Raw genomic sequence first — 144,179 nt, 5'->3', positions numbered from 1 at the left:
TGTAAACCAGAGTCAGACATCCAAACTTACAGAGACACTGCAGGAACATGTGGAACTCAAGGCATGGACGAGGGTAGTGAACGAGAGGAACCAGCAAAGGACAATGAAACAAAACCAACTAATATACAGAACGAGAACAAAGGCAGGTAATCAAGGAACTAAGAACAGGTGTAACGAGGAGGCAGGAAGGCAGAGGGAACAGGTGAAAACAATACATAGATTAAAACATGACAAAGGGACTAATAAACAATACCGAAATGAAGCTATAAACAAATAACCAAATGAAGCATGAGAGTAAAAAATAAACATGAACCAAGAAACTAGAGGGAACATAAGAAACACCATAACCTGAGAACGAACAAGGAACCCATACAGCAAACCTAACACCACACAGACTGAACTGACAGGAAGGGAAGCAGAGAACATGAGGACTAGGATGTAAACAAACAAAAAGTAAGCACAACCTAACCAGAGGGGCTGGTGAAATAAGATTAACAGAGTACAAATAATAATAAGCATATTAATAGCAAAAATGACAGAGAAAACCATACTAAGTCAAAACTAAAAAAGCAACCATAACCAAAGGAACAATGAACGAGGAGGGTGACAACACTAGGGGGGAAACAAACAATCAGGAGTGAGAGGGAGTAACCAAAACAACACAACTACCAAAGTACTAAATATAAACATAAGTGACTAAACACAAAGTCCAAGCCCTGACACTTACATGTTCAATCCAGAGTCTGACCCAGAGCGAGAAACAAAAAGGAAATGAAGACTATGAACCTGGGCTGCATGGTGGTGCAGTTGGTAGCACTGTTGCCTTGCAGCAAGAAGGTCCTGGGTTCAATTCCCAGCCTGGGGTCTTTCTGCATGGAGTTTGCATGTTCTCCCCGTGCATGCGTGGGTTCTCACCGGGTACTCTGGCTTCCTCCCACAGTCCAAAAACATGCCTGTTAGGTTAATTGGTCACTCTAAATTGCCCTTAGGTGTATGAATGAGTGTGTGCATGGTTGTTTGTGTGTTGCCCTGCGATGGACTGGCGACCTGTCCAGGGTGTACCCTGCCTCTCGCCCATAGACTGCTGGAGATAGGCACCAGCTCCCCCGTGACCCAGTATGGAATAAGTGGTAGAAAATGACTGACTGACTATGAACCTGTAGAACTGTGCCTTCAAATAATGCATTGCAATGGTGTTTACTGTATTTACACCCTCTCCCTTCATACCAAGTAACTACAGTATGGAGCATAGTTTTACTAGTGCCCATGCATTTGAAACGACTATCTAACAAAACAATGGCCAGGACGTCAAATCAACACACACTAAATACATGCAGCTTATAGCTTTGCTGTGTTAATCGATTCCATCGAGAACTGAGCCCTTTTGTCAGCCAGAAGTCCATGACCTTCTTTAGCTGTTTCACATCAAATACTGTGATGTAATACTTAAAAAAAAAACGTAACAAAGAAAAGAAAACTAAATGGATTGAGAAATATGACGCAAAAAGAATAATACAATATCTACGCAGCACCTGGAGAGTGTCAGGATCTGCCATTTTGGGATTTGTGTTTGTTTAGTTCTCAGTTAAAGTTTCTGTGCTTGTTTACTGCTAGGTTATTTGTTCTTGTTGCGTTCTTCTACTTTATTAGTTCCCCTTTTCCCTATGGCCTAAGACCCCTTTTTTGTTATTATTTACCCAGTAGCTTGTCCTCCTTAAGATTGGTTGTTCTTTCCCAGCCTAGCTCTTTAGTATACAGGTCCTTCTCAAAATATTAGCATATTGTAAAAAAGTTCATTATTTTCCATAATGTAATGATGAAAATTTAACATTCATATATTTTAGATGCATTGCATACTAACTGAAATATTTCAGGTCTTTTATTGTCTTAATACGGATGATTTTGGCAAACAGCTCATGAAAACCCAAAATTCCTATCTCACAAAATTAGCATATTTCATCCGACCACTAAAGAAGTGTTTTTAATACAAAAAACGTCAACCTTCAAATAATCATGTACAGTTATGCACTCAATACTTGGTCGGGAATCCTTTGGCAGAAATGACTGCTTCAATGCGGCGTGGCATGGAGGCAATCAGCCTGTGGCACTGCTGAGGTCTTATGGAGGCCCAGGATGCTTCGATAGCAGCCTTTAGCTCATCCAGAGTGTTGGGTCTTGAGTCTCTCAACGTTCTCTTCACAATATCCCACAGATTCTCTATGGGGTTCAGATCAGGAGAGTTGGCAGGCCAATTGAGCACAGTGATACCATTGTCAGTAAACCATTTACCAGTGGTTTTGGCACTGTGAGCAGGTGCCAGGTCGTGCTGAAAAATGAAATCTTAATCTCCATAAAGCTTTTCAGCAGATGGAAGCATGAAGTGCTCCAAAATCTCCTGATAGCTGGCTGCATTGACCCTGCCCTTGATAAAACACAGTGGACCAACACCAGCAGCTGACACGGCACCCCAGACCATCACTGACTGTGGGTACTTGACACTGGACTTCTGGCGTTGTGGCATTTCCTTCTCCGCAGTCTTCCTCCAGACTCTGGCACCTTGATTTCCGAATGACATGCAGAATTTGCTTTCATCTGAAAAAAGTACTTTGGACCACTGAGCAACAGTCCAGTGCTGCTTCTCTGTAGCCCAGGTCAGGCGCTTCTGCCGCTGTTTCCGGTTCAAAAGTGGCTTGACCTGGGGAATGCGGCACCTGTAGCCCATTTCCTGCACACGCCTGTGCACGGTGGCTCTGGATGTTTCTACTCCAGACTCAGTCCACTGCTTCCGCAGGTCCCCCAAGGTCTGGAATCGGCCCTTCTCCACAATCTTCCTCAGGGTCCGGTCACCTCTTCTCGTTGTGCAGCGTTTTCTGCCACACTTTTTCCTTTCCACAGACTTCCCACTGAGGTGCCTTGATACAGCACTCTGGGAACAGCCTATTTGTTCAGAAATTTCTTTCTGTGTCTTACCCTCTTGCTTGAGGGTGTCAATAGTGGCCTTCTGGACAGCAGTCAGGTCGGCAGTCTTACCCATGATTGGAGTTTTGAGTGATGAACCAGGCTGGGAGTTTTAAAGGCCTCAGGAATCTTTTGCAGGTGTTTAGAGTTAACTCGTTGATTCAGATGATTAGGTTCATAGCTCGTTTAGAGACCCTTTTAAGGATATGCTAATTTTGTGAGATAGGAATTTTGGGTTTTCATGAGCTGTATGCCAAAATCATCCGTATTAAGACAATAAAAGACCTGAAATATTTCAGTTAGTGTGCAATGAATCTAAAATATATGAATGTTAAATTTTCATCATTACATTATGGAAAATAATGAACTTTATCACAATATGCTAATATTTTGAGAAGGACCTGTAGTTCTTCATGTCCCTGCTTTGTCTTCTGCCGGATTTAGTTTTGTATTTTATGTTAGGGTTTTTATTTATGTAGGCCTGTTTTCTATTAGTTTAGCTTTTCCCCATTTCCCTGTTTAGTTCTTCCTGGAATTACTATTTATGTTAGTTTATGTTTAGGTTTCTTCTCCCTAGAGTTGTCTCTAGTTTAGTTCTCACTTCCGGTCTCTGCGTTCTCTAGCTCCCGTTTCCATAGTAACAAATTCCCTCAGTTCCCTGCAGCCTGGTCCACACCTGTTTCATGTTTCCCCTGATTACCTGCCTCCCTGTCTCATTGGTCCATACTCCACTTTCCTCAGCTTATAAGCTCTCTAGTTTTTATTCTTCCCCGCTGGTTCCTTACGTTATCAACCCTTGCTAATTTCCCGAGTTTCTCCTCGTGGTTTGTTTTCTGTTTTGCCTCCTGAACTTGTGCTTTTGGATAAACTGCCTATACTCTGCCTGCCGGCCTTCTCTAAGTCCACCTTCAGTTTCATTATAAAACTTCATCTACTCACCATGCGGCCTCCTCGCCATGTTCTGCATCCCGGTCCTGCCTCCAAACCCACAACACTGACAGAGAGACTAAATTGAACATTTATGCAATCCTACAAACTCAAAGTACATAACAAAGTGTATCTAAGGGCTAAAAAAGTGGATTTTGCATATGTTCTCTTTAAATTTATTAAATGTGATGTTTCAGTTTGTTCTGCTGTTAGTTCTTGGTTTAATTCCTTAAAACAAATGTAAAATAATCACTAGCATTCTGGTAAGTACTTTAAAATGACAAATACATTGTCCCTGCAATTCACTCTATCATAACAATAAAAACCGTGTGCTATAAATATGTATTTTGTTTCACAGTAATGCTACAAAAAGAATTTGTTTTTTTACAAATAAGATTTGTGAACAAGCGTTAAGCATCTGCTTCAGTACACCAATTACGTTATCAACCGCAACTGTATTGCTCAACAGCCCAAAATCATTGTGTTCAGTCATACTGTAAAATATTTACTGAAGACCTAATGAAACCAACAGTGGAAAAGACATGTTATAAAAAAAAGTAGTCACTGTCAGGTTTTGGGACTTGCAAATATTAGTTTATTGTTATCACGACAAATAAAATTGTCAAAACAAGTTTTCCCTTGATAGCCATAAACAATATAATTGCCCAATAGTGATGAGATGCACTTCATCTCATTCAACCAACAGTTGACTGTTAATGTCAAGCGTAGTGATGACATATAACGTTCTTGGGTTTTACAATCTCCCCTTAACTCCTGCAAATATACTTCTTGTCATTGTGGCCAAGTACTTTAATCTCTGTCTCCTCTGAATAAAGCTTTTCTCTTGAAGGCGTTTGGCTTATCCATGTGGGTGCTGAGCATTTTAGTCAAGCTTGGAGCAGAGGTTTTGTTCTTGGTTGGCATCCCCTCAGTCCATAACAGTCCAAACTTGCTTCACTATTGACCATTAGACTGGTTTACTAGTAGTTCCCAGTTCATTACAGGGTTTGTTCCTGAACAGCCGTATCAATTGTCCTTTATCTGTGGGACAGATTTGAAGCAGTCTGGAAGAAAACCCAAGTGGTGACATATCAGTTTGATTTTCCTAGGATTAAAAACCTAATATATTAATGTTTATTGGTGTTTTATACATGACTACCAGCACATTTATCAGTGCAAGGGAATACAGGTGAAACTGTTTCAATTTTGTTTTGGAAAATTAACGATTTATAATTTGCAACTATAGATTGCCTACCTGCAAGTGGTAATACCAATCTTAAAAACGGCCTATAGTTCAAACCTTAGATTGGTTGAATCCTTACCTCTTCTTTCTCCTGCTGTTCATTTGTGTTTCTCCACCACTGAAATGCAATATCACAGCAAAATTCACATTTGAACTCTACATCTCCTTGCCCAGTCTTCTGTGACTTTAATGAACAATATTACTTAACATGCATCTGCCGCCTCCCCATGCCTTCATAACCCAAGACGACACCTTAGGGATGAGGAACATGTGTGTGTGGGGGGGAAGGGTGGAAAATGTCATGACCGCTTACTCTTCTGTGCCTGCCCTTACTGCCTGATTCCCTCCACCTGGGGACCGCCTTTAATTATTCTATATGTGCTCTACCAACTGTTGTCAGAATCAGACTCAGCTGTGGGAAACAAGTGAGCTGACCTGGAAAAAGAATGCCTTTACTCCAAAAGGTCCTTAGGCTTTGTAAGGTGCTGTAAGGGAGAACAACTGGCTGGGCATATAGTATTGGCCAAATCATTCCTGTCAGACACAACTGCATTGTTTATGAGCTACTGTCTTGTAACTCATGAAGAACAGCAGATGTACTAAACTAAGACATTTCTAGGTATCTTATTGGTATTTTATGTGGAAGACCAAAACAAAGTAGCACATAATTGTGAAGAAAAAAAAACATGATTTTCACATTACAAGTAAAATTGAAAAATGTAAATATTTGTTTACAGCCTTTTTACTTTGATACCCTTAAGTAAAATCCAGTGAAACTAGTTGCATTCAGACATTGCCTCATTAGCAGGGGTGAAAGTGAGCCGGTACGGTCCGGTACTGCGTACCACTAAAAGATTCTCTTACCTCCAAAAAAGAACGGTTGCCAAGGAGATCGGTGCATTCGATTTAATGGACTGGGAGATTTTACACAAGTGCTGCACAGACAGAAAAAAAACGTCGCCTGCATTAAGACAGGACAAACAATAACTCACCATCTACAGACTTTTAAATAAAAAACGCAAAAACAACCGAACTGTCAAATTTTTTATTTTAAATGAAATCAAAACTTGACCACAATGCAGACAACAATAACTTCTCTGTTCAAAAGAAAAGACGGAAGCTGAAGATGAAAAGTTATGCATCAGAAAATGGTTTATCATTGTTTCATACATGGCAGTTCTTTAACAATTGAATATATATATATATATATATATATATATATATATATATATATATATATATATATATATATATATATACATTGTCAAGTTATTCTAATTTCTGCCTTATACAGACAGCCTACAGTAAAGTAAAATATTGATACATTTGAATTAGTTTGAGTTTGGACTTTGCTGAGAGAGAGATCTCGAAGGGGCCACAGATGAGAGTAACAATTAACACACACACATATATGCATGCATATATAGAGCTGCAAACACAGTATGGACCTTGCTTCTGTAAAACACAATGTGCATATCGTGAAGAACAGGTTGGACTGCAATAAATATTATCCAAGTATGGTGCATGTAGATTCGATGGGTTCAATGCAAATGCACGCCCAACCTATTCAGATATGCCTTCTTCCTATGATCCTGTACCACCCTGTTTTTGTGTAAACTCCCAATAAAATACAATGATGTTTTGCTTGCTGCGTGCCAAAATGTTATTAGGTTTAAGGGATATGAACACTTTTGCTTAGCACTGTTCATGGTATTGCTGGAAAATTATTTGCAAAGCATTACTGATCCCAGAGATTATGCACACACTATGACAGAGTCTTGAGGACCTCTAAGCATCTTTATGGCTCTCCTCATTAAATAGATCGCAGACGGAATATTACAATGCCTTTCCATACTGCTTCCTCTTCCAAGCGTGAGCAGTAATTTAATCAAGTCCACTGACTTTTCTAAAGGGCAACTGTTAGAACAAACACAATTAATAAAAAAAGAGTGACTTTTCTGCTCTTTGTTCTTTTCTCATTTGAGTGGCTCAGCAAAATCCCCTTGTGGCATTCTGACTCAATTTGCATTTAGAAAGTCAAATCTATCCTCTTTTCTCTAAATATTCATAAACTTTACATAAAAAGCAAAAATAAATTTCCCAATAAGAATTAAAGAAGAGGGGTCCTAATTCAACTTTTTGGGGAACTTATACAGGAGAAAGTGTTGTTTAAGTGCAAAAGACTAAACACTTAAAGCTAAAACAACGGCTTTGATTGACTTTACAGTATGACGGATATTTCTGACTCAAGCCATTGTTAAATGTGTGTGCATCAGATCACAGTCCTCCAGGAGTCCACTTCTCACCCTTAAATGGTAGTCTTTCACTAAGGATGGTACTTGTACAAAAGTTGGACCTCTTTGGAATTTATTTCCCAAAGCTGGGGGTTATTATGAGGCTCAAAGATGGTTCAGTTACCACAGGACATTTCAGATTATAACTAGGTTAATTAGCAAGAGTCAGGGCCTAGAAGCAAGAAAAACACTTGGTGAATATTTTATGTCATTAACTGGAACTTTAGGGAGGAGAGCTGCATAAAATAGTAATTTCATCATTTAAGTAACTTGAATTTTCAATCAAGATTACTGTCTTTTCAGAAAATGGGAAAATGTTTTGTCCAATTTCAGCCCCTAAAAGCCCTAAAAGATTTCCAATGTTATATATACAAATATATCTTTATCATATATATATATATATATATATATATATATGAAGAATGCTTTCAAAAATGGAAGTGTCATCATTCATCATTTATTTTTATTAATCAACAAAATGCAATGAATGAACAAAAGAGAAATCTAAATCAAATCAATATTTGGTGTGACCACCCTTTGCCTTCTAAACATCATCAATTCTTCTACTTCCACACAGCTTTTCAATTTCTTGTTCTTTTTTTATGCTGAAGATAGCTCTTAATGACTTTGGCTGTAAGTTTGGGTTCGCTCACTTAGCATTTTGTAAATTGATAAAAATAAACAATCATCATATGAGAGAGAGAGAGATCAATCTTCATGACACAGGTTTTCTACAGGATTCTGCTCCAGGGGTTGATATGGCCATTGTCAATTGATTATGGGTCTGGTAAACCATTACATTCTAGATTATTATTCTGCTGAAAGATGAAGTGACAATGTATTTTCAAATTTCAGGCAAAGAGCAGCAGTGACCATAATTGATGGTTTTTTTCTTAATGTGGGATTTTGTTGCCCCAGAGAAATGTCCTCAAATGGAAGATTTGATTTTTGACTGTGAGATAAAACCACTACAACAAATGTATGACTTAGAGCTAGATTATTTTGTTAGGCTAAAGCACAGAAAAACCAGACTGGTCTGACTGCCAACTCCAGAGAAATCCTCAAACCAGTCATGAAAATTAATCCACCAAGATTTAAAGAGGCTGCACATTTCCTGCCTAAGGGCCACACACACACACACACTGGTTAGATCATGCAGCCACCAGTAGAAGGTCATGTCTAGAGGATTGTTCTCTACAGTGCAAAAAGTAAAGGATTTAAGGTCAACCACACACCAAATCCTCCCTGACACAGACAGTTGTGTGAATGTTTGTGTAATAATGGATGGGTTAGCTGTTCATGAATTTGGTTGGTTCTACCGGTTTCATCTGCATACATGATTTTCTGCTCAAATGAGAGGGGTCACTGTGCTTTCAGATTTACAATATATCTGCATTCTGCTGAGGGTCTTCAGTTATGCATCTCCTCACCTGCTTGTAACAGTCACAAAGCTTCACAAATGTACAGTTCCACCAGAAAGTATTCAAACTCTTTCCACATGTTGTTTTGTTGCAGACCTTTTTCTCAAATAGACCATAGCATTTAAAGAAATTGAAAAAAAACCTATATTGACTCATTGAGTTTTTATTTGTGCAAATTTATAAAAACACTAAAAATTTAGATCAGGTGTATCAGATTTCCACAGTTCATCCTTAGAATAGTTCTGTAACTCCATTGTGTCCACATTTTTTAAATTGTATTCATTAAACATTGAAATGAAATGTACTTCTGTATATAAAGTCTAAAAGTTAAGAAAGTATGAAATCAGAGATATTGTCTGTAGACACCTGAGACTGGATTGTTTCGAAGCACAAATCCAGGAAAAAGAGGGAGGAGGTGGCCAAGAAGACAATGGCCTCTAAGGCACAGTTCCAGTGTTCCTTTGTGAATATATGCAGAAAGTCAATCAATTCTACCGCACTACACCAATAAGGCCTTTTTAGTAGAGTGGCCAGAAGAAAGCCACTCATCACTACAAGACACAGCAGCCCACTTGAATTGTGTCAAGAAGCACTTTAGCGATTGTCAGACCAGGAGAAAGAAATTTCTCAGCTCTGGTGAAAGCAAAATACATATTTTGGCCTGATCTCCAAGCATAGTTTCTGAAGAAAAACAGGCACTACTTTTCACCTTGTCAACACCATCCCTCCTGTAAAGCATAGCGGTCGAACCATCATGTTTTGGGAGTGTTTATCCATGACAGGAATTGGACGACTAGTCCACATAGAGCATATGATTATACTAGGCAAATGTAGAGAGATTGTTTGTGAAAACTTGCTTCAGAGTGTTCACAACCTGAGACTAGGATGGTTATTCATCTTCGAACAAAACATTGATCTAAAGCACAAAGCCAAGATAACAAAAGAGTGGGTTCATGAGCAGTCTGTTAATGTCCTTGAGTGGCCCAGCCAGAGTGTGGGATTGCATCCAGTTGAACATCTCTGGAAAGACCTAAAAATATATCTAGATATTGCCCATCTAGCATGACTGAGCTTGAAAGAATCAGCACAGAGGAATGTGAGAACCTACTGAAACACAGTTGTGCTACGCTTTTGGAGAAGACTTGAGGCTGTGATTGCTGCCAGTGGTGCTAATAACATAATATAACATAAGTTATAAGTATAAGTTATTCGTGTAAATACTGATAAAATACTGAATTAAAAAGCTTTTGGCTCTTAAAAATGTACATCTTTCTAAAAGGTTTTCTCATCTGTGTAGATCTTTTAGAGAAAAACAATTCTCAGACCTGTTTTAGAATAAGTCAATTACATAAAATGAGGGATAAACTGAAGGGCCTTTAGGTTGCACTGTATGCTTCATTCATGTCAGTACTCCAGTTTTTTATTCATTTTTAAATCTCACAATTATTTATTTTCTTAATGTTTTTCAAAAAGCCCTTCGGAGGATGGGGTTACCTCTGATATCACAATATTTGCATATTTATGTCAATATTTTTCACTCTTATACCAGTTTTAGCCTTTAGTGATTTCTCAAATCATGGCCCCTCCACTATCCAGTAGCTGGTTCCTTTTTCAGGTTTAAAAATCCATGATGATGTTACATTACAGGGTAAAATGTCCTTTCTATTTTTTGCCATCCCGTCTGCCTCCAACATTCCCAATTGCGATCATGTTAAGAGCTTTTGAAGAAAAAAGTCAAACCACAGCCTCCACTTCCCTTCATGCATATTTCACCTTCTCTGATTCTTGTACTGTATTTCTACATCTGTGGAAGTCTGTTTTTTTGTTTTTTACTTTTACCAAGCAGGCCTAACAATGCAGCCTTTGGCTCTTAGGGGACATTAGGCTCTGTCTGATGAATGAGAAAAGTCAGATTTTGAGGGCAAATGAAAAGGCTCTTAAAAGACTGCATGAAATCTTAAAGACTATTCAGAACAGCACTTTTCTTGCTATTTATTTGCAAGTGGCTTAGGTAGTGAATAAACTTAAAGGGTTCACAAAGAGAACACATTTGTTAGTCTTAAGAAAACTTGCTGCATGAATATACTATTTAAATACTCCCCAGACAATTGTACCAAGGGAAGATGGATCCATGTTTTCATGTTGTTTGTGCCAAATGTCTGATCCTACCATCTGAATGTTCCAGCTGAAATGCATTGAGATGCATTGCACCAAGCAATGCTTTTCCAATCCATCTTCCAAAATGAACAAACTCATGTAATTTGCAGCCTTACTTTCATATGACCGCATGCTGCCTGTCACATTAGCTCAAGCAACACACTAGGCATTCCAGTTTGCTTCAGATTATAAGCATATACCGTACTTCCTTTTATCTTGTTGACAATAGAGTAGCACAACACTCAGTGTTGGAAGCTTTTATAGGTAAATTGCTGCTGCCTAGGTGAAACATTATTTAGTCAGTCCTTAATTTCAACAAGACTGGGTTCTTTGTTCCAGTATAACCACTTTAGACTTGATGGTGCCTAACAACAGATTCCAATAAATTATTAAATTCACAATTTGTTTTTAACAATGACTGTTTACGAGTTTGGTGGATTCCAAGGTTTGCAAGCTGTGATGGAATGGTTGAAACATTTCTCAAACTCAAAATCATGCTGTATCCCCTGCATGGCTGGACTTTGGCCAGTCCACTTAACTGAGTAGTTTTACATATTGATAAAAGCAAGCAGATCTTCAACAGCTATCTGTTGAAAAGAGGGAGGGTACCTTTTTAAACATTTTCTATTGGAAATCCTTTGACATGGTAAAAAGGTTGGTATAGATTTGTTACTACATCTATCAAATTCCTATTCTAAATCAGAACCTCCAAAAATGCTTGAAAAATGATTAATAAACTGTAAATAAATTTAATACCTGCTTTTTGGACACAAAAAATAATACAAATTTCCATTAACTGGATGTCAGGAATGTCAAAAGATTCTTGTGGCACAAAACAGTGGAAACAACATGTGAGTCTTCTCCCTAAGACGACTTTAGAAACCTTTACTTACAGTTGTTACTGTTATGATTTAATAGGATCTAAAAGAAAAATTTTAATCTTTATTTTCATGCTGATGGACATCCCATGTACTCCTTTCTCACCCAGCAAAACCTGTAAAATATTTTACAACTTTACTGAGTTATCATTCAAAAGGTGATAATTCCCCCTAATTGATATGGAAGTCAACATCTCAACTCATATCTATAGCTTTCTGAACACAATTGAGAGCTGAATGTCAGTGTAAAGAGTAAGTAAAATTTAAAGTCAAGACTTGCCACCTTAACAACTCAAAAAGAGATCGCACCCAAATCTGAAATATCTACACTACCCGTTTACAGGTCCTTCTCAAGAAATTTGCATATTGTGATAAAGTTCATTATTTTCCATAATGTCATGATGAAAATTTTACATTCATATATTTTAGATTCATTGCACACTAACTGAAATATTTCAGGTCTTTCATTGTCTTAATACGGATGATTTTGGCATACAGCTCAAGAAAACCCAAAATTCCTATCTCACAAAATTAGCATATCATTAAAAGGGTCTCTAAACGAGCTATGAACCTAATCATCTGAATCAACGAGTTAACTCTAAACACCTGCAAAAGATTCCTGAGGCCTTTAAAACTCCCAGCCTGGTTCATCACTCAAAACCCCAATCATGGGTAAGACTGCCGACCTGACTGCTGTCCAGAAGGCCACTATTGACACCCTCAAGCAAGAGGGTAAGACACAGAAAGACATTTCTGAACGAATAGGCTGTTCCCAGAGTGCTGTATCAAGGCACCTCAGTGGGAAGTCTGTGGGAAGGAAAAAGTGTGGCAGAAAACGCTGCACAACGAGAAGAGGTGACCGGACCCTGAGGAAGATTGTGGAGAAGGGCCGATTCCAGACCTTGGGGGACCTGCGGAAGCAGTGGACTGAGTCTGGAGTAGAAACATCCAGAGCCAACGTGCACAGGCGTGTGCAGGAAATGGGCTACAGGTGCCGCATTCCCCAGGTCAAGCCACTTTTGAACCAGAAACAGCGGCAGAAGCGCCTGACCTGGGCTACAGAGAAGCAGCACTGGACTGTTGCTCAGTGGTCCAAAGTACTTTTTTCGGATGAAAGCAAATTCTGCATGTCATTCGGAAATCAAGGTGCCAGAGTCTGGAGGAAGACTGCGGAGAAGGAAATGCCAAAACGCCAGAAGTCCAGTGTCAAGTACCCACAGTCAGTGATGGTCTGGGGTGCCGTGTCAGCTGCTGGTGTTGGTCCACTGTGTTTTATCAAGGGCAAGGTCAATGCAGCTAGCTATCAGGAGATTATGGAGCACTTCATGCTTCCATCTGCTGAAAAGCTTTATGGAGATGAAGATTTCCTTTTTCAGCACGACCTGGCACCTGCTCACAGTGCCAAAGCCACTGGTAAATGGTTTACTGACCATGGTATCACTGTGCTCAATTGGCCTGCCAACTCTCCTGACATGAACCCCATAGAGAATATGTGGGATATTGTGAAGAGAACGTTGAGACTCAAGACCCAACACTCTGGATGAGCTAAAGGCCGCTATCGAAGCATCCTGGGCCTCCATAAGACCTCAGTGCCACAGGCTGATTGCCTCCATGCCACGCCGCATTGAAGCAGTCATTTCTGCAAAAGGATTCCCGACCAAGTATTGAGTGCATAACTGTACATGATTATTTGAAGGTTGACGTTTTTTGTATTAAAAACACTTTTCTTTTATTGGTCGGATTAAATATGCTAATTTTGTGAGATAGGAATTTTGGGTTTTCATGAGCTGTATGCCAAAATCATCCGTATTAAGACAATAAAAGACCTGAAATATTTCAGTTAGTGTGCAATGAATCTAAAATATATGAATGTTAAATTTTCATCATAACATTATGGAAAATAATGAACTTTATCACAATATGCTAATATTTTGAGAAGGACCTGTATTTCAAGATACAAAATGCTCAGCAATCATTTCCTTATTTATGCAAACCTTTTTTTAAATTTAGCTTTGCCACAGTTTAAAAACTCCTTTGCAAATGTTTATTAATACTCGGTTTAGAATTTGCTCTGTTTGCTCTCTGAATGGGAAAGTAACTGCAGATGGTAAATTCTTCGAAAACATAAATTGTCTGCAAACCCAAACGCCACGGTACAATTTATGAGACCCAATTTAAAACATGACGATGAGGAAAAACAGAACAATATGAAAAATAAATGCAGATTTGATATCCAGAAGGCAAGACATCTGTTTGCTGATTTAGCTAGCAAAACACCATACCTCTGCATACACCTGAAGCCTGTGGACTTTCCTCAAAGAGGGTGGCATGCACAGTCTCTTCTATTTACCCGAACAAGAAAAAAAAACTTTGAGGCAAGGATGCAGGAAAGATATGCCAAGATCTTTCAGCAGACATGAAAAATCCCCAATCCATTAAAGGTCTGTGGTTCTTTGGGCTTATGCATACATGCGCCACCTCAGTCACTTTTTCCGCTCTGCTTAGCCGGTGGTTTGCTTACATTTCTGTCTGTCAAGTCAAAAGCCAAGTATTCCTTTTGTGCTTTAACTTTACTGAAGTCCTTTTAAACATGAAGAGTTTAAACTCAATGTAATGCACCAGTGAAGTTTGATGTCAATTTCTGGTAACACTAAATGTAGAACAGATCTCTAATTGGCCTTCAAAAGTAGTAAAGTCACATCCATGTACAACCCAAGCTAGCTGTTATATTTGACATAGGGTGGCACTTTTATTGCCAGTTATTCTGATTTCTTATACATCAGCAATGATGTGACATAACACAGTGAAAAAATGAATGAATGGATGGCCATTTAATGTGAAAATTCTAATGATGGAGTTGTTAAACTTGATAATTGTTGGTAATTCCCTAATTTGATGTTTAGCATTTTTAACAGGTCTGCTGTGTCCCTCACTTTCATACGTTCTCATCCGTAATGTTTTCTCAAGAAAAAAATGTTTTCCAATGGCCACTTTATTAGGTACAGATTGCTAATCCTGGGTTGGGCCAGCTTTGCATTCAGAACTGCCCTATTCTTACTTACAGAAATTCAACAAGGTGCCAGAAACGTTCCTCTAAGATTTTGGCTCCTATTGACATAATGGCATTGCATGGTACTTTGTCGGCCACACATCCTAGATACAAAGTTAGCCATTCTACCACATCCCAAATATGTTTTATTGGACTGGGATTTGGTGAGTTGATTTGGATTGTAGCCTGGGTTTTCTTAGGTGACAGGAGTGACACCAATGTGGTCTGCTGTTGCTGTAACCGACCTACTTAGAAGTTTGACATGGCATCTTTTCAGAGATACATTCTGCATATTTTGGTTGTAACAGTTGAATGTTTGAGCTATTGTTGCCCTGCTATCATTTCGAACTAGTCTGCCCATTTTTGCTTCACAACTGTTGTGTGGTAAAACATCTGTAGATCAGCAGTTTCTGAAATGCTCAGACCAGCTTGTCTTGCACCAACAACCACGCCACATTTAAAGTCTCTGAAGTCTCCTTTCTTCCCCATTCTGATGCTCGGTTTAAACTTCAGCAAGTCGTCTTTACCATGTCGAGTTGCTGCCATCTTATTGGTTGATTTCGCCAACTGTGTTAACAAGCAGTTAAAAACATGTACCTAATAAAGTAGCCGGTGCCGGTATGTGTATGTCAGAACTGAACCTAAAGTATTTCAACAGGAAAATGTTCCTTGTAGTTCCACCCAAATGAATTTTGTTAGCTAGTATAATTTTCACAAGTGAAAGCTTGAACTCCTTATAGAAAAACATGCATTTAAATGGAGTCTACTCAGGAAATTCCAGAGTCGTTAGTTTAAACAGAATGGGATTGACACAAAGGTTCTGGGAAGACAGACAAAATTGATGGCAGATGTGGGTTGGAACTGTTGGATTTGCCCTTTAGAACTCCACCAAATGATCACTTTGGATTTCCTTTAGCGACTGAGAACAAATGTTTGACATATCTGAAGCTACATCATTATGGCAGTGGTCATTGAGAAAACAATAAGTCAGTTGCTCTGGTTCAGAATAATGGAAAAGAGTGCATGCTGATTCAGTTATTTTTGACTAGCTGGGAAACCACAGACGTGAACCGCCACACCCTGCTCAAACCACACGGTAAGTGTTTCCACTCACCGAGGACATGAAGAATTTCAACCAAAGTATTTTAAGGAAAACAAAAGGAAGTGGCTTCCTTAAATCCATTAAAACTGAAGTAGGATTTTCAGTAAAAAAATGTTTTTAGTTTTTAACTGATATATCTAAAACAGATGAGTTTCTCTTTTTCACGATAAGTACAAAACATGCTTTAAAATATGGAAAGGAATATTTAAAAGGTTCATGAGAATATGCTTTACATCATCCTTAGGTGCCTTGATCTAGTCTCCAGTTGCTTATAACTCAGAGACACACATGAGACTGCAGATCCTGCATTCTGTTCTTTTAAGATCTGGTGTATGCGGACGATATATTTTATAGTTTTGTCTTGTTAGATTAGATACTTGCTTACAGTTCAGAAAAGGGATAAGATCAAGCTGCATGAGGAATTTGTTGATGGCTTTAAAAAAGGGCTATCCTTCAGTTCTCTTCCATGCTGCTGTAATACAGAAATACACTTTATCCTCTTGCTGCAGCTACAATTTTAGCTTACTTACACAATATGCCCACATAAATGTCAATCCTTGCAGTGCTGTGCAAAGCAATTTAATATATAACCATTAATTCTGAAAGCTGCAAAATTTCCCAGATACCGCTATAAGTTATCTCGCTGAAATTTGCTGGATTTGTTTTGGCTGATTTATTATACGAGAGAACGACAAGAATAAAAAAGCAGAATTTTAGCTGGTCTTCACAGCTTGTATCTGCACTGTTTCAGGCTAACATGTGACCTTGTCCTTATGAGTCTGCTGCCAAAGGCTTTTGTCTTCCACTGTCCTCTTTGTTGCTCTTTGAGCCAAAATATAAAGAGGGATGTCACATTCAGTGCACAGTTAAACAGCATCGATGAGTAAAGTGATCCTTTTGTCATTAATGTTTCATTAATTGTCATTCCTTTTGTCATTATTTTTAGACTGGAGACTTTCAGATCCGAGAAGTGGATAGGCATTTAATATTTCTGACATGATCAGAAAAAATATGGCACATTTAAAGTCAGAAATGGCAATAAAACAAAGACATTGGGTTAAGAAAAAGAAGTCTAGCAAAATGGTTCAGCACTAAATGTAGGATCAGTGATGTGTCTAACCAGAAAAATTAAAGGCTTCTTTTTTTTTTTTTTTTTTAAAGCAAGGTGCAGTAGGGAAGTGTAATGGAAAAAAAGCCCGACACTACAGGAGGAGCCGAAGTGACAACCAGGTTCCTTATATACTATAATTACAGGTTCACCAACTCATCTCATCCTTCCTAACCTCCTGTCCTGTCATTTCTCCCTTTCAACACCCACTTTCACACTTCTACTCCCTCACAATACACATTCTCCTTCCTCCAGCCCTGTCAACTGTCATTTAATAGCACTCTTTCCCAGCTTCTCCTGAAATCATCGAAGCCACTTGACATTTGGGCTGACCCATGGGCAAGGTTCTTCTGCAAGACTGCAAGAAGACCTTTGCTTTGTCAGACACAAGTAACCTGGGTAGCACCAAATTAGATTAAATTAGATTGTTTAAAAATATATTGTCTCATAATAATACAATGATTTAAGGTTTTTAATACATTGTGACAGCATATACCACAGTGATGCTAAATGCAAAGTTATGCCTTCATGCTAAAAATGACAATATTTTGCAACTGCTCCTTAAAACACTAGTCTTAAACTTTTTATGGCAATTCATGGGCAAGCAATCAGCAGACTTTCTGTCCACCATATTGGAGTACACAATGTAGATTAATATTTGGACATCAGTACAACATGGAGGCCTACAAGGTAGACTATCAAGAAGTTGTGCATATTTGAAATAAAGTCATCCAAGCCATGACTGGCATAGAAAAATTATTACATTACAGTTCTAACCCTGTGGGTAAAAGCTAGATTTGCTGACATCAGGTAGTTAACCCTATCCATCTATGAACTATTTAACACAGTCACAATTTGGACTAAATTGGTTGTTAGGTGTGATACAGAATTAGTCCAACTTCTGTTTATGAAATGATCACCTTCATTTGTATGATAATGCTATATTGTTAATGATCTGCTATATGGTAATTGTTTGTCCTCCAGCATGGTATCTTTGAGTGATGATGTTGAAAAGATTACATTTTCCTTGGCCCTGTGTGGTAACTCATTTTTGACTTGGTCAGGGGAATGCTCTGGAAGGGCAACACTCCAGCTGTAAATAAATATTCTCTGGTCTTTTTGGAAGCATGGTATCCGTGTTTATCGATTATTCTTATTTATTGAGTAAAATAAGCTTTTCATCATATTTCACATAAACCTTAGCCTAAAAACATCTTAATCATACCTTAAACATGCTTATCTAGTCTGAAATAGATGTGTTTATATAGGCTTTTCACAAGAGCCATTCACTTCTGAAAAGTCAGACAACATCCAAACAACAACTTGTAAGCAGTGAATCAATATTTCACAAAGTCTTTTGTGCTGCATTATGAGCTGTAGAGGGCCTTCACCAAACAATAGGATCCTGACCTGCATTATTCATCCCTCAGGCTTTCAGACCTCTTTGACTCAGACTCGTAGGGGAATCAACTTTCCCAAACCACATTTCAGATATGAAAACCTTTTAGAACACATGCCTTTTCGTTCTTGAATTTTTTTTTCTTTTTGTACTGAGTTGCCTTGTTGCCCTGATACATTTAATGCTAACCAGATTGAATAATGCATTACTGTATTATCATCCCTAAAATCATTGTGCCTGAAGCTCTTTGGCCTGACAGAATGCAAACGAGTCAAGCAAACAAACCCACTTCCGTTGCGGTTGTTTAAATTGTATTTGGAAAATCTCTAGTCCACGCATAAGGTAACCAGAAATCAGGTTATATCTATACTTCAGAGTATGCCAGGTACATTTAAATACAGAGTCATATGCAGGATACAGCATTTCCAAAAGTTTCCATCAAGCAGTATTCTCCAATCTCTAACTCCAGTCCTCAGGAGCCACTGCCCTGCAACTTAATGATCCCTGCTTCAAAACATCTCCATCATACAACTGAATTTTATCCTGAGCAGGTCAAGTGACAGTGTCCTAGTAATGAGCCATTCATTGAATTCACGTGTTTCAAGTTTGGAGCAGGGCTACATTTGCTAGGACAGTGGCTCTCTAAGACTAGAGTTGGTCACCCCTGCTCTCGGATAAATAGAGGGATAGATAGAGAGATGTGCATATATTTGTGAAAAATATGTAAATATGGTAAATGGCCTGCACTTGTATAGCCCTTTATCAAGTCCCAGGACTCAAAAGCACTTTACACCACAATCAGTCATCCACCCATTCATGAACAGAGTCACACACTGAGAGTGATAAACTGCATTGTAGCTACAGCTGCCCTGGGGCTGCCGTACATTCAGTGCCACCGGGCCCTCTGACCACCAGTTTAGCCAAGCTTTCACAGAATGGCTCAAAATCCGCCAGCAGATTTTAAATGAACTTCACATTTCAAGGCTTTTAGTGGGTTTTTCTTTAATGTCTTTTCACACGGTGTAATTAGGTATGGACCTTAAACAATGTGTGGGTGCTAAGGTTGTCTAACAGGATGAGATGAGGATCACTCAGCTTCAATCAGTGTATCATGTGGGTCTGGACTATTACAGAGACTGGCTTCTTAATAGTCTTTGAATTAGATGTGGGGCTGATTGCTCATTGATTAGATGGCAACGAGGGCAGTGGATGTCAATCACTTTACCCAAAGTGACTTTAAGGATCTTATAGAGTGGACCCTGGAGGAGAATTTTGTTAATGGAGCCATGAATTAGAATATATATCAAACCTAGAAGTCTGCCATTAATATTACCATAACAATGCTGAGTCTAAATTCTCTAAAAACCTTCATTCAATCACCTTGCCTATACTGATTTTTACTGATCTCCAGCTCAGGGTTAAATATCATCTCAATTTGGCAAATGTCTAACTATTGCGTGTTTTCTTTTGCTAAAACTACTTTTTGCAAATAGGACTTTCTGTTTTGCTGTGGCAGGACTTTGACTCAGCTGTGCATTTTCAAAAATCCTGTGATATGGCAGAAGTCAAACAATTCTGCAAGAAAAGTGGGATGAAAAACTTAATGGCAGTGCCAAGGATGGCACATCCTTTAATTAACTTTTTATACAGGACAAACTTTCACGGAAGCCTTGCATCCATGGAGTTTGTTAACCACCTCGGTGACCTCTGCATTTGTGATGAACGGGTACAGATCAGAGTCCCCAGTCTCTGCTTCTACTAGTGAAGGTGTGTTGGTAGGGTTGAGGAGGTCCTCGATATACTTCTTCCACCACCCGATAATGTCCCCCATCCCCCGTTGAGGCTGAACGAGTCATTCTCTATCACCGAATTCCTACCAGGCCGAAGTTTTTGCCTCTGCAAATGCCCCTGGCTGAGGTGTGCTTGGCCTCACGGTAACAGTCAGCTGCCCCATGAGTCCCACAAGCCAGCTGGACTCCATAAGACTTCTTTTTCAGCTTGACAGCATCTTTTACTTCCGGTGTCCACCATTGGGTTCCAGGATTGCCGCCGAGACAGCCACGGTAGATCATACGCCCACAACTACAGGCAGCCGCATCAACAAGACAGGTAGAGTACGTTGTTCAGTCGGACTCAATCTCTCCAGCTTGTCCCAGAATCTTGGAAAAGCTCTTCCTGAGGTGGCAGTTGAATACATCCCTGACAGAGTGCTCCACCAGACATTCCCAGCAGACCCTGGGAATGTCTGGTGGAAGTACAAGCTTGGGCACCACCCCATTCTAAATGTTTCAAAGTCTAAAATAGGACTTTCAAGAAGTTTCATGATTGGGTTGTATTATATATATGTATTTATATATTTTGTTTCTAAGCACTGTTTAGAATCTTTACCGATTCCATTACTCTGCTTCTTCTACTTGGAAGGCAGCAACAGAGTTTAAGACATGAATTGAAACCAAATGGTCACTAGAAACCAGGCTATAAACAGGATATTCTCAATATCACTTCACGGTATGCTGCACAGCTCTGTCCGCAGAGGACTCAACAAAAACCAGCTGGTTATCCCTCTAAGAGGCTCATCTGTTAAACGTAAGCTTGGGTGATGAAAATATGTTTCTTTAGAAGATTGTTCAAAGGTCAGCCTGAGGAATGTGTTTTTGTAGATTTTAAAGGGATGTTAAGAAGTCATATCCATATACTAAAGCCAGTTAGCACAAATTAAATATGAACTCAGTATGTTGTCGTACGGGGTTACACATTTATAGTGATCTGACATCACTTATTAATATAAGTACTGCTAATGTGAACTCTTTACCTTGAATTTCTGCTCAGTTGTTTAATTCGGCCCCCATATTTTATTTCAGTAACTCAGTGAGTGACTATTAAACATCAGTCATATTGTCTCTTCAGCTATTTACCTACTATATAAGGACATCTGGGAAATTAGGGCCAATCAAAGCAGAGTTTTAGAGTGTCCTTCATGTTGTGCCCCAGTGTCTGCTTCAGGGTCTTCTCTGTGCCCAGTCAAAATTACATTTACTCCTATATGACTTCAGATCTGCCCAGTGATAAGTGGATACTATCCATTTCCTAACTTGCTCTTGATCACAAGGCTATGCAATACCATTTTCCAATATTTTTGTCTTTCAAACATATAAAATCCTTTAACTAGGAGTTTTTTTGTTTAATATAAATGTTCTTTCCTTTGGTTTTCTCAACCCTTCTGTGTCAACACATGACACAAGGTTGAAGGTGCAGAGCTTTTTCTTGTAATATTTCTGTCAGGAGTGTTAAATAAGTTAAATATTACTTTGATTGCTGAAGAAAATTACTATTTGATTCCTTCATTTGAAGTAAACAGTTTAACTTTAAATCAGGTTTTAATATGGACAGAGATAACCTTAGTACATCTAAAAGCAGTTTTCAAATGATAATTCTAATTATAATTCATTTAATAAGGCAATGAATTAACTGTGAACTACAATTTTGGTTCAATTTTCCTTTCCACACCTTGGCCTGATACCATCTTACATGGAGAATCACTTATGGAGAATCTGTCTGACACGAATTAGGCTAAAAGATCTCAAAGAGCAACACAGAATGTCCTAATCTAAAACAATTCAAGAACAGATGAGAAACGAACACACTGACCTATAACAAGATCTTAAACAGGCTGTTCATCCTTGAAAAACCTTCAATATGGTTGAATATAAATAAACAATTTTGCAAAGAAGCAGGGGGGAAAAATTCCTCAACAGTGACATAAAAGACCGAAAGTATTTGTAATTACAAACGGTTAAAACCGGCTGTTGTCTCCATTGGTGGCACAACCAGTTATGTGGTTATACATACTGATATACATATTTATGGGTGGGTAAGATTTTATCTTATTTTACGTGTTTCACTTGTATTTACATGTTTATTTAGTAGATTTTACTCCCTCAGCATTACAATTTGGAATAATTGACATGCATTAAACAGTTACAAAGAGGTGTTACAGGAGAGTTTGTGGCATTAATCAATAAACAGCATTACATAGGCAAATTTGAGTCCCTTTGAATCCAGCTTTTACCAAAACTTTGCTTAAACTATTTAGGGTTAGGAGCAAATGTCGAAAAACAATTTTCAGGATCACAAACGAAATTTTAAAAAACACAGTTTTTATGCTGTGTTCCGAGTTTAGTGTGACTGTACCCTTCAGACTCTAGAGTTTTCTTTTAGTCAAATTCTCTTTTCTTGACTTACCTTTTTATGTCACACCTGCAGCTTTTACTAAATACACCTAATTGCACTGCTTGCTAATTGATTGCAGCTGTGCCTCGCATAGACAAGTGACATGTAATGCTGATCTGGAAGTAGATTTGGTTTAATATTGATTTTGGTTTAACCTTTGGACTCTGCTCCATGACTCTTTGTTTTGACCCTTTTAGACCTCTGCTAAAAACCATAACTAGGTTGTTGGCACAGAATAAAAGGGCATTCCTGCAAGAAACCCAGCTTAATAAATGAACGTAAATATAATATATTATTTGCATCTGTTTTACTTGAATTCACTAAAACTAGCGGATTGGCCTTTTACTTCATTAAAGTAAAGCCTCCCTTTTGGTCTGTAAATGGCAACGTGTGTAACACCAGATTGTGTGAGAACGTGTGCTTTGTCACCTCCTGGGGCAGATCAGTGTTCTGGCTGGCTGGACATTGCTCCGCCATCACATGACGACAGTTGTCACATTCATGAGTGCACGGTGCAAATATTGATGCCTCTCCAGTGCCTTGCGGGTACTGAAGCCACAAAGGGTTTGAAACACACTAATGGTGGAGTTGCTTTGGAAAATGTGCTTTTTTATGTTACTCATTTTCACACATTTACATCTGTTTTCTTAGATGTTCTTTTAGGCCTGTTTTAAGAACTGTTTTATTTGTAACAAATTGTTGGAGTTCAGTCACAAACTTCTAAGTATGACGGTGTCTTGATTTTTTGTCTTCTCTTTACATCCTTCTATAATTTAGCGCGACTCTTCATTTTTGGAGTTCATATCTAAGATGCTTTAAGGAAAACAGGGGTAGGGTTTTAGCCAATAAAATTGTAGAAGAGACTTGTCAGCACCACAATCCAAGCATGTCAAACAACCGTGCAAGAATTTGCAAACCACAAGGATAAATATGATTACCTTTGCACTTTCTCTCTTTGGGAAAAAAAGTCACTAGTGATGTTGAGTTGGTGTTTTGACAGAATGTCCCATTTGTAGGATTCTCATAGGTTTATGTAGCAGAGAACTGATGATCTGTCTGCTGTCATGATCCTATGGGCTTTATTTGTTTTGGGTTTTCTTCTGAGTCCTTTGTTCTAGTTTCTGTGTTTTGGGTTATTCATACGTTTCTGAGATTTTGATTTTTTTTTTTTTTTTTCATCTGAGACCGTTCACATAAGGTTGGGAGTATGAAATTGACCAAAATGTCTTGGTATATGTAGCAAAAACATTTCCTTTCACTGGAATTTAGAGGCTGAGGCTGAGGCTGAGTCCAACTCCTTGACAAACATCCCCACACCATAATCCCCTCTGCATCAAATTCTACATTTGACCAGGCAGTTAGGTAAGCACCGTTCTCAAAATGTCTAACAGGAGAATCCCATGACGCATGTGCAGCCAAGCCATCTGTATGATGCGATTGTCAATTAGGACCAACATTTTTATAGATTTTTCTGAGCCCTGTGTTATATAGAATTTAATATCAGCTGCTCTGCCATGGAAACCTATTTAATGAAGCTCCCTATGCCTTAAGCTGACCTTAAGCCTCACGAAGTTTGGTTGTCTGTAAGCAATGATTTAGCATTGCCATTTGCTTCAACTTTGTTATAGTCGCACAAGGTGTAGTGGGAAGCAGGAGAATTTCACCACTGGACTTGTTGCACAAGTTGCATCCTGAGCATGGAGCCCCTGAGAGTGATCCATTCTTTTATGAACCTGTGGTCATGTAAGTAACTAAAAGACCTGAATTCCATGAATGGGTGAATAAATACGTTCGGCAATATAGTGTATTTGACTGAATCTGTTATGACTCTTGTCTTGACCCAGTTATTCTCAGCTTCTTGGATTTGCTCCCCTCTCATCTGCAATTCATCCTTTAGATTTAAGTTACTTGATCCTGGTTTCACTAATTAGCTTCCCAGTGTTTATAAGGCTGCCAGTTTAGGTTGGTCCTCAACAGGTCCTGCTTTTTACCACTCCTATTGTTTTGTCTGGTGTTAGCCTGTTGTCTCTTGGATTTTGCCCTGCATATTTCCTTGGATGCCTGCGATTTTTTTCTTTTTCCAATTAAGTACCTGAAACATGATCAGGCGATTCTCCTGACTGCATTTGGGCCCATAACAACAAACCATGACATCTGCTTCTTAAAGCAGTGTCTCCTTTCTAAGAGGAATATTTTTAGCTCTCTGTAGTTTAGATGCAAGGGAGGATAGAAATCCCTGTGATATTTGATCCAGCCTTTGACTGTTTCAACCAAGACGTGAGGAGCTGTGAAGTTTGGTACTATTTGACAAAGCAGTCTAAGGAAAAAACGAAATGTTTAAAACAAAACCTTATGCCCCGGGACTGGTATTGTTTGTAGATACATGAGTCATACCTAATCTAAACATGAACAACAGTCATGCTCATTAAGTTTGTCTAACCAGTTTACCACTAATCTTGAAAACAAAAACATGAAGTACTTATTTTCTAATAGTCATTTGATTTTCATTTAACACTGACAAAGTGGTGTAATAAGGAAGCAAACATTTTCTGTCTCAGGACCTGGCTTGTGAACTGTACGAAGCACACATGACTAGAATAAACCAACTGTAGCCACTAATGAGGACCTTGTGGGTACACATTCTTTTCAGGATGTGTCTGTGTAGAAATGCTTTTGCAAGTATGGGCAAGAAAATGAAATGTTTTGCATACACTGTCCAGACTCTTGCCCTCACAAAACAGCCCTCCTAAAGTGTGATCACAGAAAGTAAAATCCACCTTTTATTTAGTGGCATGCATGAATTTTCCTTTGCCATCGGTGATGAGCTCTTGAACTGGCAATTCCAAGTCTCTCTGTGAGGATGAGTTCATGCATACCTATATGTGCATGTGTGTTTTTCTGTCTAATATTTCTTTTTTTCGGCCAACTGCATAACGTTACTCCAGGCCAAGTCATTAGCCGCTAAAATAAAGCAGCTTTGTTTTCTTGTCATGATCCACAAAATTCTATTTACAATTCGGCTCCTTTCCAATGAGCCGACAAAAGAAAACAGAAGAAGCGCACTCGCAGTACCGACTGGGGAACAAACTGCCTCTGTGTCTACACAGGTCCCGATTAGTCAGAACCTCCTGGAGCAGAACAGGACATGCTCATTTCAAACATCAGCTGCATGAAAGGGGCTTGCAAAGTAGGGTTGGTGTTTGGAAGAGTCAATGGATAACTTTGATTTGGTTTCTGTAGGTATTTATCTAATTAAAAGCTATTTACTATCAATATTCCAATGTCTCAAGAGGAAGTCAAAGTAAATGTTAATAGTACATTGTCATTATAACAATTATTGGATTCAGCCCTCTCAGTCATTATTCCATCATGCACACCAAGAAAACACTTAAATCCTGATCCTTCAGCTTTTCTAATACATCTAATGGTGTGCTTAAGTGGTAAACCCAACCATTATCTCTGTTAAAAGTCATCAGTTAGCTTTGAGGAAAATTAAGCTCAAAAGTCAGGAAATCTTATTCATCTTTTTTATCCTCTTTCTTAAAATATGTTTAAAAATGTGTTTATTTTCAGCTGTGAAAAAAAAACATCTTAATAGTTCTGCTTAGTTTAGAGTTTCTGCCATCTATTTAGATCTTGTGTAATTTTACTTATCAGCGGTTATGTGAAATGTTTTGAAGCTCTTGACTGACATCTAGTGGCAGAGTTGATCAATGACCACTCTCAATAACTGCTGCTGTGGAAATCAAAATATGAGTAAAATGTCAATGTTACCTGAAAAATGGGTTTATTGGATATTAATGAGAACTATTTTAGTGGCATTTTACATAGAAAAGTGACATTTGTTTATTTCGTAGGGGAGGAATATGGCTCTTTAACAGAGATAAAAATTAAAGATCCAGCACTGCTTGAAATGGTAATAACAGAACATTTTGTTAGCATTCACTTTACGCAAAACATCTCTTATACCGGACAATTTCTTTCTTTTTTGCGTTTGCTCACATTACAACCACAAACTTATATAATAATTTTTTTTCAATATATTTATTGGATTTTATGTTATAGAAAAACATAAAGAAGCCAAGAATTATTTTAAATGGAAATCTGAAAAGTGGGATATGCATTTGCATTAAGGATTTTATTTTTGGGTATCAAAGTAAGGGGACTGAATACCATTCCTTAAGTTTGTGACCAAATGTGCAAAACATTCAAGGGTTATGGAGACTTTTGCCTGGCAGTATGTTTTTAACCTTTCCTTAGAGGTAAATCCCTCAACAATTTGTTTCTGTATTTGTTAATTGCCCAAGTTTGTTTCCTTTTTTCTTTGCATTTTGGCCACAGACATGTTTTCTAAAGTGTCATGTAAGGTAAAGGCTTTGTATTTCTAAAGTATTTAAAGACGATGCTAAATACTCCCAACTCATGCCTCAGCATCTGACATTTAGCTGTGAAGAGACTTAGAGCTGCTTTTTTTTTTCTCCACTATTTGTCCTCCCATTTTCAAACAAGCCGTCACAGACGAGGCGCATGAGGATGTCATCTCTCTCTCTGACGTCCTGGCTCAGGGTACTTTAGTTGCTGCTCTGCAGGCTTGCTTGAAAAGCTTTCACAGCCTCTTTTTATCCCGAAGCACCTAACAAACTGCAGCCACGAGGTTGCTTTGATCTCCTGGAGCAAAACGCTGCCAAAATAATGCCGACAAGGCACACAGACAGAGGCAGTAACTTTGCAGTGCGTGCATCTTGGACTTTAATCTCCAGCGTGTTTTATTTCCACAAGGTTTTGAGTAAAATGCGAGGGCTTTTTTTGAGAAAGTCTTTAAATTTATAAATTTATAAAAAGCTAGCTTGTCTGAGACTTGCAGCTGCCAAATTAGGACTAATGTTGAAGAAAAGGTTTATTGTCACCTGAGACAGTGATTGAGCTATTTGGGCAAAGTGGCTAGAAGATTGCTTGTAGGAGTCGAGGTGAGGCTTTTATACCTAAGAAGACTGAACCAACTGTCAAGCACGGTGGTGTTAGTATGATGCTGTGGAGATGGTTTACCAGCCGTGGTGCTAGCTTAAAGTGTTAACCTTTCAACTTTACCTCATATTAACAACAAAATGTCTAACAGGAGAATCCCATGACGGATGTGCAGCCAAGCCATCTGCATGATGCGATTGTCAATTAGGACCAACATTTTTATAGATTTTTCTGAGCCCTTGGTGAACATGTCTTGAAGAAATAAAGCAGTTCTTAATGCAAAACAGGGGTCCAACACACTACATCTACATAATAAAGTGGCTGGTGAGTGTATGTAAACTTGGGATTGCAGCTGTAAAGTACCACTGAAAATACATGTTTTACTTCTGTGTTCCTTGAAAGAAAAATATCTTTTCACTGTACCTAACCACCAGAATAAGGTACCTGGCCTGTGTATTTTACAGAAATTGCAGGAATTTGCAAGAATACTTTAGAATAATTGTTATTAGCAGGTACTAGAAATTCATCCAAAACCCTTCATCTGTTTCATAATGTTTCACTGAGACTTTTGAAATTTTCCTTTTTACATGTCAGTGGATTAAATATACAAACATTTGAATTTGAGGGTTTTTTTTCTCAAAAAAAAAAGCCTAATATTACATGTTGTGTTTTCTGCAGCTATATAAATAGAATGAATTAAAAGGAATCAGTTCATACTGACACATGGCAAGTAACCAGCTCATGCAGTGCAGCTTCAAGGTACTCAAGCAGATTCAGCTGTAAACTTTATCATATTTAATTCAATGGTAGCATATGCTGATGAGGACACGCAGTACACAAGCAGTTACCAAACGAATAACAACTTTGGACCCAGGAAAAGCCACCAAGACAAAACAGGGTCTGGTGGTTTAATAGTAAGGTTAACAAGATATGAGATTAAATGAGGACCATAAGGATTACCTCCTTTTTTCCTTAGTTTTCTTCCTTTTTGACTTCAAATTGATACATTATATTTCATATTACAACAAAGAACAAACTCACACATGTATAAAATAACGTAGTGAGACTGGACCTATGGCACACTCGGCTCCTAATATATCACAGAAGGTGCTTTTAAGTCACATGCTTTGAATCTCAGCACCAATGGGCAGGTGGGTTTCCATGGAAACGTTGCACTGTGGGCGGCAGCAACGAGTTTAAGCACGTTTTCTAACACTAGATGGCACCACCTGCATTAACACAACTATTCCTGTTTTTCTGGTGTTATAATATTTTGTTCTAATTACATTTTAAAAAGCCTGTCCAGGGTGTACCCCGCCTCTCGCCCATAGACTGCTGGAGATAGGCACCAGCTTCCCCGCGACCCACTATGGAATATGCGGTAGAAAATGACTGACTGACATTTTAAAAAGAGCTTTATATGAGCAAATATGACCACTGCAGAGAACAAAGAGTGAACTATTTGCCTGCAAATTGTTCCCCTGAATTTTAAATCTTGAGACAGATTGAACCAATGTAGTTAATCAATAGGGTCAGTCAAATGTGAGAAATGTGAGAAAAAAACATTTTGAAGAATATTTGCAGTGCCAAACAAAAGTATTGCCACACCTGGTAAAGATAGGTCTTAAAAATAAATGAATCTTTTATTGCAGTGACATAACCTTACGTGTAATAATTTAGAAACATCCGGCATTTAATTTGTTTCACATTTAAGTTCAACAATATCTTTAATGCTGTTTAATTATAAAACTACCAGTCCCACACTTATTAGTGTCCCTATCTCCTGTTAAGATAACAGATTTTTTTTTTTTTATCGCACAGAATGTCTAAAAACTATTAATTACTCGACCACTAGAGATGTATGCCTTGGTCAGAGACTAAGACTAACTTTTTGGGGAAAAAAAATACACTTAGTGGGTCTGGTGTGAAACAAGGGATGACTGTTTGGAAAAGCCCCTAATTCCCACTTTAAAGCACATTAGAGGATTTATGATTATCTTGACCTGTTTCTTTTATTCACTTGGCCTGGGAATTTTATTTGATATAACAGGACATTTATTTAAAAATCTGATCGACTCTGCCAGAAAACTCAAAATGGGTTCTCCTGAGGTCTTTCAGCAGAGTAATAGTCAAAACAATTTGACCAAATCTATACAAAAATTAAATACAAAATAAGCCTGCCATTGCAATATCAGTCCCCAGATATAAATTCTCTGAAAAACACAACTTTACCAGGGGAGCCAATAATTATAGAAGAGGATGTACCTATTTTCATTTAATATATTACAGATAAAAAAAAAAATCTTTTATATTACAATAAAAAAGTCGTAACACTTTTTATTTTCAAAATTATATCACCTTAATGACTTTAAACTTTGACCTTTAACTTTGATTTTAAAATGAGTTTTTTTATGCTTCCAAAATAATGGAAATAAATCTTAAAACTGTTCAAAGGCCCATCAAAGAAACAAGCAAAAACAAAACTGATCCTGAAAACTCTAGTGGAGCTTTGGCACATTGTGTCCAGCAGACGGCAAGGGCACGTAACCTACAGCTGCATGCTTTGACAATAACATTTATGCCACCAGAAATACTTTTTTACATTCAAAATGAAAGACTGTAACAGAAAAGGGACAAAAACGTTCTAGACCAACCATTGAAGCAACTGTTAATTTTAGGTAGATACTCCGAGGAAAACAACATATATGTTATCTTATGTTACATACTGTACAGTTTAACAACATTTAACATTAAAGCATAATTCAACATTTGATCTTTGCAGGAACATGTGGCTGAATTACATTCATAGTATGCACAAAAAAGTTAGCAGCAAATGACGTGTACATCTTAAGAGTTTGTGTAAAAAAATAAAGCAATAAAATATGTTTAAAAACAGCAAAGAAGCAAATTATTTCCATCGAGAAGGCTAAGTTGACTCGTAGTGGAATACTTGTTATTTTAAAAGGGTTATATGTTTTGAGGTAATTTTGGTGGGCTCCTAACTCACAAAACACAAGGGTCAAATGAAAGAGGTCAAAATCTATACAAAGAAGAGATACTAGTGGCTCGTAGATTTAAACATAAAGTCTGTATAAGGCAGCAGCTGCGCATGTAAACAACTTCATGGCGCTGAGATGCAAGAGCTCAAAGGTGTTTTCTGGAAAGATGGAAAGAAAAAAAAGGAGAAGAACAAGGTGGGATTGTCACTGAAGGGTTTTGCCCATGCAGGATCCTACAGGCTGAGATCACACCAGCGTCTCCGGCAGTGTGTCGGCATTGTCTGAGGAGAGCAGCTGCCAGATCTGCCACCGTTCCCGCTGCCAGTCCTGCCACTCCGCACTCTGCGGAATCATCTGGCCCGAGTTGGTCTGCGGCGTGATCTGCCTGCCGGGTTGCAGTTGATGCCGTGGAGGTGTCGCAAGCTGCGGGGAGCTCTGAGAGCCGGTCACGCGACGATGTGCGTTGTATGGGGGAGGGAAGCGTCCATCGCTAGGCAATCGAAGGGAGCCCTGCATGCTGTTCAGGTCGGTAGTCACAGCGGGGTTAATGTTCAGCTGCAGGCGTGGTCGCCCTGTCTGTGAGTGAGGGGCTGTGTACAGTCGTGTTATGGGGGGGTGGGTTCTGCCCTCCAATGCTGTATGAGTTCGTTTTGCGTCTGTCTGCAGTTTGACATCCCCATGGGATCCATCAAGACCTTCCTGAGAACTGTGGGAGTTATCCTCTGACATGTTGCCATGGGAACCTAGAAACAGCATCACCACATGAGTGAAATTTATTATTTTTAATTATTGACCCCATTAATACATAATTTTTAATACAGAAATGTGATCTCCTTTGAATACATTTAAATGTAAATGTATTGTATGTGTACAACCTATTTTAAATAACGTTGGCTGAAAACATTTGAAAACAGTTTTGCTGCCTTTGGTTGAGAATCTACAATGTAAATAGTCATGAAAATAACCCATAAATTTTTTCTAAAACCCTTGACCGGTAGTGTATTTCTAATATCGAAAGATTTGAAGTCATAAAACTCATGGTGCAAATCTAAAAGGTGTTCTGACTGATTTGAAAGTGGTTACCTGTATATGATTGATTCTTGAGAACTGGTTTAAGAGTTCTGTGCCATGTGCCCCAAATGTTAGCATGCTCCTCTGAAAAAGAAATAAAAACTCCCAAAGTTACCTAATATTATAGAAGAAAGAAACTGGGGGAGTCATTAGGTTCTGCAGTGCTGACCTTTGGAAGGCTCTCGACTCCAGTCGGGCACCTGCTCCACCACAAGGAGCTGCTGTTCACTGGCCGGACTCCCCGGTTCTCCTCTGCGCTCGCTCAGCACCGGTGAATTGTTGTCATAAGGAGAAACTTCCCCACTGGACACCTTGTTGGAGTCGCTGGACGAGCGTCGCTCACTCAGACTGAAGGGCTCCTCGGACTGAAGGAGGTCGGGACTCCTGCGGTAAAAATGAAACTTAGGGTAGGAAGAACAAGACATGAGATGGTGTATGAATGCAACTCACTGTGAGGCTTTCCTCCTGAGAAGGTAGTCGACCACATCCGGATCTGTCTCCAAAAGGCTCATCAAGACTTCATTTTGCAGATCGGGGGGCACCTATAAGAGCACAAACAATCTGATTAAATTCTAAAATCAACGCATGAAAAACAAATATGAGAGACCTGGTGGTTCTGATTACTGCCCTCTTTCCAGAGTGATCTTTAACCAAATCTTTGAATTTTGAGATTCAAGAAAGGCAGGTTACATGAGCAAAAAACTAAAAGTTAGACCTCATTGAAAAAACAGAGCTCCCTATAAATCTGGTTCCATTCACTAAGACTATGGTAATGCCATCATAGTATTGAATTACAGCCGAAATGTATGGCTCACATGGCTTTAATCTTGGTCTAAAAAGTTTATTTCCTGCTTGACCCAATGAGGACTCTTCTTAAATTCAACACAAGCAAGCATGAGCGAATGAGAGAACGTATGTGCGCTTTGCAGAGCCACAGACCATGAAGAGAGTATGGCAGCCCGCAATCATCCTCTGCAGCACGGCGATGACGGCGGTGCTCTCCTCGGCCCTGGCGGAGCTCTGGACGCTGAACTCCTTGTCTGAGCTCTTTTGTTTGTGGAGCAGGTTGGGGCCAAAGATGGTAGCGAGGTTTGAATACGTCATTTTGTTTCCTGGTATCTGAAATAGGGTATTTAGGCAGCAAAATTAACGTCTGTTCTGTACATATGGCTTTTAAAATATTTTACAAATAAAAATTTGAAAAGCATGGCATCCATTTGTATTCTCTGCCTTCAATTTGGCCAACAAGAAGACAGGGATGGTGGCCCACAGCAAAAAAAAAAAAAAAGAGAGAGAAGGTGGCTGACAGCATAACAGGACCTCCACCATACCTAATAGTGTATAGGAGGTGCTTCCTCACATATTCAATAAACATGATCACTATTTTTTTCATGCCAGACCCACCTGGAGTGTTTGCTGCTGCGAAGCTCAATTCTACTACTGACCAGGGCGTGGCACCGGTGGCATAAGGGGTTAAACGCGCAACGTCTAATCTACAGATGCCTTAGTACTCAACGCAGGCTGTTAGAGTCCTGGCCTGTCCTCTCTACTTACTTTCAAAAAATATGAAAAATAACAGATATTAGTGCCTAAAAACAAACATAAAAAATGTCTGCTACTGACCCATGCACATGGTCAATTCTATTTAGTCTCACAAGTGTATAAAGTCAGGCCTTCCAAGCAACTAGTTGGCAGATATAAAATGTTTGTTATGGTAAGAATGCTACTTTTGTAGTCTTTTATGACTTCATATCAGTGTTTGGGTCAGAACACATCTACCTTACATAAAATTGGTTTCTCTTTACATATCAATTCTTCAGTGCAGCTGTAAATTTTGTACTTAATACCTCACCTACTGCTCTGCTTTTGAACACTTGGGCACATTTACCACAGGCTTCTCTTTTCCAAATAGTGTTGAAGCACGGTTGACAATATGTAGCTCATATTTAGAAGCAAAACTCATAATACCCTTTAAGTTTCAAAATCTAAATCCATTTTCCTTTCTCTTCTCCAATTTACTCCCTTTCCACTCCCAGTCCCTGTGGAGGGATGGGAACCAATAGCAGCCAAAAAAAAGCAGTGAAGTGCTCTTCCTAATCTAGTGTGAAACAGCCAGACTTTCTGTGACAGGCTTGGAACACTTGAGCCTTAAATTCATGTAGGTACAGCACACACAAGCACAGTGTTCAGTGTTTGAGTTCATTGTCATGTAAACACATAAAAACAAACAAAAAAAAACCATTTTCATGTGGAGACGCTTGACCAAGAAACACTGACACTCCCTGGAAAAAAAATGAACTTCCTTCAGGGAAAAACATTGATTTAAAGAAGAAAAAAAACTGAAGCCTTTTGTAAAATACCCAAAACATGTAAGCAGGCATGACAGTAAGAAACTGAAACCTTTTTAAGCGATCAAGTCAAATTTATAGTAGTCAACCCCTCATCACCCAATAAAGAAAACCTTAACAAGGAAGAAGGGTAGTGGCAGCATCATGGTATGAAAAAAAAATGTTGCTAAAAAGTAGTTGGAGTACTACATTTGGGGGTAACAAATGCTTGCTGGGTTTTATTCTCATTTTTTATTTTTATTTTTTCAGGGGCCTAGGGGGCATTACTCCCTTCCTCATTGATTATTACTTATAAAAGTCCTCTTTTGAATAGTATAAAATAGTTCAGATAGTTTCAACAGATTGTATAATCTTGTATTTTTCCATTGAGCCCATCACTATGAAGGGAAAACAGCATATGTACCCATTTTGATTCATTTTAGCCCAAGCTGTCTTTAGGCTATTGGTGGTAGTTTCCATTACAGCCAATTGTAGCTGAATGTCACCAGACCAGTTGTTTAGTTTTCAGATATAGGAGTAAGTGCAGCCATTCACATAATGTCTGATGTCATATCCACTGCAAGACTACTTAGTAATCTCCCATCAGTGTTTGTGCACAGCATTTTCTCCTCCAGCCACTGAAGGCTTCAAATAGAGCCCACTTAAACAAGTTACTTCCTGTCACTTATTTTTGCTTATTTTCACCAAATGAGGTAGAAAGAAACCCCTAACAGACTGCCCAGAAGCTATTTAAACATGTTTTGTACTCAACCTGCAGCTATATTTTCTATAACTTATGTCAGCCCTCACCTCCTGACCGTCCTTGGTGTGCTGGTCGTTGGCGTGGTCTGCCACGGTGGACAGGAACTCAAGCAGGCGATGCAGAGTGTCACTGTTGCATGCCGGGAGCAGGTAGATCAGCAGCTGAGTGATGCTCTGCTGCTCATCCAGCTCCAACACTGCAGCAGAAATCAGGATGGAATAAGTAAGGGAGAGATAATATAAACAGCTGAGAAAAAATACTTCCTTACAGATTATATTTGGTTTTTTTTTGTTTGTTTGTTTTTTGTCACATTTAATAAATGTTAAACTATAACCTGAGTAAATCCAAATGTCTGTTTTCAAATGATGATTTCATTTATTAAGGGAAAAGAATCTATCTAAATGAACCTGGCTTTATGTGAAAGAATAGCTGCGCTCTAAATTAATAACCGGCGGTGGCAACATTGGCAGCAACAACTGTCATCAGCTTTTTGTGATAACTGGCTTTAAAATCATTGTGGTGGAATTTGGCCCAGTCTTCTTTGCAAAATTGCTTTTATTCAGTCACAATGGAGGCTTTCTGGACATGAGCAACCTGATTAAGGTCCTGCCACAGCTTCTCCATCAGATTTAAGTACCTAGGCTACTTTAAAATAACCCAAATCTGCTTGACTTTAAGGTGGAAGCTAATCTCCAAACATTCTCTGTCAGGATGTTCTCATGGTTCAATTAATTAAAAGTTGGCAAATTATTTAGGTCCTACAGCAGCAAAGCAGCCTCAGACCCTTATACTACTACCACCACATTTGACTGTGGGTGAGATTTTATTTTATTTTTTTTACCACAGATGTAACAGGAAGCACACCTTCTGAAAAGTATCACTTCTGTCTCTTGAGTATGCCGAATGTTTTCCCAGTAGTCTTGCTGGTTATCAAAATGTGTTTTGGCAAATCTGAGATGGGCCTTTGTTGTTCCTTTTAGCCTACATCCTGTTGTTGGATACAATCTATTTAGGTGATTTCTTCACTACAGGTCAGTCAGTAATCAGATCTAGGTGTGGCTTTTTCCCCAAATACATAAAATCCTTATGTAAAAACAGCATTTTTTTATTTACTCAGATTATCTTCGTCTGATGAAATTTGTTTGATCTGAAACAAGAAAACTAAAAGAGAAGAAATCTGTTAGGAGGCAAAAGTAGGAGAAAGTAGGAGTCGACTAAGGCTCACATGTGGTGTTGATGAAGGCTGTGTAGAGCTCCCTGGTTAGAAGAGGGTCGGGCATGTCCCTGAGGAACTCCTTTAGCAGAGCTGCCACGTCATGAACGCTGTGCTCCTCGTCCAGCTGCACGTCGATACCGCGATCGAACTCTTCCCGCAGCTGAAAGCCAATCAAAAAGGGAGATTCAGAAACATCCTCTGCACTAAACAATAGACATTATATTCTTTGAAGGGACACACCCATACACATTCCCAACCTTTTGACCTTCTAAAAGACTGTATCCAGACTACTTCTACCAGTATGAGTTGTAATCTTGACCATCTACCCTTTTGGATGACATCCAGACAATCAGAAAGCTCATTCCAGTTTTTTTTTTTTTCCTTTTTAAGGAGAAGAGAAGATGATTTAAAACACATCCCCTTCAACACATGAAGTCATTCTAATTTGAGAAATTTGCTCTAATAACCACATGTCAGCAAAGATTACCTGAAACAAGCTTATACGTAACATGCTATCAAGTATTGGGACGATATAAATAACAATAGGATTTAGGTGCAACAAAAATGCTGTCAATCTTCAAGAGAACATCAGCAATTCTCTAAACATAACATAGCACTCTGACTAAATGGTTTGGTTCTCCCACCTAAACAACATCCCACCCTAAGCCCCCATCCATCCATTACCTCCGAGCCATTACTGCAGATAACAACAATGCAGCTGACAGTTTACAAGCTGATAAAATATCTACTCTTGCTTCAAAAAATGTAAGAAATGCAAATTTATGAAGATCTGACCTTTTCTGTTTGACTGTGTTAGTTGTAAACCATGCAAAAAGAGAACCCAAAGATATCCCCCAAACTTCTTTCCAAACATATTGTTTAAGTAAAATGTTCATTTATTTTAAAACTTCATCAGGGAAATACACATTTAACACCTCCAGTTTTCATATACTTTCATATACTACAAGTTTTTTTTTTTAGATCTTTCACCACCGACTTTGTACGTCTAGCGTGATAAATTTGAAAAATGAATTCTTCAGGACTTTTCTATTCAACAATAGCTTCATTCCTACCATTCTAAACTAAAGTTCACTGCAGTGTGTAATTGTAGTTCAAGGGGTGTGAATACTTTTGCAAGGCGCTACAATAAGGTGATTAATTGCTTTGAAAAATGCATATCTTTCAAATCATCCCATCATTAGCAATGGTTATTTCCAAAGAAGATTCTTATGCTGCTGCCTCATTTGTGCATATTCCTGATAAAGATATAATACCCAATTCCCTGTGTGATCTATATATGTGTATCTGCAATTTATTTCAATCTCATAGGAAGTCTTGATGAAATAGGAAAATAATCATGCCATCACATCATTACGCATTGAATTGTAGCATATGTAATTGGATCACTTAAAAACTAGGCTGCAATGAATCTTTTGGAAGCGTCAAAAATTCCCCTACTTGAGCACTGCATCTTTTACACTCCATGTACACCTCACGTCTTCACCTCTGCTAAAGAATCGGCAAAACTCCACCTCAAACATCAAAGCAATGACCCAGTAATAATGTAACTTATTCTCGTGATATACCTTGCAGATGCTTTGCTCAAATCAACATGCAAGAAAACCAACTTTCTGATTCAGTCGGCTAATAATTCTCTGACTGCTTGGGGGCACTCGTAAAACATAAAAATTTCCTTTCCCAATTTTCAGTTGATCCTTAAATATGAGAAGAATATAGTGTAGCACCATTGATTCCAATACACATGCAATATTCAGAACAGGAGTGCATTAAACAGGACACACATCCCTTAAAGACAGAATGCATCTGCACTAAGAGTTTAAAACACTGGCCTTGTAACAAGAAAGGGTGGCAAAAAAGCCACTTTTATATGAGGAAAACACCAAGGATACACTGAAATTTATCATGAAGAACGAGGATGAACAGCAGCTTGTTTCTGAGATAAATCCACCTTTAGATTGTTTGGTACAGGTGGAAAAGCTTTTGGCCAGAGCAGGAAAAGTGATTCTTGCCAACAGTGAAGAACTGATACAAACCATATGTGTGGTTCCTCCAACAGAATGTAATGAAAATGAATCCAAGAACAATGACATTAATAAAGTGTGGGATCAAAACATCCTCCACATGCCGCTTCTTCTAACAGTCCCAGCAGCTATCTGTGAATGTTCCAGCATTATGTCCCACCATGTCACAAGGCACAAGAAGTTTTAAGAAATTGGCTTAAAACTTACAATAGACCAGTGATCAGAAAACTTCCCAAAGCTAAACCTTTTTAAGGCAAAAAAATTAAAAAAGAATGCATCACATTCAGTTAGGACTTGAACCAAAAGTTAAAAAGCTGTATACCACCGTGATTTACTTAAGTCGTGGACAAGAAGAAAGGTGGGTTTGAATGGTAAAAGGATGATGATATTTCAGAAAAACGAAAAATCTCTGGATTGATTTCTATTCAAAGTCAATTCATTTCATGAAAAAGAGAAAAACTGAGGAGTACTCACTTGTCTCACTCTCTTCTTAGAGCTTCCCACTCTGAAGATCCCCACTGTCTGCAAACCTGAAAACAAAAACAACAAAAATTAGGTCAATTAGAAAACATGAAGTGTGTACCGTATGTCCTGATTGCTGAAGTTGGGTATCTGCCCACCGTGTTTCTCGATGTGCTGACAGCAGCTGTCGACCACCCGGGGCACCTGACGGTAGATGGGATTCAGGCTCAGACGTTTGTCCCTGTGCTTTTCCTTCTTGCTTGGTGTCTCGGCCGGCAGGGAGAGCTGCAGCGCCTCGAGGAGGCGTGACTGGTTGTCATCCAGGTCTGTGATGGAATCCACAGACATGCCTCCCTGGTGGGTAATCATACATTTGATTCAATCTAAGTGAATTAAACAAACAAAAACAAGTGGATTCTTGTTTAGGATTAGGGGATAGACAAAAGGACTTTTTAAGGTCATTTTTACCCTCCTGCGGACTCGTGGTGCAGACTCGGGGGTGTTGGGCGACGTTGACTCATTGGCTGTCTCTGACGTGGAACTCAGTGAAGAGTTACTGCTGGACAACTCTTTGTTGGATGGTCGCTTGGTGGCAAACTAAACAAAATATCCATCAAGGGTTTTAATTTGTGATTTTCTCCAATAAAACCCAAGATACAGTTCTGTCAAAAAGTACAGACTTTTTTCACACTGAAATGTTTTAGATCAAACAAAGATAACTTGAGTAATTAACAAGTGATTTCATTTATTAAGAGTTTTGTTGTTTCATGGGCCAAAATTTGTCCATAGTAGTGTAAAAGACTCATTATGTTAAGGGGCATTAACTTTTTCATAAAGGGCCAGGTTGGTTTGGACAGCTTTATTTCCTTTAATAAATGACACAATCATTTGAAAAATACATTTTGTATTTATTCAGGTTGTATTTGTTTGGTAATAAAAGCAACAAGAAAGAAGACTGTGAGGTGGCAAATACTTTTTCACAGTACTGTTTGTCCCTAAAATTTCCAAATGGTAATAATTGGTGATTAAAGACCTGCAAAATGGACGACACGAGGTCAGAGGAGTCTTTGTGCTCCTCCCTTTGCGGAGGGTCCAGGCGGTAAGCATCTTGACGCTGCCTGTGTGCTCTGTCATTGGCAATGACCTGTGACAGGGGTATGCTGAAGGCCTGGGGTACACACTCTGTGGAAAAGAAGAAACAAAATACAAGACAGGAGGGGTGAGAAGCACGTTCTTTTAAATCCAGATGATAAAAAGACTGAAGCATAAAACTACTAAAAATAGTTCTGAAGATAGTAAGCAAAGTCTCTGTATTCCATCTGTTTCAGCTTGGCCTTTTACACAAACGCAATAAAAGCATCAAAAAGCATGTTTACCATGTCAGTAAAAAGTCTTATTAAGTCTTATTAAAGTACAACATCTGTTTTCCAAAATAATACATCAGAGAAAATGTGAAGTCGCCGCCTTATTTTAGAGATTTTGACCAAAATAACGTGGATGGCTCCTTTCCAAGCAATGCAGTGTTCTCCTTGTTCGTCATTTTTAGATGTCCAAAATTGGATTATCCAACTTTGTTTTAACCGTCCTAATTGGAAAGTATTGCAAATTTGCAGATTATACAGAAACAGACATTTTAGAGCTATCAGCTGGGAAACAGTTTACTACAAATGCATGCACCCCTGTTGGCAACCATAAAAGATGAGTAAAAAGTCTATTTTTAGTAAATGATTCTTTTATTGCACCAGAATTTCTGAATTTTTACTCTTTATGGAACAGCTGATAAGTAATCATTGAATCCCAGATTCTCTGGGATATAAATATCATGTGATACAAACCAACTCTTCAAAGTGGAAAATAAAAGAGAATATTCCATCCAATTAAAGCCAATGTTAATTAATCTTAATATATCAGAAAATAAAACTATAGGAAATTAGCTACTTGCCTCACATTTGTAAATGAGAGAATTGTCTGAAAGTAATTTTTTCATCGGGATCAAACGTTTGAACAAGGCTATGGTGGAATCTGGTAAACAAAAACTGAAAAAAACTCAGCCTTTTATCAAGATGATGATGCAAAACATATGGCCAAATCAACACAGAACTTTCTGCTGAAGAGAAGAGTGAGAGGACCGAGTACTCTGGACAATTTTGAGGGAGACTCCAAAGAGGAATGCTCAAAGATCCTTCTCAGTGTATGCTCCAAACTTCTTAATGTGTTAATGAAGACTAAATCCTATCCTTCTGACAAAATCAGATTGTCCAAAGTTTTGACAGCAGTCGTACAAAGTATGGAGAGCACTGTAATTCAAAATCTCAAAGTCTGATTCTTCGCTTAAGAAAAGACATCCAGCTGCGCAGTGAGAGAAAGACGAGGAGAGGGAGCGCAACATGCATTCCACAACCACAAATGAAGGGTTTTGGTTTCCAAAACAACATGAGGGCTTATACTGTTACACAATGTGTTTGCTCTGCAGCCTCACCGCGTTAAAAGGCCTTACATAATTACACATACACAATGCATTTATACTCGATGTGACTCCGATTATTGGATTTCACAGATGAGTCCACAGTCAAACCGCATTTCTCCTGCTGCCAGATGTATCAAAATAGCCTCGGAGAAAGTCGTGCACAGTTTGAATCGTGTATTCTAATGTGTTAAGATGGGTGACGATTAACTTGCAGCTCAACAAAAGTCATGAAAATGTATCAAAGCAAGTTATGTGAATTAGTTTGTTTACTGAGATGAAGAATTAGGTCTTATCTTATCAATGCTCAAAGTAGAGTAAAAGTGCCATATTTGCTAGTGTAGATCTTCTTTAAGTCTGCTCCAATTCTTCTGCAGATCAGATTTCTGCTACATAATTAATATTTTCCATTTATTCCATTCGTTTAGCTTGCATAGAGGAGACTAAACTTTCTTCTAATTGAAAATCAAGGTGGGTATCTGGGACCATGAAGAGAACATTAAACTGAATCCCTATAGCAGTTTTATATATACATATATCAGAGCCATGTATGCAATGATGGAAGAAGATAACTACACCAGGTTTATAATAACAGTTTTAAACTGACATACATCTTGGATGCACAAATGAATCACATGACTTTGTTATTCCCCTCAACATGAGCTCATGTGTAACCCAACTAAGTATTTGCACAGCTGTGAGAGTGAGAAACCTCACTGTCATTTCAGTCTAAAACTGGACGGATAGTAAACAAAAAGCTGCACTGCACAAATAATGTTGCCTGAAACTATGAACAAATTACATTTCTGCACCTACAGTAGATATACAAAATCTACACACCCGATTTAAATATGCTGGGTTTTGTGATGTAAAAAAGTTAGACCATGATGAATCATGTTGGATGCTTTTTCATCTTTAATATGACATAAATCTGTACAACTCAACTGAAAAACTAACTGAAAACGTTTGGTGAGAATAATGAAGTCCTTCAGCTTTTTAGCAGAGGCCTGGGTGTTTTGTGCCAGCTTTTAATGGTACCTTACCTCCACCTTAACTAAAATCCCAATTCCAACCTAAGAAAAAAAAACCACCCCATGCTTTACTGTGGGTACAGTGTGCTTTTCTAGGGCATGAAGTGTTGTCTTTGTACCAAACATATGATCTCATATTATAGATAAAAAGTTTAACCTTGGTTTCACCTAACATCTTCCCAAATGCTTTTGGAAGACTTTGAGCTTGCAAAATTCAGCCAGGCTTGGCTGTTTTTCTTCATAAGAAATGGCTTCCATCTTGCCACACTGTATGAAGAATATGGGAATATGTTGTCAAATGTAAGACACAGGCAGAAATTCCAAAAGCTCCCTCTGTGCCATCTTGGCAGTCTTCCTCACAAATTTTCTTGACAATTTTAGACCTTTAGTTCTTGATAATGTCCGTGTTTGCCCATATTTTCTCGACTTGATAATGAAATCTGCCTTCTTACTGATACCTTTGTGACAGTGAGATCCCTCTTATTTTTATTGTCACCAAAGTCTGACTTCCAATTTGTTTGTTTAGGCAAAAAATTAGAGAGAGGCTAAAGAAAAATGTTTAAAGCACTGTATTTGGCCAACCGAAAATAGCTATGAAAAGAACATTTACAGACAAAGAACGTTTTTCATCCTAAATGCAAAATGTATATGTTTTTTTGTACAATTTTGGCCTAACTACTGCTCTGAGTGGGTTGTTCTTTCAGCAAATGGCATTTTTCAGAGTCTGTATACTCGAATTAATAACTATTCGATTACTAAATTAGTTGACGATTATTTCAATAATCGATTAATCACGATAAATTTTTTTCAGCTCTAATATAAACTCATTTAAAGTAGAGAAAACTGGCAAATAGATAGCATTTTTACAACCTCTCTGTTCACCTGCATTACGTGTGGAGTGGTCTCCACGGGCAATTTTTTTTAAATGCTAGTGACAGAGTGGGATAAAGAGACAATTTACAGAGAAGCTCCTGTCAATTAAACATTTTTAAAAGAGCCCTGCTTACCTTTGTCTTTACTCTTTTCTTTGGCTAGAGAGTCGAGCTTCCTTCTTAATGACTTTTTCCTCTTCTGTCCATCTGTCGCAGGGGAAAAAAACAAAAAAAGTAAATAAATCATGTAAAACAAATGGTTCCCATATCTGCAGTTTCTTGTCTGGCTCTTATGTATAATAAAATTATGCCAGGAATACAGACATAAATTAACCACAGGGAGAAGCCATTTTAGTGAACAATCAGGTTAGAAATAGTCGCTGCCACCGCAAAACAATTACTATCAAAACACAATTAGTTAGAATGCTCACACAAACTCTACAATGTATTTTTTTAAGTTTGGTTTTACAATGCCATACACCTTCATGTCTTCTTGACTCAATAAAAACTACAAGAGTAAACAAACGGCAACAACTGCTCGGATCGGAGTAATGCACGAGAGAAATTTAGCAGCAAACAGCTCAGTTGCTGCTTGCAATCACATCAGGATATTTGTGTTTGGATGGAAGGAAGCCACTCTGTCAGTTCCCAGCATGATAAATGACTCTTGGATCTGCTGATTAACAGTCAGGAAACTCTGGAAATCCAGACACACGCAAGTTTCAAGTCTTTCAGGACTCGTCTTAGACCATGAGGTCATTTTGTAGAAAACGTTTAACTTGGGTGTTTGTGCTATCGAAGATCCCTATAAAACATATTTGCATTTTTGCTTGAAAACCTTAGTTTGAACCTTTTTGAAGGTTTAAATGTCATTTAAAGTGCTTCGGAAAAATATTTATTCCCTTTGAATTTCTTTACATAGATAGGACAAACATTGATTTATTTTGTGATTTTATGTGATAAAGTCACACAAACTAGTAAACTGCAACATGTTTTTACAAATAAAATCATATATAGCCCCTTTTAATCTAAAACCCCTGAAAAGTCCAGCTGTCTTTAAAATACAGCAAACAGGGCAGGGATAACGTTGGGGAGAGGTTTATGAAGTCAAAAAACGGTACCTCAGGCTTTGAACATGTCAAAGAGCACTGTTCCATTTATCATCTTAAAATGGAAAAATTATAGAACTGAAAAGCCAAGGAGATAATTAATCAGGAAAGCAGCCAAGAGGCCCATGGTAACTCTGGGGGAGCAAAAATTCATAGAAAATGTGGGAGAATCCGGACAGGACAACTATTAGTCCTGCACTCCACATTTCTGGCCTTTATGGAGAAGTGGCAAGATGGTGACACATGGTGGTGGCAGCATCATGTTTTGGGAATTCGTTTTTTTCAGCAGGTTTTAGCAACTCTGGTCAGAGGTAATGGCAAGAGGGTATGAGCTAAATACTGGGAGAAGGCTGTTATAACTTGAGTCTTGAGAGACTTACCTTCTAGCAGGACAACACTGCTAAACATACAGACAGGGTTACCATGTGTTGGTTTAGATGAAAGCATAGGCATGTGTTTGAATGGCACAGTCAAAGTCCAAACCTAAATCCAATTGAGAATCAACTTCAGTCCTTCAGTCCAAACTGAATTAGCTTGAACTCTTCGACAAAGAGGAATGTTATATTAATACCTGCGATAAGCAAGCAGATTTAGTTTCACCATGTATCTAACCATTTCTCACTAATCCGAATATGTTGCAGCTCTGTAAACGTGGACTGATTGCTACTTGATTTGTAGAAAGTGTCGTTTTTTCTGTGATCTAAAGTGTAACGAAACTTTGGAGTGTCTGCCACAAGACACTAGTGAGGATGGGGTGCAAATTGTGAGGAGAAACTGAAGCAGATGTTGCGATAGAGGGCGAGGGAGAATGAGAGGAGAGAGAAGCCAAGATAGGAAATGGTTCGGATTTTTGACAGATGACTCCCAAAGCCGTACAGAAATCCCCCAAACCTCCACAATCTCCGTCCTGTTCCAGACCTGTTTGCAATGCCATCTGAGGAACCTCTGCTGACTTTGTCTCATTACATCTTCATCTCGTCCTTTCTTGTCTCTCTTAATTCTGTCTTCTTTAATCTGCTTCTTGTTTTTGTAAAAGCGCCAGAGATTTGACACGCTGATGCTTGCATAAATATTAAAAATAAAAAAACTGGGGCTGGATAACAAGCATTAGTTGATATAGCCCGTACAGATGCACACACTTGTCCGTTTGAAATATTTCCCTCGCCTGCACATGGCAGCCGTCAGGAGCTCTGGAATTCATAAGCAACACATACAAGTATGTATTAAATCATGGTGGGGAGAGGTTTAACCTTCAGCTGGAATGCAGGGCCCTGGATAATCCATTAGCTGCTATGAAATGAGCGCAGTGCTATACAGTGTAGTGGAACAAACGCAGCCCTCAGAGTGCATGACGTGGATCTGTGACAGACTCTTGCAAAAACAAGACGTAATCTCTAAAGGAAAGGAAAAATACTACACTGAGGAAATCCAGAGATCTGGAAACATGCAAAAAATTCATTGACAAAAACAGATTTGATTATATAAACTGCTTGCACTTCTGGAAACCAAACCAAAGGCTACAGAAAAAGTTGTAAAGAAGACAACAGCCAAATCAATGTTTCAAAACCACTGGTCTCCACCATGTGGAGTTGGTGTCCAGCAAACAGCCAGCAAAAACTTCCTGGGTTAGCTCTAACCCTACAAGCAAAAAGACAAAAAAGAGGACATTGCCTTCCATATAAACAACATAAATATGCAGTTAAAAAACAAAAGGTAGGAAGTTGTCTTAATGAAGACACCTGTTGATGTCGAACTTAGTTTAAAAAGATTAAAATCCTGGACCTCCCCCCTCCCCCCCATGACCTGATCTCTGATATAAAAAGGTGACAGATGTACAGAATGGCAGAGGGACAGATGGATGTTTAATCTCAGCAAAAATGTCAAGCCTGTCAACTTGGTGGTTGGTAGTGGTAAAACGTACACACAATTTAGATGCTTTATAAATGTCAAGGATTTTTGGTGAATTTTTACAGGCATTTTTAGTTTGGCTTCACCTTTTGTTTAGAAAAAGAAAAAACTCACATGGAGCATTTTGTAGTTTTTTACTTTTGTAAACATTGGTTCCATTTACTTAATAAAACCTTTTAAAGACGAGATCATTTATACATGAAAACTCTGGAACTTAGAGAGCTTGTTCTTCCTTTTTTAACATGACTGTATTACTTCCTTGTAGAGCTTTTGATTCATGGTGGGAAATTTGCATCGGTGAGGACACTGGCTGTATACTGCTAGATTTGAATTAATGTTTAATTGTGTTATTTTCTAGACAACCTTTTAGCTTTTAATAAGAACCCATTGTTGGTAGACTGTATACGAAACTCACAAGACCAAGTATAGCTTTAGTCTTATATAATTTAGAGGTTTGTCACAGTCATGATAAAAAGGAAGACTCCACCCAAACTGGAAAGAGAGTCACATGTCACTACAAGGACGGTCATAAGATACCATGTCAAACAGGAAGCACCTAATCCCCATGTGAAGTTTAGTTTACATCTGAATTTGTCTTTTCATAACGTCCTGAAAAACAGACCATTAATGGCTTTTTGTAAGAGACTTGGGTGTTTGCTTTTCTTTATACGGACAATTGAAAGTATCTAGATATATTTACTGAGTTGGTCCACTTTTTAATGCAAGTTAACAGTCACATAAATGTCAGTTTTGAAATGCTGATGTTTTCTGGATCATGATGATACAAAACCAAAAAACAAGAATTTTATGTAACATTGTATAGCTGATCCCTGCTGCTTTCAGAAAAAAAAATCAATATAGTGTTCTCACCCTTTGGGATGGTTATTTGACCTCCCTGGTCATAGTCCTGGAGTAAGCGGGTGTAGGCTACTTCCTGCAGCCTGGCTCTTTCCAGCTCCGACAGGCTCTGGATTGCAACTGGAGTCAGGCGTACACTCTGCCCTGATAGGCTGCTCCAGGTGAAATCTCCCTGAGATGGAAAAAAACTAGCAGGAGTTAAAACAAAATTAACAAAAGACTGTGACATCAAAAAGTGGCTTAATGCACCTGCTCACAAAAAAGGTCTTAAGGACCCAGACTCCTGGGTACTTGCAATTTCCTTCCTACTCTGCCACTACGCAATTTATTCACTAACAAAAAAGGTAAGCACACAAGAGTCCAGGTGGTTAAAAACAGAACTGTGCATTCTTTGGCCTCATCTTTCACCCTTACAACAATTTCTTTCAACACAGATGTTTGCTGTATATGTGTGATCATTTTGTTGCGGTTTTCCACAATTGCACAACATTACAGTCTGCTTTTGGTAAAGGGGAAAAAGGAGAATAATAAATTGATGAGGGGCAAAAACTTACTTTCTGCCTTTTACAAACACAAATTGTCTTTCTTAGCATTTGGGCTTCAAAAAGAGAATGTGTCCTTTCTGGAACGTATATGATGAGTTTCAGTGTCTGTTGATTATAAACATAAACAACGGGAACAGTGGAAAAATTTAGAGATTGCATCTTTCCGCTGTATTGTATCCCTTGTTTTCATGAAAAATAAAGGGTAACCCTCAGCAGTATTATAATTTTTTCTTTACTTTTCTTATTTTAAACATGTACCATAGTTTTAGCAGTTTTTGAAAAAAATCTTCACTGTTTGTAGGACTTCAATCAAAAACATTGCAGTATCAGTGCCATGCCAGTAGAAGGCGATGACATCGAAATTCAAAAGAATACCAACCTGCACATGGCTAAAGCTGTATAGGCAAATATTTTCCCAAAACAGTTAAAGCTTGTGTTTTCTTTAATTACTTCAGGTTACAATTTATTCAGAACAAAAGAAAGCTGGTGTGAAAAAGCATTAAAACAACTCCACTGTTGTGGCCCCTTTTAGTACAAAAAGTACTAGCAGGCATGCATGAAGTGATTGTCTACATATTTGATTTTAATAGGCACCATATTTGCATTCTCTATGGATGCAACACAACAGTATGATATAAGAGCGCACATTTGACACAGCATGGTATAAAAGCAAATTCTTAAAGCTATGCAGAGCGAGAGGGGCTATTTAATGGCCTGAGAGGATTGAAAGCCAGTCAGTCAGTCAGTCATTTTCTACAGACAAATTCATCTCCTGTTCTCAAGGTGAGATTGAATTTAAGTGAATAGTAATGACTTGCTGGAAACCTAAAGACAGATCTGACTAAGATAAACTGTTGAATCATCTCAATCTCCGGTCGTGCATTCTTGTGTCTCATAAAACAGGAAAGAGAGGACTTTGCAAAAGTCTATCTAATGCCTTTTTCAGACAGATGACTTACTAGTGTTGTCTAAATGTGTCTGTGTTTACATGATTTAGTAATTCTGCAAGCTGAGGGCAAAGATTTCATAAAGAAGATTTTTTTTTCTTTCTTCTGATAGAATTAATTGTAGATCTATAAAACAACCCTGAAAATCTGCCTGCAAATGAAACAGTCACAAGTCAACAAAGCATGTTCCTGCCTTCCAGAAAGCATTTCATCCAGCACAGCTGTTCTGTGTTGTTGTGAGTGTAGGCCATTCCTTATCGCTGACTGAGGAAAGCCTTTTGCCTCCTTCTTGACCTCACTCACAGCTCAACGGTGCACACAGATGGACATGCCTTTGCTCGACCATGAGTCTGCAGCAAAAGAAAAGACAACATGTTGGAAAAAAGTTTGATAAGAGGGCTGCCAACAGTCGAGTTGGTTCTGCCCGGTAGGATGTTTGACAGGGATGGATGAGCTTGGGTGAAACCCTGGGAATGCTGGCAGACAGTGATGGGAAAGATTAAATGCAAGAATGACTGCTGGGCCCTGGTAACAATAAACTGGAAACCTGCTTGACCTGTAGGGGCCTCCACACCAAGATGTCCCAAGCTTAACCAATGGCAAATACTTTGTTAGACATTTATCAAGTCTGTGAAGTGGTAAAATTAAATCCCTTGAGTTACAGGTCCATCTTTGTTGGAACACATATTGTTTTATTAATATAAAAGAAAATTTCCTGCTATCTAAATCTGAATTGGTAAATATTATCCTATTATTAAATCAAGGCAGACATATAAAATAAACATAAATAGTCTGTATACTTATACATGTCCATGAACTTTGATGACATTCTATTCTGAAACTATAAGGTCCAATTTGTTGATGGACCCACCGTTGCCAGCAATAGCAACTTGAACTATTCTGTATACATCTTCCACAAGGTTTGGATGAGAAAACCAGAATTGCAGCCTCCACCCTAATTCACCCCAAAGGTGTTGAAGAAGGTTGAGGTCAGGACTCTCCACACCAAACACTATACACCTCCAGCCATAGAAGTGATTTCAGCACGAGAATTTCACATGGCTGCTTTTCATTGTAAGGATCAAACACAACAAAAAGATAGCAAATGTGTTTTCCAACCATCTTTTCCAGATGTTCTTCCCATTGAACAGACCTCTTAGTAAAACTATATGTTGCATTCAGTTTTGATTTGAAACTATAGGAAGTCAATGTTAATTTTTATAGATGGAATTTAATAGCGTCTGCAAATCCTGGTCAACATGTTGCACACATCGTCCACATAGTTGTATAACAGACAGAAAACAAAAACACTAAGCTGATTAAGAGCTCCGTTTCTTTACTCTTGTAATGACAGCCAGCTACTATTATGTACATATTAAACAGAGCACATGGTAATTAGTTTCTGGCTGTATCAATAGAACTAATGAGCAGTACAAAACACACATGCATGACAATATCATAGCCAATTTCCTAATATTATACCGAGACCCATTAAGGTTAATGAGACTCTACTGGGCCACAAATTCCATTTAAAGACAGGGCATTCATTTATTCAAAGACTGTTTCAGACAAATGACAGGCCACAGTGCAATTATAGCTCTTAAGGCCTTTATTATGTCAGATCTTTGCATGATATAAAACAAACTATTTGGGTAGTTTGCGAGAATAAATCTGACAAGACGCTGTTATTACAAGCTTGTAATTGTAACATTTGATAGGCATGACCATGTTTCCAATTCAAGGCTTACTATGCTGTTCCAAAGTAACAGATTATGACTAATAACTTAAATCCAGTGTGTTAAAATACTTTAATGGAAACAACAAATGGTGCAGACCTTTCTTACGTTGTATGTGGCGTGGAGTATCACCCCTTCTAACTCAACTGTTGTCCTAAGCAGCTCCTGCTCATTCCTAATACATTGACATTGTGCTCCATCCTACTTCCATTTCAATTGGTAAACAATCTGTTGCGTACCCTTCTAATTGAACCATATGTCATAATTTGGGTTTCTGTTGGACCAATATGCGGGGAAGAACTCCTGAAGCTCGCAGTTTGCAGATAAGACAACACTTTATTACTCTGGACAGGGTAGCTAACACACAAGATCACACATAATCTCACATAAGGACCCAGTGGGGAACAACGGAAACAAACGGGCTTAAATACAAAACTGAACAGCAGGGGGAACCAATGACAAACGTGACCAGACAATCAGGGGAAAGAGTTCAGGCGGCCAGCCTGGTGGCCGGCCAGGAGGGCGTCCCCGGCAGATCCAGAGTTCAGGTGGCCGGCGATGTAAGGGCAGGCGATCAGCAGGCCGGCGGCGTAGGGCAGGCGATCTGACGGCCGGCAGCGGGAGCAGGAGAGCCCATGGTGGAGCTCAGAAGCGCAGTGCGGAAATGCTGGAACACAGGAGAGCGGTGCAGAGACCGCTGGGACCTTCGGCAAGGCCGTGGAGTTCTGCGGCAGAGCCATCGAGGCACAGCAGGCAGAGAGGGTGCGTCCTCGCACCCCTCAGGGACAGGAACAGGAGGTGGAGACAGCTCGTCCATGAACTCCTCCGGAACGGGAACCAGAGATGGAGGCAGTTCGTCCTTGGAGCCCTCCAGGACAGGACCTGGAACAGGAGCAGGGAATGGAATGGAATGGAAGCAGTCCATCCACGAGCCCCTCGCGGACAGGAACAGAGTGTGAGGGCGGCTCGGCTTGGGACACCTCCAGAACAGGACCAGGAACAGGATCGGAGTGTGGAGGTGGTCCATCCATGAACCTCCCCGGAACAGAACCTGGAACAAGATTGGGGTGTGGAGGCGGTTCATCCAAGAACTCCTCTGGAACTGGACCAGGAACAGGATTATGAGTCGGGAGCAGCGGTGATGGCTGATCAGGAGCAAAGCCATGAGCCGGAAAGCCGCCTCCAGCTTCAGTGGAGAGGCGAGTGGAGGAGGGGGCCCTTTGTCGCTCGGCCTCGATGGTGTGGTGAAAACGAGGATCAGGAAAAAAATCCTTCCTCGCCTTGAGCCAGTCTTGGAGGCTGCCAGCTATCTCCAGCCTCCTCCATGGGGAGCTGGGAGAGGTGGCAAGGTGGGAAAACAATTTGACCAGAATCTCATGCCTTTTGAATTCCCTCTCCATTCTTCCCGCTTGGTCCCGTTGGCTGGTTCCTTCTGTCATAATGTGGGTTTCTGTTGGTCCAATATGCGGGGAAGAACTCCTGAAGCTCGCAGTTTGCAGGTAAGACGACACTTTATTACTCCGGACAGGGTAGCAAATACACAAGATCACACATAATCTCACATAAGGAACCAGCAGGGAACAACGGAAACAAACGGGCTTAAATACAATACTGAACAGCAGGGGGAACCAATGACCAACTTGACCAGACAATCAAGGGAAAACACAGAACAGGTGAGGGCTTGGGGTGCAGGGAGACAGAAAACAAAGGACCAGACCAGGTAATATTACAAAAACACAAGCAGGTATGACACCATACTGTTTCAGTCTATTTTTTGTTATATGCAAAAATCTTCATGATGTAAAAACATAAAGGGTCATAAAAATATTCAAATCTCAAATTGCAATTTAACTCAATTGTATATTTTGTAAAATACTTTGCATTATATTGTGCTTTCCATTTATTTTGGCTCTGAACCTCATTTGGCAATTTTAGTCTTACACAATATCAGTATACTGAGTGGAATATTGAACAGTCATCAATGTGCGTATGAAACACCCCTACTCCACTTCTAATAAAACAAGCTTTGCACCAAGCTACGAGAGCTAGCATCTTTTTCGACCAAATAAACTGCTCTTTGCAGGCTCGTTATCAGCCTAACTAGCTCACACTGGCTAGGTCACTACTAGCCAACATAAATTTGAACTTCCACCATGATTTGTCATGCCATATTATGATGAAGCTATGGTATTTATTGATCAAGGTTGTCATTCTGTCAGAATCTAATCCTGGCCTAAGACTAGTCTTACAATACATTGCTTAGTTTTTGCTTCCCTTTAACTTCTCAGATGGCTGCCTTGACTTCCATCTACAAGAAAATCAGAGTTGCTACTGTCAATCGATTTCATTTCACTGGACTAACCAGAGCAAGCTTCAGAAAAAGGGGAATCTTTACTCAGAATCCTGTATAAAAGATTTAAAATATCAAGTTGTCATTGCTGCTGATATTTTGTGCTCACATGTGACAAATGCTTCACTGGAACGATTAATGACTCTAAATGTAGCGCACCATGCATTTAGATGACTAATGCCATCTGGAGATCCGGTACAGTCCTATGCAGCATGTGGTTTTTGTTCTATTTTAGACAAAGGGACAAATGGCGCAAAAGAATATGCCAGTTTCCATAGCAACATAAACAAACAGAAACCCAAGGGGCAAGGAACCGAAAGAAATATTACTATGGCAACCCACTTGAGGTCACACAAAGGCAGTGGGACAAATGTTGCTATGACGAATTGTTGAAATTACTGAACATGACAGATTTGAAACATCAACTGCAGACCTGCAAATCTACATTTGATTATCATGTAAATTATGAATAGTACAGACCAAAAGTTTGGACACACCTTCTCAGTCAAAGAGTCTTTATTTTCATGACTATGAATATTGTAGCTTCACACTGAAGGCATAAAAACTATGAATTAACACATGTGGAATTATATACTGAACAGGTTTAATAAGTGGGATTTCAAGCCTTATAAATAGGGTTGAGACCATCAATTGTGTTGTGCAGGAGGTGGATAGAGTACACAGCTGATAGTCCTACTGAATAGACTGTTAGAATTTGTATTATGGCAAGTAAAAAGCAGCTAAGTAAAGAAAAACGAGTGGCCATCATTACTTTAAGAAATGAAGGTCAGTCAGTCCGAACAATTGGGAAAACTTTGAAAGCGTCCCCAAGTGCAGTCGCAAAAACCATCAAGCGCTACAAAGAAACTAGCTCACATGAGGACCGCCCCAGGAAAGGAAGACCAAGAGTCACCTCTGCTGCGGACGATAAGTTCATCCGAGTCACCAGCCTCAGAAATCGCAGGTTAACAGCAGCTCAGATTAGAGAACAGGTCAATGCCACACAGAGTTCTAGCAGCAGACACATCTCTAGAACAACTGTTAAAAGGAGACTGTGTGAATCAGGCCTTCATGGTAAAATAGCTGCTAGGAAACCACTGCTGAGGACAGGCAACAAGCAGAAGAGACTTGTTTGGGCTAAAGAACTCAAGGAATGGGCATTAGACCAGTGGACATCTGTGCTTTGGTCTGATGAATCCAAGTTTGAGATCTTTGGTTCCAACCACCGTGTCTTTGTGCGGTGCAGAAGAGGTGAACGGATGGACTCTACATGCCTGGTTCCCACCTTGAAGCATGGAGGAGGAGGTGTGATGGTGTGGGGGTGCTTTGCTGGTGACACTGTTGGGGATTTATTCAAAATAGAAGGCATACTGTACCAGCATGGCTACCACAGCATCTTGCAGCGGCATGCTATTCCATCCGGTTTGCATTTAGTTGGACCATCATTTATTTTTCAACGGGACAATGACCCCAAACACACCTCCAGGCTGTGTAAGGGCTATTTGACCAAGAAGGAGAGTGATGGGGTCCTGCGCCAGATGACCTGGCCTCCACAGTCACTGGACCTGAACCCATTCGAGATGGTTTGGGGTGAGCTGGACCGCAGAGTGAAGGCAAAAGGGCCAACAAGTGCTAAGCATCTCTGGGAACTCCTTCAAGACTGTTGGAAAACCATTTCAGGTGACTACCTCTTGAAGCTCATCAACAGAATGCCAAGAGTGTGCGGAGCAGTAATCAAAGCAAAAGGTGGCTACTTTGAAGAACCTCGAATATAAGACATATTTTCAGTTGTTTCACACTTTTTTGTTCAGTATATAATTCCACATGTGTTAATTCATAGTTTTGATGCCTTCAGTGTGAAGCTACAATATTCATAGTCATGAAAATAAAGAAAACTCTTTGAATGAGAAGGTGTGTCCAAACATTTGGCCTGTACTGTATGCCATAAAACGTGTGCTACATGTAAACTTATGTTTAATTCCATGTGAAAACAACAAGCATGACATTTGAAAAAAAGATTTTAACTGGACTAAGTAAGAGGGGTTGCCCTGTGGTGTTCTGACAATTTTAAATGCCTGGTCTTGAATGAAAAAGTTTCCCTCAAGAAAGAAGTTTGGGTCAACCTCACATTGTATTTATTAGAGGTCAGTTAAGGTTACTAAGGTTTGGCATAATTTCCACTGAAGTGTTTTAAGACACATCTCATTGGACAGAAAAAACACTGCATTCCAGTTCAAGAACTTTATCCTATCTTTGAAACATGTTGGTGGCAGCAGAAAATTTGAATGAAATAAAATATGCCCATGCACCTAATTATTTCATGAAAACAAACAAGAAAAGGAATAAATATACTTGTTTGGCATGGCCAAGTAAAGATACTTGGTGAATGACCAAATGTGAATTTCACCACCATTTTAGATATGAGGCTGTTCTGTACAGAGAGGACAAAACAAATCAGTTATCACTTGTAATATTCAGGAGCAATAATTTCTGCACAGGCATTTTATACCACATTCTAAATAAATAAAAAAATAAAAAAGGAAAAGCCTCACCGAATTTGACCATCTTTACTTTAAAGCTCAGAGGTCTTCTCTTCCATATGTTTTAAATTATGTTATCATTCAATTAATAGAGAACATTATGCAAGGCCTAAAGGATAGCCAGCAACATGTTTTGTTTTTTTCAGTAATTTCCTCTTTTTGTTTAATCTGCTGATTAAATGCAGCATTTTATGTCTTTTATGCTATAAATGGTTTAGGTTTGATACAGTCTTGCATATAAAGGGGGTTTTCATAGATTGTTATATGTCTGTTAATAACCAGATAGGTTGGCCATTAATGCTAAGTAACATTTATAGCTCAGTCAAATTTTAATTCTTGCTTCTCCATCTTTCAAACATGTACAAAAAACTGTTTAACTTTTAGCAATAAGTTTGTTTAGTGACGGTCCGGGAAGAGTCCAGAGGAGGTTTCTAATGATAGACAAAAAAGCACAAAGGGAGCTTCCAAAATGTTACATTGTACCCTTGGTTTGTTTTCTTCCCCTTAAGTTTTGCAGCTGCTTTTTAATGATCCTTGAGCAGAGATTTGGTATTATAACACTCAACTGGAGGAATGCATAAGCATGTTCCAACACTGCTTCTTATTTCTTTCTTTCTGTATTGTTTATTTTTTAAAAGCTGGCTTCACACAAGCATGAGTAACTCAATAATACATGGCTTTTACTAACCTGGAACCTCCCCAGCATTCACATCTGCTTGTAATTATTGACCAACCTGCCCTGCCAGCTAGTGATGATAGTGTGTATATCTGTGTTTCTACACTTATTTGTCCCAGATTCACAATTCATTGCCCTTTTCACCTGTTTGTAAACTCCTGAAAGCAACACAACCAAATTTTTTGGTGCCATTTTCACATTGCTTTTGCAGAAGCAGTTCATTTGTTTTTTTATTAAGTTCAAGAATGTGAGGTTATTTAACTCCAGTATATGAGCTCACATCATAGCTCTGAATGACAGAAACTGTTCTAAATAAGAGTTGAGGTTCTAAATAAGAGTTGTCATGGCTTCAATGTCATTAAAACAGTTTGTGTATGCTCAGTTATGACAACACCAGATTTGATGTAGTCAACATGAAGGTATTTAGGAGTGCAGGGCTCCAGGGTCCAACTAAATTCAACAGAGAATACTTAAAACACAGTGTGAGATTAATTTAATCTTTATTCTGATTGTGATAATATTAAAGGGAACATTTTATGTGTTTTGGCATTAGGACCACCTTACAAATCGACTAGCAGAACCCGGACTGAAATATTGCACACGTATTACAGATTTTATAAAACACAGTTTGTGATTAGTTAAAGCCTAACTCTACTTGGGTTTCCCAAAAATAGTGCCAAATTATTTTTTTCTTCTCATTATTGTGAGCCCAATGTTGTGTATCATCCCATCTCAAAAGCTGGAGTTATTGTCACACCCAAAATAGTAATGAATAAAAAAATCTACTTTGGGTGTATGAATAAAAAGACATTTAGCTTCAGTATAGTCATATCTTGGCACTAACCAAGAGCCAAGTTAGTTACAAAAGGAAGATGTTGATTGGATTAGTTTTGGATTAATGCCATTTCAGTGGATTAAGCATTACTAATCTATGAAATGTATACTTCTGGAAGAAAATATTTGTTATTGTTTGTAAACAGCTTTACCCTGCATGCTAAATGATATTACCATCGAAAGTATCTAGCTAATTATTTTACATTGTGTTACACTGATTTGCTGTGGAGAGCGCTGTAATAAAATGCACCTCCATGAAACCAAAGGAGTATAAATTGCAGGTCCTTTCCAAAGTGATACAACTTTAAATCTAGTTCTCTTCAATTAAAGGAAAATTGCTGTATAGATCCTTTTGGTTTAACTTTATCTTATTTAAAGTTCTATATGCACCAAAATTAGCCAATCGGCTATTTTTCATCTATTGTCAAATGAAATGGACAAATGGAAAATGTGTCAAAATATAATTCAAGATGAAATTTACACATAAGGTGCTTTGTTTAATGAAATTTACACATTATGTACATCTTGATTTAGCTTTAATTTAAGGAGATCTGAAAATAATTACCTAAAAACACACATAGTGCACTTACAATGTCAGTTTTAATAGTTATTTAACACACCCAGCAACCACATTTGTATTTTACTCCCTTTAAACGTCTTCTGGATGACATATCCCAAAGCATTAGTGCAATTTACAAGATTTCAACACTAGCTGTGAAGCACTTAAAACAAAGGTATCAACTTTCACCGCACATTGTTGATATAGCTCCCTTTGCATTTAATGAGTCCTTGCTGGCTTGTTGACAAGAATGAGCAACTTGGAGTGTGCTCTCCAAATACAACCCCCCCACCACCACCTCCCGAACCACTGGCAAGAACATCTAAAGCCGCAGAACAGCGATAATGAGGGCCGACCTTCAAGAATTAATGCCTTGCATAATTGTTACATAAGCAGCAAAAGCAAAGAAAATTGAGGCATCAAGACCGTGGTAGAAAGTTGAAGGAAAAGTAGAGGAAGGACATTGGGGTTTGTGTGGTTGGTTGTAGTGCTGGTATCTGTGCATGACCGACCAACTCATGATAACATCCAAAGATCTGTTGGTGTTCCTCCAATCTAGCTGTCACAGGCAGTTTAGATTATGATATAGACAGTACAGGATCCATGAGGTAAAAACAACAGTAAAAAGATAACAGTCAAGTAAAATCAATGCTGTTAACCTCTGGATAGATGGTGATGGACGGGGGTTTAATGAGGTGTGGAGTTAAGAAGCACATTTAAATGCAGATAATACTTTATGCATTTGTTTATAGGGCTGTAAAATATAAGGAAAACATGGAATTGCAATATTGTTTAACAACACAATGATGAGTACAATTACCATTGATTAACATTCACCTCTCGCTTTTTTTTTTCTCTTCTCAAAATGTTCTTGATTTCTAGCATCATTGTCACATGACACTACCTTCATCCATGATTAGGAGATTTTGTTTGTTAGTTAAATTTGTTAGTTCCAATTAAATACTTTTACTGAATTTGAAGGAACATTAACTGATAAAAGATTGAATTCTCTGCTCATTATTTTTAACTTAAACTACTTTAAGACAGTCTCTGCTTATCCTGCTCTGTATGTATGCATGTATGTATGTATTAGGTGAGCTTTATTTATTTAGAGCTCTCCACAGTCTCTCCAGTATGTACAAGACTATTCTAGTTTTGTTAGATTATGCTAAATTTAAAAAGTCTAATTTCATCTGAGTTATAATTATATGTTGCTTTTGTCATACAAGTAGTTGCCAAAAAGGTTTTTCCCTGCTGCTTTGCTAGGCACCCTGCGACAATGACAAATACATTTTACTACAGTCCAAAAGACTCATAATTTCTCCCTAACTGGGAGTACTGTTCTAGCAAAGCATCTAGTGCAGATAGATGTTTTTATTCACTTTCACAAAACATTTAAAGCTGTTTTGTTTTTTGTTTTTTTCTGTGTGCTTTGTGTAAAGACTGAGCTGGCCTGAGAGGGGTTAAAGTCGCACCTCCACTTTTGCTTCTCTTGGGGACATCCTTTTTGCTTGCAGTGGTAGAATGTGGACCCCACTTCTGAACCCTGCAACAAAGACTAAGATAGGCTGCCACTACAGTCTCGGCGTAGAGGTTGATGCTCTTACATCATCCATAATTGGCCTTAAACGTCATTTTTGGTGCACCCTAGAAAATCTCTTTAACATTGTGTAAAGGCCATTCTTGATTCTACGACTAAGGCATGGTGTAAGTCTTATTAAAATGCATAGCATAGCACTAAGTGCTACAATAATCTATAAAAAAAACATTAACAAAATTAAACTAGGCTGGTAAACTAAACATGACACATAAAACCGGTAAGTAAATAACAACCATGGCTGTTTTCAGTTGATTCAAACTTCTGCCTGTAGCATGTGGCTGTTTTTCAATATTATATTTGGAGCAATCAGTGACTTGTCCTTTACCTGTATGAGTGTGTATAAGAGTGTTTGAGATCCTAATGAGTGCTCTAGGCTGCTGTGAAATTTAATAAAGGTCAAAACTCTGGAGTATCCCCACCACTGCCAACCACTTCAGAGCCAATTACCAGTCAGTGGGCATCTACAGTGGATAAATTGGGAAACAATAATCAAAGCTTTTAATTTGTGTTTTCAATTCATCTTTGCACACAGCTTTTCCATTGAAAATGTCTGTAATAACAGCAAAGAGAAATTGTAGATCAAAAAGAGAACGAATACCAGTCATGCGAGTTTAAAGAGTTCCCAGAGAGTCTTTGCAAGAAAATAACTTCCGAGTGTGCCTCCATAGACAGAAAATCTAATGAAAACCAAATAAAGAGCATGCCTCAGCATTTGAGTAGAATTTGTCTGTCAATGAGTGAAAATAGTTGGGTAAGTACACCCATGGGTATAGGGTTCCCATCAACTTTTTGCAGCCAGTGTTCTGCCATGCTAGCACCGTGAGAACGGGATCTCCAACACACAGACACACACAGATTTATATGCACTCCCAGCAAAGTAGTAGCACCCATCAATGCTGGAATGTTTTAAAAAATTTGATTCAGTGATTAGGCCTGGTATTGTCGCCCAAAAGGCTGCAACGTGTTAGCCCTCGGATGTTAGTCTGGAATCTAAATCACCTAATCTTATCAGTTGTTGACTTGACTGTGAATGGAAATATCCAATAAACTGAAATACTTTCAGCTCCATTCATGGTTCTTCAGGTTTCATCCTCAGGTTCAGCAATGCACACAATGTAAACACCTTCAAGGCTGGGAAGATTTTGACATTCAGCTGTCGACATATTTGTGTCAAGCTTAAAGAATTTACACGGGCATAATCCGCTCCATGATTTCAAGCCATCTAAAGTGATGACAGCGACAGAAATTGTGGTAACAACTCACCCGCTATTGTGTTTTCCAGCTGCCTTGAGGCCTGCCCCAAAGCACAGAACAAGCTGTTCAAACAATGTGTAAAAATTTGCTTCTCATCTTAAGCTAGATGTTACAATAATCTGTCATTTTTGTAATAGATGCTGTCTCCTAAATCTTACCTTTGCCAAGAGCCTGACATTTCACGACAAAGTCGAGTGCACACACTCTTGATGTAGGCGTTTTAGTCATTAGTCAACAGTCTTCAGTGCTAGGATTTGGTGGTATTTCTTAAGGAAGTGGGGCTACAACTGTCATTCATGATAAGACTAACATCTCTCTGTACTGCTTCAAAGGAATACTTGCTAAATGCAGCAAACTGAGCTGTATGACCTCATCTTTTCAGCTGCTGCGTTCAAACAAACTTCCATTTCTACATAGCGTGAATGAATTCACATGAGTTTTGTTAGTTTGTCATGGATATAAGATTATGTTGATCCTCTTAGGGAATAATTTATTTTTCACACCACTGGCTTGAACAGAAGCTTAAAAAATTGCAACATATTTTTTTTTTTTTTTTTTTCGCTTTTGCCTCTGTGTTTTTTCCACCATCTCAATTTAATGCAATAGCATCAGAATTAAGACTCTTTAAGTCTCTTTATGTTCCACATGAATTCTTGGGCAATTCTTTGAGGTAGCGAGAGAGAAGGGATTATAAAATGTTAGGTCTGTTGCTCAGAATCCCTACGACACTGGTGATGAAAATGACAGAGTAAAAAGCAGACATGTGGTCACTTTATGAGACACATGGTAGCATTTAGTTGCTGTTGCTGCATGCGCATGAGCTGTCCATAGTTCCACATATAGTGCTGTAAAAAATTTGATTTCTTCTGTTTTTGCCACAAATGTTTAAGATAATCAAACTAATTCAAATGTAAGACAAAGACAACCACAAAAATTAAAAATGCATTTTTCAAATGATTTCTTTATTTATTTAAGAAAAAGCTATCCAATCTGACTTGACCATATGAGAAAAAGAATTTCCTAAACCTAATAACAGGTTGTGCCAAAAACTGCCATCAAGCATTTCCAATAATTTTCAATAACTCTTTCACATCACTATGGAGGAATTATGTCCCACTCATGTTTGCAGTGCAGTTATATGTTGGCCACATTGGAGTGTTTTGGAGAATCAACAGCCTGCTTCAGGTTATGCAACAGCATCTCAATTGGTATAAAGTCTGGACTTTGAGTGGCCCACTCCATAGGCTTTTTTTGTTTTTGAGCCATTCAGAAGTGGATCTGATGGTGTTCTTTGTAGTATTGTCCTGCTGCATAGTCAAAGTACCCTTGTGCTTAAGATCACACACTGATGGCCAGTAATTTCTGCTATAGAGCAGAATTCATGGTTCCTTCAACTAAGCCAAGTTGTCTAGGTCCTGAACCAGGAAAGTAGCCTCCACCAACACATTACCACCATCATGTTATCATCAAACGTCAAGTAAGGCCTGTATTACTTTAGATGTTAGTTTTTCATGTGTTTTTGAATGATTTTGGTAGGCTGGCCACTCCTGTGAGTAAAACAGCTATATTCATAGTCATACGTTATTCAATGTTAGTTTTATAAATTTCTTCTTGGAGCAAAACTAGACTCTAGACTCACTTCAAATGGTTCAATAGGGGCAAAGGGTTTTCATGGCTTTACAAGACTTTATAACCCAGCTCTTTTGTGGTTCTTAGAGTCATTCAGATATGTCTGTTGACACTTTTCACAAAGTCATGCAGTCATTTTAGAAAATTTAAACTAGCAAACCCAAAGCAGTTGTGCTGGGTTACAACCTCTCTAAAAGTAAATGGGTAGGAAGGAAGCTTCTCAATTTCATGCTATAACAACGGTTTGCAGGTTCACCTTGAATAAGTAATAGACTAGGCTAAAACAGCTTAACGTGGTAATGTTTGGAAATTCCCAAAATGCATTTTAAATGCCTAATTTTCACTTATATCCATAACTAATGAACAATGAACATGTAATAGCTAACAATACTGAGGAAAGAGCCCATCAATAACCAATGCACAGAAGTTGTGAAGTGACAAATCATTATCTGCTTAACTGTATTATTGTCTGACAGAAGCTAGAAACCATACCTAATCACTTCCTGTTAAGCCTTTAGCAGAATATAGAGCCGCCCTGTTCAGCTGCTGATACTTTCACTCAGGATGTAGAGCACCCTCTACAATTATCAATTTCCTCTTCATTCATAATCCAGCACTGAAAAATGTCTGTTATGGTTGTTTTTCTAACGGTGAATTTTGGAGCTCTTCTTATGCCGCTTATCTCGGCGACAATGATGGCACAAAAAAACATGGGTCGTGGTGTAGTCCTATATGTCACAGTTCACTTGTTTTAAAACGTTTTGATTATTGCACTAAATAAAAGTTCTTGCATTAATGAGGCCCTGTTTGGGCCTGTTCTACTGGCCCCCATCAAATCAAAATGCAGGAAGTCATCTGAGATTCTGGGTCAGAGTAGAATATAACGCCATCCCAAACAATGCATGTGACTTAGTCTGCCTATTCACAGCATAAAGCAAGGGGCTCGACTACCCTTGACTGCACTTGCTTAGGATGCAACTGGCAGATAAGTTGTATTTTTGTTGCTGCTGCTTAAGCTCATCTGTTCTATTGCCACCCTGGACAATTTACAATAAAACCGAACTGATTGCACTTATACATATTATCTAGTAGCTATTTTCTTGTATCCAATTTCAAACTTAGGGGAAGAACACACTCGAATGGCATGATACTTAAGCATCTTTATCAGGTGTGCAAATAAATGAGGAAGGCAGTTACTGAAGTTTCTGTAGCATCAATTTGAATAAAATAGATAAACAAGACTCAATCTATCTATCCATCTACCCATCCCGTTAAGGGAATCAAATTAGCAATTTAAAAGCAGCAGCCTTGTTTCAGTTCAGGAAGTTTAAGCCGAGTGTAACTTCCTGAAGACCCACACCACACCCGATATGGCCCAACAGAGCTTTGTTCTCTCTGCACAGTAGCTGTGACTGTGCGTGTGTTTGTATGCATACGGGTTTGTGCACGTGTAACACAGGTCACTGTCGGGGCAGCTGGTCTATTATTGATTTTCTGACGGAAAGAGAATGAACACATTGCTTTTCTGTTGCTGTTCTTTGTAACACAGCCAGACAAACTTCAACTGATCATGACGTGTGTTTGTCTGTGTGTATGAACACAACAGTGAAGCAAGCTAGTAGAGAACACTTAAAGTAGGGGCTAATAAGTCCTAATGAGGTGTTTAATGAACATTGTAAACTACTTATTGCCTGCCTACAGGCGGTGCTTGGACAGAACCTTCTACACTCCGTTAATGGATTGGTTTCACAAGCTTAGTTTAGAACTGATTTGATTAATGCTTGTATTCGGAAATCTATATCCTTGAGATATCTACTAAATTTGTTACCACTTTGTCACAATTTGTCACAAAATGTTTAGTTAATCAAAATCTCTTCCATCTGCTCCATCATAAGTGGTAGTTGGTGTTGATGGATGATTGTTGGCCTGTTAAAGTGATCAATAAATATGTTTTTTGCACAGTACAAGTATAGGATCTCTGCTCTATGAAAGTAGTTTGGATCAATTGTCTGGTACAATTCTTATACCTGACAATAGCATTATATTGTGCAGCCTGTTTAAAAAATGAGAAAAGGTAACAGGTCGTGCACAAAAAGAAGTGTAAACGGCATCTGAAATTCATGTCTAAAATAAATTCCTGACATGCCAAACAAAATTCCATTGAAAAGAAAAAAGAAACAGGCTTGCCTTGCATTTAAAAAACAACCCAAAAAGTCTAACTATGCAGCTGAAAAAGTTAAATGCAATTCAGCAATGTACTAATTTAACTGGAACTACTTGTGTCTCTAAGCAATTTAGGTGTAGACACAACATGGCTGTTTCATTGATAATTGCAAATCAAATTAATTCAACTTCAGAGTTAAGTTTCTTAAAATTAACAAACAAACAAAAAGATAAACTAAACCCAGCTAAAACAAAAAAAAAAAAAAAATACTGGGCAAAGAGATGAGGGATGACTTAAGTCCACTCCAGAGAAGCTAAACCAGACCCTCTGGAATCCTGGTACACAGACAAACATCATGCATGTACGGCGTGTTCCTACTACTCTAAATGTGTGTGTGATTCATGACCCAAATATTTGTGTTATTCTTGGTATCATGTGCATTGCTCACTGTCTGGATGTTTCTCCAGCGAGGGTGTCTGACATGTCACCAGGCTGGAAATTTGACTTCCGAGTTCCTGTCCGTCAGCAAATCTGATCGATGCTATCTGGCCAGCAGACGCCAATATGTCTAAGATTTCATGTTCTCTACAACCATGATGATTTAATTTAGCTTTAGGGGGAGTTACCTAGACATCATCTCAGATAATCCTTGACAGGACTCAGTCACCATCATGATCATCTAACAAAGATAAAGTTTACTTATATGCGTCACCTTGAGGCTCCCTGTCCAAATGTATTAGAAACCCTGTACTAAACCACTTAGTCCATAATTTGATGTATATCATATATTAAACGGCTTTGTGCATTACAGAAACCTAGTGGTAGCTGTTTAATGGCTATTTAAACATTTAAAAATGCTTGCCCAGAATACACTGTATACTGGTGATTGTTTCCACTTTAAACATATTTATATATTAACATTGTGCATAGTGCTAATACCTGAAGGTCAGGTCCTACAGCCAAAGTGCCCCACTTTGGCTGTTGGACCCATCATCTTAAAGAATATAGAATAAAGAATATAGATTTTTTTTAAGTCTACATATTCATTTCTTTGTGGCACTATTAGCCTTTATTTTGTAAGTTGACCAACAGGAAGTGGGGTGGAGAGAAAACATGCAACAAAGGTCAATGGGGCGGGGCTCAAACCCGTGAAGGATGTCTCGAGCACTATAGCTTCCGTACGTGGGTCGCCACGCCTTGACACTGGAGTATTTCAAACAATACGTAAAGAATCTGGGTCCATTTACTCCTTAGACAAATTTTAACCTCACTGTGCATTCTTCCATTATTTGCAGAGGACCAGCCTTGGTTTTGTTTCTTTACTGGCACTGAGAAATTAATAAAATATTTACTGTTATGTGCAAGTTTATCATGGCTGTTCGCCACAAGCCTAGTGAGTCTAGTAGGTCTTGTTTTGTTGAACAAAAAAGGAGAACCAATGTAAGGATGGAAATGTTGAATCTGATTTAATCCCTCTTTCTTAACTTGCAGTGGGCAGTTAGTGACAATAAACATAAAAACGTCAGTTTTAACAACAGGAAGGTTCTTCTAAATCAGTCCACTGAGAAACTCTAAGAAAGTTTCTCCAAGAGAACAACGCATCTGCCTCGTTCAAGTAAAAACAATCAGAGACCCAGTTTATCAAATGCTCTTTGACCTCCAGAGACACACTGAAGCAGCACCAGATGACTCGATGCTTGATGTAGTGATTCCACAGAGACCCTACTGCCTGACCTTTAAGGCTTGTTGACATTTTCCAGAGAATACGTTTTTCCCCATTTTAAGCGTAAAGTTTATTTTGTGAGCAGCAGCTCACTTCTTGTCTGTTATTTTGCAATTCTGATCAGATTGATCAACTATTGCCATTTGGCATAGCTGTATTGTTTATCATGTATGGGGCAACAGCTGTTTTGAGGTATTTCTACATGAGGACAGCACAATCTGTTCTCATTATTTAGCATCCAAGCGTGCTTTAGTGCTCATAAAGCCTAAAACAATCAGCTCTGCCTTTACTCCAAGTCATTTCACAATTTTGCAGCAGTGGCAGATGAGTGAAAACAAGTTTGTAAGATCCTTTAGAATTTGTAAACTCTGATTGAAGGCGTTACACAGTGACATGTAAAATGTCACCATGCTCTCACAGGTTCTGAACAAATGGCAAGAAAATAGGTCCAACCCTGTTCAATTAATTCTCTTAACTTTGAAAAGGAAAGAAAACACTTTAAGGTTAAACTAATGACGAAAGCATGACAGGAGTATCACGTATAAATCACCCTCCTGGCAGCACATATTTTGCTATGGTTCGGAGACAGACCCCTGCTGCTGGAAGAACATCTGGCTCTGCGAACGCTGGATCTGATCTCGGCAGAACTTTCTCCCCACTGCTCTTTTTTTCCCCCCTCAGCCTTCTCGGTCCGTCTCCATAAAAAGACAAGTCTCGAGGAAGGGACGGACTTCTCTTGTGCTGTTGATAATAAAACAAGTGCCTTTAGCCTGACACGGTGAAAAATTGAGGGACGGACGGCGTTGTCAGGACAGGCCAAAAGTGACAGCTGCGGAATGTGCAGAGCCGTACTCAGTCCAAGCCTTGCAATAGCAGCGCTCCACTCTACAATATCAGAGGCCGAATCCTGTCAAATTCCATTTAAGTGAATATGAGGAATGAAGGAACATATGCTGCTGTGAAAAAGTATTTGCCCACAAAACATTTCTTCTCATTTAACTTTTCAAACTAAAATGTATCTGTCCATTAAACAAAATTTAAGATCAGAAAAGATATCCGGAGTAAATGCATACAGTTTTTAAAATATGGATTTTATTACAAAGGGAAAAATGGTTTTTAGGCTAACCTAGCCCTTTGTAAAAAAAAAAACGACCCCCCCCCCATTTAAAATCATTTAAACAGAACCTGTCTGGCAACATGAAGTAGGCTACGAGATCTCAAAAAATGAAACATGCCCATGCTCGATCTACATAAATTCAACAAATACAGTCACTGACATCTATCAGTCTGGAGATGAATACAAAGTCATGTCTAAGGCTTTGGGACACTAGCAAACCACAGTAAGAGCCATTATCAACAAATGGAGAAAACATGAAACAATGCCGAACCTTCCCAGGTGTTGCTACACTTACTAAATTTGCTCCCACGAGCACATAAATGAATTATCCAGGAAGTCACAAAAAACCCAGAACAACATCTAAAGCTTCACTGCAAGCCTCACTTTCTCTGTTAAGGTTAGTGTTCATGAGTCAATAACAAGAAACAGGGTTAGGGTTTCTTGTAGCAAACCGTAATTTCTTCTTGCCAAAGAAGGCATCCATGGAAGAGTTTAAACTCCAAAACCACTGCCGAACAAAAACAATGCAAAGACCCATCTCACATATATCAAAAATCATGCTGATGTGATGATTTGGGGCTTCTTGTGGTCTTTAAGGCCTGGACGACTTGTCATACATGATGGAACCATGAATCCTGCTGTCAGTTGCAATATCCTGAAGAAGAATAAGCTGCTATCAGTTGGGGACCTCAAGAGCATTTGTCTTATGCAGCAAGATAATGATGTGAACCACACCAGCAAGTCCATCTCTGAATGGATTAAAAAGAACATAAAACAGAATGAAGGTTTTCAAGTGGCCTGGATCAAGTCTAGACTCAAATTGAAATAAGGTGCTGTGAACTAACACCTTAAACAGGTTGATGATGCTTTAAAAACCCTGCAGTGCAGCTAAAAGACTGGCTGAAGAAACAGCAGAGGGCAATTGCTGCCACCAAGGATGGTACCAACAGCTTTGGGTTTGTTTTCACATTTCACAAACTGGTTGGTTTGGAAAGCTTTTCTTCTTGATGTATGGTGTGAACTCAACAAGCCCGAAGTGGTGTACGCAGGAAAAAAAAAGGTTTATTTCCACAAAATTAGAACTGAAAGGTGATTGTATTGCAAGCAAAACTTTTTTTCAGCATCCACATTCCAACTAACTGCACTCCTGTGGACAAAATGTCCACTCCTGCTGAGTTCTGCTCCTGGGTCAGCGTGTGCTGTGGAACACATGTCATCAATGTAAATAAACTTGGTCTGGTGATGACTAGAGAGCCACATGTGCTGTTGATTCACCAAGATAGAAGAATTTTTTGTTGTTGTTGTTTTATGCCATAAATCAATCAAGATTTACTTAATCAGGTTTAATGTACTTTCAAAATGTCTTATGAGGCAATGCACTGTAGACCTTTTCAGGCCTGAGTTGTTTGTACTGGGAGTGGCAGGGGAGTAAAGCAAGCACTTGTAACTGCTGTTAGAACAAGGTCACATGCCAGCAGGTGAGTAGAAAACAGTGTGCTGCAAAATGTTTACTCTTTGCATCACTAAGCAGGCAAAAGAGCTAATTGAAAGTCTTGGAAGTCGACACTGGAAGATGCAAACAAAGGTGGGGCGCTTAAAGACGTACCCCACTTGTAAAAACATGTATTTGCCTCAAGATTGGGGCAAATGCATGTTTACAAGGCTGCCTGCATGAAATAAATTATTCATTTTAATGTGTTTCACTGTCGGCAATATAATGCCTTGCAAGTATTCACATCCCTAGAACTTTTTTACATTTTATCACATAATAACCACAAACCAATGTATTTTATCATTATTTACTGTAACAGATCCAACCCAATGCTGAGGAGGTAATGCAGTGCTGAAGCAGAGACATGTTTAAAACATGCAGAACAGTGGGCCCTGAGGACAAGGATTTCGGATCACTGATCTAAACCACTTTATTTATTGCTCTGAATGTTTTAGAGTTGTTGTCCTGCTTAAAGCTGTACATCCACCCTAGTTTCAAGTCTTTTGCAGCCACTAACATGTTTTGTTGTTTCAAGGATTGACCTATATTTAGCTGCATTAATCTTTTCATAAACTTCTTCCCTGTCCTTGTTTAAGAATCCCCACAGCAACATGATTTTTACTGTAGGTATGGTACATTCAGGATAATTCTTTTCCATCATATTTAGGGTTAAGCATGTAAGCCAAAAATGTTTGCTATTTCCCATACATTGCTTCTGGCAAATTGTAAACTGGACTTCTTATAGTTTTCTTTGAACAATTCAATAATCTTGCCACCATCCCTGATGCTGTTTATTCACAAATGTTCTCTATCAAACCTTTGAGGCCTCCACAGAACAACTGGATTTATACTAAGATTAAATTACGCAGCGGTTGACTCTGTTTACTAATTAGTTGACTTTTGAAGGCAGTTGCTTGGGTTTCTTATGGGCATTAGAATAAAAGGGTCTGCAAGGGTTCAAGACAAAGGCAGCCTTGATTTGACTATTGGCAAACCATCAGTGTGGGCTGGCTGCTCACCAGGCTTGGCTTCCTCAAAACGTCCTTGTTTGTTAATTTTTCTGTTGTCACAACGTGACAGCCAGACAGCAAAGGGTCCCCGGGTGCACGCAACTTACACGGCTTATGGTTTGAAATCACAAAATTGGAGCGTAAAGCCCACTCTTGTTGTTGCTTTTATTGGAAAATCTAATTTTATGAGACAAGCAGGTTGAATTGATTGAATACGCACCTTCTTAAAAATGCCAAATTTGATTAAAGCTGTGTGGACTAACTGCTCATGTGATTTGAATTTCCCACCAGGTGCAAAGCAATAGACTATTGTTTGTCTGATTGCGTGTGTTAGAGCTTATCTGCTGATGATAATGATAAATAATCAAGAGGGACATGCAAACTGTTGACCTGCTCAGCTGATCTAGATTGACCAATTTTATTTAGCTAGTTCAACTACACACCAGTGCAGGAACAGAAAGGTTTTAGTGAAGTGATTTGATTATGATGTGGCAATTAGAGTTTGAAACAGAGTAGCTTAAGGGATTTAGGTGTCGGTCCACTGCATTGGTTTTAAAAGATGAACGTCAGTGGCTACTGGATATAATAAGCCTCTAGAACTTAGCAATATAATCCTTGTCTAACCACTCTGGTTCAAGCTTGATAAGTTAAGATAGACTAACACGTTTACTATTGATCAAATAGTTTAAAATCCATGTGCATCATCAAGTCAAAATCAACACAATCATCAGCCAGTTAATTAGATTTGTTCAATTTCCTGATACAGCTGTTGAAAGCGCAAATCACATTGCAGCAACTTGGTGGATTCAGGCATCTAGATGTGGTAAAGATGACTATAAGTTCAGTCCAAGCATCAGAAGAGGCAGGAAATTAGATTTAAGTGACTTTGTATATGGCAGGTTTGTTGGTACCAGCAGAAGTCCATGGCCGAGTTCCATTACTGTCAACTAATAACAGCAAACTGTTAGAGACCGGTTAAAATGAAAATAACAGAATGGACAACATGTCTTAGTTTAAGCTGCGATATTTTGATAGTAGGGTTTGGAATTTGGCATTAAATAACATAAAAGCATGGATCCTGCAATGTAATATTGTGGAGAATATTTTTTTGACAGACTTTTAGCCCACCGATTACCAATTCAGCACGGTTTAAATGCCCCCCATCATCTGATGGCGACTTCCAGCAGGATAATGCACCATGCCTCATTTAAAACTAGCATCCACAACATAACAATTAGTTTGCTGTTTTCCATTGACTTCCAGTCTCCAAATTTAAATAAAATAGAGCATATTTGGCATATGGTGGAACAGGTGATTTATGAATATGTTACAAACTAAATGTGGATTCAAAACTAGAGTCCCTTTAATTTTTTTGCCAATTCTTCATGTTAAAAATCAAACAAGACACAAAAAATACTTTTTGCCCCTTTTTGAGGCCTTTCCGGTAGCATGCCAGGCTAAATAGTGCAGGTGTAGAGCTAATTTATATTTGATTCTGGGAAGCAGTTATCTTAAGAGGACATGATAACAAATAGGAAATTTTAATTTTGGGCCACTAAATCTCTTATCTACTGCTATTAGTCTGCTTATTGGATCAGAAAGTCTTTCCCAGTAGGTCTTATCAGGAAGATTTCTACAATAGTTTTCTCAATGTTTTATTAGCCTGACAAGAGCAGGAAAGAATCTCAGTCCAACAAAGGCACATCCAGACACATCAAATATAATCTCTATAGAATGATGACATGCACTGTGCCTGACAGTTACACTGCATAAAGGCCCGCATCGGATTTTAGACACATTACTGTGGCCAGTGTGGCAGAGCTTCCACACCACACAGCCCAGCTGCAAAGCCTTCACTCAGACCACAACATTATGCCAGTGAAGCCAAAGAAACATTGTATTGTTTCCCAATCCGTGCTTGATGTTTTATGAGGGACTTCCAGCATCAGAATCATTGCTCATACAGAGCAGACAGACCACTGGAGCAGTCGGTTGAGGATTCCTCACCACAGGGAAATAGGGGAGGTGGTATGATGGGGATCAGAAAGGGAGGATGATAAAACACAGTATGAGTCCCTGTTTCAGTCCTTGTATATGCATAAATCAGTGGCAGTGCTTGGTTGAATGACTTCTCATGCTGTTTTTAAATAATCTCTGTGCAGTGTTTAATCAGTTTATTGAACTAGAAATAATTACAGTCCAGATCCCTTTTTAAAACACTGAAGTAAGCCTCTATAGTACAGAATTGGAAGCTTTAGTGTCATTAACCTGTGTAGGGTCATAGTTTCTTGCAGTGGACACGGGGGAGTGGGGGGGGGATAGGGTGTGTGTTGTCTTTATATACTAAAGTTGAATTTTCTCAGTTGGAAATAAAGCACAACTTTCAAGGCAAATCAAATGTGCCATTGCTTATGCAACATGCAATTTAAAACTTATTCTGGGTGCAACTGACTCATAACCTCTTTAAAATCTGGTTAGCCATGCCCCCCTGGGCAATAAACATGTCAAAAACAGCAACTGATTAAATCAACTCCCCCATTTAAAATGTACCTGTTCTGAGAATGACCTGTTGATTCTCATTACTGTGGCTTTCTAATCTTTGCCTGAAATATGTCGAATAGTCAGATCTGAGCAGAGAAAAGTGCAGAGTGTTTCATTTTGAAGCACGGTTCTCACCGTAACCTTCATGAGTCCTCATAGCCTTGACCCATATCTGCATGTTTTGCCTTCATGCTTTTACAACCAAGCTTTGCGGGTGTTGTGTTTAACACCTGCTTCTCTGCCCAGCCTTGCACTAAACTTAGTTGCTGCATCTTTTCTGAGCCGTTCAGAAAAAAGTCTCAGTCCCAGGAATCATATTTGGTCTTGGGAATCATCTGAATACATACTTACTCTTTGCCCTGTATGTCACTTACGATGTTCCATCACAGAAGGTTTTTTGCATATTAGGGCCTCTTTTGGTCTGCTTACTTTCACGTTTTTGGCCCAGGGCCACAGGCAGTTTAAGCGGAAGTCCTTTTTGACTTGTCATAGTCATAGTAATCTAGCAATAAATAAATTACACATTTTATCTAAAAAATTTAAAGTTTATTTAAAAAAAAGAACACTCTAACTTTGCACAACTTTTTCTGCAGACACAAAGCTTTAAAATCTTGAAGCAACATTGTTACCCTCATACACCCAAGCTGTCAGACAGAAGGATGAATGCGCTCAGGAGGTTTGAGACAGTACAGTGTATTCAGTGGACTACTTACAAGATATGAGTTCTGCCTGTCCAGGAACACAGAGTCTCCCATCATCAACAATGAATTTCCTCATAAAGTAGACACCCAAAATATACAGGAGAATAAATTATATCCAAAATCCAAAAAAGAGAAGATGCGCGTTTGGGGAAAAACAAAAATCCGCGAATCACTTGTTTTTTCCGTCTTCTGTTTTCAAGGCAATCGGGAATCAGACTTTTTAAGTTTGTTTTTAAAGCCCAGATGCTTTAAAATGCACTAAGAAACCGACTGTCCCAAAACGGACACCGCGGTGCGTAATGCGTAAAGGATCCATACTGCGCGCCCCGTGGATTCTGAAGGCTGATGCTGAACCGGAGCGAAGAAGCAAGCGACCGTAGAAGTGAGTCAACACCGCTGAGAACGCAACATCCGGTGGAGGCTTTCAAAGTAAAATCGTTTTTGGGGGGCGTCTGGATGTTTTTGGTTGTTTTGCCGTCAATAAGCATGCATTCTTTTATGTATGTTTTCATCACGTATATCAAGTTGCAGTTCATCTGTAAATTAAAATCATCTTCCAAGATTTTTCCTCTGTGTATAATGCTAGCATGATAGAAAAACGTGTGAGCGTTAGTCTCATTTTTCCACTTTGCTTCTTTATATGCTTTTATTTTGAAGAAGGAACAGTGTTTTTCCTGTCTTATTTCATTGTACTCTCCACAACTCCCAAAAGACAAGAAGAGAGGGGTGGGCGGGGAACTGGAGTAGGAGGACCAGCAGTGGAAGGAGCTCTTTGATTATTAACAGCAGGGCTGCTCAAATGTTTTCATGTCACTGACCCACAAATGGGGCTCTACACTTGATAAGATTGGACTGCAGAGAACCCCATGCAGGAAGGCTGCTTAGGGTGCAGCAGTTCACTCCACAGGGTAAAGCATTTAGAATTAAAAAATGCATTTTTCTTTTTTAAAGAAGTGATCTCACTAAATAAATTAATTTCAGTTAGGTTTGGTCAACCTCTTTTGTAATGTATAAACAGTTTGCTGGGTTGGGATGATTGTGGGAAAGAACTCCAAGTAAATAAAGCCTTCCAGGCATTCTATGGAGCCAAACTGGAATCAAATGCTTCAGATGCAATTATCAGCTGCCATTGTTGTTTATCAGCTTCCCCTCAAAAGGGCCGATCGACCACTTTGAGATACTAAACAAAAGGGCAAACTCATCCACCATTGTGTAATTCTTAATGTTGAACCAGCATTAGGCAATCTATTTCAAAATACCCCACTCACATCCAGCCTCATTAGAAGAAAAACAGAAGTTAGGCAAAACCTGATTTCATCTGGGATATGACAGCTGAAAAATGAGACACACACAAATAAAGACACACACACATTAAGGCATACAAGCCTGAGTTAATGAAAACCATCTGTTTTCTTTAGTTATTTTTCCCCCTTCCCTTCCAAAGCAGAACATCAGGTTCTTTTTCTTTTAATTCAATATGCCAAATGCGTGAATGAGCCAGTAAGCGAGAAAAGCTGGAATCCTCTTTCCCTCCTTATCAGATTGGGTCAAAAACCATTTGAAGAATGCAGAGAAGTGAAAAGGAACACATATTCCGAAAGCGGGAGATAACAGATAGTCTCCAGAGAACTGACTCGGCTGTGAAGTAACTGCCATGATGTATTGTGATGGAGTGTGTGTGTGTGTGTGTGTGAGTGAGTATCTCACATTGGCATCATGAAAACACTTACGGTGTTATAAGATTACCAGAGAAAGAAAACCTGTTTTTTACTGGATAGACTTATCAGATCTTGTCTAAATGAGGTTTAAAACGCTGCAGGTTTAGGACAAAACGGATAAAACTGAATAAAACTGGAGCAGAAAGTATTTAGAAATGTGGACAATTACAACAAATCTTTTTATGCCTGTAACAAATACAATTTACTGATTTTTGTTTAACTTAATTTGTGAAATAATTTACAGGGCTTTGCAATATATTTATACCCTTTGAGCCTTTTCTCATTTTGTCACATTCCAACCACAACCTTCATTGTATTTTATTGTCAATTTTATGGAAATAGAAAAACACAAAGATGCTGTTTGTTCAATAATGTTCTCTAGCAAACAGCTGGATTTAGATTCGGAACAAATTACACACAAACAGACCCTACTAGTTTGTTTCTTTATTTATATATTTTATATATTTATTTAGGGGGATCAGAGTAAAGGGGTCTGAACACAAATATTCACTGTACTTTTCAGATTTTTAGATGTAGGTATTCATGTATCTTGTTTTTTCACTACACACTTAAGTATTATTTTGTGTTTGTCTTACACATAAAATCCCAATAAAATACACAGAATTTCTTGGTTGTAATGTGAAAAAAAGGTGTTGCATTAATAGCTTCCCAAGACACTGTTTTTCTAGCATTCATATGCTTGATGCACATTTCTGTTTTGACTCGGACTAAGACAGCTTGCAAGAAATCTCCAAGGACTGCAAACACGTTACATTAGACTAAGGCTTTTCAAGATGGAAGTGCAATGAATCTCTGCTTTGGTCTGGTTTTAGATAATTGATCAACAGCTGCAAGCAATTTGGCTTGTGCATTGCAACATTGACTAAACAAATTACTCACCAATCAAAACAATGTCTGGTCCAAATCCAAATAGTTTTGTTTCTGCCTCTACAATTTGTTTTGAGAAAATGTCATTTTAATTAAACATGTGATCTTCATAGCGATAGCAAACTTGATGCCACAGCTTCTATTGGCCATAACGTCTGGCACAGCAAAAGATCCTGAATCTAGGATATGTAGTTATTTATGTGGCAAAGTTTCCACATGCATGCACAGGTTGTCACTACACCAGATTCGTCCCACAGTTTATGGACATACACGTCAGGTTTATTGGTATCTTGAAATTCAGCTCTACAAAAATAAAAGTATGCAATAGTTTGGTGTTTGCTAGCAGTTCACAAAATTTACAGGAAATCTGAAAGGGGGTCAAGAAAGTTAAGATACTTCAGTAAAGTTGAATCCAGTAATCCACTAATTGTCTGACTTATTCTATAAGTAACAGATTAATAATTTGGATATAACTTGAACAATGTACAGACGTTTGCATCTTGCAAAGGAGATACTGAAATACTGATTTAATATAAATTATTTCCATAAGATACTGGTGTAAGCACAAATTTAACAGTGGTGGAGTGCTAGTTTAGAGGACTTTTAAACAGAACACTTGGGGTTAACCACTATGAACTTATATTAACATTGTTTTATACATATTTGACTTGTCTTGGTGTTCTGTTAGAAGGCTTTGGAATACGGTACAAGTTGGAATAAAATGTACCACTTTAAAAATGTTATGTTTGAAGGCTTCATTTCTAGGTTGGAGGAAAAGGTCTTTGTATAAAAGGTTCTTTTAAGCATGAGTTGATATACATAGGTGTCCAGTATGACAGCTGCTGTATCCCAAACGGTCACTAAACTACCCGCCATTTTGCCTGAAGCAGCCAAGGTCTAAAAATTGGTCTCAGAGCGAGTCGTTCCGATTTGCATCTGGCCCGGACATTGCTGAAACCATAAACTGAGCTTCATATGCAAACCTCTTTGTTGTCAGCTGCACAAAGCAGCAACCATTGTTGCATTGATCTTCAGCCTTGGAGGAAAAACAAATAAATAATTGATAATGCCAGCAAAAGCATTAGGTCCTAAGTCTATTTAAAGAATAGAGATCAAGTAATGGTGCAACAGGTCTACATTGCCCATGCTGCTAAAATCATCTTCTCTATATCCACATTTTAGCATCGCCAAACATGTTTAATGAGAATGATCTGAGCTCACCCGACTGTAACAGACAGAATCTTATGTGGTTTTACAAGATTGTTTACTTGGAAGGTGCAGCGTCCTTCCAAAAGCAAGATGCCTGAGTTGTGACATCACTCCATTAAGTGGAAAGTAGTTAAAGTGGTTTAGGATGGATCAGTAAATGAGAGAGAAAAATCTGTGCAGGCCTTTGATTTGTTTATTAAAACACTAAACAAACTGTTGCAAGCTTAAGAATGCAACCATACGGACTTTTTAAAGATGGTGGAGTAAAACTCCATACACAGCATTGAATAAAGGTACCGGCGGAAGCTTTGAAATTTTTCAAATAACAATCTGATTTTGAAATATGTGAATCAACAATGCTTCGGCAGCTCAGGGTTTTCGACTTTTAAAAACCTGTTTCTGAGACCACGCAGAGGCGCAAGGGGACAATATTCTTGGAGTGCTTCAGAATAAGCTACAAATCCAGGTACAAGTTACTCATTATTCTAGCTTTTCACCCACAAGCTCACTGTGTGATTACTGCCCACATATCACTTGATGTCTTAACAAGTTTTTGTGGTGGTTGCTGTTCACCCAAATCAACCACCTAAAAACATCCGCAGCAACAGCAAAGAATGACCTTGCAATAAATCTGAATAATTGTTACTACAGATCGAAACAAATAAACATGAGAGAGAGCATTTTTATTAGTACATCCACAGTGAATAAATGATTCAACAAGGAATAAAATTTATTATTGAGGTTGTATAAGTGTGCACACCCAAGAACTAATACTTTGTTGAAGGCAAGGCAAATGTATTTTTGTATAGCACCATTCTTCGGCAAGGCAATCCAAAGTGCTTTGCAGGCAATCACAGGAAGTATATTAAAACTTTAAACTTTGCTTGAAAACAGAGCTGACTATGTCAAACAGCTTGAAGCACCTTTCGATCAATTTCAGCATTCATTCTTTCTTTCAGGAGTCTGCCTTGCAAACGTTCAGCAAAACCCTTGTGAGGACATCTGTTATGCACAGCAGACTTTTGTCACATGTACCACATAACCACCTTTTATTTTTTTTTTTATCTTCCCAAAACAGATTTGTTTTTTTCAGTTGAATTGCCAAGGATGTTCGTCACATTAAAGATGGAAAATGGGTTGGAAATGAACCGTTATGTTTTCCAGTTTATTGATTTACAGTAAATCATTCCTAAAAGACTGCATGGCTGCATGGTGGTGCAGTTGGTAGCACTGTTGCCTTGCAGCAAGAAGGTCCTGGGTTCAATTCCCAGCCGGGGGTCTTTCTGCATGGAGTTTGCATGTTCTCCCCGTGCATGTGTGGGTTCTCACCGGGTACTCTGGCTTCCTCCCACAGTCCAAAGACATGCCTGTTAGGTTAATTGGTCACTCTAAATTGCTCTCAGGTGTATGAATGAGTGTGTGCATGGTTGTATGTGTGTTGCCCTGAGATGGACTGGCGACCTGTCCAGGGTGTACCCTGCCTCTTGCCCATAGACTGCTGGAGATAGGCACCAGCTTCCCTGCGACCCACTATGGAATAAGCGGTAGAAAATGACTGACATTCCTAAAAGATTGAAATGTATGAACACGAACAGTTAGTTTCCACTTCCAGAAGGAGTGAAAGCTGCAAGTTAGTGACTTGATGGAATCTGCTGGGTTACCTCAGAAAACTTTTCAACCAATTTAAATAATAACCTGAAGTTCACTGCATTGTTTGGTAATTAAGGTCAATGGAATGTACTGTACAGGTCCTTCTCAAAATATTAGCATATTGTGATAAAGTTCATTATTTTCCATAATGTCATGATGAAAATTTAACATTCATATATTTTAGATTCATTGCACACTAACTGAAATATTTCAAGTCTTTTATTGTCTTAATACGGATGATTTTGGCATACAGCTCATGAAAACCCAAAATTCCTATCTCACAAAATTAGCATATCATTAAAAGGGTCTCTAAACGAGCTATGAACCTAATCATCTGAATCAACGAGTTAACTCTAAACACCTGCAAAAGATTCCTGAGGCCTTTAAAACTCCCAGCCTGGTTCATCACTCAAAACCCCAATCATGGGTAAGACTGCTGACCTGACTGTTGTCCAGAAGGCCACTATTGACACCCTCAAGCAAGAGGGTAAGACAGAGAAAGAAATTTCTGTACGAATAGGCTGTTCCCAGAGTGCTGTATCAAGGCACCTCAGTGGGAAGTCTGTGGGAAGGAAAAAGTGTGGCAGAAAACGCTGCACAACGAGAAGAGGTGACCGGACCCTGAGGAAGATTGTGGAGAAGGGCCGATTCCAGACCTTGGGGGACCTGCGGAAGCAGTGGACTGAGTCTGGAGTAGAAACATCCAGAGCCACCGTGCACAGGTGTGTGCAGGAAATGGGCTACAGGTGCCAGGTCAAGCCACTTTTGAACCAGAAACAGCGGCAGAAGCGCCTGACTTGGGCTACAGAGAAGCAGCACTGGACTGTTGCTCAGTGGTCCAAAGTACGTTTTTCAGATGAAAGCAAATTCTGCATGTCATTCGGAAATCAAGGTGCCAGAGTCTGGAGGAAGACTGGGGAGAAGGAAATGCCAAAATGCCAGACGTCCAGTGTCAAGTACCCACAGTCAGTGATGGTCTGGGGTGCCGTGTCAGCTGCTGGTGTTGGTCCACTGTGTTTTATCAAGGGCAGGGTCAATGCAGCTAGCTATCAGGAGATTTTGGAGCACTTCATGCTTCCATCTGCTGAAAAGCTTTATGGAGATGAAGATTTCATTTTTCAGCACGACCTGGCACCTGCTCACAGTGCCAAAACCACTGGTAAATGGTTTACTGACCATGGTATCACTGTGCTCCATTGGCCTGCCAACTCTCCTGACCTGAACCCCATAGAGAATCTGTGGGATATTGTGAAGAGAACGTTGAGAGACTCAAGACCCAACACTCTGGATGAGCTAAAGGCCGCTATCGAAGCATCCTGGGCCTCCATAAGACCTCAGCAGTGCCACAGGTTGATTGCCTCCATGCCACGCCGCATTGAAGCAGTCATTTCTGCAAAAGGATTCCCGACCAAGTATTGAGTGCATAACTGTACATGATTATTTGAAGGTTGACGTTTTTTGTATTAAAAACACTTTTCTTTTCAGAATCAGAATCAGAATCAGAAAAGCTTTATTGCCAAGTACGTTTTTGGACATACAAGGAATTTGTTTTGGCGTAGTCGGTGCAATACAGTACAAGTTAAACAGTACAAACATATCTACAATATAATATAAATATAAGTGCACAGTTTTAAGTGAGTGAGAGTAAATATAGAGCAGTATAAGATGCAAGAGCAATACAACAGTGCAGGTGATCATTGTGCAAGTAAAGCAGTGCAAGTAAGCAGGAGTCCAAGCTGAGCGTTAATGTAACGCATAGAGTTACAGGTTACAGGTGTCCTGTCAGCAAAAAAAGGGGGGGTGTGGGGGAAAGGGGGAATGTCAGGGTGGTTTCCGGGCTTTGTTAACCAGGCTGGTGGCAGATGGGAAAAAACTGTTCTTGTGGCGTGAGGTTTTGGTCCGGATGGACCGCAGCCTCCTGCCAGAGGGGAGAGTCTCAAAGAGTCTGTGACCGGGGTGGGAGGGATCAGCCAGAATCTTCCCTGCCCGCTTCAGGGTCCTGGAGGTGTACAGTTCCTGGAGCGACAGTAGACTGCAGCCAATCACCTTCTCAGCAGACCGAATGACACGCTGCAGCCTGCCCTTATCCTTGGCTGTAGCAGCGGCGTACCAGATGGTGATGGAGGAGGTGAGGATGGACTCAATGATGGCTGTGTAGAAGTGCACTATCATAGTCTTTGGCAGGTTGAATTTCTTCAGCTGCCGCAGGAAGAACATCCTCTGCTGGGCTTTCTTGATGAGGGAGCTGATGTTTGGCTCCCACTTGAGATCCTGGGAGATGATGGTTCCCAGGAAGCGGAAAGATTCCACAGTGTCAATTGTGGAGTCACAGAGGGTGATGGGGGCAGGTGGGGCTGGGTTCTGCCTGAAGTTCACAACCATCTCCACTGTCTTTAGAGCGTTGAGCTCAAGGCTGTTCTGGCTGCACCAGTCCAACAGATGGTCCACTTCCCATCTGTACGCGGACTCGTCACCATCAGAGATGAGTCCGATCAGGGTGGTGTCGTCCGCAAACTTCAGAAGCTTGACAGACTGGTGACTGGAGGTGCAGCTGTTGGTGTACAGGGAGAAGAGCAGAGGAGAGAGAACACAGCCTTGGGGGGAACCGGTGCTGATGGTCAGGGAGTCAGAGACATGCTTCCCCAGCCTCACGCGCTGCTTCCTGTCAGACAGGAAGTCAGTGATCCACCTGCAGGTGGAGTCGGGCACACTCAGCTGGGAGAGCTTCTCCTGGAGCAGAGCTGGGACGATGGTGTTGAAGGCAGAGCTGAAATCCACAAACAGGATCCTGGCATAGGTTCCTGTGGAGTCCAGGTGCCGGAGGATGAAGTGAAGGGCTAGGTTGACTGCATCATCTACAGACCTGTTGGCTCTGTAGGCAAACTGCAGGGGGTCCAGGAGGGGGTCGGTGATGTCTTTTAGGTGTGAGAGCACAAGGCGCTCAAAGGACTTCATCACCACAGAGGTCAGGGCGACGGGTCTGAAGTCATTAAGCCCTGTGGTCCTTGGCTTCTTGGGAACAGGGACGATGGTGGAGGACTTGAAGCAGGCTGGCACATGACATGTCTCCAGTGAGGTGTTAAAAATGTCTGTGAAGACTGGAGACAGCTGATCAGCGCAGTGCTTCAGGCTGGCTGGTGAGACAGAATCCGGACCAGCAGCTTTCCGGGGGTTCTGTCTCCTGAAGAGTTTGTTGACGTCCCTCTCCTGGATGGAAAGAGCCGTCCTCGGCGTGGGTAGGGGGCTGGTGGGGGTTGGAGGTGCCAAGGCCCCTCTTGGGGTTGGGGAGGTGGGGGTGGTGGATTGTGGCTGCAGCTGTTGGGGGGCGTCGTGGGAGATGGTTGCAGGACTGTCCCTTTGTCTTTCAAAGCGGCAGTAGAACTCGTTCAGGTCGTTGGCGAGGCGTCGGTCGTTGATGGAGTGGGGGGCTTTCGGCTTGTAGTTGGTGATTTGCTTGAGCCCTTTCCAGACAGACGCAGAGTCGTTGGCTGAGAACTGGATTTGGAGCTTCTCAGAGTACAGTCGTTTGGCCTCTTTCACTGCCTTGCCAAACTTGTACTTGGCCTCTCTGTATATGTCTTTGTCCCCACTCCTGAAGGCCTCTTCCTTATCCAGTCTTAACCTTCTGAGTTTAGCTGTGAACCAGGGTTTGTCGTTGTTGTAACTCACCCTGGTGCATGATGGTACACAGCTGTCCTCACAGAAGCTGATGTAGGAAGTCACAGCCTCTGTGTACTCGTCCAGACTGTTGGTAGTAGTCCTGAACACATCCCAGTCTGTACAGCCTAAACACGCCTGGAGATTCTCCACAGCCTCACTGCTCCACTTCCTTGTCGTCCTCACAACAGGTTTGCAGAGCTTAAGTTTCTGCCTGTATGCAGGAATCAGGTGGACCATGATGTGGTCGGATTGGCCCAGTGCAGCACGTGGGACGGCGTGATAAGCGTCTCTGATGGTGGTGTAACAGTGATCCAGAATGTTGTCCTCTCTGGTCGGACATTTTATAAACTGTCTGTATTTGGGAAGTTCGTGGGTCAGATTACCTTTGTTAAAGTCGCCAGCGACGATTACTAAGGAGTCCGGGTTGGTCCGCTCCACACTCAGTATCTGGTCGGCGAGCATGCGCTGTGCGACCTGCACGTTAGCTTGCGGTGGGATGTAAACACCGACCAGGATGAACGAAGCGAACTCACGGGGGGAATAGAAAGGCTTACAGTTTATGATGAAGGATTCCAGGTCTGGAGAACAGTGCTGTTGAATCACTGTCACGTCGTTGCACCAACCACTGTTGAGGTAAAAACAGATTCCTCCACCTTTCGCTTTGCCGGAGAGTTCCGTGTCTCTGTCCGCTCTGTAGAGCTGGAATCCTGCCAGCTGCAGCGCAGAGTCCGGTATTAATCCACACAGCCACGTCTCCGTGAAGCACAAAACTGCCGATGAATAAAAGTCCCTGTTTTTCCCCAACAACAGTTGTAGTTCCTCCATTTTGTTGGGAAGTGAGCGCACGTTAGAGAGAAATATTCCAGGTAACGGTGTTCGTAGTCCACGCTGGCGAAGACGTACCAGCACCCCAGCCCGTTTCCCTCTCTTCCGGCGTTTCACCGCGTGAACAAAGGTGAGCGCACCTTTGACCAGAATGTCCAAATATTCCAGAGCAGTAGGTAGAAATGTTGGAAATAACTCCTCTGGTGTAGTAGCCCTGATGTTCATGAGTTCTTCTCTGGTGAGAGAGCTCCGGGTACCATCACAGAAGACCGTTTTAAAGCAAAAAACAAAACAAAACAATGCGCACCAACACGCCGAGGCGACCATCTGCGGCGCCATCTTGTTGTTGCCAACATCGTCGGATGAAATATGCTAATTTTGTGAGATAGGAATTTTGGGTTTTCATGAGCTGTATGCCAAAATCATCCGTATTAAGACAATAAAAGACCTGAAATATTTCAGTTAGTGTGCAATGAATCTAAAATATATGAATGTTAAATTTTCATCATGACATTATGAAAAATAATGAACTTTATCACAATATGCTAATATTTTGAGAAGGACCTGTATGTACTTGACTTGGAATCTGTCTGTATGATTGGGTTGAAATTACCTTTTTGTAAAGAGCTTTGAGACGACATGTGTTGTGAATTGGGCCTGAATTTTGTCAGCAGTATTTTTAGTCTGTGCTTATTTTCTGCTCACTTAGATAGTGGAAGAATAAAATTATAACATTGAAATCACATGTTTTCCATCCTATTTGCTTACAGTCTTTGCAGTTTGTATCTCTTTCTTTCTTATATTGCACTTTGATCTACATTTTTACAAGACAATCCTTCAAAGTGTTTAAAGAAAAGGACCAAAATGGATAGAAGAGAGTGGATGGTGAAGACAGAGTATATGTAGACGAATTTACAGTAGATGCTTCACAAAGCAGCTCTGAGGGATGATCTCAGAACTAGGGAATGTGTGCATGTGTCTGTGTGTACAGAAGAAATGGAGAAAACCGACAGATATATGCTCTCCAGTAAACTTGGGAGGTAAACAGTGGATGCAAACAAATGAAAACAAACATGACTAGCTAATTATGTCTGCTCAGGGTCTAAGACTGCAATCAAATGCAAGAAATGATGCTCGCCTGCTAGAAATTGCTTTTTTGTTTTTTACTTTTATCATCAAATTACGGAACGTCCTCCAAATCCAGGACACACACCATCATGCGCACACTAAGTGACGACTTCATGGGCCTGTTTTCAATCTGGATGCTTCCATCAACATGCCGATCCACTTGTCCTAAATCTTTATACTTAGTCCTGAAAGCCAACAAAGCAAGGAAAATGGGAAGAGGAGCACTGGAGGATACAAGGAAAGGACTTTAGGGATTATTCCTTGTTTGCTATTTAGCTTTCATCTGCTTCCTAATGCCATTAGGTCATACTTATTCAGCCCTTACCTGCAAATGGTTTGTTTTGATGCAGCATGACTCTTTTTTTAATATGAAGAAACACTTAGAACCTGCATATTTACCCTTAAACATTTGATTCCTGCCAACTATGTGTTGATATAATTATGCAATGTATTGAAAACACAACAAGAACATGGAGCAGCAACAATAAATCAACTGGTAAGATTCGAGTGCATCCAAATAAGACTTGCTTGAATGCAAATATATTTGAAATGTTTAATGAGCAGTCAGAAAAACTCATTGGCTTAGGTTTCACATATTAGTATGTTTTGCTTTGGTTTCAGCTGTTTCTGTGCATGTACCAACATGCAACAAGCTAATGCCACAAATGCTAAAAAGGGACACAGATAGCAACCAGTCTCTACAACCTGTGTTTACAGTCTGGATTAGCATTCATTCAACTGAATTAAAACCATGTGCAAAGAGGGTGAAAATGTCATTCCGATGGATCTCCTTGACACTGCATAAACATTTACAAAGGTTGTAAGACATAAGACGTTAAAGGTTTTAAGACATTGGTGTAAACTTTAGCAATAAGATCCAATTTAAAGGCTTGTTGTACTCTGAATAAAAGTCTAACAAAGTTCAGCGGCGCCACCAAAGGGGGACTTAGGTAAAAAGGACATCCTTAGAAATTTGCTGGCTCGCGTACTGGCAACACTGGCCAGATGACCTTGAAAGCATCAGATAAAAAAAAAAAAGAAATATATAATATACATAGATAGATAGATAGATAGATAGATAGATAGATAGATAGATAGATAGATAGATAGATAGATAGATAGATAGATAGATAGATAGATAGATAGATAGATAGATAGATAGATAGATAGATATAAAGGCATTTTTGAGGTGTTAAGAAAGCCCAGGTCATGGGTCATGTTGATGCTGGTTTTTCTCTGTTCCTCTTGACAGTATCATATAGATTGTTTGCAGGGTTCAGGCCAGTTTGCTGGCCAATCAAGCACAATAACACAATGGTCCTTGAACAACCTTTTGGTAACTCTGGCATTATGGGCAGGTGCCAACCCCTGCTGGAAAATGAAATCAGCATCTCCACAAAGCTTGTCAGCAGACGTAAGCACTAAGTGCTTTATTATATGCTGGTGGAAAACAGAGCTGAGTTCGGACTTGATAAAATACATTTCTCACATCAACAACTGCAGAAGACGTGGCCGCCCAAATCAATTCTGACTTTGGAAACTTCATACTGGACCTCAAGCAACTTGGATTCTGTGCCTCTTTACTCCTCCAATCTCTGCAACCCAGATTTTCACATTGACTTTCTTTGATTGAAATAACTCCAGTGAGAAGTTTTCATTAAACCTTCTACCAGTATCTGACTTCAATCTGAGGAAAGCTAACCCCACTCCTTTTCAACTCTGAAATGTTTGAGGAAATTCCTGCATGTACAGCCCATCCACAGTCACCCCACACCATCTAGATTAGATCACGATCTGGGCTTTGACTAAGCCCAGGTCTTTCCATTTCTCAATTCTCAGCCAGTCCCTGGTGAATTTACTGGTATGTTGTGGTATATGGTCATGGTACAGGATCAAGTTCTGCTTTAGGTTTTTTTTTCTTTCACAGATGGTGTCGCATTTTCTTTAGTCACCCTCTGATACATGGTAGAATTTATGGTATGATGGTAAGGTGGGCAGGGCCTGTTGCTGCGAAGCATCCCTAGATCATAGCACTTCCACCTCCTTGCCTTATAGTTGGTATAGGGTTTTTTCCTGGGATCCTGTATTTGGTTTATGCCAAACATGTTCTCTATTCTGGTGTCTGAATAATACAAATTTTAGAGTATCCAAAAAAATAAAGATTCTCAGGCAAACTTTTATCTGGGCTTATTTTTTCTTGGAGATCAAAGCATCGCTCCTTATTCACTTCCCATTAAAGGGAAACTTGTACAGCCCCATTCTGATTATACCAACACTGATTATATCAACAGTAAGACCTTGTGGTGACATTTTAGGTTTTTGTTTTCATTTTAGGTTATCATCTTGCGCTCTGCTCTTTGGGTGAACTTGCTTGGACAGCCAGACCAGGCTTGTTGGCGGTTGTTTTGGATATTCTCCACTTTTACAATAGAAATGGTTGATATGAAAGTTTTTTGAGACTTCTTTGAATCCCTAATCAGCTGCTACAATCTTCTCTCTGAAGAAGATTGTAGCAGCTCCTCTGACAGATCTCTAGATCATGTCGTGGTGGTCCTTCTCACTTCAAAACTTTGGAGAACACCAAATTTAATGTCCAAGGCTTGAAAAGGACAAATCTCCTTCAAAGGCTGAGTAACAATGTTCTCATTATGTGCTCCTGTTCTGATGGGATTGTGTGTAATTTTGGGTGGGAATTACATAATTTAGACATTTTAAAAAGATATTTTCTTTAATTTCTTTATTTACAGTATATAGCTTGAATTTTCCGTATTGTTCAAATACGTGATAAATGTCCAAATATGTTTAGAAAAGGACATTAATTGTATAATTTATTTGTTTTACGTGTCCTGTGAGCAGCACTCAGAATTGTTGTCTGAGTGCCTAGAAGAAGCACAACAAATTTACTTTCACAAGTGGAGCATCATGGCTAATACTACAAGGCTTCACTTCATATATAAAAAACTTTATTAGAAACTGCTTTGGGATTATTTCAATTGCAATAGACAGAGACAAAAGAAGGATGAGGAGAATACAAGATAACACCCTAGAACACTGCTTCTACACCTGCAGAAACATAGATACTGTAACAACAGCGATGTGGACTGAAAAGTGCACAGTACTAATGAATGCAAGATGTATTTATTGGTAAATATGGCTCAATATAGTGTATCTGTTAACAACTGAATCCAAACACCTGTAGGTGTAAGTGTGAGCATGCTTGTGTTAATAAGGTTTCTCCATAAAATTATGCAGTAGCAAGAGATCTGAGCCACAGACATTCAAAGGCCCCCACAGAGCACGGGAACCCCGGGAGGACCACCACCGGGACTATCGCAATCCCCCCAGAGAAGAGCAGAGGAAAGCACCAGGGGAACCACCCAGCAGCCACAGTACAGAAACCACAGGGAGCTACAGCGACAAGCCTACAGGCCCTGCCGGCAGCCATCTATGCTGGAGCAGATCCAGCCATGGACCCACAGACCTGAGGCCCCAGGGCACATCACCCCCCAAGCAGAGGCTCGACAGAGCCAGGGGGCCCAGGCCCTGGTAAGTAGCCACCGGAAGTGAGCCAGCACACACCAAAGCAACCAGCCCTGAACACCAAAAACCATCAAAACACCAGCGGGCAGAGACACCAGCCAATGGCAGAGAGTGTGGCGGGGAGAAAACAGGCCTCACATTTGATGGGGGACCTAAGCTGATCCAGGAGAGGGAGCAGCCCAGGACCCAACCTCACACAAAAACAGGCACTCACAATCACACATTCCCACCCTCATGCGTACACATAAAAACACTCACACCCATACACCTAAAGTAAAGAGACACAACGATGGACATCGTACACTCACTCACACTCTCCATACATACACTTTGCTCCCAGGTCCAGGTACCAATACTCCTAAGGAGCAACCAGCCCCTAGACCCAGGAGGTGGTCCCCTTCATTCCTGGGTGGAGACAGGCAGGCCACTCCAGCACCAGCCCAGACTAGTGCCGGCACCGCCCGAACCTGAATGACCCCGGCCCTATCCATACAGCGCAAGCTCCACACCCAGCTCCACTCCAAACACCCCCACCGCACCCTGCCTTCCACCGCACAGTGTGCCATGACGGCAAGGCAAGGGCTTTGTGCAACGCAACAAGAGCAACAGAGCAGACACCACCCAGTCAGTACTCACAACGGACCCCCGACCCCACACTAAGACAGGACAAACTGACTCGGCAAGAGGTCCCCAGCTGGCTACACACACCGGGGGATGTAAGCCCCCACCATGCCCCCACAGCCAAACCTATCATTTTTTTTTTACTGGACTTAATTGAATGTAGATGTGAATTAATTTGTAGTAGTTCTCATACTCACAGCAAACTTACTTAACCAAATATTAACTTGAATATCACACTTTAACTGCCAGTCACAGGAGATTCTCTAAATTTTAAAACTGGCATTGACTAACATACACTAAATGAACTAAATAATGTATTTGTTGCTGAGGTCAAGAGCTTCTTTCTGTGGTTTAATCAGTCTTCCTTACTGCTGATTCTGTTATCTGCTAATATGACCTTCCCCCCTTTCTGTCAGAGCTGATGCAAACTTTCACGTCAGCTTTTTTTTCTTGCTGGTTGGTTGACAGATTTCTTCCTGTGAATCCAGAAATAATGCTGTGTCAGCTTTCCATAAGCTGACACAGCATTATTTCAGCTGACAAGAGCTTTGGTGTCTAATTCCAGTCTTTGATGGAAAGAGATCAGTTGTAGGGATCAGTGGGTTATTAAGTTCTCTGCAGATGTGTGTTGCTTGACCAAACCTCCCTATATACAAAGTTTTTAATATAAACTTACTGGTCATTTTGTGACAGGAACTCAATGAATTTGGATAACTAGACATGGTGAAGACAACTTGCTGATGTTCCAACTGAGCATCAGAATGGGGAGGAAAGGAGATGTAAATAAGTTTAAATGTGGCATAGTTGTTTTGCAAGATGGACTGCTCTGAGTATTCAGAAACCACTGATGTATTGGGATTCTCATGGACAACCATTTCTTTTGTTTGGACAGAATGATCCAAAAAAGAGAAAATATATACAGTGATTGGCAGTTGTGTTCATTGAAAACAATTTGTTGAGGAGAGAAGAGAATGGGCACACCACTTTGAAATAACAATAAAAATTGTGCTGCCTTTCTTTCACTGAAGCTCCACCTCCAACTTTAAGTTTTTGCAAAACGGACAATAAATGCAGTTACATCTGTGATTATTTGTCATGTCTGCAGTCTTCTCTGTGATTTTGTAGGCCATAAAATGGCCATTACATATCATACATACATTACAATGCTTTTTTTAAATTGATCCTATGTATTATTCTCAGTTGATGATGGAAAAATCTATGAGTTTCACTTTCTGAAAAAAATATTGAACTTTTTCACGATATCCTAATTTTCTGAGATTCACCTGTATATGGTTAAGATTTATAAATGCCAAACAATTTAGAACATTGGAATTATGGTGTTTTTGTTTTATTTATTAACATGAAAAATAATTTTATTTGCCCTTGAATTATACTATACAATGATGTTTTCTGACCGCATGTATTGTTACTATGGATATAATTAGAGAGGGGACAATTCAGATGGAGCCCAGGTGCATTACAAAAACACCTCATTGTTTAAGTGTGACTGAATAGCATCATTGTCTGTATAATTCAGACTGTGTTTTTTTCTAACAAACATATTTAGTCTCACAGCTTCAGTCCCTCCACATTGATACACACACACACACACACACACACTGATGCCCGCCGTTGTCAACCTCCTATGCCTCCTTAATGTCTTTTGCAGCAACAGTTGCCATGGCGTCTCAGCTTGTCTGCTGCTCTGGACAGCACAGTAACAGGGATGTGTGGATTTTGATGACGCCGTGCGTTATGACACACGTTTGCGTTCTCCATTAAGTATTTGAATGCGTTTTAATACCTCAGCCGCCACTAATGACGTGTTTCTCATTTGATAAATTACTGTGCTTGGCTAAAGTGGTAATACATCCAAAACTTTTTTACTTTTTGTCACGTTATAACCGCATACTGAAGTGTGTTTTAACAAGATAGAGGACATAATAGTAATATGTAACAAAAAGGATAAATGGTTAACTTTTTTTTATACAAATGCAAACATGTGAAACATGATGATTTAGGTAAGATGACACAACAGTTGAACTTTTTTAAGAGCAAGCAAAACTCTGTGTTGATGAAAAGTAACCCTAAACACGCCATTGCCACCATGAAATATAAGGACAATGAGGAGCAGGACACTTTTCCGGATTGTTTTATTTGAAGACCACATATAACACTCTACTTTGTATTGATAAGTCATATAAAATCCCAATAAAATACCTAGAAGTTTGCAGTTGCGAAGGGACAAAATGTAAAATGATTTCAGTGGGTTTGAATGCTGTTTCCAGGCACTCAACATGTAAAATTTCAAGCCAGTTTTACCAAATGTAGTTTGAATCATTGAAGTTTTGCTCCATCAAGCTAAACCACTGAAAGAACACTGTGGCACACCATGGGAAAATAATTGCATAATAGTGTACTATAATGGATTTTCTGGATGTACATATCACAGAATTGCATACATGCATAAACATACATATTCTTTTAGTTTTCTTACCCACAAATGACCTTGAATAACTTTTTACATTGCACACTGATTATTCTGCCTGACATTGAGTGGGAGGTCCCATGAGTAAATATCCGGTGGGGTTTGCCATAGCTTGAATCACAGAATAAAATATTACGTTAAGTGGCTTGCGTCTGCTGGCTCAGTCTTCTCAAGATGAAGAAAAACATCTCTCTCAGAAAATTAGTCCAAACATTTTGTTTTATCTCTGTAAGTGTGTGTCTTAACTAGTGTTAAGGAATCTGCTATCATAATTATTTTAGATGTATTAGTGGCTGTTTGTAAAGGTTTGGAAAGTTGGATGTTTGGAATGAGTTTGAATATTTTAAACAAAACTGAGACTTTTTGTAGGTTAAACCCTGTCTGATTTCCATCTCCTTACATTTAAAAGCAACTTTAGAAGTTTCTTCTTAGCATTCGCATCTGTAGAAAACCAGTTTTTCCCCCAAACATAACTAAGAGCTTTTAGATTTGACAACAATAGATGATAAACACAGTCACTAACATCCATCAGTGTGGAAAGGGTTACAACCCCATTGCTAAGGATTTGGGACTCTAGAAAACTGCAGTGAGAGCCATTATCTACAAATAGAGAAAACATGGAACAGTGGCGAACCTTATCAGGAGTGGCCAGCCTGCCAAAGTTATTCCAACAGCACATCTGCTCATCCAGGAGGTCACAAAAGAACCCATAACAACATCTGAAGCTGTGCAGGTCTGACTCACTTCATTTAAAGTAAGCGGTCAAGAAACTCAAGAAACTGAGAAACAATGGCATCCACTAGAGTGCTCCAAGGCAAAAAGCAATGCTGTCCCATAAGACCACAGAGGCTCATCCCATGTTTTACACAAAACATTTTCATGATTCCCAAAAGTTTTGGAAAAATGTTCTGTGAGACAAAATCGGAACTTTTTCTGTGTGTGTCATGTTATATGATACTCTTAATAAACAAGGCAATTTAGAAAAGTCCCACCTACAGTCAATCATGTTGGTGGTAGTGTGATGGTCTGGGGCTGCTGTAACTGACGGAGCCATGTTTTCTGGTCTTGGTCAGAAAATCGTGCAGGAGAATGTCCGGCCAGTAGTTCATAATCAAAATTGCTGCATAACCAAGCTCAAGCACACTTTGGTTATGCAATAGGATAATAGTCTAAAAAAATCTAACAAGTTTAAAGAAAAGTCCAGACTTAGATCTGACTGAGATGCTGTGGTATGATTTTAAACTGGCAATTCATGCTCAAACCTTCCAAAATGGATGAACTGAAATAATTCTGCAAAGAAAACGGGACCACAATTCTTCCACAGTGATGTAAACAGTTGACAAGAGAACCATTCTTTCTATATTTCTCCCTGGAGTCATATCTTTTTCTCTACCGCACCTTCTCTTTCTTTATTTGTATTTTATCTCGCCTTTTATCCTTCTGTATCTTTGGTTCATTATCATTTTGGGAGATTCCATGCTTTCACCTCATTCAACCCAATGTTTTTTTTTTTCACTTTAAATTTGCTGATAGAAAAACAAAATATGTGAGATTTAAATCAGGATTCGAGTGCAAGACAGGAATGTGGCCCTCCAGATAATCTTTAGAGAACTCTACATTATTCTACCATAGAATGAAATTTACAGATAATTGTTTTTTTCCTTTGTGGTTAGCCCTCTGATGGAGTATTAACTAATCTAAACCCATTAAATACATAGCAATGAATTGTTAAATAAGTTAGACTATACATTGCAAACCATTGCTTGACCATGTTCCGACCGAATCTCTAAAGTATGGATACTTTTATGACCTTGACAAATTTACAGATTCAGGTTTTTAAATAATGCATATTTATTTGTAACAGTAAAGATTGATAAAGGTTTCAAACCCTAAAAGTTACCCTGTCTTTTTATTCAGTTGAGCACTACATGTTTAAAATGCTTGAGGGTGATATGTGATAGTGATTTGATGGTATTTTTACTACAACAATAGATTGGCAACATTTTTGGTCTCTTTTTAGTCTAAAAAATGTGTTTGAGAAAAATCGAATCTTTATTTAACGGACTGTCTAATGGGATATAGTTGTTATGCAGTTCCAACCCCACTTCTGATTGGCTGACCAGCCCACTGATGTCTCCTCTTCTGAAAGCACATTCCTCCAGGTGGGTTCCTACTCAGAAAAAAACAGCAAACCCATTAAGAACTCACGCTCTTTTGATTTATAGCCAAGCTTGATTACTCCATCAGATTCTGTTGAGATAAATGTTTTGTTTTCATTATATGCTACTATATTTGAGTACTTTTGTATAAAGCTTATTAGGCGATGCTAAGCATCACTTCATAACATTCTTTAAGCATGTGACCTGGTTCAAATCCAAGCTGAGGTAATACCGAGACATCCAAAAGCCAGCCCCAGTAGAGATCACTACCACCTGCCCCTTTTCGAGTGACCTGTGGCAGTCAGAACTGCTGTTGGAGCAAAGCAGACTATCCCGCCACTCGAGTCAGCCAGAGGTGGAGGAGAAGTCACAAACCCTTTTCCTATTTTATTGAGCCAAATAAATTATTGATAAATGTTAGATTTTTGTCCTGTGCCTTGGTCTAGGGGCTGCTCCTCCTGTATATTGGTCCAGACACCAACCCCTTGTGGTTTGTATCATTCACCGTACCTCCTCCATGCTTGTGCATACATAGAACTTGCTAATGCACCACATGTACTGTACAGCTTCTTTGCATAACTGTATAAATATCATATGTAGGTTATGTGTGGTCTGTGCAGCATGTGGTCCCCTGTTATGCAGTGAATCAAACCTTTACCAAAGGCAAACTGAGCAGTTCTCAGCTCAAGGGATAAATATTTATTCTGCAGTATAAACACAGCGGCCTTCTATGATTGCTCTGCTCGCAAAGGAAAGCAACGCTTTTACTGTTAAACTGATATGACTTTTAAAAGACAGAAATGGTGCTTTGAATTTACTTTCAAGCACAATCAAAAAACCTAAACAAGCTAAGATGAAAATAATGGAAAATGTCTCAGGTATTGCAATTAATATGCAGCTTCTGTACTACTTTCAGGCTATCTCACATATCAGAAATATATCCTCAAAAGCAACTTTAAAAGATACACATATTAAGCTGCTTGTTAACACAAGTAGCAAATCAGTCAGCTACAAGCAACTCAATGCATTTAGGGATGTAGAAGTAGAGAAGAGGACTTGAAGTTCAAACTGAGCATCAAAATGTGAAAGAAATTAGATTTAAGTGGTATGGTTGCTGGTGCCAGAAGAGCTAGTTGTAGTATTTTCAGAAACTGTGGATCTGATAGGATTATTATTTTAACCATCTCTCAGCTTAACAGACAATGGTGCAAGAAGGGGGAAGATATCCAGTTAGTGGCTGTTGTGTAGATAAAAATGCCTTGTTGATGTCAGACATCTGAGAAGAATGGCCTGACTGGTTCGAGATGATTAAAGCAAACAGCTCAGATACCTCTTGTTAAAACCGAGGTATGCAGAATACTGACTTGGAATGCACAACATGCTGAACCCTGAAGCAGGTGAGGTACAGCACTAGCGAAAGACCACACCAGGTGCCACTTCTGTAAGTTAAAAGCACAGTCCTTCAGAGGAGAGCAGCTTCTTGATGTCCTACCGATGCCTGACCACCAGCCTGTGTTCCATGTCTTCATGAAAGGGAATTTCTGTACCAGTTCCATTTCTACTATACAGGTCCTTCTCAAAATATTAGCATATTGTGATAAAGTTCATTACTTTCCATAATGTCATGATGAAAATTTAACATTCATATATTTTAGATTCATTGCACAGTAACTGAAATATTTCAGGTCTTTTATTGTCTTAATACGGATGATTTTGGCATACAGCTCATGAAAACCCAAAATTCCTATCTCACAAAATTAGCATAACATTAAAAGGGTCTCTAAACGAGCTATGAACCTAATCATCTGAATCAACGAGTTAACTCTAAACACCTGCAAAAGATTCCTGAGGCCTTTAAAACTCCCAGCCTGGTTCATCACTCAAAACCCCAATCATGGGTAAGACTGCCGACCTGGCTGCTGTCCAGAAGGCCACTATTGACACCCTCAAGCAAGAGGGTAAGACACAGAAATAAATTTCTGAACGAATAGGCTGTTCCCAGAGTGCTGTATCAAGGCACCTCAGTGGGAAGTCTGTGGGAAGGAAAACGTGTGGCAGAAAACGCTGCACAACGAGAAGAGGTGACCGGACCCTGAGGAAGATTGTGGAGAAGGGCCGATTCCAGACCTTGGGGGACCTGCGGAAGCAGTGGACTGAGTCTGGAGTAGAAACATCCAGAGCCACCGTGCACAGGCGTGTGCAGGAAATGGGCTACAGGTGCCGCATTCCCCAGGTCAAGCCACTTTTGAACCAGAAACAGCGGCAGAAGCGCCTGACCTGGGCTACAGAGAAGCAGCACTAGACTGTTGCTCAGTGGTCCAAAGTACTTTTTTCGGATGAAAGCAAATTCTGCATGTCATTCGGAAATCAAGGTGCCAGAGTCTGGAGGAAGACTGGGGAGAAGGAAATGCCAAAATGCCAGAAGTCCAGTGTCAAGTACCCACAGTCAGTGATGGTCTGGGGTGCCGTGTCAGCTGCTGGTGTTGGTCCACTGTGTTTTATCAAGGGCAGGGTCAATGCAGCTAGCTATCAGGAGATTTTGGAGCACTTCATGCTTCCATCTGCTGAAAAGCTTTATGGAGATGAAGATTTCATTTTTCAGCACGACCTGGCACCTGCTCACAGTGCCAAAACCACTGGTAAATGGTTTACTGACCATGGTATCACTGTGCTCAGTTGGCCTGCCAACTCTCCTGACCTGAACCCCATAGAGAATCTGTGGGATATTGTGAAGAGAACGTTGAGAGACTCAAGACCCAATACTCTGGATGAGCTAAAGGCCGCTATCGAAGCATCCTGGGCCTCCATAAGACCTTAACAGTGCCACAGGCTGATTGCCTCCATGCCACGCCGCATTGAAGCAGTCATTTCTGCCAAAGGATTCCCGACCAAGTATTGAGTGCATAACTGTACATGATTATTTGAAGGTTGACGTTTTTTGTATTAAAAACACTTTTCTTTTATTGGTCGGATGAAATATGCTAATTTTGTGAGATAGGAATTTTGGGTTTTCATGAGCTGTATGCCAAAATCATCTGTATTAAGACAATAAAAGACCTGAAATATTTCAGTTAGTGTGCAATGAATCTAAAATATATGAATGTTAAATTTTCATCATGACATTATGGAAAATAATGAACTTTATCACAATATGCTAATATTTTGAGAAGGACCTGTATGCTTTAGTTTGGAGATGTTCGTTCCACAGATCTAAGACAAGCAGAGTCAAGGAATGCACATAATCCATACATGCCCAGCCTTTGAATCCAAGCACACCACATACTGTATGTCCTCACTCAGTCAGCTGGCTGCTTCCTCAGAAGCTCATTTTATGAGACCTCCTTGATAAAAAGCTATCTGTTAATTTTAATACATCCTCAAAGATTATTTTTAATCTAATAAAACAACAAAAAAACAACCAATATCATAGCATTATTATTAACACAAGTAAAAAAACGTAGCTTTCCAAATGTCTTTGAGACCCAAGTGTTAGACAAGGTCAGTTATTGTCACAAAATGAAAACAGGAAATGGAAAATTGTAAAATATAGAACTCTGGAGTGTCAGTGCATGGTAACACTATTTTGATGATAATGCAATCTTGATAATAATTCTTGTAATCTTTTGAGTCCTTTCCCAGGATGAAAATCCCTTAAAAGCAAGAAACTGTGCTAAGTAGTTTTTGTTATCTTTCCTAATCTGTGGGGTAAACCTTGGAAGTTTGCTCATCTATAGCACACAGCATAAACTCTTCCACACAGCGTAATAGGCTGTCACAACTTGGAAAGGAGGAAGAAAAAAATAGAAGGAAGGCACAAGAAGAAAAGGTAGGTAGGGCACATGGAAGAAAGGGCAAGGGGGAGTAAAGGAAAGAAAGACACGGGAAAGAAGGCAGGTAGGACACAGGGAAGTAGAGGAAGATGGGACGCAAGAAAAAGGGAGGAAAGATGCAAGGAATAAAATTTAAGACAACAGAGAGGAGTAGAACACAAGGAAATGAGGTAGGATTAAAGGTAGCTAGGGAAGGACACAAGGAAGGAATGGAGGCAGGACATAAGGAAGAAGGGGGACAAGACAAGGAAGGAATGATATTGGTAAGGAAGGGAAGCAGACAGGCAACATTTAGACAACTAGATAGGAAATAAAGTCTGGAAATACTGTTTTTTTTTATTTATTCAATTCAATTCAGTTTATTTATATAGCGCCAATTCACAACACCTGTCGTCTCAAGGCACTTCACAAAGGTAGGTTCATACATTCCAATTAATCCTAACCATTGAACAGTGCAGTCAGATTCAGTTATTTATTCAAATTGGATCAAACGTTTTTCTATCTAGACTCTACTTCCTTTTTATATACTTATCCAGACGTGGAAAGCATGGAAATCAAATTCCAGACATTTTCAAAATCCCACAAAACATTTTTAAATATCAAGTTTCTTTTCTTTCCTGTTTCATGCAAAGCTTTGAAAGGCCCTCAGCATTTTTAACAATCTGTCTAAAAATAAATCCTTCAAACTTATTTCCCCTTAGTTTAAACTTATTTTGTCTGATTTGGAGTTGTCCGAACTCATGAGAAGCATGTAAACGCATGTTTTTTTTTTTTTTTTTATCCAAACACACTCCCTTAGACACTCGGGAAGGTTTCATGTTCCCAGGAGGGTTTTCATTTTCTAGACAGTATTGTCAAGAGCTTAAACATGAGCCCCAGTGTTTGTGTTTATTTGGGACTGGTTAGAGGTGAAGAATGAAGAAGTAAGATGTGGAAGAAAGGACAGGAGGTGGGGGTTGACAGATCCATCCCATCTCTTTTTCTATCTCTGGAATGCTGCTGGAATCCAAGCTTGCCTCCCTTGTTGGCTCCACGCACACTCCCAGCGCCTCATATTATGCTACAGTGAGCACACATGCACCCATTACACTGTTTATTTCTCTGGTTAGGTCATTTTAACCATGAAGTCATTGATTAACAGTTGGAACTGTGCAGCCTTTATGGAGCTGAGATCACACCTTGTGTTGGAGAAGTAGCATTTGTCCATCTTTGGCACAAAGCAGAGGGTGGCACAGGTGACCTAGCATTTATAAAATTAACCTGAATAGAAAAATTAATGGTTGCCAGAGTTCATCACTTTCTTGTTGTACTTGAAAACTTAAGGCTTTATGGCGAAAGCACGTAAAAAAAGAGCTTTCTGTTTAAATATATGGGCACTTTAATTACCACACAGCATGGCACCAGTTTATCTGCAAATAAATTATCCAAACCCGCCTGATGCATGTTAGAGTTGAAACAAATTTGCACTCTTATGAACCCCAGTTGTCTGATTTTGTGTTTGGCTCCTCTAACCTTCATTGTTTGACATTACAACATGCTTCTTCACAAAATGAATACATTCTTTCATTATATTTTGCTAAAATTACAGCTTAGGGGTATGTTTTGCACCAGATGTGCATATCTAGGGACTAACAAAATACCTCAAACTCAGTTCGATAAGGACAGCATCCGGTAACATTATTTTTCTAGTGATTAATCATCAGTCTCGGGGCTTTGACTAGGCCTTTGTAACTCATGTATATACTTTTATTACAGTAGTTCTTGCTGGAGGTTTATGGTTGCAGTCTTCCTGGATGGTGAATCTCCACCGGAGTTTGAAGTTGTTTACAGCCTAACAGGTGGTCCAAATAGTTGAGTTTTGGTCTCATATCAGTTTAATGATTTGTCTGTATAACTTATTGCGTTCTATCATTCATAATGTTAATTTGAAGCAAATCTCAAATTCAAGATCTTCAAAAGCATCACAACTCCAGTATGATTAAATACATTTTTATTTTTCTACCTTGGGGCCTCTCAAAGATAGTTTGCAGGGCATTGAACATTAACTCCAAGATGGCCAGGGGATTTTAAAACATGGAGAAACAAAGGAAAAAAAGACTGTGGTGTCACAGCTCCAGTAACATACTCATTTTGATACACTAGAAGATGGTGAATTCCACACTATTCCTCCCAATAAACTGCAATGTACAAAACGGGGATGAATCGTCAACGGCACATATTTCATAGACATGATAGGACTTCTTGTTTCGCTTAACGAGCTTGAGTTCCTCATCCTTAGAACTATGTAAGATGCGTTTTTAGATAAGCTAATATGCAAGGCAAGGTAAGCAGCACTTTGACAGCAGCTGTAGCACAGAAATCCCACTTGAACTTGTGCTATATGGTTATTTAGACATGCAAATGTTCTCTGTCACCCCTATGAATCATCCTCGTGGAGAAAATTTTCTCCTGCAATGTCAGTGCGGGCATAAAAGATGTTGAAGGGGCAGCAACTGACGTTTTGCGCTCAACTTTATTGCTATTTTCCAATCTATTTATGCTTTGAGCTGAAGTTCCTCACGTCTTGATTTTTTTTTCCATTGCGATAACTTGTGCCGACTGCGTCAGAGCCTTTCGACATATAAACTATCTCCTGATGCTTACGTTTGAGAAAGATGCTTTCTTTGTTCTCACTCCTACAGCAGGGGTCAGGCAGTTGTGTTTACATCAGCGAGCTGTTGCCGTGGCAACAGCCTGAGCCTAGCAGTCAGAGAGCTGGAGGAAGCCTGCAGACTTGGATGGAGAAATCCTTGAAAAATGAAATGAAACAGAAAGCGTGATGCATGTTTGTGTTTGGGGAACTGCTTTTTCTTCTAAGCTCTAAGAAGAACAGAGCAGCCCTCATTTTAACATGGTCCATTGATGAGTGTAGCCACTGGGCAATTTGAATGCTAAAAGTGCTTTTCTTTTTCTTTCAAATATGGTTTTTGAGCAACAGCGAATCTTTCTTGAATCATTTTAAAGCCTTAATGTTCAATAATATTCAAGCCTTGTTTAATCTGATACAGATTTCCCGCTTATTCAGTTCTGTGTGGGTATGATTGGCCCTTTCAGTAGCTGCCTGCCTCCACTGTCAACAGAGAGAAAATGGAAAGATTTAATAATTTCATAAAGCCAAAAAAGACCCAAACCTACACATCTCAGCCCACACACACACACTTGGACACATGCTGCACGACTGCAGTAAGTCATTTCAGAACCTATTAAATCTCCATTAAAAGGCAGCCTCCCTGCTAACCACAGCTAATCTAACCCAGGTGTGTGAGTGTTTTCACCTTCACTCTCTGCATGGTTGCCCGTCCTCCTTGCCTTCCTCTTTTATTACCCATCCAAATCTCTCTTTACACCCCCCTGGTTCGAATCTACCCTTCTAAAAGGTCCCTTTTTTCCCACACTCTCACATTAACCTGACTTGTCTGCTAATACAAAACGTCCTTTAATTAGGTCAAATTATGGCAGACTTCTGCTTCCAACAGGAAGTAAGGCCATCTTGCCTCCAGTCTAAGCAAGATGTCTGGCGCTTTCACCTGACTTGTCTCTGCTCCAGATACGGGCATTCTTTTTTACATCTTTCAGCCCTTAATCTTCATCTGAAATGTTCAAGAGCGAAAGACAAAAACAGAAAGGTAAGATGTGGAACTAAGACATAACATCTGCTTCTTATTTAGCTGATTTCTTAATAATGAAATAATGACTGAAAGATGATGCAGAGTCACAACAGGCTTTTAAAAGCAACCTGTGAACTCAAGAAGAAAGATTAGCCATTCCATTGTTGCCCAGCTCAATCTTTAAGGTACCTCTGCCCCTTTAGTTCTCTCTGTCCTCTACAGAATATTTCACCCAGAATTGCACCATCCATCTTCAACTCTAAACAGCTTGCCTGTTCCTGCTAAGGAAAAGCATCCCCATAGCATGATGCTGCCATCACCATCTGTTACTGTGGAGTTAGTTTTGTACAGGATGATATGCAATTAATTAACCAACACACATAGCTTTTTTGCTAATAGGCCAAACAGTTTAATTTTTGTCTTTGACCAAATAAATGCCTGTTAAAAGGACGTTGTTTCTCTCCAAATCACCCCATGCTTGTCCAGGATAGGGATTACATTAAGAAAGATTTAATATAATTCAGTGCGTTCCTCCTTAGATAGCTTTTTCATATTTGCCACCTTGCAAGTCCTATAATCTTGTTTTTAATGGCATCGTAACTAGATGGAAAACCATCATTTATGTTACAGGATTTGATATAAATAGGACTGTTTGCAATTGTGATGGTAAAATTTGGATATGTTTGCTCTAATATCCAGTGATGTTGTGATCTGACATTGGGTAAGCATACAGTGTTTGTTCTCAATTTTTCCATGAAATACATATTAGACAACAGCTGTCTGGGCTCTCTGCATTGATTGACAGAAGATTGAACATATTCTTGATGGGAAAAATCAACCAATTTAAAAGTCCTCTGCTGGAATTAGTCTTTCCTTCCTTTCACACAAACACACACATATACCTTCTTGCACACACACCCATGGATGTTCTGGGAATGCCCACTGCAGGGGAGAATATGATCCTTGCTTGGAAGTGACGCTGTTCTCTAACAGTGCAAGCACATGGATGTGTAATTGTGTTTATGCACATTTATCTGAAAGTGTACATGTTGCTGACAGTACAAACAGCCATACTCCTTAGGAGTTGACATCATAATAACACTTAAGTAAATGTGTCACCTTACAATATGGGCCTGCTTTAACTGGAAGAGCCATTAAAGAATTGCCTGGGACAGGCTTTTATCTAAATAAGGTTTTAATGTTTGAGGCTTGTAAAAGACTCAAACAAACCAGGATTAAATACTTGGGTTCCATTATGCCAGTCCACTGCATTTCAAACAGTTTTGTTTGGCATGTGAAGCATGCTCTGGCAGCAGCAGGTGTCAGCAATTTTATTGTTTTTGGAAGATGCTTATGACTGGAGAGGCTGAGAAGACAGATGTGTGCAGCTGTAACTAGCCACAATGCAGCCCACCCACATATTACTGCGATTAATCATTTCATTGTACACTGCTCAAAAAAATAAAGGGAACACTTAAACAACACAATATAACTCCAAGTAAATCAAACTTCTTTGAAATCAAACTGTCCACTTAGGAAGCAACACTGATTGACAATCAATTTCACAGCTGTTGTTCAAATGGGATAGACAACAGGGGGAAATCTTTGGCGATTAGCAAGACACACTCAATAAGGGAGTGGTTCTGCAGGTGGGGACCACAGACCACTTCTCAGTACCTATGCTTTCTGGCTGATGTTTTGGTCACTTTTGAATGTTGGTGGTGCTTTCACACTCATGGTAGCATGAGACGGACTCTACAACCCACACAAGTGGCTCAGGTAGTGCAGCTCATCCAGGATGGCACATCAATGCGAGCTGTGGCAAGAAGGTTTGCTGTGTCTGTCAGCGTAGTGTCCAGAGCCTGGAGGCGCTACCAGGAGACAGGCCAGTACACCAGGAGACGTGGAGGAGGCCGTAGGATGGCAACAACCCAGCAGCAGGACCGCTACCTCTGCCTTTGTGCAAGGCGGATCAGGAGGAGCACTGCCAGAGCCCTGCAAAATGACCTCCAGCAGACCACAAATGTGCATGTGTCTGCACAAACTGTTAGAAACCGACTCCATGAGGATGGTATGAGGGCCCGACGTCCACAAATGGGGGTTGTGCTCACAGCCCAACACCGTGAAGGACGTTTGGCATTTGCCAGAGAACACCAGGATTGTCAAATTCGCCACTGGCGCCCTGTGCTCTTCCCAGATGAAAGCAGGTTCACACTGAGCACATGTGACAGACGTGACAGAGTCTGGAGACACCGTGGAGAACGATCTGCTGCCTGCAACATCCTTCAGCATGACCGGTTTGGCAGTGGGTCAGTAATGGTGTTGGGTGGCATTTCTTTGGAGGGCCCAGAGGTAGCCTGACTGCCATTAGGTACCGAGATGAGATCCTCAGACCCCTTGTGTGAGACCATATGCTGGTGCGGTTGGCCCTGGGTTCCTCCTAATGCAGGACAATGCTAGACCTCATGTGGCTGGAGTGTGTCAGCAGTTCCTGCAAGATGAAGACATTGAAGCTATGGACTGGCCCGCCCGTTCCTCAGACCTGAATCTGATTGAGCACATCTGGGACATCATGTCTCGCTCCATCCACCAACGTCACGTTGCACCACAGACTGTCCAGGAGTTGGCGGATGTTTTAGTCCAGGTCTGGGAGGAGATCCCTCAGGAGACCATCCGCCGTCTCATCAAGAGCATGTCCAGGCGTTGTAGGGAGGTCATACAGACATGTGGAGGTCATTCACAATACTGAGCCCCATTTTGACTTGTTTTAAGGACATTACATCAAAGTTGGATCAGCCTGTAGTGTGTTTTTCAACTTTAATTTTGTGTGTGACTCCAAATCTAGGCCTCCATTGGTTAATAAATTTGATTTCCATTGATGATTTTTTTCTGATTTTGTTGTCAGCACATTCAACTTTGTACAGAACAAAGTATTCAATGAGAATATTTCATTCATTCAGATCTAGGATGTGTTATTTGAGTGTTCCCTTTATTTTGTTGAGCAGTGTATGTTTGTGTGAGACAGTCAAGATGCCCTTACATTTTCAAGGTTTGTTTTGAACCCTGGTACACATTTGGAAAGCTTACTGCTGCCCTCTCCTGGTTAAAAAGCTCTTTAAATTTTTTTTGTACCCTAATAGAAAATCTATTTTAAAGCTATATAACATATAAATAATAAAAATTATTACACATAAACAAATTACAAATATCCTTTCAAAGCAGATAGATTTTAAAAATATTTTTGACCCCACGAAAATCTTATTAAAAAAGAAGTGTGTCCCATATATAGTTGATGTGCCATGTATGCAGTGTCTGATAGGACATCGAGATACTTGGGTCAAAGACTATTTACTTGATTAAAAAAACATTTTAAACAAGACTATGTTGAATGGATTTGTGACCACTTATTGGCATCACAGAACATGATGGAATGTAGCATGCTTGTTCCAAAAATCATCTTTAAAGGGTTGAGCTACGTGGAAGTAAACAGGTGAAGAGGACAGATTTGTCCTCAAACACATGAAGAAAAGGTCCCTCTGTTGTATGACGCAATTTGAATCTTAACTTAAAGGGAAGAAAAAATATATCTAAGGGAGGAGGGCACAAGTCAGTCCACGTCATAGTTAGCTTGAACAGGAAGTAAACAGCCACACTACAGAAATGACAACAGCTTTTGTTTGTGACAATAACGTTTCTCAGGTAAAAAAAAAAAAAAAAGCTCCCCTTACAGCGGTGTTTACTTTCTACCTGTCATTTGTCAGTACAAAATGTCTGCTGTTGTCAACAGACCAACTTAAATTAAGAACCACTTTGCCCAAAAGGTCCTCGTGCATATTTAACTATTATAATTAGCTTCAGCCACAACATTCTTTTCTACATGTCTGATTTAAATGACTTGTGCTTGCTTTTTTCATGCTTTTTAACATACTTCTTGATTGCAGTCATTGAAATTAATATTACTTTTGTTATCTAAGAGTCTGAACACAAAAAGCAAGAGCTGTAAAACTAAATGATATAGCTTTTGAATCCTTTCCCTAGCATTTCACCTTATTGTCCTCAAACTAATAAAATTATGATTTCGAAATTAAAGTGCAGCTTTTAAATACCACGGATGTAAATTTTGTTTATTTCTTTGTAAGTGTTGTCACAAACCTGGAAGAATACCATTCAGTTAGCTGCACTCTGCATCTTTGACACTAGATGGCAATCTAAACTAAATCTAAAGCCTTATCATTTGAATTTTATTGAAGCACCATATTTATATAAACAAACGTAATTATCCATCATTTCCACCTTGAAAATGTTTTGTAATGATTTTATGAATGTGGATCTCCTTTCTGCTGAAAATAGGGAGATCAGGTTATACTTGCTGTCAATTACACTGAGTACATGGAGTGAGGCACAAATACACGTTGACTTCTCTTCTTTTACTTTGAATGTCTTAGCACTACCTTTAGCAATGTCCAACTGGAAATTTTTAAGAAAATACATTTTTCCAAATTGCATTGAGGCCAGCAGGTGCCAATCATGCAAGAGCCACTACTGTCACCACCACCACTTCTTGTCCAATCTTTAAAATAGTGCTTGATGTATTCCTGTTTGTCCTAAAATCTACAATTATCTGCTTTGTTTTGTTCATATTCAAGATGAGAGAAAGAAATCAATACTTATACCTCAACGTTAACATTTTTATCTGTTTAGGCATCAAAGGATGCTGCTGAAAACAAAAAAAGGAAAAATGAACTTGATGAATAAGTTACTAGATATACTGTTTTGTAGTAGTATTCAGGTTCCCTTTAAAAATAGAAGATTCTAATACAAAAAAACACAATTATCCTTAAAAAACAAATAAAAGCAGTGACAATATTAAATATGAAACAAATATTTTATAAGTGAAGACGGGAAAGAAATGAACTCAGCCAGGACACAGCAGTATATCAGAGTCGTGTCTAGATTGTTTCCTTCAGTTTACATGGAGTTTGTTCAGTCTTGCAGAAGTTGGGCATTTTGGGGGTGACTATCTCTAATTTGAACACCAGATGGCCCTTTTTGCTACACACTGTTCCTTTAAGGCTCTAATTAATCTTACACCTCCTACTTGCATAAGTCAAGCCACTGAACCCATTTTACAATATAAAAAATGTAAATCATAAGGTTTGAAAAGTACGTTGCCTCCATATTATAAAGAGTAAAAACTGTGTTTGAGAGTCAGTTTAAGAAGAAAAGTCTCATTCTTATAGAGCTGAACTTTGAAACTATAACAAAAAACATAAGAAAATGTATCTAAATCCATTCAGAACATGGTCATTTCTGACATGACAAAATGAAAATAATTTCCCCAAAACTGTCCACTAGATGACTCACACACAACCCAGATCACTAGTCATGTTATGCACTGATTTCTTTTGCACTACAATCAGCACTTTGCTTTGAGCTATAAAATGCTTTGATTAAAAGTTAAACCCACTCAAACTATACCATATAGTATGTTATGCTGTATGCATGAGCCATCATCTCCTTGAGCCTCTAATGTTTAACTATTAACTACTATGTCTTTCTCTGCTTAACTCCTGGAACTTGAGCATGTCAATCCATTCCACTGGTGAGCTATTTTCTATTTATAGCTGCAGAACTCCGGCCTGCCTCTCTCTACTTTGCTTCCTACTGTGTGGCAGTTTTGTGGGGGTGGCAGAAGAGGTGAAGGAAGGTCATTAATGTCCTCCACTTTAAAAGTGTTTTATTTTTCAAATCTAGAGATGTATTGATTTATATGTGTTAGTTTTTGTTTTGTTTTCAGTCAATCTTCGACCTTGTTATGGTTCACTTAGCAAAAATGTAACCTTCTTTCATGCCATCTGAGTTTCTGAACCTAAGTGAAACACCTGTGGAGAGAAGAGAGCATAATAGAGGTCCCAGCACTCTGCATGATCTAAAACTCCTGTCCTTGAGGGCCATTGTCCTGCTTTTACATGTGTTCCTGCTCCGACACACCTGTCTCAAATACCTGAAAGACCCCCTCAGCCTTCAGTTAATTTTTTGCAGTCATGCTAATGACCTAATCCTTTGATACAAGTGTGCAGAAGCAGAGACAGATCTAAAAGTGTCAGGACACCTTCCCTTAGAGAGACACCCTTCCTCTTTGCTTCTAAAGAGACTATGCAAAGAGGAAAGGTTAAAGATCCCCCTGTCTGTATGTTCCAACCTTGTGAAATGTTAGACTAAACACTGTCCTATTGGAAAGAGGGTGTTGTAAAAAGATGTACTGAAAGAGGTTCCAAATTCTACACCGATTGAGATGGTCAGATGCAATAATCATTCCAATAATTAGCAGAAACACCTAGAAAAAGGTCTTATCAATGAATGCGATGCTGGCTTTTTCTCCACATGGCAAGGTAGAGATTTGAAGGTAAACTTATCCTTTAAATATCTTAGAAATACTACTTAAAGAAATCAAAAGTATTAAAACCTAATAATTCACAGTGCAGCACCTTGTTCATACATGTTGAATATTGGACATCACAATTTTGTAATTTGTAATTGTGAAAAAATGTCTGACTGACTGACATTAAAAACTATACATTTTTTTCAACTTTACAATGATTAAGTACATTAAGATCTGTGATTGTTACATGACAAAATATGTGAGGTTCTGTATACTCAGTGAGCCAACAGAAATAAAATTCATTGAAGCTTCGTTCTGAACTAACACAAAGAAAGTGAACATATATCTTCAATAAAAGGCATTTGTGCATTTGTTTAAATGATTAAAGTTATGTAAATGCTGGTAGCCCTGAGACAAAATGCTTAAAGGAAACAAAGATCATACTGCTGCAACCTCTTAGCATAATGTCTAAAAAGGTGAAGGTTGATTTGCATGATATAACCCTTTTATGATGCCATGACTCCAATTTTACTGAGTTTGAGTTCCTTCAAAACTAAAAATGTGAAATAGTATTTCAAAACTGTTAGCAGGCATGTCTATGAAATTAACACAGGAAAAAAGTGAGCTTCTTTTCAGGGAAAATAAAACTATGCACAATGTAGAGGAAGTCATCGGGGGTCACTCAGTCAGTAGCCAGCCCCGGGGCAACAGCAAAAAGCTCTAACCTGGAATTCCAAATAAATAATTCCCTAACGCAACCCCCTCCCCAGTATGATGCTGAAAGAAGCCCTGGCATGCTAACACACAGCACAAGACAGTGTCAAAGCAAAATGCATGGTCTCCAAATTTCTGAACTATTTGCTCTAGGTTTTTTTTTTTTTTTATTTGACTTGTTTGATCAATAGTCTTAATAACTTTGCAAGAAGATTAAGCACTTGTGCATGCACATTTCTCAAAACCTAATCATTAGAATGGCCTGAGTTCTCAATTAATTAGTCACTTCCTGTTGATTTACCCGCTAAAGTACAAATACACAAAATAAGTCCAGGCTTGTACCTCATGATAATATTCCTTTCATTGACCACATTTGAATAATTATAAATTAATGGGAGATGGAGCTGAGCCCAACTGAGAGTTGAAGAAGCGATAATGTTATGCTGTATATGGTAAAAAAAAAATATATATATATATCTATATATATAGATATATATATATAGATATATATATATAGATATAGATATATCTATATATATCTATATATATATAGATATATATATATATCTATATATATATCTATATATATATATAGAAAGTCAGGAGAAAAGTGGCAAATTTCTGCCTATGATCAAAACTGTTATTCGAAACGCAAAAATTCTGACAGCATTCAGATTTTAATTTCTGCTCTAACTAGACTACAGTAAATTAGCTGTCAAAACATTATACTGGTGACTTAAATCCTATCTTCATTTGGCTCGGACAGAGATGAAAGTAGTGGTTCCTAAAGTTTCATGGCAAAGCATGCAGAAGCACTGTTTGGAGAGTGATATTGGGGGGAGGGGGACAAAATCAGCCAATTTATTGGCCAGTTCTACTGGGGCACTGGCCCCTCTTGGCCCCTGTCTAGAACCGCCCATGCGTCTCAGGGCACTTTACAAAGTCAGTTACATTGAATCACAGATTTCAAGTCAAATACATACATTCCAATTGTCTAAACAGAGGACAGTCGCTTGCATTGTGTTGTTGATTTTGCACCAATCCTTCATACCGAGCATGCATGTAGAGACAGTAGAAAGGAAAACTCCCCTTTAACCTCGATCAGAACCAGGCACAGTGTGAGCAGCCATCTGCCATGCCGTTATTGATTATACATCATCTTTGGACACATGAAAAGTAAAAACCAAATAGGAATTGCATGTTTTTGAGGATTAACATTAAAATCCATATAGTTCATCTGTGTTTTCTGTAAAGAGGATATTTGAAGCAAATGTGCTGACACCTTTATTATTGCACGTTGTGTCATTAAGACACAAGTTGTCATCTACAAAACAGACCTGTTAAAAGGCCTTGCATCAGTTCAACATGTTTCCAATAAAAAAAAGTTAAGACAATTAAATCTAATGGATACAAGTGCATACATAGCAGTAATTAAAACATATACATACACTAGAGAAACTAAAAAGGTTAGTGGGATATCTTCCTTGATACAACAGGCAAATACAGCTAAGGACAAGTAAATGTGTGGATTGAGTGGGATGATATAATTCCTTTGGGCTCATTTCTGAGCAATGAGACAGGAAATGAACAAAAAGTATTTATTTGATACATGCACACATACACACACTCACTGAAACACACACAACCTACAGAAGGAAAAACTTTGAACATTGTTTTTTTAAAACTGTAATTCAGTGAAATGATTAACCAAAAAGCCATTGCATGGTGTGTACTTGCATCAAATATGCGCTTACATACTGTTGGTTAATCGCTTGGTAAGTAGAGGCTAGAAGTAACAGGCAATTGAAACTCAATGGCTGGATCCTTTTAAAGACCACTTATGTGTGTATAGTTTGCTGAGCCTGTGCTGTAACATTTCAAAATACATATGTGGACATAATCTTTAGTGTTCCCACAGCAACAATGACTGTTTTTGCACCAATAATTTGTCACGTTTAAGTTTATTATCACTCCTGGTAAAAATGTGCAAACTTCCTTAAAATAAATTAATCTTTTACTCAAGTAGCATAATGTCACACTGAAAAATGTAGAAATGTCCAACATTTAATTTGAAAACATTGATTTACTTAAGAAAATAGCAAAAAAGGCACAATTATTGGTTCTCATGCTGTTAACACTTTGTAGAACCCCTTTTGCTAATAGAACAACATTCGTTTTCTATAGGATTTGGGTCTTGGGATTAAAATGGCCATAGAATGCTGATTTTGTGTCAAAACTATTCCTGTTTGAATTTGCCCTTTTATTTTAAGCAATTATTCTGATAAAAGAGAAAATGATGACATTTTCAGTTTACTGGTAAAGTCCACCAGAGTTTAATTTAAAATCTCAAGGTGCCAAGATTCCCAGGAAGGAAATTAAGAACATGTTATTAGCAACTTTTTTGTTGCCATTTCCAAACTCATGACAATACTATATTTACTTGAATGGCATGTTGTCTTGTTTCCCATTTGGAAGAGTGTTACAGAGAAATGAGCTTCTGTGTCACATCATACCTATACCCCAGGGAAACATATAAGTATTAGAAGTACCTAGGAACTCGGATCACATAAGAATAAAAAATAAGTGTTAACTAAACTCAAATAAACTGAGAGTTTTTCAAAGTGTTTTTATTGAAAACCTTTATGATTTATCCTGAGGATCATCATACATTGTTACCAAATACATACAGTGGGGGGCTAAACCTGTACACCTGTAGACTCTTATATGCTGAACTCTCTGTTCTGCCACGCAACTTAACAATTTCACCCCTACTTTTAATTGTAGTGTGTCATTATTTTTAAACATCTGCTTGGTCATTATTAGAAATTCTGCTGAGGTAAAGCAACTTCAAAAATTGCTTCATTTATTCATCATTTTCCTTTTTTTCTCATAAAAAAGACAAAATGTTAGTCTTGGTATTAGAAGTTTTATTACTATTTAATTATACTACGGGGCTATTATTGTTGACATAATATTAGATTTCCAGCCCTTAGAGTGAGTTTAACCTTTATAACATTTTCTTAATGTGTTTTGATTGTTTTTCTCAAGATGGGTTAAAGTTCATCTAGGTGCCCCTCTCAGAGGATCAGGAGACTTGGTGCATTCAGAAACCTACTAAAACAGATTTTTTCCTAATGCAGATATGCGGCACTGTGTGGCAATTTTAATCATGTGGCCTCAGGGTTAAATGTCTTGCTTACTTGTGTTTCAAAGTGGGCCTGAACCTTACAAGGCATCATCAAGCCACAGTGTAAAGAGGCATTTACAAATTAAGTATTTGTGCAGTGATTAATTAAATAATTTGCCAAAGGTCATCTTTTGCAAGATTAGTCTGTTTAGAGATGTTATGAAACATTTTCACTCAGTGTGAGTATCATATCAGCGCAGTTTATAGACGGCCTCAGATGTCCCAGCATCCTCTCTCTGGCCCATGACAAACCAGATTAGGGAGAACATTAGCGAATATTAGGATCTGTGTAGTAATACACAGAAAAAACACACGATGGACATCTGGTTTTATATGAGAAAGTTCACCATTGGATTGTTCACCCACTGGTTTTGGATTCGCTCGCAAGTATCCATAAGTGCATTCATCGTCACAAAAGTAACTCAACACTGCTGATTATGAACCGAAGAAGAGGTTTAATCTGCAACAGGCATAAAGATTCTGACTACGGAAATTGATGTTTACTTTTCAGCCGTCTCTGTTTCAGGCCGTTCGCTTTTCCTTTATTGTTGAGAAAACATCCCAGAGGAGATGTGAGCTCGCTCAGAACCAAAACAGTGCCAAACAAACCCTGCTGTTTCATATGGTTCTTTTCAGCAGCGTATCGTGGAAACTTGTCAAAAAATGACCCTGTGAGGGATTTAGTTACTGAGCACAAATGAGACAAGGCATAAAACATATTTTCACACACATTTAGAGTCTTTCTCAGACATCATCTTTTAATGGCCTCAAAATAGCATGTGTCCTCTCTAAGCTATTTAATTTCTCTGATTAGCTAATGGGCCAAAAGTATGAGGCTGCTGTTAAACCAACAACTTCCCCAGCCTCAAAGATCGGATTCTTCTCTAAACAATCTAGCTACTAATCATGTCAAGCTAACATCTAATCATGCCAAGCTAACATCTGTATACAATCTTCTTTTATGGATAAATTTGTAGATGGCAAACCAAAATTTAAGGTGCATTTCACTGGCAACTGACTGTTTATTTACCAGTATATTTAACCAGAAAAACTCTATACATCAATTTTCTGCCTCTGTTGTTTCTATTGGAGCTTCCCCTAGCTATGCTACTAGATCTTCCTCCAGTAACAATAACACTGTGATGTTGGAGTCCTTTCTTCAAAGCTGGAAGTGGTGTGACATTAAGATGCGGGGACACAAACACTTGACAGCAATGTCATGTTTAAAGTAACTTACTCTGCCCTGACACAGTACGTTTTACACCCTTCATCCCAACACACATGTACTATACAAAAATGGAAAGAATCATAAGCTGCCTACATCCTTCACGGACATGTTTTTACAAAATGTGTTTTAGTTCTTCGTGCTTAGACCCACATAAAAAACTAATTTTTAGATATATGAGGAGAGAAAAAGCTGCTTTATTATGGCATGGTATGTTATCGTAAAAATATTGGTTGGATTGACTGGGTTTCAGTGAAAACAAAAATGTAAATCTACATAGACTAAGCAGAGAACACTTAATCTCCCATACTGAGAAGAAACTTTATCAAATGTCATGATGAAAAATTAAGATCGCTAAAATCTTCATTATTAGTCACAGGTTTTTTAATACATCTAAGGAATACAGGCAACTTTCCTGTCCATTAGTGTCATCCAGTCCTATTAAATCTAATAAGCACCATAATCAAACTACATCCCTTTGCAGACTTGCTGACATACATCCAGAAATTCTCCCTAGAGGGGAAATTTACCAATAGAGGTTATCCTACCAGGGTGGGCAGATTTATTGAGTGGGAAACAGCTTCGAAGGTGAAGTAGAATTATTCAGTGTATAAACAAGTTTCATTCAAAGAGAAATGTTATCTTTTGACCAACTATTTAGTGTGGCTGTATTCCCTTCTCCTGTCATCTTTCTGTTAATTACAGCTCAGTCATTAATGAAAGTCATTTTTCCTGGAAATGGCCACAAACATTTCTGTGAAAGTATTTGCCATTCCTTGTTTTATGCTTTTTTTATCACACTGAAATGTTTCACATCATCAACCAAAAGTTTAATATCAGACAAAAGCTAAATACAAAAAGCCGTTTTCAATTACTTGATAAGGGAAAATGGCAAATCAAACCAACATGGCCTTATTTGAAAAAGTAATGGTCTCCTAAATCTAATAACTGGTTTTACCACCCTTGACAGCAATGACTGCAATTAAGTGTTTGTGATAACTAACGATGTGTCTTTTACATCCCTGTGGAGGAATTATTGCCCAGTCTCTGCAACATCAACTTCCTGGTGTATAACTGAAGAAAGTTTGAGCTTGATGCCATAGGCTTATTGTGAGATATTCTTCTTCAGGATTTTTCTTTTAGATAGCAGAATTCATAGTTGATAGTATTAACTGTGGCAACCCCATAACATTACCCCACCACCACCATGTTTGACTTTTAGTATCATTTCATTTTCTGAAAAAGGTGTGTTAGATTTCTACCTGATATAACTGTACACATTCCTTCCAAAAAGGTCCAGTTTTTCTTTATCACCCCACAGAATCAAGACAATGTGTGGGAAAAGTGAGACAGACATTTCTTGTTGATCGGCAGGTGTTTTCAAATTGGAAGTCACCCATGGATGGTTTTTTTTGCCCAACCTCTTTTCTAATTGTTGAATCATGAACACTGACCGTATCTGAGGCAAGTGGGTCCTGAAGTGAAGCTTCTAGGGAACTGTTCCATGTCTCTTCATCAATGCATAATGGTTCTCATTTTGGTTTACGGATTTACTTTATCATCTGTTCTTAAATTTCACTTGATGGGGACATGATGTGTTGCTTTCTCAGATCTTTAAGCCTACTTCATGATTTAGACAGGTTCAATTTAGGTGATTTGTTTTATTCTACAGAACTGGCAGTAATCATCAATGTTGAGACTAAATGAAAACGTGAGAGTAATCTTTGTCCAGTTTAAAAATTGTTTGATTTAAAGCAATAAAATGTGATTTGTAATTATCCTAAATTCCCTTATTTAGCTGACAGTAGAGAAAAAGTCCTCTAAGCTTAAATCACGCAGCTGTGAGGTCTGACTTTGCCTTTAAAACAACTGTAGACTGTTCCACAATCCTCCGTCTCAAGCCAAGAAAATCAAGCTGTATTTCATCACATTTTCAGTGTTTTGATGGGAGCTCTTGCAACACTGTGATGACATCCTATGCTTCACTCCTTGAACTAGATCTTGCCATATACTACTCTTAACTGCTCTTTCTCTGATACAGCAGAAACCTTCAATCCATAAGAACAAGCATATCTAAATCACTGAGGCTTCCGAATGTTGGCTGAACTGCATGGTTATCTGATTTTATTGTTTTTTCTTGGGTGTTTTTGCTATGAGCATTCCACAGATGTCAGCCTGTGAAGGTCTAGTTCCTCCAACGCAGCCTCATCATTTTGAGGGAACATAGGGAGGAAATAAGGGAGGAAAGGCAAAATGGACAGCATTGGGTTCAGAAGTTCAAGCGTTTGTTTCTGAAGCCTGTCCAAGAGTCAACTGATGGTAAATGTATCTTCACCATACAGGTTCTTCCCCTGCTTTAGTTAACAGCTTCATTCGCGTGATTGAAATAACTACGGGTTTATGACTGATGATAATGGAATTAGCAGATAAGGCATATTGACTTTGGAATGCCTTCTTAAATTTCAGACTGTGGTTGTTTCCAAGTTAAATGAAGCTGCCATCTTCAAAAAAAATTATATCTGAAAACACTACACGTGTATTGATAGCTTGTTCATTTCATTTTTACCTGGAATAACTCATAGGGTATTTACTGTAAAATTCAACTATAGTAAAAAGGGGGAAAAACTGCTGGCCCAGATCCATGTGCAGTTTTTATGATTCACAATATCAGCAATGGCAAACTTATACTGCAGTAAATATATATTTAAGTATGATAAACATCAATGTTGTGGTTCAATTTCAATCACCATACCCGGGCCTTATTACTGCCAGACCTGTGGAGTCAAGAAATTACTTAATAAAACCTGTCTGACAACATGAGATAGCCTAAATTATTTCAAAAGGCAACACATCATTCCTTGTCATTTCAGAATCAGAATCAGAAAAGCTTTATTGCCAAGTACGTTTTTGGACATACAAGGAATTTGTTTTGGCGTAGTTGGTGCAATACAGTACAAATTAAACAGTATAAACATATCTACAATATAATATAAATATATGTGCACAGTTTTAAGTGAGTGAGAGTAAAAGTAGAGCAGTATAAGATGCAAGAGCGGTACAACAGTGCAGGTGATCATTGTTCAAGTAAAGCAGGAGTCCAAGCTGAGCGTTAATGTAACGCATAGAGTTTCTAAGGCTTTGGGAGAGTTCCAAGGCCCATAACCCATGACCCACATCATATTTGCTGAAGCACATATTGGTGATCCCCAAACACTTTAGGGAAATTTGATGAAAGCATGAATTGTGTTCATTACCATAAAATCAGGGAATGTCCAGCCATCCGTTGGTAACAATAAGATTAAGCCTACATGGGTTACACAGCAGGGCAATGATTGGAAGCACACCAGCAAGTCAATCTCTAAATACCTCAAGAAAAACAAAATGAAGCCTTAAATGTGATCTAGTCAAAGTCTGAAATTTAAATCGAATCCGCCTGCGAGAATTATCCTTGTAACGTGACAAAATTAGGGGAAAAATACCTTTTCATAGCATTAACAATTTTTCCACAAGTTGTCTGTGTGGCTCTTGCATTTATATATCTTTAATAATTGTCCCAATAGCCATTTTTTCAAGTCCCCAAAATGTTATGTGTGCTAATTTTTACTACTAGTAAAGCTGGTGGGTTAAGAAATTTTAAAGCCTTTTTCATGTCAGTGCCCATTATGTTTGTATTTTCAGAGCTCGCATTTTACAGAATAAAATGCTCTTTAAGGGAGTTGATACTCCCAAGATACTTCAGTGAAACTTAAGCATGAAGGTAAAACCAAGAATTTACAGCAGTGAAAGCTGCTCTGCAAAGCTCTACTTAGTTATCATTACAGCTGGGTGTAGGTTCAGCCAATATAATGTTGATTAAAAGTATATGAAACTTTAATAGAAACATCATTTGAAAAAGATACAAGGAACAAAGGCAACTTAAAAAAACTGACCTGATACAAATACTACAGCATGTTAGTAGAAGTTGAATGAGGATGAGTGAGTGAGCCATGGCATGTTAATTGTCCTTTGAAGTTTAGAGGCTGACACTGTACAAAATGCACAAAATGAAGGTTGTTTATTTGACCGTTTGTATAACATTCAAATAGTGGCCCAGAATGTACATTTGAAGAACATGTTCCTTCAAGTGTTTTAATGCACATGTTGCTATCAGCTTATGTAGCTAAAAGTATTTAACCTAGTCTCTTAGCACAGTTATTAGCAAATCCAATAACGTTTTTGACTAGACACTTTTAAGTTGGCTCTATTCTCATTCCTCATAATGTAAAATTTTACTCTATCTCTAAACAAAATTCAGTTCAGCCAACTGCCTTGAGTACTTTAATTTAAGTATCCTCAGTATTACCACCTACATATGTAAATCTTTGTTTTTAAAGCTCAGCTCTACTATTAGCACATTGTGTAATGGTACCATACTCTCCTTCTCATGGACTGACGAATATCTCTGAATTATCTGTTACCATTCGTTCAGTAGGAGTTTCAATTCGCTTAGATCCTCGTTGTTTCTAAAAAACTTTTTATGATAAAGTCTCTGTTCTCAGTTCCATTATGGTAAGTGCTGTAGACCTAAAATTAGAAGTACAATGTCAACATTCTGGTTTCCCATAAACAGCAGGGATTCAATAAGCCGACCACTGTTTCCCGTTGTGATGTAAAAAATCAAGACAAATTCATTTTTTTTGCGTTATTGATCTTTTAACATAGAAATATCTTCCTACTAAAAGCAATCACAGACAGTATTTCCATCAGATGTTTTCAACCATTGTGCCTTCGTTTGTGTTTCTTTCTTCCACTCTGTCTCTGTGCCCTTGTAGATCTCCATAAAAAGGCATAAGGCAATACAAATCTGGGCAGGTTGCCTTATGAAGTGTAGACACTCAATTTACAGTGTTTACATTTATGAAATTTACAGTTGGTTCTAAATTCAATCAAATATTTGGATAGTAATTCACTGACTTACAGTAGACTGCCTATTGAAAGAAATGTCTCTGTTAGAATTCAGACGGTTGTTGTATTTGACTTTTGCTGTTAATTATGACAGTCAAAACTACATTTAACTTTATAAAAAAAAACATATCTATTGCAAAAAAGTGAAATATATAAGTCCCACCAGCAGGTGGCGATAAGGTTTTGTAGTGTTCACAAACTCACCAGATCAGACCTTTCACACTTGTTTGTTGGTTTCATCAAATCCCTTAAGCCCTGGTTGAACTCTTTTATTTACTTATAACACGCTTTTAGCCACCACTGAATTTTAAATAATATGAATCCTTAAGTGTTCAGCTTCACAGGGCTTATCTGAATGTCTGTCAATAAGTGAAATTCTCTCTTATATGAATACATTTTTCACTGGCAATTTTAAATAGTGGTTGATGTATTAAACTCTGAAATGTAAAGCTGTTTTTTTTTTTCCTTAAAAATGTAGATGTTTAAAGCCTTGAATGTAAAATAGTTTTTGCCTGGATCTACGGGGATAGTTTATTTACATTCTATGTCTCTGCCCCAGTTGACAGTATGGTAGAAATGAATGTAAGTCTTCCTGATTGACTGAGGAATGTGATTTGTTCAGTTCTTCCCCCAAGTGGGCTTGTGATTGGTAGAGCAGGTCCTTGTGACAACTCCTTCCTAGAGGCTCTGGCTGCCGAGTATCAAGCAACTGAGTTCTGAAACTCGCAGATAGAAATAAAGCAACAGAACCCACAAGTGGCTTTGCCCATTCCAGTCTGATAATACCTGATCATTTGCCAGGTTGGTTTGTGATAGATGTTTTTGTTTGCATCATACACATAATAAAATGTCTGTACATGGACATTTTATCCTGTCTGAGGTCATTATATTTCTTCTTTCATTGGTTTAGATTTATACCTATGTTACACTAATGTTGTCTACCTTGCATTTTTATCCATCTGACTTTGTAACAATTTGATCTCTAGCTGTGTGAGGCATACAGAAATTGTTTGGGCTTGTCAAAGGAAATTTTATTGGATGAGTATTGCAACCCAGAGACTCTACATACAATGCACAATGGTACCACAGCTAACAACGCTATGCAGATGTTCTGTTAGCACTGATGAAGATTCAATTCCTGAATACTTGGCTTGGCTGGGAACTCAGACACTCTTTTTGATCAGTTTAGATATTTTTGACCACTTAGGGCCAGTTACTGATGGTATACAGACCTTTGAACTAATAGCCCAAGAAGGTCAAGTCACCTTTGGAATCACGTGGAAAAACAGAAGATGAGACGATGGAGTCTGAAAAAATGTTACTTCCTCTGTCCCTTACATGAAGCAAACAGTACATTTTACAACCTTCTTCCCAATATAGATGCAATATACAAAACTGAAGAATTGTGTACTTCCTGAAAGGGGCAGAAATTGTTCTTTCACAAAATATAAAATGTTTGGACACTAGAAAACTAAGTTTTTACATATACCAGCAGATGTGGCAAAAAAGAAGCAATATGACAGCAGCTTGAGACAAAGAGAGCAGCGGTCCAGTCCTTTTTCTCCTTATCCCAGGTGTGACGATTGTTGTCTCTGGTTCAGTTGTGGCTTAGAATGTAACAGTTACAGCCAATATTGCGGATATGACTGGCACTGAATTTTAATAACCCAGCCAATACTGTGCTTATCCTAATCTAAAAAATGTTTTCCTTCCACTAGATTTACCATAAATATACTAAAGAAGATAAAGAATTCTGTGAGCAATTAGTTTCTTTAGAAATTAGCTTTTGTGGCTTACCATCCTTATGAAGAGTGTCAATAAACATCTGCTGGAAAACCCCAGCCATATTTAACATTTTGTAGCCCATAACATGGTTGTAACATAACATTTCTGTCTCACACATCTTATTATTATTAGTCTTAGGTGATATTATAATTTTGAGAACCTAAATTTTGTGTTTTCAATACCCATAAACCTTAGAAATTTACACTAACACAAACACCTGAAATATCCCTTGTTTAATTAATTTATAGATGAGTATCAGTTTTTCAGTTGAATTACTGACATAAATGTACTACTTTTCAATGATATTCTCTATTTTTGAGATACATCAGTACAATGGCAGAGTATGTTTTTTGTTGGATCTTACCGTTGTATTTGAGTTGGTTTTGGAATTAGGAACAACACCGAAAGCAGAACGTCAGGATTATTTTTCACTTTTAGATTTCAGCAGTACATTTCAGACGTTACCTTTCAAACTTTGTTTTTTTTTTACATTTCTCAGCCCACAAATAAGATTATCCCAATGTGTTTATTTCCCAAGAAGAGGGAGATCTATACACTGTAGATACAGATGAATAGTATTAGATTGGTACATTAATTCGTACATTATCACTTGGATGTGGATCAAAGTTTATCTGATGAGCAGACAGCAGTACAACAAACATTGCAAGCTTCCACTAGAGCTGAAAACAATGCTTGCAGATTACAGCAGTCTCTGGCAGTCTGGCAGCTTGTGTTAGTGTAGCTGCAAGAAAGAATGTCCTTTCTCTTAAATAAACTGGGCATGCAGGTTCTCATCAGGCAAAAGTATAACAATTCTGTCTATGACTTCTTAGTTTACCCTTCATTTAAAAATTTCCTCTCCACAGCCAAGAGTGTGGGACACATCCCAGCAACATCTTAGGTCTGGAGTTTTATGAAAACCCTGAGGTGCAATAACTTTACAGTCTAGATTGGACTACTGACTCCACGCTGATGGCCTCGTGCAAGCCGTGGTGGGCCTTATCGGGGTGCGGTGGGGGGGGTGTAACTGCATGGAAAATACACTTAAAGTGGTGGGAAACTCTCTGTGGTGAGAACTTGGAGATCCAGAGAGTGGATGCATGTGTGTGTACACAACTAAGAGAAGCACACTGCAATAGAAGTAGATCAGAATTAAGCTGCTGATGGGAGAGCTGTTCAAGGGCCGCATGTTTTTTGACCCTGTCACCGCTCCCAATCGTGAGAACTTTATTCTCAACCGTGTAGCCCTACGACCCTTATGTTAGCGCTGCACGTACGCCCACACGCCTTCACACTCAGCACAAGGACAACAAAACTTACACAGCGAAAGAACATAACCCCTCTTTTTTTTTTTTTAAAAGGAGTAAAATCATCATACCTTTCCACCAGTGCAGGTGGACTCATGCCAACTATGTAGCCTGTAGAGCACCCCCCTCCTACTTCACTTAAAATAAGTCAACCAAGTATGTTTTGGTTAGGATTTCATACCTGCCTGCTCTTCATTCACTCTCAGTTTGAAGTGCTTATGAAGACAAAAGGCTCTCCAAGCCAATGATGGCAGCAGCAGGGGGGAAACTAACTGCACTTCATTGCACCTTTTGTTAGAATTGTTTAATCCTTAAAAGCTCCAGGCATATTTTCTTTTGCGTTCCCACAGGTACAGTGCCTTTGGAAAACGTACCGCTTCACATTTTTTCCCTTCACCACCACAAATTCAATGTATCTTATTGGAAATTGTTGCTTTTTTATACAAATACAGATCTGAAAAGTGTGGAGTGCTTTTTTAATTCAACTAATTTTGCTCTGCTACCTTTAAATAAAGCTAATGTAGCTATGCCACTGTAATTGGTTGCGATTCTGCTTATCTTCTGTGTGCCCGTTGAACAGAAGCATCCCCACAGCATAATGCTGCCAAAAAAAAGCCTTCAGAAGTCACCTAATTAAGAATGTCCACCTGTGTGTAATTTAATCTCACTATAAATCCAGCTGTTCTGTGAAGACCTCAGAGATTTGTGACAGAATATTAATAAATAAAAAAATAAAAACCGCATCATGTAGAGTAAGGAACAAAGCAGACCAGTCAGGGACAAAGTTGTCGAGAAGTTTAACGAAGGGTTAGTTTAAAAAACAACATTCCAAGCTTTGGGGTCACAGACCACTTTTCAATAAATCATCTAAAAATGGAGAAGGGCAACTGCCAACCTACCAAGCCATGGCCATCCACCTAAAGCAGTAGTGCTAAGAGTTGGTCTCCTGGACATGTTAGAAGCTTCCCTAATTCAACATGCCGGAATAAAAAAAATGTTTTGTTACCAGGCACCTGCAGAGCTTGATGGCATGCCTTTTTAATCAACTATGTTGAGGCAGGAACATGTCTAAAACATGCATTACTATGGCCCTTGGACCCTGAAATTGGAGTCCCCTAACTTACACTGAAAGGACAGGCAAGAAGAAACATTACCCAGAGGAGGAGCCAAGAGGTTTATGGTGACTCTGGAGGAGATGCAGAGATCCACAGCTCAGGCGGGATAGTTTGTTGACTGGAACATCAAAAGTTGTACACTCCACAAATCAGGGCTTTATGGAAGAGTGGCAATTAGTTTGAAGTTTACCACAAGTCAAGTAGAGGGACACAGGCACCATTCCTTTAGTGAACCATGGTGGTGGCAGCATCATGACGAGGGGATGCTTTTATTCAACAGGGGAGTTAAGCTGGTTCTAACTGAGGGCAATTGGTTGCATTTATGTATACCAGAGTAAAGGGGGTGGAATCCTACACTTTTCAGATTTCTGTTTGGAAACGTAAACTATTGTATACACTCCTTTGTGTTGGTCTGTTACTTAAAACCCCAGTAAAATACACTGAAGTTTGTAGTTTTATCATGACAAAATGTGGGAAAGTTAGAAAATGTTTTTTTTTTTTTTAGCAAGTTACTGGGTTTGAACCAAGCAGGAATAAGAATCCAAATGGATGATAAGAAATAAACCGGATTGTCACCAAGTACTACAAAACGTGTTATATATATGTTTTGCACATTGTTGGTATGTTTACCTCTGATTTCCACACAACATACGCGTGAGGGCAGGTCGGCTGCACTTTCCGCTGGAGCCACCTCCGCGGCGAGAAGAGCGCGCCGGTGCTCCCCGACGGCGCAGCGCCGGCTCCCCGCACCATAAACGATAAATCTCCTGCGGTATTCCTTTTCGGGCGCTTCGCAATTTCGTAGTCGAAGTGGAAATTGGAGGATGGAGAAACTTCTGAAGGTATGGATGGAGAGGAGACCGATGGTGTGATGGGTTCTTTCAGAGTCGGGATCCTGGAGCGCAAAGCCGGCTTCGCAGACGGAGGCGCACCTGCGTCGGCAGCCGCAAACTGCGCCCCGCTCATCCCATCGGTCCCGGTGCCGCAGTGCCGTATAATAACAGGGTCCAGGCTGCGGGTTTGGCGCAGCCTCCTCTTAGCTATAGCTTTGGAGGCAGGAGATGAGCAGGAAAACACGCTGTTGAGAAGTCCCTGCGCGGCTGACATGTCTCCTCAACTTAGGATCAGCGCAACAACTTTCTAAAGCCTCCTCAGCGAATAAAGGTATTGGGTTTAAAGGTGCTCCATTAAGAGCAGAGACCACGGAGAGCTGGGGACGCTGCGTAAAGACTGATGAAGTGTTCCTCTCCCTTGTGCGTCTTCTGAGGAATGGGCGTGAGTGGAGCTTGTAGAAGGAGGTGGTCAAAAAAGTATTTTAGCCAGCTTTAAACTTCACTTTTCCAGCTCCCTATAAATTGTGGACGAATATTCTGAATCCACAACCTCATCCATTGAAATCCATTAAATAATTAACTCTTAAATATAAAAATTGTGCAGCTTTTCATTAGTAACCACTTAAAGTATGGGCAGAGGCAGTCATAAGACGGGCAGTAGGTCATGTACAGGCACATACACGATTTAGCTGAGATGATTATAGGAGTATTAATCCTCCTCTCCCATTAATCCAACTGTCTGTCTGGCAACAATAGGCCAATCAGAAGAAGCCTTCTGTGTTCTATTATTAGTTAAGGAATAGAGCTCTGGGATTAATGGCTCTCACTTTTTTTATATGCATTGCCTTGCAAAAGTATTTATACCTGTTATATTTTGTATATTGTTGTAATGTTGCAGGCACACACTTCTTTTTTTTTTTTTTTTTGATGGTGGTGGTTGTGACGGACCAAAAAAAATATTTCTAATATTAGACATGCTGTTTGATTTTTTTTTTTTTTTTTTTTTAAGATTCAAAAGATCTCAAAATTTGGCGTGCATTGGTGTCCAGCCACCCCCCTGAGTAAAAACTTTGTAGAAGCAGATTTTAGAGCAACTGTCCTGCAGCTTTTGGATGCACACCTGCTCCAACACACCCAAATCAAATGAATGCCATTCAGTTCTGCAGAAACCTAACAACAAGCGATTCATTTGATTCAGGCATGTTGGAGAGCACCCAAAACCAGGATAGTAGCTCTATAGGACTGGACTTGGGCACCCCTGATTAAAACCATTCTCTTGTAGCCTTTGGCAGGTTTTCTTCCAGGATTGCCTTGTATTTGGCACCATCTATCTTCCCATAAGCTCTGACCAGCTCTACTGTCTCTGCTTAAGAACAAGATCCTCCCACCATGATGCTGCCACCTCCATGTTTCACAGTGGGGACAGTATGTACGTTTTGAAAACAATGTTAACTTTCATTCCTATTAAGCATTTCTTTGGGAGGATACATCACATAAAATACTAATAAAATAAGTAGACGTTTCAGCTTAAAACATGATAAAAAACAAAAAAGTGTAATACTTTTGCAAGGCACTGTATATCTATCCATGCGGCTGCATCCCAGATGTTGCACAGATACAGAGGAGTTCATCAACTTTAGTATGTTGTTGAGGTGAAAGTGCATGTGAGAAAGACAGAGACACTGGGTGCAGGGAGGCAGAAGCATGTGTGGCCCTGTGTGCAAAAGTATGAGGAAAATGAAAGAAGACAGCGGGAGCCCCGAGTGGAGGCCTGCTGATGAGGGAGCTCATGAAGCAGCACCACATGACACTCTCACACGCAAACAACACAGCATGACACGACACTGATAACAACTGAGATAGATTTGACCCTTCTAAAAACACTCTGAGGGGGGAGGTGAAACGCAGATTTAAATAAACATTGTCTTTTGCAAAGCAGAAGAAAGAAAGCAAACCCCATACTGGAGCTGGATCCCAGTTATCTAGCTACTTCATATGAGGGAGAAACAAATAGCAGTACACTTCATTTAGTTTGAAATCTGTTTATTTGGACAGCATGAATTTGTAACAATAATCATCTTAAGGCACTTTATAACAAAGAGGTTACATTTATATAGATATAATATCTAAATATATAAATCTATATTCGTTCACCCCAAATTATTCCATTGCAATACAGTCGCGTAGTCAGACTCAGATCCTCAGATACATTCTAACTCAAACAAACTATAATACTGTCAAATTCAAAGGCCAAACAGAAATAGTACTGACCAAGGTGTGAATTAAACCAGAAGAAACAGAGAAACCACAAAGTTACAACAACATTTTACATATTCTTTATGACCTATATAGAAGATAAGACGTTCCTTTATTGATCCATATTATTATTTTTGGTTGTCCTTAACCTTCATCGTGTTATATTGCCATCTGTTGGTTGGGTTTTGAAATAGCATTTTCTATGCAGAGTCTGTAATGTTTTCATGCTGCCTTCGGGTCTGTGGTAAATTTTCAGAAACCGCGAAAAACGTTAGAGGTAATGATTGAACTCAAGTTTGTTTAAAGAAATAAAATAAAAATATACTTTAATTTTAGAACCACTTTTTTAGAAAATAACTTAACATAAATGTATTTTTGAATCGTCCTGCCGCTCACACCGCCAAAGTATATGAGTGCAGAAATTCCAGGCTGGCTGTGAACGCAGCGCAGGAAAGTTTCCGACAACAGCGCCATCTTTCCAGAAGCTCTTTTTTTTTTTTTTTTTTTTTGTGCTGTGAATCTTCCACATAGGAAAGGAAAGGGTTAATAGGATTTAAGGATCCGATCGATGCCTTCTCTCCTACACGTCGCCATGAACAAATGAATTCGCGGGGAATTAAATACCAGTTTCACAAAGGAGAACGAGTCTTGTGCTTTGAACCCGACCCAACCAAGGCTAAAGTCTTGTATGACGCTAAGGTAAGGTTTTAACTAAGCTAATGTTGGAATTCGGTGCTAAAACCTACTAAAGATGGGTCATTTGCAGAGGAAAAGAGAGGCTGTGTTCATACGGTATGGGACCACCAGTGACCACAAAGGCGACGAAGGCCATAATAAGAAAAATAATCCGTCTGTATTGATTTACCGGGGCTGTTCCTCTTCAGTTCTCGTATGGTTTCCGGGTACGTTCGATTGCATGTTTGCGGCTTTGTAACACAAAGTAAACACAACTGCAGTGTTACAGAACTACACGACAGCGAGTCCTTTTAACGACAATTTCCGACCAGAACTGATCCTCATACTTTTAGTCTTTAAAAAATAAAGTTCAGAAACGATTTACGTCAAGATATGCCTAGCGACCTAAGTTCTATTTAATGCCAGCATCTAATAAACAAACTCACCGCGACCGCGCAGCTAATTTAGGGTTTTAGCTTTGTTAGGTTGCTGAAAAAGGTCCCATTCGACAGTGCATTTAGCTGTATTTCGTGAAACGTTTCAATAAGCTAACCAGCTAGCTGTTAGATGTTTTGAGAAAGATAACCGGTTAAATCTCGCCTTTAGCTAAACGGAGCTAGCTATCGGTTAGCATCCACTGCACACCGACAGAATTCCCCATTTCTAGCCCTTTTGCATGACTCTCCATTTATTTTAAACACGTTTCTACTTCATGTAAATATTGCTACTTGTACTACATTAATGCACTTGTTACGTTTTTTTTTTTTCAGAACCATAAATAATGCCTGGTATCATTTAGTGTGCATTTGAATGCGTTATAATACAAATGAATTTAAATACTTTGAATATCATAAAGTAAATTTATTTCAGTGAACGTACACAAAAAGTGGGACCCGTGTTATATAGATTCATTACATAGTCTTAAATGTGCTTATTTCCATGGTCATAAACTTGGTCTTGGTGGTGTTGGATCTGTGGGCAGGTGCCAAATCCTGCTGGAAAATGAAATGAAAATGTTCCTTTAATTTCAATAGAGGACTTTAGACCACTGAGCAACAATCCAGCCCTTTGTCTCAGGTGACCCTTTCTGTTTCAGGAGTGGCTTAGCAAAATGAATGTGACAGTTGTAGCCCATGTCCTGGATACTTTTTTGTGTTGTGGCTCTGAAGCACAGACTCTTCTGTCATCCCACACTTTTTCCTTTCATTTAACCTTCCATTAGTATACCTGGATAAAGTAATCTGTGAACAGCTAGCTCTATTAACAATCTATCTGGAAAGTTTGAGCAAGAATCCATTTTGATCTCAGGATTGCCAATTTTTGGCTAAAGCTTGAAATTAGACTTTTTTTTTGTCATGTTCTTCTCCAAGCTCAAAGCACCCTCCTTAATATCCAAGGCTTATTATAACAGCTTAGACTGATGCTGCAGCATAGGAATGCTTCACAAAACTGACTTAACCTCGACCAGAAATATTGTGGCGTTTTTAATACTGTGATGTCTAATGCCGCAGTATCTCCTTAACACTCCTATGAAATACTAATGTCTCTGGAAAAGAACGCAAAAACAGCCATGTGTAAAAGTCTACCTCAGATTCACATTTGTTCACCAGTAGTTGTATCATTTGTTTACCAGTAGTTGTACCATTTGTTCACCAGTAGTTGTACCATTTGTTTACCAGTAGTTGTACCATTTGTTCACCAGTAGTTGTACCATTTGTTTACCAGTAGTTGTACCATTTGTTCACCAGTAGTTGTACCATTTGTTTACCAGTAGTTGTACCATTTGTTCACCAGTAGTTGTACCATTTGTTTACCAGTAGTTGTATCATTTGTTTACCAGTAGTTGTACCATTTGTTTACCAGTAGTTGTACCATTTGTTTACCAGTAGTTGTACCATTTGTTTACCAGTAGTTGTACCATTTGTTCACCAGTAGTTGTACCATTTGTTCACCAGTAGTTGTACCATTTGTTTACCAGTAGTTTTACCATTTGTTCACCAGTTGTTGTACCATTTGTTTACCAGTAGTTGTACCATTTGTTCACCAGTAGTTGTACCATTTGTTCACCAGTAGTTGTACCATTTGTTCACCAGTAGTTGTACCATTTGTTTACCAGTAGTTGTACCATTTGTTCACCAGTAGTTGTACCATTTGTTTACCAGTAGTTGTATCATTTGTTTACCAGTAGTTGTACCATTTGTTCACCAGTAGTTGTATCATTTGTTTACCAGTAGTTGTATCATTTGTTTACCAGTAGTTTTACCATTTGTTCACCAGTAGTTGTACCATTTGTTTACCAGTAGTTGTACCATTTGTTCACCAGTAGTTGTACCATTTGTTTACCAGTAGTTGTACCATTTGTTCACCAGTAGTTGTACCATTTGTTCACCAGTAGTTGTACCATTTGTTCACCAGTAGTTGTACCATTTGTTTACCAGTAGTTGTACCATTTGTTCACCAGTAGTTGTACCATTTGTTTACCAGTAGTTGTACCATTTGTTCACCAGTAGTTGTACCATTTGTTTACCAGTAGTTGTATCATTTGTTTACCAGTAGTTGTACCATTTGTTTACCAGTAGTTGTACCATTTGTTTACCAGTAGTTGTACCATTTGTTCACCAGTAGTTGTACCATTTGTTTACCAGTAGTTTTACCATTTGTTCACCAGTAGTTGTACCATTTGTTTACCAGTAGTTGTACCATTTGTTCACCAGTAGTTGTACCATTTGTTCACCAGTAGTTGTACCATTTGTTCACCAGTAGTTGTACCATTTGTTTACCAGTAGTTGTACCATTTGTTCACCAGTAGTTGTACCATTTGTTTACCAGTAGTTGTATCATTTGTTTACCAGTAGTTGTACCATTTGTTCACCAGTAGTTGTATCATTTGTTTACCAGTAGTTGTATCATTTGTTTACCAGTAGTTTTACCATTTGTTCACCAGTAGTTGTACCATTTGTTTACCAGTAGTTTTACCATTTGTTCACCAGTAGTTGTACCATTTGTTTACCAGTAGTTGTACCATTTGTTCACCAGTAGTTGTACCATTTGTTCACCAGTAGTTGTACCATTTGTTCACCAGTAGTTGTACCATTTGTTTACCAGTAGTTTTACCATTTGTTCACCAGTAGTTGTACCATTTGTTTACCAGTAGTTGTACCATTTGTTTACCAGTAGTTTTACCATTTGTTCACCAGTAGTTGTACCATTTGTTCACCAGTAGTTGTACCATTTGTTTACCAGTAGTTGTACCATTTGTTCACCAGTAGTTGTACCATTTGTTCACCAGTAGTTGTACCATTTGTTTACCAGTAGTTTTACCATTTGTTCACCAGTAGTTGTACCATTTGTTTACCAGTAGTTGTACCATTTGTTCACCAGTAGTTGTACCATTTGTTCACCAGTAGTTGTACCATTTGTTCACCAGTAGTTGTACCATTTGTTTACCAGTAGTTGTACCATTTGTTCACCAGTAGTTGTACCATTTGTTTACCAGTAGTTGTACCATTTGTTCACCAGTAGTTGTACCATTTGTTACCAGTAGTTGTACCATTTGTTTACCAGTAGTTGTACCATTTGTTTACCAGTAGTTGTACCATTTGTTCACCAGTAGTTGTACCATTTGTTCACCAGTAGTTGTACCATTTGTTTACCAGTAGTTGTACCATTTGTTTACCAGTAGTTTTACCATTTGTTCACCAGTAGTTGTACCATTTGTTCACCAGTAGTTGTACCATTTGTTTACCAGTAGTTGTACCATTTGTTCACCAGTAGTTGTACCATTTGTTCACCAGTAGTTGTACCATTTGTTTACCAGTAGTTTTACCATTTGTTCACCAGTAGTTGTACCATTTGTTTACCAGTAGTTGTACCATTTGTTCACCAGTAGTTGTACCATTTGTTCACCAGTAGTTGTACCATTTGTTCACCAGTAGTTGTACCATTTGTTTACCAGTAGTTGTACCATTTGTTCACCAGTAGTTGTACCATTTGTTTACCAGTAGTTGTACCATTTGTTCACCAGTAGTTGTACCATTTGTTTACCAGTAGTTGTACCATTTGTTACCAGTAGTTGTACCATTTGTTTACCAGTAGTTGTACCATTTGTTCACCAGTAGTTGTACCATTTGTTCACCAGTAGTTGTACCATTTGTTCACCAGTAGTTGTACCATTTGTTTACCAGTAGTTGTACCATTTGTTCACCAGTAGTTGTACCATTTGTTTACCAGTAGTTGTACCATTTGTTCACCAGTAGTTGTACCATTTGTTTACCAGTAGTTGTACCATTTATTTACCAGTAGTTGTACCATTTGTTTACCAGTAGTTGTACCATTTGTTCACCAGTAGTTGTACCATTTGTTCACCAGTAGTTGTACCATTTGTTTACCAGTAGTTGTACCATTTGTTCAGCTTCAATTTAATGGGAACTGACTGAATTTTTGTGTTGGTCCTGCAGGTCCTTGATGTCTTGATAGGTACAGATGAACATGGGAGACGAGTCCCAAAGTACTTGATTCACTTCAGTGGTTGGAGCAGAAGGTGACAGTATTTTGAGTGCATCAATTTCCAATTCACCCGAACATATATTGTCATTTTTTTGTTGCTTTTTTTGCACTGGATTTGTATTAAACTGGAGCGTGTGTGTGTGCAGCTGGGATCGCTGGGCTGCAGAGGATCATGTCCTAAGGGACACGGAGGAAAACCTCAAATTGCAACGTAAGCTGGCTCGCAAAGCTCTAGGGCGCATGTAAGTTCTTGTTCTAATCATTCAGAAAGAGATTTCATGACGAGAATTCAGCTGTTCAAAAAAGTTTCTCCCTCCACCTGGAATTGACTGTAAAATTGCTTTATCTGGTCGTCAGCTTAAACGGTTTCAGCTCTCTAAACACTGGGTCTGACTCTTCTGTTTGTTCCGTCTCATCCTGGTGACCAGGAAGAGAAAAGGATGGACGAAGAGGCGTCGTCGTCATTCTGGTAACAAATCTTCTCTGAAGACTCTCCCCAAGGAGGAGGACAGCGATGACGCGTGTGAGAGCTCTGTCCGCATCGCCTAATCTTCTGCCCCAGCCCTCACGTCTGCAATCGTTTTAAAGCCGCACGTGTTTTGTTTTGCTGCCTCTAGGTTTGATTTCAACCTCGGACAGCAGCGAAGGGGACGACTCGGACCCTGAGTCTTCAAACAGCGGCGACAGCACCTTCTCAGAAGACATCAACAAAATGGTGAAGAGTCTAAACATGAGTTTCATTTTGAGTGATGGCTTTCAGGTGCCCTAGGTGCAAGAGTAGTCATCCCGCTTGTGTTTCAGAGGGTTGATCCAGATGTTAATGTGAAGAGGGAATGCGAGGAGAAGGTCGTTCACGTGGACATCAACATCCCAGATGTTCTGAAGAAGAAGCTGGAAGATGACTGCTTTTACATCAACAAGAGAAAAAAGGTACTCAACAACTTCACCCTCTCCCACACCAACCTTTCTGTGTCTGGGTTTTGGCCCGGTTATAAAAGTGTCGCTGTTCTGTTTGCTTGTTTTTCCTCTCCCAGCTCGTCACGGTTCCCTGTCAGACAAACGTCGTCCACATCCTGGAGTCCTACGTGAAGCACTTTGCCATCAACAAGGCGTTCATGGCCAATGAGCAGTACAGGCGTCAGCAGAGCACCACGCAGAGCAGCAGCCCACAGCCAATCCCTCCAGAGAGGAGGTGAGGATCCACACTGTTAATGTTTGGAAAAGGCAGGAATGTACTGGAGCTTATTTATTGTAAACTTCTGGGTTTGTTTTCCAGTGAAGAGCTTTGTAAGGAAATGGTTGATGGTTTGAGGATCACTTTTGACTTCACTTTACCCATGATCCTGCTCTACCCCTGCGAACAAGCTCAGTTCAAAAAGGTCAGCTCTTCCAGGCTCCTCCTGACAGCCAATGAAACTTCACCTAGCTCCAGCAAGTAGGTGTCTTGTGATTAAATGTTCTCACTCAGTGAAGCTCTTGTGGGTAATATTTAACCACTTTGCCCCAACTCTTCCTGACAGTGCCCAACGAGAACGAAGCCCAAGCCCAGCGACTCACAACCCCCCTACGCCTCAGTCCACAGACAGCCAGCCGGCGCTGAGTGACACCTCCGCCACCACGCCCACAGCTCCAACCCCTACTCCGAAGCGTCGCCGCCACCCCGACATGGACTGCATCTCCTACCAGTCCCAGTCCCTCAGACGCTCCACCAGGAACACGTCAGGAGGAGATCGGCCTGCTGAAGGAAGCAGCGGAGGTCAGGAGAATCTGTTGTAAATTAAAGGATTTAGTCAAGCCTTTGTCACCATTTATTATCAGATTTCTGGTTTTTTGACCTATAAATATAACATACAAACAGGTGGAGGGAGTGCTACAGCTTCTCCGCAGCTCAAACGGCGTTTAATCGACACATCATCACAACCCAAGTTCTTCCTCAACCTTGAAAAAAGTAAGGTTAAGCCTTCTTTTTTTTATATAATAGTCCCACTTTTAATGGAGCATAAAATATGAATGGTTCCTCAACAGGAACAGTGGCAGATACCCAGCAACCCTCGCCAGAATTTTCATGTCGCTATGAAAAAATTCAATAAAGTTTTTTTTTTCAGCCTTTTATCAATTGATGATGACTTTCCAGCACTCAGGGGAACCCCTTCCTTACCAGTTAAAACAGATGAGAATTTATTCCTCATCAGTTGTTATAAAACAATATAATTCTCTCTGATCATGGGTGTGATAGTCAGTAAATGGTACGCTTTGAGACTGTAGTAACCATTTTCGTCCAGTAGATGGCAGTATCATCCTTCCCACGCTGTTTTTGTTTCTAACCAAACCTCCATGCGAAGTCAGTTTGCGTCTTTCGATTCGTGAAACCGCCTTGTTTTCTCCTCTCTTTTTTTTGTTTTTTTTTACCCAGAAACCCCAGTTCACAGTGGCTCATCCTCCCCGTTGCCATTGACACCAAGCAAAGAGAGGAGTGGGCCTTTCTACAGCCTGGAAAGCTGGAGAAACAATGAGCTCAATGAGGTGGTGAAACGGTGTTTACTCAGTGATTTTTTATTTATTTTTTTTTGCTCTGAATATTATGCTGTCCAGTTTACAATCATGGTTAATAGTTGATGTATAAATACAGCAAACTCCACAATTCTTGCCACCCCTGGTGGAAAATGTGAAAATGCCTTTAAAGAAATGCCTCGTTTATTGCAGGAGAATAATCTCACACTGAAAAACGTAGAAAATACAACCAACCAATTCAAAACCCATTAAAAAAACAAAAAAAAAACGCCTTTTTGTCTCACCAACCAGGTTCTGAGTTGGAAGCTGACGCCTGATAACTACCCTCTCAACGACCAGCCTCCCCCACCCTCTTACCTGTATGGATCCCAGCACCTCCTGCGGCTTTTTGGTCGGTTTTTCATTCCCGTCACGTCTGTCTCGACGTCAGCAGTTTTAAACACAGAAGATTGACATGGTAATTTTTCTCTCCTTCCAGTGAAGCTACCAGAGATCCTGGGGAAAATGCAGATCCCCGAGCGGAATCTCAGAGCCTTAATCAAACATCTGGAGCTCTTCCTCAGGTATCGATGGTCTTCTGGCATAAAACATACATACCAGAACTAGCATTACAATGAAGATACAGGGTTATAATTTCACCTCACTTAAAGCTATTATCTTTAAAAAGACATTCTTTACTAAGGTGGATAAAAGCCGAGTGAAATAATGTATCAAAAAGTAGAGGAAGTCATTTAAAGCTTCCAGGAAATTCAATTTAAAGAACTCTGGCCAAAAGAACACATTTCTTGACCAAGGTTTGACCCAGCCAAGCATTAACGTCTCCATAACACAGGGACAGAGGGCCACCACATGGAATCCAAGAGTACAGCCTATATATTATTTACATTTTACTGGCCTGAAGGAGCTACCAGAGATCCATCAGACCAACCTGGAAGCTCTACATCCAAAAGAAGGCAGGAGTTGGCGTGGCTTAGAAGGAGAGCTCCTGATAGAGGGAGGGAGATGAGTGGGCGTTACACAAGCGCGGGAGTCTAATCTTTAAATCCTCACTAGCGATCTTCAGGGATTTAGGTCTTTTTATTCTTTAATCAAACTCAACCAATACACCCTCCTGTCAGCAGGTAGCGTTAGAGAGCTAAATATGTGACATCAGATCCTTCTTTCGTGGCTCTCTTGGTTGCACAAACAGTTGCAGAATTGGTTTAGCTTCCTTTCTATGCTTGTAGAGTACAGATACCTGAAGCCTCAGTAGTATCCGCTGGGGAAAGCACCTTGTGCAGCATCATCATTTGCTGGGTCAAAGGGCATCTCTGTACTTGCATCAATCAGCTAAATGGTACACAGTCAGTTGGTTCTTAAATGTCAATGGATTACTACCCTTACTGTTTATAATCATCAGTCTTCTTAATTATTTGGTTAGTTTAGTATCTATTGAATTAAAAGTTTAGTTTACTTAGATTCTTTTGATTCATTTTCAATTTATTTTTGTTTTATTTTCTATGTTTAAATATTTTTGAATTTTCTTTATTTTTATTCAAGGTTTTAAATGTTTATTCAGATACGTTTTCTATTTTTAATTTAATAATAGTACATATTTTGATTCTAGTTATTAACCTGCTTACTTTGTTTGAGTTGTTTTCTTCTTGTCAGTATAAACACTTTTTGCTCACCATGTTGTAGACTCAGCAGGACATTGGCCACGCTCTTAGACCCGACCCGTTCGGGAAAGACTCCGTGTTTTTACTCTGTAATCAGCCTCGGGGCAGATTGTGCCGACTGGGCAAAAAACTGATTGATGTCCCGGAGACTGACGCGCGGTGCACGCTGGGATTTGGCCACAGCTGATCTCCTCGCTCGCCCCTTTCTCGCCGTAAGAACGATTGCGATTAAGTCTGGGTGTAGTGTGCACACACATGTCAAATGCACACGGTATGCAGAGTTATAGTCAGAAACTCAGGAATTCAACAGCATGCTAACATAAATCCAGACATCTTTCTTTCTTTTTAAATATTTGTCTGAATATTATCAATTAAGGATTAGCCTTTACTGCTGGCTGGATAATAACCAGAACCTGCTGCTGCTGAGCTTCACCTTTAGCATCCCGCGCCATCGTCTTGACGTTCATTCTTTATAACGTCTCTGATGAGGATAATTTGTGTGCATTGAGATTAGAAAGGCCGGTGGAGCTAAGATGAGATGGCAAGATTTAGAGGATTTGGCCGAGTAGCGGATACTAAGAAGATTCCGGATTAGTTTTCCCCGCTGCTGATTAGATGGGAAGAGGGCGGGGGATTTTTATTATTTTTTTTACTTCTTTTGCTCTCCGACTGCTGGTCGGTCATTCCCATGTCCACTCTTTCTCAGATAGCGATTGATTTCTTCTGAAATAGAGACGAAGGCATGTGTGTTTTTGGAGGGGGAGGGGGGTATACAAAGACAGAGGGGGGATTGGACTTGAGGTTTCTTGGAATAAGCCGGGACGTCTAGGAAAAACCAGAGGATGATGTGAACTGTAATGTGTGGCCGGACTGATAAATAGCTCATGATGAAAATTGAATGTTGAAACCAGTCAGAATATCTCACCAGATTTCCCCCTGATTGTACCTCCCCTTTCCCCGACCTCTCTTAGGTTTTTGGCTGAGTTCCATGAGGATTTTTTTCCAGAGTCTGCATACGTGTCTGCATCAGAAGCCCACTACAACATGAAACAACCGAGGCCAGTTTATTAAAGGAGATGCAGACAGCTTCTTTTTCTTTCTCTAAGCCCCCTGCAACCTCTCTGGGCCTTCTCCGGCTCCTTTCTAACATGCATTCTCCCTCTGCTGCCTTGCGGATCCAGATACTTCCACATCTCTGCTGCATGCAGGACTACAATCTTCTGCTTTGCATTAACGTGGAACGCATGCTGATTTCCACGAATGCCAATGTGCTGAAGTCCAAGGCTCTCACGGCTAACCCTAATTTCTGTTGCTTTTTTTCCTATTTCCTATTTCTCTTTGCTAGCGGCAGTTTTGGACTATTGTCACCTATTCGTTGAAGAATGGGGGTTAAAATTTGTCCTGTGTTGCTGTTCTTCTGCCTGTCCGGGAAACTAATTATGACCACTAGGGATGGAAATATACGTCTGTCTGGAAGCTTATTATTTTCCAAAGAGTGACTTCCTCTGCTTCCCAGTGGTCCAGAATACTCCCAGAATACTCCCAGACTGCGGTTCTTGATTCGTCCCGCTCTTCTGATCTTTTCCTCCTTACTTTGTCCTCTAGAAATTTGTTCTTTAAATGTTTGGCTCATTCATGGCAAATAGAAGATTTGCTGTTTCTTGTTTTATTCCACAACCCATCCCGGCTACGTTTGGTTTGATAAAGTGGCGTTCCGTTTAATTCTGTATTAACTCTGTATTAGGTCAGTTCAGTAAATTGAATATGAAGAAAAAAAGACCTATCAAAGAAGAAAATTTTTGTTTTATTATAAAATCCAAAGAATATATGTACCAACTCGTCCACTCCACATGTAATATGAATGACAACCTAATCAGATTATTTGGTGAAAATGTATGCTATTTATTATTCTTCAAATGCAGGTCAGTCACTCTGACAGGACCTCAAACTGTAAGCCAAAATTTAAAAAATCTTGTATAAAACATGTTGGGCATTTTTTCATTTCCTTGCAGTGAGTTTCTTCTCCATTGTGGCTCTGTTCTATGTTTAAAAAAAATAAAAGAAAATAAAGAACAATTTCCGAATCGTCACCTTTTCTATACACGCATGCCTGCATAAGGCTCCATGAATGTGGCAGTGAATATGGATGAGTTTTCACACTGTTTCAGACTGAACGGGTCAGTCCAGAATCATACTGAGATGTACAGGGCCGGATTGTGGAGGATGTAAAGACCTTGAGTTAAAGGGAGTTTTGTGCCTGAACCACTCCTGAAGAGGAATGTCCGGGCAATCGGTTCATGACCTTCAACTTCATTATATTTGGGTTATATAGAAACACACACCTGCAAATTCACCTTTTCGTGACTCAAAAAAAATGTTTTAGCTGCATAGTCAAAGTCCAGACTTCGAGATGCTGTGGCATGACTTGCCAAAGGGTGGCACGAGCAATTATTGGTGGACAATTACTTTTTCCCATAAGAACAATCTGAGGTTTTGACTCTGACATTAAAAATGGTTTGATCTGAAGCTATTAAGTGTGACAATAAAGCAAAACATGAAATCTATAGGGTACAAATGCTTTTTTTTCAGCACAGCCAGTACTCTTGTGTAAAGGTTTTTGTGACAAACATTTCAACATAGTCTAATGGAAATATGTTCACTTAAATGTGCACAGCTGAATATAATCTAAAGGTCAATGCCAAATAGAGAAATTAGATAAGCACTGTTCTTTTATTCTTTAACACCTTCCATGTCTAAAGAATTGTGCTCTTAGTTTACTCCCATTGCACCTGTGGGAGACTGGTGAACATGTTCTCCCTACATCAGAGTTCTAATTGGTTTTAGTGGTGAACCTTAATTGAATTTTGCCTGGATCAGACTAATGAACCGCATATCAGTGCAACCCAAGACAGCGCTCTCTCACGCGGTGCTATCACGTAGCCACAGAAGCCGCGAGTTCAAGCCTCTCCATGCATCTCCAATCGATTTCCCATCCTGCGCTGTCACTATCAGCTTACCCCATAATTTAATTGTTGCGGGGCAAAAATGGAAGTTAATGAGATGTGAGCTATCGCCTCTAAAGTGCTGCTGCCCGCATCTTTTACCCAGGGTTGTTTGGCCCTACCATCTTCAGCTGTGGTTTCCTGTTTTTCTTCTTTGGTCTGAGTGGTTTTCTTCTTTCAAATCCATAATCACGATCTCTAAAGTTCATTGTTATTTGTTTCTGTTAGCCTTACTCTGTTCAGCACTTGACTGAGACCAAAGAGTGCATCCTAATCCAAAAGTATATTCTGACTCATCCTCGAGCTTATTTCTCTACAAGACATTTCCCGAGGAACTCTCTCGATGACCCAACCTCACCTTTATCTCCCTCCTATGTAGCTTGTTTTGTCTGGCTTTTTTTCGTCATGGGCTCCAAACATGGATTGTTTGAGGAGTGGGTGGACACCAGCTCTTCCTTCTCCTCTGACTCGTCCTGGACATCGTTTGACCTCAGCACTGACCTCACATCAGTCGGCTCAGACAAATCTGTGACCCCTGTTACAGCTCCCGGCAGCAGCTGCAGACCTTTCGAGGACCGGCTTTCAAAGAAGTGCCATCCCCTTGCAACCGAAGGGGGAACCGGCAAAGCCGAATGGAGGGAGACTTCTTTTCTCAATGAGTAAGTAAGACTGGAACCTTTAAAAGCGACCATTCGAAATTGAGCAGAAAACACTGAGGATTCTTGTAGCGTTTAAACTTGACATTTCAGTAACAAAAATAAAAATGGACCTTGCTCTCCGAAGATCTCTTGCCTTAAGCATGCAAGTGAAACTCTGCGGCTACGTTTTCAGCTCACTCTGACAATGATGATCTATTTCATCAGATTTTAATCACAAGTGCTTCTGTAACGGCAATGTGATTCCCTGTAGCGGGACGGTGAGAGCGGACAAAACAAAGCCCCGCATTAGTTTAGATGGAGGCTATAAATCACAGCGCCTCCTGGAAGTCCTCCGAGAGTGTCTGAGAATTGGGAAAACCAAGGGTATTATTTAGTCTCTTCTTTCTCATTTCCTTTCATTTTGCAACCCGCCATCATGCTATAGGGATCTGATAGGTGGAATTACATTTCTCTGTCACACAAAAGCTTCAGCACTAAAACTATTCTCGAGTTCACATAGTTGGTAAGATTTATTATGTAATTTTGTCGTGGCATGTGAGTTAGTGATTTAGCAGTTTTACAATTTCTTTGTTAATGCTGTTTTAATTTTTTGTAGACTTTACAATCTGAACATTTCTCTTGGTAGATAATTGCTTTTATTGAATAATAAAGGCAACTAATTATAAAAATTGACTTAATTTAAATGTATATTGTTGTCTGGCAGTTTTATTTACCAGATTAAACACAATTGATAAAATTAGAATAACCACTTGACTTTCTGCCAGTAATGCCACTTCTCTGTTTTAGTTGCACATTACGAAATGTTATCACTAACAATCAAATACATAGAAAATGTCATAAGGTTTAAGGGATATGAACACTTCTGCAAGGCACTATATTGGAGCAACAGAGACACATTTCCTTACAGTAGGAGTAGATTATAGAAATCATTAGTTGTCAGGAAGAGTATGAAATGTCACCGCTGCAGGTACAAATGAACACACAGTCAGTACTTAACATCCTGTGGTAGAATTCCCCTTTTTGTATCCAGAAAGGTCCGGTACAAAAGGGCAACGTGTGCAAAAAGCCAAATAGTGAAGGGGCAAAATGACTAGCACTGCCCTAAGGTCCTAACAACAAAATAAAAATATAAAGTAAAAAAAAAAAGATGAACCAAAGTAAAATCATTGTAGGTGGTTTACAGAGGCGACGCTCCATTTTCCAAACTTACACCAAATGTTTCACAGACATTTTCAGTAAACTTAAATCTTTACTCTCTAATTGCATTTTTACAGTGCATCAGGGAAAGCTGACATGTCTGTCAGTCTCATGCATATCATCGCCTTGTGTAACTTTGACGAACAATACAAGAAATACATACCAAAGCATGGAAAAGGTGAATTACTCTCCTTTGAGCCAACTATTGATGCCCCATACAGCGGGAAAAAAAACTCGGGTCACTGCAGCATTTTCTCACACGTATCTTTACAAGGTCTTTAAACCTTAGGAACGGGATGATAGAATTTTTGCGGTTTGATACCAGCACTTTTAAAAACATTCTTATACCTTGCTACCTCGCCTGTGTCTGTGTAGTTGACCCTAAATGTAGTTGAGTACATTTAGGGGAACAGTACCAGAAAATAACTGTCAGTTACTTGCTGTTTTGGCTCCTGCTGTGCAGATTCAAATACTAACCATACAACAGAGGAAATGAGAAGGCCTACCAATATGTTGACTAATGACCCCTTTCCACTTTTTGGGCTTCATTCCCCATTTTATTAACCTTTAATTTCTTCTTTTGCTTTGACGTTTTCCCTCTAGACCCTCCTTCCTCTCTGTCTCTCTCCCTCCGTCACCCCTCAAAGCATAATGGAGTTTTTCTGCAGTTGTTGTTGTTGGACCTTGCCCTTTCGCTGGTGGTAGCATAAGGGTTCAGAGGTTGTCAGTCTTCTCATGGAAGAGAGTATTTCCATGTTGCAGTGCACTTTGCATCGTTTCATCTGAAGCAAAGCTGTAAATAGTTTGGTCTTTCAGGGAATTTCAGAGGAAGCTTCAATTTGTGGAAATTATGTAGGGGCTTTAAACTCAATTTAATTACATTAATGTTTATAAATCAGTCGGTCTCATAATGCCTCAGAAGAAAATCAATCTGAAGAAGCAAATACTTCCTATCTAGGAAGTTTTCTGTTTCAAATAAGAAGAAGAAATAAGAGATTCCTATAAACATTTCTCTTTCTTTACATTAATATATCTCAGTTAAAATAGAAAGATGGACAAGAATGAATACCCAATAGAATCAATAATATAATTTATTAATCAGCCAGGGTCTATTTACTGCTGCGAAGGTGAATAAAAAGATAAAATATATCTGGCCTTGAAATGTCAAGTTATCTTGCATTTTGCAGTCATTATACAGTTTGAGTACTAAGTTAGATTCTTTACTGCCTCTTCTTGAATAATTGTGTCTGTTTGTAAACTCAGATCTTTTCAATAGACACCAAGGCTCAGTTGTTAGCAGGAGGTTTCCCTACCAGACAACCTCTCATTTGGTTTCGAATGGAGCTCCCTTACACTGAACTTGAAAGCCAGGTTTTTTTGTTTTGGTCGTGTTTTGTGGTACTTATCTGCAATTTACAAGCTACCGTCCCATACCGTTCCTGTACTGGTTGGGACGATAAGGGTACTTTCGTTCGTACTTCTATTGTAATTTGTTGAAATGTGTAGGCTCGGTTCCTGAAATGTACAAGGCGTTTTCCCAGGTATCCAGGAATCTTTGCAGGTGCTTCATGGTTACATTGCCGAAACATACAGGTTCATTTCCGGGAGTTTACAGATTGCATTCCAGAGCATCCAGGTTGCCTCCATGTAATTCCACATTACACTTCTGGAAACTACAGGTTATTTTTCCGGAGCTGACATATTACTTTCCTGCAACTTACTCTTTTCAGGGTTTTCAGTTTGGATTCCAGGACTTGCAGGGTAGATGGTTGCAGGTTACATTTGTGTAACATAAAGGTAAATCTCCCAAAATTCATAGGTTATTTCATTATTCTTACTTTCCTTTTATGCAACTAAAAGGGTAAATTCTGACTCCATTTTCCATTATTTCCTGGATACTTTCCTGGAACTCACTGCTTCCTCTCCTGAAACGTACAGGTTACGTTCCTGGAATTTAAAGATTGCATTCCAGGACATCCAGGAGCGCTCCATGCAGGGTACTTTCCAGGTACAGGTTGGATTCCTGAAACACAATCAACAGGTTACTTCATGAAACTTACAGGTTACAGTAATGAAATATACAAGTTGCAAGCTATAGGACATCCAGGGTGTTTTTCATATACTTACAGGTTACTTTTCTGGAACTACAAGATGCTTGGAGGATACTTTATTGGACCTTACAGTTCAATTTTCTGAACTTACAGTTCTGCGGACTGTACACAAGGCTGACTCAGTGTAAGATGAACTTTGCTAAAGTATAACCTGAGGAGATGCGTAGAAAACATTTAATACAAAAACATTTAAGAATGTCTTAAAGCAGCATTTAAAATAACTGCTTTGGCTGTGTTCATGAAGGTCACATTTTCTGAGATCAATGTTTAAGGAAGGTCAGCCTACATGTACTTTGATAGGGAGACAATTTTCCTTTTGATTTAAACAAAATCCCACTCTTTTCTGTCATCCTATTAATAAAAAAGGAACAAAGACCAAAAAAAAAAAAAGGGCAGGTTAGATCATGTGAGGTTTACATGTTTGTTTTCCCTGTCCACCCCAGCAGATATTAGTTCCAGCAGTCAGCATGGACAGGTGTGCTATTATGTTGTTTCCTTTTGTTATTGTGTTCTTTGTTGCTGCTTTAATCTCATTCTGCTTTTGCTGTTATGAGAGGACTGACTCATAATCACCGATTCTTACGTTGACATGCAAACTTGAACACACATTTAAAATACACTATTTTTGTGGTGCTGTAACCTATATTTTAAACACAAAACCTTGAACTGTAGTTTAAAGATACGTTCTGGAGATACAGATGCACACTGCTGTGAGTACTGAGGCATTTCTTCTGTTTTTGCGTTTTGTGTTGCACTTGCATGTTTTAAGTCATTGTAACTTGAGTAAATACAAAATGCAGTTTTCAAATGATAGTTTTATATATTAAAGGGAAAAAAGCTATGATAAACAAACCTAGACCTATGTGAAAATGAAATTGCTCCTTAATAATCTGTGTATACAAGAGTTTTATTATTCAAATCCCCAAGCCACACCAAGACTGGATTACTGTCAGACCAACAGAATCAAGAATTAAATAGAACCTAACAACATGATGTAGGCTAAAATATCTCACAATGCAACACAGCATGCTCCTATCTGAAGAGATTTGAGGACAGATATGAAACAAAGTCTAGAAAGCGTTAGAAAGCCATTTCTAATGCTTTGGGACTCTAGTGGACCACAGAGAGACCCATTCTCCACAAAAGGAGAAAGCATGTGGTGTGATTATTAATCTAAGAATATTATTTAATATTAATATTTTATCAAATAATATTTCGGTCTGTTAAGGGTTGTCCTGTGAATACCAGCCCAGTAAGGCGATGGTATTAGGACAAAATAGAAAGGTGTGAGTCGAGCTCTGACATTATTAAACAGCATAAACTCTGCACATATATGGAATGAATTCACACAATTTCTTAAAATACAAGAATTTAGTAACAAAAAAAAGTAAACTAAAAGTCAAACATATTTCAATCAACAAACTCTTTACTATGCTAAAACAATCCAACTAAACTACCAAGCAGAATTAAAGAATAGGGAAGATTAATGAGCTATGTACAATATAAACAAGTTGATTAAAGATGATTGAAAACCATGACTGAAAAGGTTGATACAACATAACCATGCAATGTTTATGTTTGAGAACCAAGGATTATCTTGAAGAATCTGGAAATGAAGTTAAGTTAGTCTTGGAACCAACTTAGGAAATAATCATCATACCTTTAGACAACCATTCACAATGCAGATAAAATAATGTTTTAAATATTGACCTGCTGAATAAAACCAACCTTCTGGATGACTAATTCTCTACGGTGTCTCATTAGCTGCCTTTAGTTATTGAAATAATATTCGAAGAAATATTATTAAGGGAGTATTTTGGAAAAGAGCCAAATTATTCTGGAGAAATGGGGCTTAATGGTGTTTACTTAGTTATCAGATTTAGTGAAATAATGTTTAGGGACTATTATTCACTAGCTTGAAAACTAACAACCTTTCTGTTAAATACTCTTTAGTAGCAAGCACGTGTTCTTACCGGTTAGCCGTTGAGCTAACAAAAGAAGCTGATAGCTTAGCACCAGAAACAAACACCTACCTTTAAAATACCTCGGTTAATATAAGGGTTAAAATGGATAAGCACGGACGGCACGTTATGATCAATCTTCTGTGTTTAAAATCACCCTTGAAGTAAAGTTTGACTTAACTTTAAAAACACAGAACACAAACTGAGCACGTGTGCTGCAGATAGCCTGCTAGCACTAAGATAGGCGAGTTTCACACAAACAAAACCAAACTTCATAAGATGAAAAACGTTTAGATCATTTCAATCTAAATCTTTCTATTATTTTTCTGCTCTGCCCAAACACTTAACCTCATGAACTGTGGTGAGGAATGTTGTCCAAGCGACGATGAAGTTTGAAGGAGGTATCCACAGTGAACAATGGTTAGCTACAGCTAACCTCCTTAGCTTTGGGGGTTGAAGGTGCTCTGTGAACAAAGGGTTAGCTTCCCGCTAACCTCCAGCTGTGGATGAAAAATGGCTCGTTGTGTCCGCCAACCACACTGCACGTTAACACGGTGATGCGGTCTCTGCTGTCTTCCTTCCAGACTGGGAGACCGCTCCACTCGGCTTCATAGAGACCGTGTCTCTGTAGGGAACTTCTCTGGGACAATTTGCTTCTGCAGGCCTCAGAGAAAAAGTAAGCTACTCTTACACCTTAATTTCCCCGTTCATGAATGAAAATACCAGATACACATACAGTATTTCATTCGTACTTACCTTTGCCTATAATCGATGATCATATGACATCCTTGGATCCAGTTGAAGAGTTTATGTCTGTTTGCCAGCAAAGAGACATCAGCGCGCTTGTCTCCCCTATCCGGTCCCTTTCGAAGGCCGTCTGGAAGAGGGCAGATGTAGCAACAGCTGTGCTTTTATTTGGGTAGTGGCGTCACAGGAAGTCCACAGTTATCCTGTTTCCTGGCTGTGCCGGAAGAAGGTTAATGCACTTCATTTTGAAAGTTCCAGAAAAGTCCGTACCGGAGTTTAATGTTGTATCCATGGCTGTGGGTCCCAACACATGGAACAGCGGTAAACCTTCCTACTAAAATTACTTTAAGAGTCCATCAGCAACTCATCTAGGAGGTCAAGAAAGAAACCAGAACAACATATAAAGCTCTGCAGACCTCACTTGCCTCAGTTAAGCTCAGTGTCCATGATTCAACAGTTACAAAGTCTGAGCAAAAGCGGGATCCATTGGAGAGTTCCAAGACCAAAAGCACTGCTGATCAACAAGAACACATTGTCCCACATTTAGCAAATAAATATTGATGATCCCCTAAACTTTAGGGGAAATACTCTGTGGACTGTTGATAAAAATGGACATTTTAGAAGATGGATCCTATTACATCTGGTGTTAAAATAACACAGCTTTTTAGATAAACATTGTGCCAACAGGCAAACATATCGGTGGTCGTGTGATGCTGTGTGCCTGCTTTGCCTTATTCTGACCAGAATGAGATGCCGTAATTAATGGAATCCTGAAATTTGCTCTCTACCTGAAAATCATGAAGGTGACCTTTAACTCAAGTGCACTTGGGTTGTGCAAGTAGGACAATGTTCAAGAGAACACACCTCTAAATAGTTCAGAAAAAAACTAATTAAGGTTTTGGAGTTGCCTAGTTAATGCCTAAGCTGAAATCCAACTGCAGTGCCGTGGCATTGCATTGAATATCCATTCATGCTCAAAAGCCCTTCAGTGTGATTAAATTAAAACAATTCTGCAAAGAACAGTGGGTCAAATTTCCTCCACAACTAGTTATTATGATAAGGGAGCAGTTTAATTTTCACATAGGTCTCGGTTGGTTTGGATAGCTTTTTTTCTTCATATATATATAATCATTTAAAGACAGCAAAATATATGACAAAGCAAAAGCTAAGGAAATATGTGGCGATGCAAATACTTTCTCACAGTACGTCATATCCTCATGTCCAGTTTGAGTGTTTACCTATAAAGTTGGCACACATCTTTGCAAACATTTGTCCACATTCTGCAAGCTGTGTGATCTTCCTGATGAAGCGGTGTGTGGGGGGAGGTCCTCTCAGGATTGTTCCTTCTGTTCTGTGACACTCTGTGTGCTGTCTCTCCGGTAGGTATGCGTGTGTACATGTGTTTGTGTGTGAATGGAGTTTATCCCCGCTGGCCCAGATGCCCCGACTAAATCCATCACCAGCGGTGCTGCACAGCATTGCTAAGCTGGAACATTTGGCACCAAACTAGAAATGGGGGGAAAAAAAGAACACCCTGAGACATACACACACGTACACATGCATGCACTGAGAAAATTGAGTTTGGAGATTTTTTTTTTAAGAGATTCAGAGTTGGTGGATTTTTTTTTTTTTTTCACCGGAGGAGTTAGACTCTGTGAGGAGGGAAGCAGCTCTTTCTCCAATGTTCTGAGCATTGTAGCAGTAGTGGGGCTGGGGCTTCCATCCCACTCACACCGACCCATTATTCCTTCATTGCCCGGAAGAAACGAT

The 144,179-nt window shown here is 39.3% G+C and overlaps 2 protein-coding genes and 1 long non-coding RNA gene across 6 annotated transcripts in view; 1 reads left to right on the top strand and 2 right to left on the bottom strand.

Annotated features, from left to right (window-relative positions):
- Nucleotides 1-28,511: 28,511 nt before the first annotated feature.
- Nucleotides 28,512-121,585, bottom strand: LOC124861680 (rho GTPase-activating protein 6-like). Of its 3 annotated transcripts, none has more exons than XM_047355588.1 (14): nucleotides 120,924-121,577; nucleotides 46,866-47,025; nucleotides 43,114-43,185; nucleotides 39,645-39,793; nucleotides 39,080-39,208; nucleotides 38,770-38,965; nucleotides 38,624-38,679; nucleotides 36,117-36,267; nucleotides 34,939-35,087; nucleotides 32,741-32,920; nucleotides 32,252-32,343; nucleotides 31,971-32,185; nucleotides 31,814-31,885; nucleotides 28,512-31,473 (listed from the first exon to the last, which is right to left on the bottom strand). In XM_047355588.1, the coding sequence occupies exons 1-14, from the start codon at nucleotides 121,398-121,400 to the stop codon at nucleotides 30,977-30,979; spliced, it is 2,595 nt and encodes an 864-aa protein (XP_047211544.1). In that variant the 5' UTR covers nucleotides 121,401-121,577; the 3' UTR covers nucleotides 28,512-30,976. The 3 variants fall into 3 exon arrangements, with proteins under 3 accessions (XP_047211544.1, XP_047211546.1, XP_047211545.1); XM_047355590.1 differs by lacking the exon at nucleotides 120,924-121,577 and adding an exon at nucleotides 72,284-72,604; XM_047355589.1 differs by lacking the exon at nucleotides 31,814-31,885 and having other exon boundaries at nucleotides 120,924-121,585.
- A 2,260-nt stretch (nucleotides 121,586-123,845) lies between these two features.
- On the top strand, nucleotides 123,846-134,808 carry LOC124861773 (male-specific lethal 3 homolog). Of its 2 annotated transcripts, XM_047355706.1 has the most exons (14): nucleotides 123,846-124,081; nucleotides 128,515-128,597; nucleotides 128,710-128,805; nucleotides 128,992-129,086; nucleotides 129,181-129,278; nucleotides 129,365-129,493; nucleotides 129,598-129,755; nucleotides 129,840-129,998; nucleotides 130,084-130,319; nucleotides 130,422-130,511; nucleotides 130,977-131,086; nucleotides 131,366-131,465; nucleotides 131,553-131,637; nucleotides 133,704-134,808. In XM_047355706.1, exons 1-14 carry the CDS (start codon nucleotides 123,983-123,985, stop codon nucleotides 133,801-133,803), a joined length of 1,638 nt encoding a protein of 545 aa, XP_047211662.1. In that variant the 5' UTR covers nucleotides 123,846-123,982; the 3' UTR covers nucleotides 133,804-134,808. The 2 variants fall into 2 exon arrangements, with proteins under 2 accessions (XP_047211662.1, XP_047211663.1); XM_047355707.1 differs by lacking the exon at nucleotides 123,846-124,081 and having other exon boundaries at nucleotides 128,544-128,597; nucleotides 128,710-128,774.
- A 3,858-nt stretch (nucleotides 134,809-138,666) lies between these two features.
- LOC124861857 overlaps nucleotides 138,667-144,179 on the bottom strand; it is a 5,870-nt gene continuing 357 nt past the window's right edge. Inside the window, exons 1-2 of the long non-coding RNA XR_007036772.1 lie at nucleotides 143,648-144,179; nucleotides 138,667-139,613 (exon numbers count right to left, since the gene is read on the bottom strand). The exon at nucleotides 143,648-144,179 is cut by the window's right edge and continues 357 nt beyond it. This is a non-coding gene — a long non-coding RNA (uncharacterized LOC124861857). The remainder of the gene's footprint in view (nucleotides 139,614-143,647) is intronic.

This window comes from Girardinichthys multiradiatus, chromosome 24 (assembly GCF_021462225.1).
Source record: "Girardinichthys multiradiatus isolate DD_20200921_A chromosome 24, DD_fGirMul_XY1, whole genome shotgun sequence".
NCBI lineage: Eukaryota > Metazoa > Chordata > Actinopteri > Cyprinodontiformes > Goodeidae > Girardinichthys > Girardinichthys multiradiatus.
Note: the sequence above shows the minus strand (reverse complement) of the source record. Positions and strands in the feature narration are given on the sequence as shown.

Coding starts and splice junctions, on each gene's coding strand:
- LOC124861680 (XM_047355588.1), bottom strand. CDS start 121,400: ATGTCAGCCGCGCAGGGACTTCTCAACAGCGTGTTTTCCTGCTCATCT. Junction 38,966..39,079: donor CACCACGAGTCCGCAGGAGG/GTAAAAATGACC, acceptor ATTACCCACCAG/GGAGGCATGTCTGTGGATTC. Junction 36,268..38,623: donor CTAAGAAGAGAGTGAGACAA/GTGAGTACTCCT, acceptor ATTGGCTTTCAG/CTGCGGGAAGAGTTCGATCG.
- LOC124861773 (XM_047355706.1), top strand. CDS start 123,983: ATGAATTCGCGGGGAATTAAATACCAGTTTCACAAAGGAGAACGAGTC. Junction 129,279..129,364: donor CAGAAGACATCAACAAAATG/GTGAAGAGTCTA, acceptor CTTGTGTTTCAG/AGGGTTGATCCAGATGTTAA. Junction 131,466..131,552: donor GCACCTCCTGCGGCTTTTTG/GTCGGTTTTTCA, acceptor CTCTCCTTCCAG/TGAAGCTACCAGAGATCCTG.